Source organism: Micromys minutus (genome assembly GCF_963924665.1).
Source record: "Micromys minutus genome assembly, chromosome: 24".
NCBI classification, from domain to species: domain Eukaryota; kingdom Metazoa; phylum Chordata; class Mammalia; order Rodentia; family Muridae; genus Micromys; species Micromys minutus.
The window spans coordinates 1,905,392-2,049,570 of record NC_137959.1 but is presented as its reverse complement, the minus strand read 5'-3'; the positions used below and the strand labels follow the sequence as shown (position 1 = coordinate 2,049,570).

Below are 144,179 nucleotides of genomic sequence, written 5' to 3'. Positions count from 1 at the left end.
TTTTTCCTTTCATTGGTGCCCCACACAGGGACCCTAGATTTTCTTGCTGACCAGTCCTGGCTGGCCATTCTAACCCACCCCAGCCCACCTGGGCCCACCCCATTCTGCTCGGTATAGCGGTGGCTGCATGGCTGGTGGTGTGGTTGCCTGCTCCTCTTAACAGACTCCACTGTCTCGAGTTCCTGCACCGTCTCTCGTTCCACTGCCGCCACCACCATTTCCCTGCTGTCTCCCTCCGCCGCCGCTGCTGCTGCCATGTGCCATGGCTGCCTCCCCGGCTGCCGCCAAGGCTGAGTGCCATCTGCCTGCAGCTGCCCGACTCAAAGACTTCCAACACACCATACCAGGACCCCTTTAAGGTGATTCTCAAGACGCCTACAGCTCTTTTTCCACATACAAGATCCATGAGTTCCCAGGTGGGAGACAGAAGTTGTTGTTCCTGTTACAGGACTACCAGCCACTGTCCATAGAGGAGTCTGATGTGAATGTTTGCCAAGTGGATCCCAATGGTGAAAGCCAGCTGCACCCCCAATGATGCCCAAAGACAGCAGGAAGTAGCCAATGAGACTCTTGCCACCCCTATTTCCCCTTCACCATCAGTCTTCCCCTCCCATTTTTTTCCTTTCTATGATAAGAAAAGGGGAGGAATGGCAGCATTAGGACTGCTCCTGAAATTTTTTTCTTTCTTCCAAAGCAAATGTACTTAATCTCTACCTATAATGTATACATATGTGTGTTCCAGCATCTTGTCAAGTCCAGGTGCTTATTACATCTAGAACAGCTCCAGAGAAGCAACTTACAGATGCTTCAGCCTTCTCTCGAAGACACAGATGCTTCTACTGGACCTGTTACTTCTGACCTATCCTCAGATTGTTCCTCAGACCCTGGACAACAAGGAAACAACCAAATCTAAGACTGGACAAACATCCCTATCCTCACCTTTCTGGACTCTCTAGAAACATCACCCCAAACAAGCATGAAGCAGTCAAGAGATCACAACCCTATTCCTGGTCCACCATCATCTCTAATTTTTCTTTTTTGATTAAACCAAAATGGGAGAATGTTGGGATTCTGTATACCCCACCCCTCAGTTACCTGGCAGTAGCCAGGTATGCTCCACTCCAGTGACCTGACACTATAAAAGGGGCTGCTTGACCCCTCCTCTCTTTCTCCTGCTCTCTTGCTGCCTTGCTCTCCACCCTATCCTTCCTCTTCCCTTTCCCTTCTCCCTCTCCCTCCACATGCTCATGGCCAGCCTCTACTCTATTCCTCTCTCTCTCTCTCTCTCTCTCTCTCTCTCTCTCTCTCTCTCTCTCTCTCTTTCTCTCTCTCTTTCTCTCTCTCTTTCTCTCTGCCTCTACCACCCTCTTAACTCTCCCATGACCTGAATAAACTCTTTTCTGTACTATAAAAAAAGCCAGATACTGGACATAACAGAGTAGGTCTGAGGCCCTTGGACTACACAGAGCAGAGAGAAGAATTAGAAGGGGCTTGCTGACCCTTCTGCATTCGGCAGATTCAGTGAGAAGTCCTGCCTCAAAGCAGTAAGGCAAAGAGTGAAACTGCGGGGCATTCAATATCCTCCACAAACACATATGTTCACACAAGTATGTCTGTAACACACACACACACACACACACACACACACACACACACATACACTCACACACATACACCCATACACACACACACTCACTCACTCACACACATACACACACACACCCATACACATACACACACACACACACACACGCACACACATGCACTCAAGCACATACTCACACAAGCATGCATGCACTATATACATGGTTGGGGAAACACTGAGTTGGAACCATTGCTTTGGGAAAGTCTTAATTTCCAAACTAAATATGTATCTATGTTGTAACCCAGCCATCTCAGTCCCAGGTGCTCACCAGATAAAATAAAAACATAAAACAAACAAGTTCTACATAAGACAATGGCAGCAAAGCTCCTCTGAGAAGGGCAGTGGGAAGGGTGGGAGGAGCTTTCTGAGGTGACAGAAACACCAAAGTTTCCAAGAAGTAACTTGAGGTCAGAGCAGCTGAGCACCGGCACACACAGAGGAAAGTTACTTCTCCAGCTACCGGTGCCTTCACAGAAGCACCACAGGCTGCTCCTCTTACACTGCCAAGTTGTCTGAGTCACATCCTAAAAGGCTCAAAGCTTGTTAATCATATCGGCACCTTTAGAATAAATAATTCACATAATAAATTAGAACACTTAGAAACCTCAGCAGCCAAGTCCAGTTTTGGGAATGAAGCTCTTACTTTGCTTTTCTTTTTCCTTTCTTTTTTTATTTTTTTCCTGGCAAACATTTTAGATTTTAAAGTTGAGTTTTGAATGCTGTGTTTACTTCACAATTTATAAATAACTCATCTGGTTGTCAGACTCACGATGAGATCTATATGAAGGAGATCCTTTGCCCATTTGATATTATAAAACAGTTATTATATTTTCTTGGTTCCTGCTCTAGTTTGTTTTGCTTGATACCAAGAAAATCCAAAAGAGCTAAGTAGTAAAAGTTTCTAAATAGCCTTTCTATTCACCCTTTAGAAAACAAATGGTCTCACCTTCCTTGATGCTCAAAAGTTAAGCTAACTCTGAAAGGGAAGAGTCATGACTAAAAACACAAAATAAAGCAACTGCTATTGTATTTAACCACTTAGAGTTTTTCTCCATATTTTTAATATTAATAGAAAAAATAAATTCTAAAGTATCTCTAGGGTCATAATCACACAAAACCCTCATATGCTTTTAATTACGTATATCTCAAAAACAGCAGCAATTGGCAGAGTGGAAATACCAATATTAAGTGCGTGGTCTCCAGCTGAGTGGTCAGAAAACCATCATTCAGATGCCACAGGAGTGGAATGACTCAGATGCTTTTAAAGCGATGAAAACATGAAGGTTTTTTTTTTTTTTAATTATTATTATGTTCTATGTACTTTCTCTGTTTTGTAAATGGGAAAGCAATCATCTGGCATTTTAACCCACAATGGGAGCCTTTGTGTCAGCCACCTAGACCTAGAGAGACTTCTTACCTGAGAGCCCAGTAGCCACACCTAGCCTGGACTCAGGTAGGTGATTTCCACCTCCCCCTGGTCTCCACAGCACCAGACTCTGCAGGCTCCTTCCCAGCCTGTAGCAGACTGCTCACAAGAGTCACTCCTCCCTCCCATCCTCTCTCATTTAAATATTTCTTTCTTTATTCTCCTGCCAAAAGTTTTCTGCAGAGAAATTTAAGACACAAACAAAAAAACAGAAAAGGACAGTTTACCGCCCTCTTGTTGCCTTCATTTCCAGGCTTTGATTTTTTACTTTTTAATTCCGATAAACTTGAGAAATTTTATGTGGCATATTTAGAATTTACAGTGGTAACGAATTATTAATTCCAATTTTTAAAACATATGTCAAAGAAACTACCTTGGAAAAGAAAAAATTGTAAGTCACATCTAGACACATCCTTTAAAGAGAAATAGTAAATTAAGGACCAAGGCTTTGCTTGTTAACTTTTAAAACCAGGTTAAGTTTTACAACACATCTGTTAACTAAACCTATTGATATTTTGTCTATCTGGTGATGGATTTAAATCCTCTACATATATTCAAGAATTAGTATTCCAGAAAGAGAGCAGAGACACAGAAACTCTAGGAAGTAACCACAAAGAGAGACCCATCTTATAGACCTTGAAGAACTGCCAGTCCCCCTGACCCTTTGTATCAGACTACTTTGGCCCGCTTCATTTTTTGAACAAAAGAGCTGCAGTGTATCTGCCAGCACAGACTCAGGAACTGATGCTTAGAGATTCCTGTATGGGAAGCACTCCGAAAGAATGGCACATAGGCACACGCTATAGTTCCCAATGGGCACCATACAAACTGATAGAAATGAGAAATGTCAAATAGGGAACCTATTTTTTACCCGCTAGCATGTACCTGAACATATTATTTGAATAGTTGCAGTAAATTGATTCTAACTTAAAAGCAATACAGTATTTTTATATCTTGAAAAGCAGTCACAAACAGCAGACATATTTTTCCTTTCAGCAAAAAAGGGTCAATCTGTAATGTCAACAGTTACTGTCCTAATCTCTCTAAACTACCCCCTCATCTCACAGGCTGTGCAGAAAGATTTGACAGTCCTTCAAAGATTAACCATCTGAAGACTGTACAGATTCTCCTTGGTTTAAGACACAGTTGGAGCACTAGAATATTGTTCCAGGATATTAAATTTAAACAATGGCAGACTTTAGCTTTCTTGGGAGCCAGGACACAATAATAAGTAATTCTCTTCAGATATAAAGACAGAGTAAAGAACATTCACTGGCCCATGATATTTTCATCATTGTCTGACATACACACTAGACAGAGAAAAGGGTTTGTATTTTTTATTAGAAATATTAACCATAGTTATTTACTTGGCAGAAATCACACGTATTACTGTCCTAACAGAGCTTATGCATGTTCTAAGACCGATTATCATCTGTTTCCAGAACGATTCTTTACATTTTTGTTCCAAATACTTTAAATCAAAACACTATTGACTGAAACTACATTCAGTCATATACTTAATATTTTCAGACATAAGAATGAAAACAAGGTGTGGTTGGTTTTCTTCAAGGCAAACTAATTGTACCACCCACCAAAGACACAGATTTACTGTGTAAAACTTCTGTTTATTTCATATTTGTGAAATGTACCTGAATACTGAAGGCTTACTAGGTGCCAGCCTTGAGACAAGTGCTTATAATATTAACCAAACAAGACAAAGCCCAGGCTATGAAAAGTACGTAGTCCAATCGTGGGGAATATTGAGAGACACTCACAGCCATTTGTGGTGCCACGTTGAGGAGGAAAACCAGAACAGAGTGAGCTGAATAATGGGAGCTTCTGGGGGAATTTCTAGCCCTAACACTGAGTGTGAAGAGCCAGGGCACAGAGTTCCGTGTTCCCAGACGTCTGTACCTCTCTTGGGATCTCTATGATGGAAGCAGACTGTGTGTAGTCTAGCTGCGGAGGCGAAGAAAATCTAGTTACTATAGTTTGGACAAGCAAAGGCCCATGTTCTAATCTTGGTTCTTAGGGAGCTTTTGTTAGCTTTCTGGGAGGTGGTGAAACATTTTAGGGACAAGGTTTCCCTGTGAAGTATGGGAATTTTCCCTACCACATTCCTATGCTGATGTATCTCCTTCTACTTGCAAACCCAAAGTAATGGGAATATCCAACCAATCCAAAACTCTGTGCCAATTTTTTTCTCATAATTATTGTGCCAGGAATTCCATAAACGTATTGGGAAGTTTCTTGGCACACAACCGACAGTCCAGAAGTTCTTTATGGCATCCAGATGGCTAGCCAGGCAAGAAATGACTGGGACATGAGGGGCTTCTCAAGAAACCTGAAGAATTGTGTAATGCTGTATTGTTTCCCTAAAGGCCATAAATACAGACTCTGAATTAATTTCTAGTGAACTGTACTGGTTCTTTAAATGCTGGCCTCAAGACACACTTTTTAGTGTTCATATATTTCTTTATCTTTGATAAAGGGCTAATATCCAATATATACAAGAAACTCAAAAAGTTAGACTTCAGAAAATTAAATAATTCTATTAAAAAATGGGTACAGAGCTACCCAGATATTTCTCAAATGGCCAAGAAGCACCTAAAGAAATGTTCAATATCCCTAGTCATCAGAGAAATGCAAAATCAAAACAATCCTTAGATTGTGCCTTACACCAGTAAGACTGGATAAGATCAAAAACCCAGGTGACAGCAGATGCTGGTGAGGATGTGGAGAAAGAGGAACCCTCCTCCATTGTTGGTGGAATTACAAGCTGGTACAACCACTCTGGAAATCAGTCTGGCAGTTCCTCAGGAAATTGAACATAGTACTACCTAATGGTCCAGCTATTTCACTCCTGGGCATATACTCAAAATTATCTCCAATATCTAACAAGGACACATGCACCACTATGCTCATATCATCCTTATTTATAATAGCTAGAAGCTGGAAAGAACCCAGGAGTCCCTCAACAGAGGAATAGATACAGAAATTGTGGTACATTTACACAATAGAGTACTACTCAGCTATTAAAAACAATGAGTTCATGAAATTCCTAGGCAAATGGATGGAACTAGGAGCTATCATTCTGAGTGAGTTAACCCAGTCATAAAAGCACTTACATGGTATGTACTCACCAATAAGCAGATACTAGGTCCAAAAATTTCTGAATACCAAACAAACAATGAATTATGAAGCTCAAAATGAAGGAAGGCCAGAATATGAATGCCTCAGTCCTTCTTAAAAGGGAGGACAAAACATCTTAGAAGGGAGAACAAAACACTCACAGGAGGATATGCAAGGTCAAATAGAGAAGCAGGGATTGAAGAAAAGTTCATTCAGAGATCCACCTCATATGTAGCCACCAAACCCAAGCACTGTTGCTGTTGCCATGAAGTGCTTACTGACAGGAGCCAGATGTGTGCCTCCTCAAAGGCTCTACCAGAGTCATACAGATACAGTTGAGGATGGCTGCAGGTAACCATCAGACTGGACATGGGGACCTCAATAAAAGAGCTAGAGCTGGAACTGAAAGAGCTGAAAGGGTTTGTAACCCATGGGAAAAACAACATTCTCAACCAGCCAGACCCTCCAAAACTCCCATAAACTAAATCACCAACCAATGAGCACACATGGAGAGACCCACGGCTCCAGTTGCATATGTAGCAGAGGATAGCACTGTCACATGAATGGGAGAAGAGGCCTTTGTTCCAGTGAAGGCATGTTTTCGCAGTGTAGGAGAACTCCAAGGTACTAAAGTGGAGAGGGTTGTTGGGAGAGGGAGCATCTTCATGGAAGCAAGTGAATGGGGGGGAAGGAGTAGGGGGAAAGGGAATAACATTTGAAAGGTAAATACAGAGAATATCAAATAAAAAATTACAAATAATTGAACTTAAAACAACTATCTAATTCATTCTCCACCAAGCAAGAGTAGACCTATAGTTTAGGAGTTGAATTGAAATTTAATCCACAATATCTGAGTGTATTTGGAAATAGTATCCTTAAAGATCTTATTGGTGCAGATCTAATTGGTTAAATTTTGATGAAACCATACAAAAGTTGTGAGTGTCCCTAACCTACTTTGCCTGTGTCTTTACAGACAGAGACGATGTGCAGATACATAGAAAGATGTTGTTACTCGTGTTAGAAATACATATTGGAGTAATAGCTATGGAGGGAGCATAGCTCTGCCATCACCTTCTTTCCAGGTTGCTATCCTCTAGAACAGCGGTTCTTAGCTGTCCTAATGCTGTAACCCCTTAATTTAGTTACTCATGTTGTGGAGACTCATAGCCATAAAATTAATTTTGTTGCTACTTAATAATGTAATTTCCCTACTGTTCTAAATTGTAAATACCTTATATTGGATCCCTGTAAAAGGGTCTTTCAGACCCCTGAAGAAGTTATGACCCACAAGTTGAGAACCACAACTCTAGGACTATACGATAATTAATTTCTGTTGTTTGTAAGCCACACTAGGGATAGTGTATTTCAGCAGCCTGAAGAATGGACTCTTAAAGAATGCTGAAGTCCTATTCCCCAACTGGTTCTTGATTTGTCAGTAAAGAAAGCCAGGTGCCAATTGCTGGTCAGGATGTACAGGCGGGACTTCTGGGACCCAGGAGGAAAAGGTAGACACAAGAAATGAGAGGAGGCTTTCTGCCATGCTTTGGAGGGAGAAGAACATAGCAAACATATGAAGTCTGAAGGAGGTAAAGCTGGGACCAGTGGCCACTACCACAGGTTGGTGGCCAATAATGTTTGACTGAAGCTTAGGGCAGGTGGAGAGACAGAGATAATAAACTGGTAAGGGCACTCATTTTTCAGGTGGGATATATCAGCACCCAGCAATTGTTCCAAGAAGGTAAGTTAAAAAGAAACAAACTGTGTGTGTGTGTGTGTGTGTGTGTGTGTGTGTGTGTGTGTGTGTGTATGTGTGTGTGTGTCTTCTATCTGTGCATTTAGGGAAGCTGAAAGACCAGTAAGTGGGTAGTTGTAGGTGGGTAGAACAAATGAGAAGCTAGGAGGGAGGTGGTAGCAAAGGCTAATCCTGGAGTAAAAGGCAGTAGCATCAAACTGCATGCTACAGGCTCTACTAAAATGTTAGTTTGTATCTTGTATCTTATAAGCGACTGTTTGTGCAGTTCTAAGAATATCACTTAACAGAGTGATAATAATGTTTTATGACAAGGATTCATATATTTGAATTCTAAATCTCTCAGGGGGATTAACTTCCTATCATTTGTTTAAATATCTCAAAACAGTATAGTGTAGTCTGATACATAAAATATGAGAAGCTGAAGACTATCAAATCACAAAATCTCTCTTCAGTATACTACTCAGAAAAAGGTGGCTTTCCATACACTCAGCACAATGCAGGTGATGTTCATAACCACTCAGATGTCCAGGGGACAGAATGGACACCTCATGCTGGTTCTAAAAACAACACCCTGTGCCAGTGACAAGTGACAACACATCAACTACAGCAGTGTGTAGAGACAAGGGTAGGGTCTGCAAGCAAAACTGAGCAGCACAAAACAGGCACATACAACAAAATGCTGTGCCTCTGTGCCCTCTAGTGATAAAGGCACAAAGAGAGCCAGGCAGGCTACCATCACAATGCCAATGCTATTGGACAGAATTGAGGGATGGTGTGGAACATTTTATTTGGGATGTGAGGTGGGAATAGAGAGGCTGCTGGGTAGTATGAAAAATACAGCCTGTGCAGTGTTGACATGGGGTTGATATTACAATTATTTTAATCACATTTTCCTGGATCAGAAAATGGTAAATGATCTGAGCAAAGAATAAATGGAGAAAAGTTTTTTATGAAAGGGTGTTGTGATTTGCCTTGGTGCTGTTTGTATTTTGATGCTAATCCTGTCCCCAAAGATGAGTGCATCACATAGGCACATGATTCCCTGTGAACCTGCCCCCATTTTACCTGGTCAAACAAAGCCTAGAGCCTCTGATTGGGCAATGGAAGATAAAGGCAGGGCTGGAAGTTTTAGAAAGCATGGAGGAAAGAGAAAGAAGGGAGATGAGGAGACAGAGACAGAGAGTGGAAAATGGAGCAGAACCATATGTCTTGGAGGAGCCCCAAGTAGCAAAGGATCTCATAACTGGTGGATAGAGTAGTAGAGTGGTAGGTCTGCTCAATCTAGGTGTGCAGTTTATGAACTTTTTAAATTTTTGTTGAATATTCTCTGTATTTACATTGTGAATGTCATATCCTCCTCCCCCCAAAATCTACTTCCTCCTCCCCCACAACTTGCTTCCATGAAGGGGATCCCTTTCCCAATCACTCTCTGCACCTCAGTGTCCTGACTGTTGATGGTGTTCTTCCCATGCGGGTACAAACCCTTCAGCTCTTTCAGTCTTTTCTCTAGCTCTTTCATTAAGGTCCCCATGTTCAGTCTGATGCTTAGCTGCAAGCATCCTCATCTGTACAAATATATGACTCTGAGAGAGCCCCTGAGGAGACATCCATATCTGGTTCCTCCCAGTAAATACTTTTTGGCATCAGCAACAGTGCTTTGGTTTGATGCCTGTATATGGGATGGATCTCCAGGTGAGGCAGTCTCTGTAGAGCTTTTCTTCAATCCCTGCTTCTCTATTAGACCTTGTATTTCCTCCCCTGTTTTGTTCTCCCTTCTAAAAAGTACTGAGGCATCTACATTCAGTCTTCCTTTTTTTTTTTTTGAGCTTCAGAAGGTCTGTGGATAGTTTCTTGGGTATTCCGAGATTACCCCCCCCCTTGAGGGGGTACTAGTATCCGATTATAGGTGAGCACATACCATGAGTGTTCTTTTGTGACTGGGTTACCTCAGTCAGTTCCATCCATATAAATAAGGATTATTTGATTTTCTAGAATCTAACTTCTTGAGTTCTATATATTGGATACTAGCCCTCTATTACATGTAGGATTAGTAAAGATCTTTTCCCATTCTGTTGGTTTGGGTTTTGTTTTTTGACAGTGTCCTTGTCCTTACAGAAGCTTTGCAATTTCATGAGGTCCCATTTGTAAATTCTTGATCTTAAAGCATAAGTCATCGGTGTTCTGTTCAAGAATATTTCCTCTATGCCTATGTGTTCTAAGCTCTTCCCCACTTTCTGATCTGTTAGTTTCGGTGTACATGGTTTTATGTGGAGGTCTTTGATCCACTTGGACTTGAACTTTGTACGATATAAGAATGGGACAATTTGTAATCTTCTGCATGCTGACTGCCAGTTGAACGAGCATCATTTTCTGAAGAGCATGTCTTCTTTTTATTGAATGTTTTTAGCACCTTTGTCAAAGATCAAGTGACCAGAGGTTTGTGAGCTTATTTCTAGGTCTCGATTCTATTCCACTGGTCTACTTGCCTGTCTCTGTACCAATACAAGGCAGTTTTTATCACAATTGATCTATGATACAGCTTGAGGTTTGGGATACTGATTCTTCCAGAAGGTATTTCTTCTTCTTCTTCTTCTTCTTATTATTATTATTATTATTACTATTATTATTATTTAGTGAGAATAGTTTTTGCCCTTCTAGGTTTTTTATTATTCCAAATAAATTTGTAAATTGCTCTTTCTAACTCAATGATGACTTGAGTTAGAATTTTGATGGGGATTGCATTGAATTTGTAGATTGTCTTAAGAAAGATAGCCATTTTTACAATGCTGATCCTTCCAGTTCATGACCATGGGAGATCTTTTATCTTCTGAGGTCTTCTTCAATTTCCTTCTTCGGAGACATAAAGTTCTTCTTGTACAGATCCCTAACTTAGTTGGTTAGTGTTACACCAAGGTATTTCATATTCTTTGTGGCTATTGTGAAGGGTGTTGATTCTCTCATTTCTTTTTCAACCTGTTTGTCCTTTGAGTAGAGAAAAGCTACTGATTTGCTAAAGTTAATTTTATACCCAGCCACTTTGCTGAAGGTAAAACTTTATCTGCTGTAAAACTTCCCTGGTAGAATGTTTGGGATCACTTAAGTATACTATCATATCATCTGCAAATAGTGATATTTTGACTTCTTCCTTTCCAAATTGTATACCTTTGACTTTTGTGTGTGTGTGTGTGTGTTTGTGTGTGTGTGTGTGTGTGTGTGTGTGTGTGTGTGTGTGTGTAATTGCTTTGGCTATTATTTCAAGTACTATATTGGACTGGTAAGGAGAGAGTAGACAGCCTTGTTTAGTCCCTGACTGTAATGGGATTGCTTCAAGCTTCTCACCATTTACTTTGATGGTTGGTACTGGTTTGCCGTATATTGGTTTTACTATGTTTAAGTATGAGCCTTGAATTTCTGACCTTTTCAAGACTTTCAATATAAAGGTGTATTTAATTTTGTCAAATGCTTCCTCAACATATAGAGAGATAATCATATGATTTTTTCCCTCTGAGTATGTTTATATAGTGGCTGATATTGATGGACTTCCATATATTGAACCATCCTTGCATTTCTGGGATGAAGCCTACTTGGTAATGGTGAATGATCGTTTTGATGTGTTCTTGGATTCATTTTGCAAGGATTTTATTGAGTATTTGTGCATCAGTGTTCGTGAGGGAAATTGGTCTAAAGTTCTCTTTTTTGTAGGTTTTATGTGTGGTTTAGAAATGAACATAACTGTAGCTTCTAAGAATAAGTTGGGTAGTATTCCCTCTTTTTCCACTTTTGTGGAATAATTTAAAGATTATTGTTATTAGGTTGTCTATGAAAGTTTGATGGAATTCTGTGCTAAACCCATCAGGTCCTGGACTTTTTTTTCGTAGGAAGTTTTTTTGATGACTGCTTCTATTTATTTAAGGGTTATGAGGCTGTTTTGATGGCTTATCTGAACCAGATTTAGCTTTGGTACCTGATATCTGTCTAGAAAATTGTCTATTTTATCTAGATTTTTTAGTTTTGTTGAGTATAGACTTTTCTAGTAGGCTCTGATGATTTCTTACATTCCCTCAGTGTTTGTTATTACGTCTCCCCTTTCATTTCTGATTTTGTCAAGTTGGATATTCTCTCTGTGTCCTATGGTTAGTCTGGCTAAAGGTTTATTAATCTTGTTGATTTTCTCAAAGAACCAGCTCTTGGTTTTGTTGATTCTTTGTATAGTTATTTTTGTCTCTATTTGGTTGATTTCAGCTCTGAGTTTGATTATTTCCCGCTGTTTACTCCTCTTGGGTATATCTGCTTCTTTTTGTTCTACAGCTTTCAGTTGTGCTGTCAAAGTATTCGTGTATGCTCTCTCTGGTTTCCTTTAGGAGGCGCTCAGCGCGATGAGTTTTCCTCTTAGCCCTGCTTTCATTGAATGCCATAAGTTTGGGTATGTTTTCCCTTCATTTTCATTAAATTCTAAAAAGTCTTTGATTTCTTTCTTTATTTCTTCTTTGACCAAGCTATCATTGAGTAGAGCATTGTTCAGCTTGCATGTGTATGTGGGCTTTTGTTGTTGTTGTTATTGTTATTGAAGACCAGCCTTAGTCCATGGTGATCAGATAGAATGCATGGGATTATTTCAATATTCTTGTATCTATTGAGGCCTGTTTTGTGATGTAATATATGGTAAATTTTGGAGAAGGTGCCATGAGGTGTTGAGGACAAGGTATATTCTTTTGTTTTAGGATGAAATATTCTAAAGATAACTGTAAAATCCATTTGGTTCATATCTTCTTTAAGTTTCACTGTGTCTCTGTTCAGTTTCTGCATCCATGATTTGTCTATTGATGAGACTGAATGTTGAAGTCTCTGACTATAATTGTGTGTGGTGTAATATAAGCTCTGAGCTTTAGTAGAGTTTCTTTTATGAATTTGGGTGCTCTTGTATTTGGAACACAGATGTTCAGGATTGAGAGTTTATCTTCATAGATTTTTTCTTTAATGAGTAAAACGTGGCCATCCTTGTCTTTTTTGATGACTTTTTATTGAAAATTTATTTTATTTGATATTAGGATGGCTATTCCAGCTTGTTTCTTAGGACCATTTTCTTGGAAAATTTTTTCTCAACATTTTACTTTGAGGTAGTGCCTGTCTTTATTGCTGAGATGAGTTTCTTGTGTGCAGCAAAATGCTGGAACCTGTTTACCTGTTCAGTCTGATAATCTATGTCTTTTTATTGGAGAATTGAATCTATTGATGTTAAGGGATATTAAGAAAGTGTGATTGTTGTTACTTGCTATTTTTGTTGCTACAGGTAGAGTTATGTTTGTGTGTTTTTCTTCTTTGGTGTTTGTTGTAAGAGGAGTAGTTTCTTAATTTTTTTAGTGTGAAGTTTGTCTCTTTGTGATGGAATTTTCCATCTATTATCCTTTGTAGAACTGGATTTGTGGAAAGATATTGTGTAAAAAATTTTTTTGATCCTGGAATATCTTGGTTTCTTCATCTATGGTGATTGAGAGTTTTCTGGGTATAGTAACCTGGGCTGGCACTTGGATTCTCTTAGGTTCTGTATGATGTCAGTCCAGGATCTTCTAGCTTTCATATTTTCTGTTGAGAAGTCAGGTGTAATTCTGATCGGTCTGTCTTTGTATGTTACTTATGCTTTTTCTCTTGCTGTTTTTAGTAATCTTTATTTTGAGCATTTGTTGTTTTGATTATTATGTGTCAGAAAGAATTTATTTTCTGGTCCAATCTATTTGGGGTTCTGTAGGCTTCTTGTATGTTATGGTCAACTCCTTTTTCAGGTTAAGAAAGTTTCCTTCTATAATTTTTGAAGATATTTACTGTGCCTTTCAGTTGATATTCTTCACCTTCTTCTATACCTATTATTCTTAGGTTTGGTCTTCTCATTTTTTTCTGGATTTCCTGGATGTTTTGGGTTAGAATCTTTTTCAGTTTTGCATTTGCTCTGACTGTTATGTTAATGATATCTATGGCATCTTCTGCCCCTGAGATTCTCTCCTCCATCTCTTGTATTTTTTGGTGATGTTAGCATCTATGACTCCCAATGTCTTTCTTTGATTTTTCAACTTTAGAGATGTCTCCTTTTGTGATTTCCTTATTGTTTCTATTTCTGTTTACAGTTCCTTCAGTTTGTGCTTTCCTGTAGCTCTTTAAGTGATCTTTGTGCTTTTTGTGTTTCCCCTTTAAGGGCTTCAACTTGTTTGTGTATATTCTCCCACTTTTCCAGACTGCACACCTCCATAAAAGGTCTCAGCATCCTAGCCGACTCAAGCACACAACACCAATTTGAAAATGAAGTTATTAAGAGTGTTGAGCTCTCAAGACATTAAATTCTTCCTAAGAGCAAAGTCATGTGCCCATGAAACCAGCCTCCATTCTCACTTGTGCATGTGCTCATGTGCTGTGTACATGGTGTATGCATGTATACACTTGAGTATGTGTTTCTCCTGCCTATTTTACAGTTCTGCAACTTTGTGTGCATGTACACACACACATACACATGTATCTTGCACATCTTTCATTTATACATTCTCGTTATATTCTGTGTGTGTGTGTGTATGTAACTGTAGGACAAGGAAGAACACACTATATAACCCTGCATTGACAGTTCCCTGGGCAGTGACCTGAGCAGAAGAGGTGCTGAGAAGATTTGAAGTGATAGGATATTAAGTTTTCAGAGTGGATGTATGACTGCCTCTTACTCACCAAATTGTTCATGTATCTAACTGTGGACCTGCACAGTTAGAGGCTGTTTTATCAATTAAGTATTTATATTTATGATCATGGGCAATTAATTCCACAGTATGCAAAGCAATTTAACATAATTGCCCTTGCCTATAATCTCAATGCCAAAACCTCCTACAATTTGAGTCTAGTTTCTCTCTGCTAACTTGTGCCTGGAATAAAATTCAATGTTTGGTAGGAAAATTTATAAAATCTAATAAAAATAAATGCAAACATGTTAAAACATCTAATAAGCATCTTGAATATGAGAGAGAGAGATGAAGTATGAACGTTACAACTGTCACTGGGTGGGTAGACACTTCATCCCAAAGTTCTTCAGCCCTTGTTTGTCTTCTCTTTTGTTGTTGTTCTTCTATTTAAATACATATTGTACATTTGCTATATGCCATGTGTTATGAAGGTGATATAAATACAAAAGTAAGTGGTCAAGTTCTTTTGGAGCACACAGTGCTCAATAACCTCAAGCCATGGATTTTCATAAGCACATAAAATGTATCCAAAATTGAGATGTGTGGCAAGCTCCCCTGTCTACCAGATTTCAAAAGCTTAATGAAAAATAAAAGGCATACAAAATATATTACTAATGAGTTTATATATTGATTACATATAGAAATGGTACATTTATCTATATCAAATAAAGTATGTTTAAATTTTGCTTTAATTACTCAATACTTTTTAAATGTGTACACTAGACAATACTAACCTGCATTTTTCCTGAACCTCTTTTGTACATCATGGGTCTAACGGTATCTTAACTTTGCAACAGAATGTTGGAATGTATAAATGAGTTTTCTACTTATAATTTTTAAGTATCGTATTATTAAGAAACTATTTCAGATAATACACATCTGAAACCCACTCTTGATATAATTAACATTAATTGGCTCCATACTCATTCTCCCTTGTCTTTCCAGAAATTAGACTACAGGCAGTAGCCGAACTGTCATGGTTCTTCTTCAGTGACAGGCACAAAATGAGCAGGAGCGTTGTGATCAAGGAGCACATACCTTCCTGGTCTGCAGTGGCACCTTCACACCCCACAGGTCCCGGGACTGCTTACTGAGCTCATTAGCTCGCAGCCGCCTCTCTCCCAGAAGAAACGTGTTGCACTGTTTAGAATTCGGCACATTAGGAGAATTATCTCACATTCTCTTAGGGAGGAGAAGGCAAAATCCCTTTTCAGAAAATAAAACTCTAACTTTTCTAGAGTACTTTTCAGGGAAAGTAGTGGAGAATCTCACCAGAAAAGCATTGTTATATTAAATTATTAAATGTTGGGAGAACAACACAAACTAATTTCTAAATCTGCATAAGAGTTCACATTTCAAAGCTCCTTAACACACAATAACAATATTGGTATTTGTGAGGCTGACTGAAAAGTTCACTGTAAAAATTATGCAAAGAAATGAGAAATACCATATTTAATAGTACAAAGACCAAAACTGTCAAAAGTAAAGGAATATGTATACAACCTATTACTTCATAATGTTGTATGTTTTATAAAACACTCAACTTATAAGCTCTCCATTCTGAATCACATTGTTAGCTTTTCTATATACTAATATTATAATAATCAAATAGCAAAACTGTCATTAATATATATCAAACACTATGAATGTTTGTAAATTGGTATAGTAGGCTGAAATAAATCTGAAAATAAAATCAGAAGTATGCTAGATGTGGGGTGAACTCAGCAGTAAAGCAGTTGTACAGCATGGTCAGGCCTTTGGGTTTTATCTTTACCATCTTGTGTACACACCCACATTTGTACATGCTAAACAGACTGACCTTATATACATTCACACATTCATACATGCTAAACACAGACTGACCTTGTATGCATACGTACATCTACACATTAAACATCTAGCACCTTGTATGCATATATGCATTCATACATGCTAAACATAGACTGACCCTTGTTATGAGGCTTAGGCTGGTCACAACATTAATGATTCTAAGCTCACATGAAAGGTTGAAAAAGTTGGGATTGACCATGCAGACAATCTGAAAGTTAAAAGGTTATGTGGATGTATGTATCTCATGTGGCAAAAACTATACCTTATAATAAAAACACATATATTATGCTATAAAAATCTACTCTTTTGTTGATATTTTGAGAAGTAGTTATAGCAAAAAATAATAAAGCATTTAAAATATATTCCCATTTGTCAGCCATCTTAATGTATTATAATAAATAAAATTATACCAATGAGAGAATAAGAAGGTATTTGATGGTTACAGTGAAATTCTGGAAGTGATAGTCAAAAAGTTGGCAAAGCTACAGCAATGACTGAATATATTCAGGAAAGTGTCATATACCTCTCAGCCATGGGTGACTTTACTGTCCATCCCTGTATAAAACTAAATGTAGAACTGTTGTTTTCTGTATTTAAACTTCTAAACTGTGTAGAGAATAACTGATTCCTGCCCTTAGTTTTGTTGCCTTTTACCCCACAGAAAGGTTGGGGCAAGGAATATGACTTGTCCTCTCTGTTACTGACCATTCTAGAAGGGCATGCAAAAGGGGTGGGTGGGAGATACTTTGGGGTACATGGAAGGGGGTAATATTGTAAGCATTGGGAGAAAATGATCTGAGTATTTTCTGCAATTAATCAAAGAATATTAGAATTAACTTTAGGAGACATTTAAATTTATGTTGCTACATGTTTTTAGATGATGAAAAAGCAAAATCTTAAAGAAGTAAAACAAGCTAGTTATCATGGCTCGGAGAGAGCAGAGCATTAATGGGAAAAATGGTTTTCTCAGAACATTATTTAGTAAGGCTGTATGCTGTATTATCACAGTGAAAGAGGTGTATTTGATATTTATCTGAATGTAATATAAACATATAATAAGAGCACTGACTATTTGAAATTATTTTTGCTGCTAACACAATTCATTCATATGGTATTCTTTGAGATTTCTTCACCTAATACTTTATTGACTATCCTAAGAAAAAATGTCATTCATTTGATTGGGAAGGATTCCACAATATTGTAAGAAAATAGTGACATATACATTCATATCTGGACTGCAACTACACATCTGCACATTGCAAACAAACGTTGGTGGACTTAGAGAGAACTAATAAAAGAGAGAAAACTAAAAAGCATGATTAGGCTTTCTGTTAAAATAGTTTTAAATAAAAATTTTAGGGCAAAGTAGAAAGTAAGAGCCTTGAAAGAAAAACATGAGGCCACTATGGAATCTGGATTTCTTGTGGTTGTGAACTCACTTTTGTGCTTTCCTAATAAACCAGTCAAATATTTTAAGTTATCTTTTAATATTTAACTAGGATTTTTCATCCTTAGGTTGTGTTTACCTTATCAAAAAAGAATAGAAAAAGGACACCTGATCCAGGGACCAGGAACCCAGCATTGGGACCTCTGTTCCCAGCCAGCGGCTTTGGTGCACAGAACATAGCTTGGACCATCTGCCACCTGAACCAGCAGTTCCCAGAGTTAAAGGCTGGTGAGAAGGATATCCCAATAGCTAGGGGGCAGAGATATCTCTGCTGAGTGCACACAGAAAGCACGCCCCTGCCCTGCCTAATCCAGGGACCAGGAACCCAGCATTGGGACCTCTGTACCCACCCCGGTGGCTTTGGGAACAGAACAGGACTCTGCCCATCCACCACCTGGACCAGCAGAGATCCAGGGACACAGAACAGGTACAAGAGAACGGAAAGAACATATCACTGACAACAAGATGGCAAGAGGAAAGCGAAAGAACATACCCCAGGGAAACCAAGACAACCTGGCAACACCAGTACCCAGCTCTCCCATCAGAGCAAACAGCACAATGCCAAACACTCCAGAAAAAGAAGACGCAGACCTAAAATCATATCTCAAGACGATAATAGAGATCCTTAAACAAGAATGAGAGGAAAAGCAAAAAGAATCAGAAGCTTTTAAAAAGAAAACAAGAAAAACACTCAAAGAACTCAAAGAACTAGAGGAAAACAGAACCAAAGAGATGAAGGAATGGAAGAAGGAATTTAAAACGGAAATTGATACAATAAAGAAAACACTTAAAGACATAACCCTAGAGGTAGAATACCTAAAAAAGAAATCAGGAGTCACAGAAGCAAGCATTTCAATAGACTACAAGTGATGGAAGAGAGAATCTCAGGGGCCGAAGACAACATCGTAAACCTAGACAAAACAGGCAGAGACAATGCAAAAGCCAAAAAGCTCCTAACCCAAAATGTCCAGGAGATCCAGGACACAATGAGAAGACCAAACCTAAGGATAATAGGAATAGAAGAGGGAGAAGAATATCAACTAAGAGGCACAGTAAATATCTTCAACAAAATTGTAGAAGAAAACTTCTCTACCATTAAGAATGGAATGACCACAAGCATAAAAGAAGCCTTCAGAACTCCAAATAGGTTGGACCAGAAAAGAAATTCCTCCCGACACATAATGGTCAAAATACCAAGTGCCCAAAGCAAAGAAAGAATACTAAAAGGAGTAAGGGGAAAAGGTCAGGTAACAGATAAAGGCAGAACACTCAGAATTACACCCAATTTCTCAACAGAGATAATGAAAGCAAGAAGAGCCTGGACAAAAATCGTGCAGACTCTAAGAGAACACAAGTGTCAGCACAAGCTGCTATACCCAGCAAAACTATCCATCACCATAGATGGAGAGATGAAGAAACTTCAAGACAAATCTAAATTTACACAATATCTGACCACAAACCCTGCACTACAATGAATTATAGGAGGAAAACCCAAAACAATGATAGAAATACATCCTAGTAAAAACAAGAAAACTCCTACGCAAGAAAACCAAAAGAAGAAAGAGACACAGACACAACTCAACCTACAAAAGCAATAATAGCAGGAAACAGCAACCACTATTGAGTCTATTAAAATAAATGTACTCAACTCCCCAATAAAGAGACATAGGCTATCAGACTGGACACATAAACAAAATCCAGCATTTTGCTGCATACAGGAAACTCATCTCAGAGACAAAGACATACACTATCTCAGAGTAAAAGGTTGGGAAAAAAACTTCCAAGCAAATGGCCCCAAGAAGCCAGCTGGAGTAGCTATTCTAATATCAAATAAAGTAAATTTCCAACCAAAAGTTATTTTAAAAGATAATGAAGGACACTTTTTACTCATTACAGGAAAATCTGTCAGGAGGAACTCTCAATCCTTAACATATATACTCCAAATACAAAAGCACCCACATTCATTAAAGAAACCCTACTAAAGATCAAAAAATACATTTCACCCCACACAATAATAGTGGGAGACTTTAATACCCCATTCTCACCAATGGACAGATCATGGAAACAGAAATTGAACAAGGACTCTGTAAAACTTGCAGAGACTATGAACCAACTGGAATCAATAGATATCTTCAGAACATATCATTCTAAAGTAAAAGAATACAACTTCTTCTCAGCACCCCGTGGCACCTTCTCAAAAATTCACCACATAATTGGACACAGAACGAACCTCAATCGATATAAGAATATTGAAATACTCCCATGCATCCTCTCAGATCACCATGGTCTAAGGCTGGTCTTTAACAACAACAAAGACAACAAAAAGCCCACATACAAATGGAACCTAAACAATGCTCTGTTAAACGATAGCAGAGTCAAAGAAGAAATAAAGAAAGAAATTAAAGATTTTCTAGAAGTGGATGAAAACAAAAACACAACATATCCAAACCTATGGGATGCAATGAAAGCAGTACTGAGAGGAAAACTCATAGCCCTGAGAACTTCCAAAAAAATCTGGAGAGAGCATACATCAGCAACTTGACAGCACAGCTAAACTCTCTAGAACAAAAGGAAGCAGATACACCCTGGAGTAGATGACAAGAAATAATCAAAATTAGGGCGGAAATAGACCAAATAGAAACAAAAAGAACCTTTGAAAGAATCAACAAAACCAAGAGCTGGTTCTTTGAGAAAACCAACAAGATTGATAAACCCCTAGCCAGACTAACTAGAGGGAAAAGAGAGAGTATACAAATTAACAAAATCAGAAAGGACAGTGGAGACATAACAACTGAAACTAAGAAAATTCAAGAAATCATCATACCCTACTACAAAATACTATACTCCACAAAGTTGGAAAATCTAAAGGAAATGGATGAATTCCTAGACAAATACAAGATCGCAAAGTTAAACCAGGACTAGGTAAACTATCTAAATAATCCAATAACACCTAAAGAAATAGAAGAAATCATCAAAAGCCTCCCAACCAAAAAAGCCCAGGTCCAGAAGGGTTCAGTGCAGAATTTTATCAGACATTTATTGCGAACATAACACCAATACTCTCCAAATTATTTCACAAGATAGAATCAGATGGAATACTACCTAACTCATTTTTGAGGCTACAATAACCATAGTTCCTAAACCACACAAAGACCCTACAAAGAAAGAGAACTTCAGACCAATCTCACTTATGAACATTGATGCAAAAATACTCACCAAAATCCTTGCAAACCGCATTCAAGAACACATCAAAATGATCATTCACCATGACCAAGTGGGCTTCATCCCTGGGATGAAAGGATGGTTTAATATAAGGAAATCCATCAATATAAGTAATCCACCATATAAACAAACTCAAAGAACAAAACCATATGATCATCTCACTCGGTGCTGAGGAAGCATTTGACAAAATTCAACACTCATTCATGTTAAATGTCTTTCGAAGAAGAGGAATCTAATGTCCATACCTAAACATAATAAAAGCAATATACAGCAAACCAACAGCCAACATCAAACTTAACGGTGAGAAACTTGAAGCAATCCCACTAAAATCAGGGACTTGACAAGGCTGCCCACTCTCCCCCTACCTACTCAACATAGTACTGGAAGTCCTGGCTGAATTAATTTGACAGCAAAAGGAAATCAAAAGAATACAAATCGAAAAGGAAGAATCAAAAACATCACTCTTTGCAGATTACATGATAGTGTACTTAAGTGACACCACAAATTCCACCAGAGAACTCCTACAGCTGATAAACAAGTTCAGCAAAGTGGCTGGATATAAAATTAACTCAAACAAAACATTAGTCTTCCTATATTCGAAGGACAAATATGTGGAGAAAGAAATTAGGGAAAAGATACCCTTCACAATAGTCACAAAAACTATGAAATACCTTGGTGTGACTCTAAGCAAATGAAGGACCTGTATGACAATAACTTCAAACCTCTAAAGAAGGAAATCGAGGAAGATCTCAGAAAATGGAAAGACCTCCCATGCTCACGGATTGAAAGGATCCACATTTTAAAAATGGCCATCTTACCAAAAGCAATCTACAGATTCAATGCAATTCCCATAAAAATAACAATCCAATTCTTCATAGAGTTGGAAAGAGCAATGTACAATTTCATCTGGAATAACCAAAGACCTAGAATAGCAAAATCCATCCTCAACAACAAGAAAACATCTGCGGGAATCACTATCCCTGACCTCAAGCTATATTACAAGGCAATTGTGCTGAAAACTGCATGGTACTGGTACAGAAATAGGCAAGTGGATCAATGGAATAGAATAGAAGATCCAGAAATAAGCCCTCAAGTATATGGTCACCTGATTTTTGACAAAGGAGCTGTAAACATCCAATGGAAAAAGAACAGCCTATTCAACAAATGGTGTTGTTCCATCTGGCACTCAGCATGCAGAAGAATGAAAATAAACCCTTTCTTATCACCTTGTACAAAGCTCAAGTGTAAATGGGTCAAAGATCTCCACATTAAACCGGATACACTGAAACTATTAAATGAGAAAATAGGGAAAACCTTAGAACACATAGGCACAGGAGAAAATTTTCTGAACAAAACACCAATAGCTCAAGCTCTAAGGTCAAAGATTAATAAATGGGACTTAATGAGATTTTAAAGTTTCTGTAAGGCTAAGGACATAGTCAAGAAAACAAAACGGCAGCTAACAGAATGGGAAAAGATCTTTACCAACTCCACATCTGATAGAGGCCTAATATCCAAGGTATACAAAGAACTCAAAAAGCTAGACAGCAGAGAATCAAATAACCCTATTAAAAATGGGGTAAAGAGCTAAACAAAAACATTCTCAATTGAGGAATTTGGAATGGCTGAGAAACATCTAAGGAAGTGCTCGACATTCTTAGCCATCAGGGAACTGCAAATCAAAACAACCCTGAGATTCCACCTCACACCAGTCAGATTGGCCAAGATCCAAAACTCAGGTGACAGCAGATGCTGGCAAGGTTGTGGAGAAATAGGAACACTTCTCCACTGTTGGTGGGTTGTAAACTGATGCAACCACTCTGAAAATCTGTCTGGAAATTCCTCAGAAAATTGGACATAGTACTACCTGAAGATCCAGCTATTCTACTTCTGGGCATATACCCCAGTGACACTCCAATATACAACAAAGACACATGCACCACAATGTTCATAGCAGCTCTATTTATAATAGCCAGAAACTGGAAAGAACCCAGATGTCCTTCAGTAGATGAATGGATAAAAAAATTGTGGTACATTTACACAATGGAGTACTACTCATCTATCAGAAACAATGACTTAACCAAATTCTTAAGAAAATGGTTGCATCTAGAGAATGTCATCCTGAGTGAGATAACCCAGTCACAAAAGAAGAGACATAATACGCAGTCACTGATAGTGGGATGCTAACCCCAGAGGCTTGGACTGCCCCAAAAACAACTCACAGACTGTGTGAAGTTCAGGAAAAAAAAGAAGAGAAAACAAAACAAACAAAAAAAGACATTATGCTCAAACCTTACACACCAAGAAAACGTTGACTAATTCCTGGTTACATCCTGTTTTACATGTACTTTTAGCTCATTGTAACTAGTAAGACCTTAATGCAGAGTATCAAACCTTAAAAAAAAAAAAAAGCCAAGCCCTGACAAAAATTTATTTGTATACATTTATGAAAAATGTTCCCTTTATTTTTGTTTTGTAAAATAAAATTTAAAAAAGAGAAAAGAAAAAAGGACACAAAACTTCTCAAAGCTATTTTTTTGGAATATTTTCAATTCAGAATAAAAGGAAATATTTGACCTCTTTAGGTGTAAATATTATTCTAATAAATTATATTGTGTCCTAATAGAGTTACAAAATATAATAAATGGGACAACTCACTTACTAAACATGTACGCTGGAGTCAACTTGCCACATAAATGTGCTGGTGCATGAAACTGTGAGCTGTATTAAATAATGTGGTCAAGTAAGTAAAGCAGAAAAATAATTAAAAACCTGATCTTCTAATCCAAAGATTCTTCATGCAATTTATTGTTAAGAGTTGTTAGACTTTGTAAAGAGCCATGGATTGATTATCGATAGCATTCTTCAAAATAAAGTATTGAAGATACAATCTAGCTCTCAATACCACAGCAGTAAAGAGAATATATGGGATAATGGATGGAAGGCACAATCACTAAAGAAAAGAAGAGCTAAAAGAACCGAGAAGTTAATGAATTTTAGATTTATTTACTCAGATAGCAAAATTGCCTAGGATGATCCTAGCTTTAGAGAGACTGACAAGGGTCCTGGGGTAAATGTAAGATATGAGGAGAGAGGCTCTAATGAATAATTAATTACTCCAAGAAGCAATAACAGAGAAGCCTTCAGATGACCTGAGCGCCACAACGGGAAATAGTAAAGGAGGGGACAATGGTCCGTGCTAGCATTAGGACCAAGCCTGCAAACATTTTCATTCTTCCAAAAGTATTCGGTCTTTACCTATAGTGTGTGTGTATGTGTGTGTGTGTGTGTGTGTGTGTGTGTGTGTGTGTGTGTGTGTGTGTCTGTGTGTGTGTGTGTGTTCCAGCATCTTGTCAAGTCCCGGTGTTCCTTACATCTAGAACAGCTCCAGAGAAACAACCTACAGATGCTTCAGCCTCCTCTCGAAGACACTTCTACTGGACATGTTCTTTCTGACCTTTCCTCAGATGGTTCCACAGACCCTGGACAACAAGATTACAGCCAACTTTAAGACTGAACAAACATCCCCATTCCCTCTCTTCTAGGCCCACGCTAGAAACGTTGAAGCAGTCAGAGATTACAACAACCCTATTCCTGCTCCACAATCATCTTTAATTTTTCTTTTTAACTAAACCAAAATGGGGGAATGTTGGGATTCTATAAACCACACCCACAATTACCTGGCAACAACCAGGTATGCTCCACCCCACAGTTAGCTGGGCACCATAAAGAGGGCTACTTGCCCCCTTCTCACTCTCTCACTCTCTTGCTCTCTTGCTCTCTTGCCCCTTTGCCCTTCCTCTCCCCATTCCCTATCCCCCTCTCTCCATATGCTCATGGGCGGCCTCTACTTCTGTACTTCTCTCTCTCTTTGTCCCTACTACCATCTTAACTCTGCTCTCCATGCCCTGAATAAACTCTATTCTGTACTATATCAACATATAATTGGTCCCTCAGGAACAAGGGATGCCCAACATGGCTTCACCAGAGGCATTTGCCTTTCCCCTGCACCTCACCACACCTCCATAGGCCATACACCCCCCACTCCCTTTAGCTTCTTTCTAACACTGGTGCCAAAACCTGGGACATATCTTTTCTTTTTTATAAACACATCAGTCTAGAAGTGGCCATGACGAGGATCAAGGGAGACATTCTCCCATCTCCACCCTCAGATGTGTATAAGGAAGGGAGAAAGAATGAATACAACTTTAAAGTTCTGTGGAAGAAATATTCTCCAGACAGACTTCAGATAGGCCTAAAGTATGGAGGAGACTTTAGGTAGGTAAAGGTTATATTTTTAACATTCAGTATGAGTCCAGGCAACAGTGTGAACAGGCTCTGGGGTAGGAGAAGTGCTGGTGAGGTCATTAGAGAGACATGGAGTTACTGACAGTAGACTGTACTGCTCCCAAGTCTGCATCTGTGGAGGCTGGATCAGATGGAGTTGTGGATATGTTATGATATGTTCCCTGATGGATTCAAGCTTGTGGAAAGAGTTTTGAAATGACTGGAGGAAAGGGTGCTTGTTGGAATATCAAATTCGAAGTGCTTTATCAAAGGCAAACGGGCAGACTGACAGTGTGGAGTGGGACAACTACAGTGACAGTGACAGAAAGAGGTGTCTCTATGGAGGAGCACAAGGTTCACACTATGATGATGAACTCCTCTTGTAGAATGTGTGTTGAGACAGGCAGTTGCTTCTATTGTACCTTTGACTTGGAAACCATTACTGGTAACTGCAGCTCAGCTTTATTAAGCATCAGGTGTAGAGGGATCAGAATTCTAGTCTCATTAGCGTAACTGCAGTATCATCAAAGCAAGCACTCTGCTTCACCATCTTAAAAGGTGAGCTTCAAAGAATGATACTCTAATCATACATTTAAAACTTCAGAAAATGCATAGAAATCAGAATTGATCTTGATTCCTTTCCTTTTTCTTTCAATGAAAATTTTGATTTATTCCTAAAATGTTTTAGAGATGTTTAATATTTTAGAAAATACCCCTGCTCTTTGGAAGAAGCCAATCTAGGTCCTTCCTTCACTGTTTACATCACTGTTATTTAATCGAATTCAGTGACTATTACCTATGATTACCAGAGACACATTTTAGCCAATAGGCTTAGTAATAATGAAAGCCTGTATCATACAGATTTTTAGCAAACACCATTAGAATGAACATTAAAAGCATTTTTGATAATATTTGTAAACAAAGATGCAATGTAGTGCAATGTAGTGTGTATATATATATATATATATATATATATATATATATATATATATGAACAAAAAATCATCATTGGTTCCAAGCCTTTAGACATTTCTATTTTAGTTATCTGTTGTTGTTTAGAAATGTGTAGTTTAATTAAAATATAATGGTTTAGCTGTAAACGTAACAAAATTCAACAAAACTTTGGTTACAAAACTACATATGTTGGAAAGATTTTGTTTTAAAGCAAAAAAGAACAGCAGCCAGCAACATTAAGAAATTATCAATATACTGAAGTTTTTATACTTTCAGAATATTAAGCTGAGTGGTGTTAGGTGAATGTTGAGAGACCTAGGATATGAAACTGACAATCTGCTGGAGAGTCTGGCTTTCGGGTATAGAAGTGCAGATCACACAGTGCTTCAGTCTGCTTATAGTCTTTACCTTTTAGAAAAGCATTAAAACTGTGTCACGTAAGTGTGTGCCTCGGTTTTCTTATTAAGAGATTTCAATATAATTATTTTTATTAAAAACAATTACATTCATTAAACACTATGTTTTATGTTTATGTCATGATTTCCCAGTATTTACTTCTCTATATACATGCCAAATCCTAAAGAATGTTTTATTTGTTTGGTAAAGTATGCATAACAGAGCAAGTGTGTGGAATGCAGAGGACAGCTTGCATGAGAGTTTTTCTGTCTGTTGTGTGGTTTCCAGGGTTGGGCCTTGGGTCTTCATACTTGCCGGCGGCAGTTCTTTCAACAGCTAAGACATCTTGCTAGCCTAGTCTAAAAGATTCCACTCCAGATCCCCTACTGAAACTCTCATATTATTTTCTTATTCTAGGACCTCAAATTACCTGATTAATGTCTCAAAAATGTTATCTATTGGCAATATAAAAGTCAAAATATTAGACATTTAATAGTTTGAGTAATTGCTGTTGGGTATATAGATGTGTGCTTCATAGAAATGACATTTAAAAATGGACTCCTACATGATTCTTGAAGCTTTGTACAATAATCCAAAGGATGACAGGATTAAAGTGAGATAATATTTTATTCAGTGCCTTAACACGCCAAAGATGAGTTGTGAATAATGGGTGTGGGGGCAGTTCAAAGATGGTGCCTGGGACTCCAGCCTAGTCTTGTGACTAGCACCTGACTTCCTCCTGCCCCCAAGATTAGCCACTCCCACGGTGCGAGCTGCGCAGGCGCACCCATGACTCGAGATCAGGCCAGATGACACAGACCTATGAACTGCATTCACGCAACATGGACTGAGGAGGTGAAGTTGAGAGAGGGTAAAGGGACTGCGCTTGGGGGAAAGGGAAAGAGAAACAGAAAGAGAAACAGAAAGAGAGACAGAAAGAGACAGAGAGACTTTCACTGGCATGCTGTAAGGTTCCTGGATAAACCGCTTTCAGAAGAACACTATGTTGTCGCTCCTTTTCTGCTGGTCAGAGACGGTAGCGGCATGAGTGAGCTTTCCAAACATAAAAATTCCTTCTAAAATCAAACTTCTATAAGGGTTGTTTTCTTTAATAATATCCTGAAGTTTAAGAGCATGAGTTAGAAGGTACAAAGAAGAAAAACTACACATAGTTTAAGTCAGTACTGCTACTAAGTCTTCGAAACAGTCTTGAGGCTCCAAATCTTCTGATTGTGATTTAGGGTCTTTAAAGTGTCATGTATAGCTTCTTTTAAGGAAATTTTATATACTTAAAAAATAATAACTTTAAAGAATTATTACTGAAACTCCTTTTCAATCCTATAAATTTATCTTCATAATTTCTTACAATATTCTATATTCACATTTTAAAGACCCAACTTCTCACGTTTAAAGTAACAAAAATTAATTCTCACTAGTTGTCCCCAAATCTCTTTCATCTTTTGACACAGTTATTCAGATGAAATAATAAACAAGCAGCTTTGCTCAATATCCTCTCTTTGGTTTATACAATGAAAATCAATATTCCCAGCATTTGTCTAGTGAAACTCACCAAGTTGCTTCAGAAGTACGGAAGAAGAGGTCAGGTTATGCAAAGACAAGCCAGTGTGGGACCGGAAGGGTTCCAGCATTCTGTTTTCAAAACATAAGGGTTAGGACATGAGTCATTAAGTGGCCCCTGTTGGTAGCACAACCCCCACCCCTCATGTACAGGACTAAATGGTGGCTACAGGTGCTTCTTACATCAGGCCTAGAGCTGTGGCATCCTCAGTGCTCTGTATAGGAAACATCATTAACAGAATAATCTTCAACTTCGCTGGTTCTGAGTGTGAGAAAGAATCAGAAATATCTTCTTTTTGAGCAAGCCCCATCTAACAGACATCTAGAAAATATTCACCATGTCTATTTTTTATTGTTTCAAAAGCAATTTTTAAGTTGTGCTTTTCTAACATCCCTTGTAAAGATTTAAACAGTTCTGTTTGTGGGCTCTAAAGCCAAGGGCCATGTGAACAATTCAGAAAATGTAAATAACCAAAAATAAAAGAGGCATCTTGTAGGGAGCCATTTGTGCTGCACCCAAACATGGCGCCGGCTTCCCGCCGAGAACTCAGCAAACAGAGCTGTTGCCCAGCCAAGAGACTTAATGCGCATGTGCCCCATACATCATAGCCCGCTCTCAGGGCATACTATTGAGTTACTGGAGGGCGCACCAATCAGGTAGTGACATGAGTCTCCTGGGCATATATAAGCAATGCTTTTCTCTCCCACGAGAAGTCCCCTTCTCAAAGGAGAAGTCCCCTGCTCAAAGGAGTAGTCCCCTGCTCAGGGAGATCCCCTGCTCAGAGTATTGTACAATAAAGGTTGTTCGCAGAAGAATCCTGTGGTCGTACGCCTTTTCCTGCCGGTGGGAAGTGGGGCGCGCGACAGCATCTCTAATCCCATCTATCCCACATTTTGCTAATTATTGCAGACTTATAGACTAGGTATTATTTAAGTCTTCTGTATGTCCTATCTGATTTAATTTGCCACATAGCCAATTGCTACTATTAATTTACATATTTTATATATGAAAAAACTAAAATGCATAGGAATTATTAGTTCAGATTATCCCAACTAAAAATAGGTGGAGCTATGATTTGAAGTCAGACTTAAATAATTATAATACATTATTTTATTCTAACTTCATTTGACATGATTAGCTAGATAATATATTCCATACCTTTTCATGTTTATGTGTATATAATGTAAGTGGGTTTTGCACTTAATATTATATTATGGACATCTTCATTAACATACATAGATGCTTGTTCATATATTGGACTATTATTCAATGTACTATATGGTTTATCAATCTTCTAATAAATATTTAGGGTGCTCACACCTTTTTGCCCTTTTTTAAACGGCTCAGAAACCTTTGGGCATTCTCAATTTTATACCTGTTCAATTTCCTATTTTGTATAAATGCCTAGAGATGGAATGGTCGACTAGCTGTTATGTAAGTATTACGGAGGTGTTACTATTTAAAATTTTTTGCTAAGATTGAGCACCAACATGTATAGGGAAAGAGACTATGACAATCCTGGTCAGAGCTTGCTGTCTGATATGGTCTGGGCAATGAATAAATAAAAAATAAGTTACAAAATAAACTCATCTCATAACTCACTCCATCTTTGTTACACAAATAATGTTCCCAAGGACTTACTCAAGGAATGGGGTAATTCCACTGAAATTTTAGAAGGCATTTATATCCTACCAAATCTGAGCTTAATGCATGTATTAGACAGTTTACTTTTTAATATGTAGTCCATGGTATTGTTTAATCTTCAAATTAGGAAAATAATTTTGTAACAATATTCTACTATTGAAAAACTGTAACCAAAATTATCTATTTTAGAAAAAAAAATGGATAAGAATTAAGAAATAATCCAAAGCTGTTTCAGCCCAGTGAAATGCATACCAATAATCCTAGCACTTTGGGGAAGATGAGGAACAAAAGCAGGGGAATGACAATAGGCACTTCATCGTGGCTCTGTGAGTGAAGTGGTCAGAAGACCTAAGCTTACACTGTCAAACACAACACAAGAAGCTCAGCGATGGCAAAGCAGGGGTTAAAGTGTGGGCTCACTCGCCTGGATCCCAAGAGTGTGTGGACAGAAACACTGATGCCGTGCTTTCCAATGCTCTGGCTGTTCCTGACAGCAGCAAAGGTCACCACTAAGCAGGTCTGTGAAGCTTTGTCGTGGTTGGAAAGTGACATCTAATGTGTCCACATCCACCATTACCATTCTAAGAGCAGGATGTTTTATGCAGCCAACAGATTGGGAAAAGATCTTTACCAACCCCATATCTGATAGAGGCCTAATATCCAAGGTATATAAAGAACTAAAGAAGTTAGACACCAGAGAATCAAACAACCCTATTAAAAAAATGCAGTATAGAGCTAAACAAAAAGTTCCCAATGAAGAAATATCAAATGGCGGAAAGCTTCTAAGGAAGTGCTTGACATCCTTAGTCATCAGGGAAATGCAAATCAAAACAACCCTGAGATTCCATCTCACACCAGTCAGAATAGCTAAGTTCAAAAATTCTGATAACAGCAGATGCTGGCGAGAATGCGGAGAAAGAGGAACACTCCTCCACTGTTGGTGGGGTTGTAAACTGGTACAACCACTCTGGAAATCAGTCTGGTGATTCTTCAGAAAATTGGACATAGTACTACCTGTAGACCCATTTATTCCACTTCTGGGCATATACCCCAGAGACACTCCAATATATAGCAATGACACATGCACCACAATGTTTATAGCACCCCTATTTATAATATCCAGAAACTGGAAAGAACCCAGATGTCCTTCAGTAGATGAATGGATACAAAAATTGTGGTATATTTACACAATGGAGTACTACTCAACTATCAGAAACAATGACCTTATGAAATTCTTAAGAAAATGGATGCATCTAGAGAATATCATCCTGAGTGAGATAACCCAGTCAAAAAAGAACAGACATAATATGCAGTCACTGATAATTGGATACTAACCCCAGAAAGCTCTGGACACCCCAGAAACAACTCACAGACTATATGAAGTTCAAGAAAAACGAAGGTCAAAAAGAAAGAAAGAAAGAAAGAAAGAAAGAAAGAAAGAAAGAAAGATCATTATGTTTAATCTTACACACCAAAAAAACTTTGACTAATTCCGGGTTACATCCTGTTTTACATGTACTTTATGCTCATTGTAACTAGTAAGATTTTAAGGCATACTATCAAACCTTTTAAAAAATCAAGTACTGACAAAAATGTATTCATATCCTATTATGCAAAATGCTTTTAAAATCTGTACATTTATCTTTGTTTTTTAAAATAAGTTAAATAAATAATAAAATAAATTCAAGAAATCGAAAATAAAAAGTGTCACATTCTTAAGCTGAAATGTGAAAATGAGGAATCAGCTCACTCTGCTCTGTGAATGACAAAAATAGAAAACTGTAGTTGAATTAAAACATCATATATTAACAAAGATTCTTTGATATTTCTTATTTTTTAGCCATTTTTCTTTTCTTCAGGAAATATTTTTATAATCTACCTATAAATGCTGTATGTCACCTTAACCATAAGTGCTTTCTTTCTTGAAAGTAAATATAGGAGAGAGAAGAAAAATCTCCTCCATAAGCCTCTGACCTGGACAGAACCGCCCTCAAAATCTAGTGTGAAAACCTGTTAGAAGTCCTCTACCTGTCCACCTAGCTGATTCCATTCTTTCTTTCTGCTACCTACAGCATCTCTGTTAAACTTTCTCCCCATCAGACAATGAGCCAGATTTCAATAAAAACTCAACCTAATGTCTTCTTAAAAAAAAGAAAAAAAAAAAAAAAAAACCTACCTAAATCAGGTTTTCAGAATCCTGAATCGCCATATCCCACAGCACTTACTTGTCTGTCGATCTGCACTCCCATCACACAGAAGCATTAACAAAATGAAGCCAACTGCTGAGGTAGGGACAACTTGCCAGCATAAACTAGCTATGAATAAAGGCAAGGCAGCCCGCGTGGACTGGAGTTCGGGCTTTATGTGCCCCAGGCTGTCATTGGAGTGCATGTACCTGCTCTTAATTTCAAAGAATGTTGATCTTCCTCATTAAACAGGACATGTTTTCATTTAAAAATGGGAACTAAGGGATATTAGGAGACCTTTATCTTTTACCAGTTGTAGAAGAAACTATTCCCCAAGACACAGTTAACCCTACCTAGAAAGATTCCATAATGAAAGACATTATTCTTGCTCAGATTTATCGCTAAAGAGTGCGCATTTGTCCCCAAATCACTGTTAATGCTCCTTGGATTACAGGCTTCATAAAACAAACTAAGAATGATGTTTAAATGAATTCAGTTAACTTATCTAGTTATTAAAAGCTTGCTGTATAGACTAGACTGTACAACTAACTGCTTTATTATGTAGTCTTTCAAAGACTTTAGTTAATCTAACCTGAATCTTGATTTAAATGGGGTAAAGATAGGAAGTTTTAAAATTAATCTTTCAATGTGATAACTTATTTTTCTTATAATTTGTATCTTCCCCAATCATAAATAAAACCAAACTTCTTGCCCTGAAGCCGTGCATGTTTCTCATTTGTTCAAATCTGAGACTTGTAACAGATTTAATCAAAGAAAATGGTTACACAAGTCAAGGGTCTTCATGGTGTTAGCACAATTTGTGACACAGATTTTGGAAGACAAGATATTTTTTAAAAGCCAGATAAAATTTCCATCAATTTGCATTATTTATACATTGTGTCAATTACTGGATTTTACTTAACATGCTATGTTAATGAATTGCTGTAAAATAAACCACCAAGAGAATGTTTTAATAGAGAAACATCTACTTTGTAAAAGTTGTCAAATATATGTGCTTAAGTACAGTCGCAAACTTTATCAGAAGCCTGTGGTAACACACACACACACACACACACACACACACACACACACACCCTTGTAAAGGTGTCTGGAAGATGATATGACCCTGTTGATTGATCTAGAATATTAGCTGACCCATCTCCAGGCACTTTGGAGAGCAGAAGCAAGATAGCAAGTTCTTGCATTTCAGCCACATTCTGTGGAATCACCCTTACCGTCTGTTACAGAAAAACTAACCTTTAATTATTAGATTTTAAGGGGAAAATTGTAAGTTATTCTGCTACATAATTGCTGCAAAAGAGTTATTAAAATTCCAAACTTATGTAATATTATCATAAAATATGGCATTTTTCTCAAGAAAGACACAAATTGGATTTGAGCTTCTGCACTGTAAAACCCAGATGGTTTGCTTAACTACTCAGACATCCTCCAGTTCAAAAGTTAATTGAACTGAAAACTAAAATGTTGATAATTGATATGCTTTGGGACTGGAGCAGAAAAATACACTAGCCTCATGCATGGGGTGTTAATGGGTTTGAGAAACTACTGCTGTTGGTCAGAGAATATGGTCAAAGTAGATGAAACCCCCCCATGTTTCTTTTTCCATCCGTCCCTTGTCCCTCCCTTTCTCTTCCCTCCCTCCTTTCCTTCACTTATCTCCCTCCCTCTGTTTCTCTTCCTCCTTCCCTCTTCCTTCCTTCCTTCCTCTCTCTCCCTCTCTCTGCATTCTCTAAGTTAGATAATCACACAGTACCTGGACTTGGTGAGATGCGTCTCCTTCTCCTTCTCCATTCTCTTACTCACGGAATCGATTCCATCCATTATTTCGCCCAGTTTAACTTTTTCTAGAATTAACGAAAAAAAGTTTTGATTGTACACTACTATAGTTTCCAAAACTGTACTTTTTGATTGAATTACAAATTACAGACATTTTAAAAATAGGAGATGATGTATTATTCAAAAAATTACTAGCACAAAGCTACCCATAAAATACATTTGAATGGTTTTTCCTTACCCTATGTTATGCTGACTTTTTGTAATTACTAAAATTTAGGACTAGAAAGTAAACTATAATTGAACAGCATATACCAAAAGCAGATATCAGAAAAATGCCTATATCAGCATAGCACGTGCCCATGCATACAAAGGACTTCTGAGCATATCACCATTATTATCTTTATTATCATAAGCTTAGTTTATATAGGACGCTCTGATGTTTTATAATAAATTAGCAAGTCATTAATTAACAAAAACAAAAATCTCATTTAATAGGGTTAGGCTTAAGACAAAAGTATTAAGTTAGTTATCTACGAAGCACTTTTCACTTCTCAGCTTAAATATATTAAAAGGTACAGAGGCATGTTGTTCATACACCATAAAGTCTATTATTTAGGGGAGCTATATATGCATGTATGTATGTATGTATGTATGCATGTATGTATGTATATGAAACTGGCTTTGGAGTCTTAATATCAATATAGAATGGAATGCACTAGAATGAATTCTGTAGTTTAGTATGACAGAGAACATTAAGTTAGAGGAGAAACTGATAACAAAATGTTAATATCATTCTGCCTAATGTTCTGTGGCCACTAGGTCACTAGAGTTAGCCCATAAATTACCACATGTGACCCTCAGCATTTTGGCTTTTTGCAGAATACTGTGTTTATACAGGAAAGGAAGCCACTGTCTCCAGAACTGCTGTTTGTAACCCACACAAGTTCAACAGTGAAGGTTCTCTGTAGTCTTTTAACCTAATCATGTAAGACTGCTTCCAAAAGTTCAGAATATGAGACATTTTATCTCCAAAATTCAGTAAAGAGTTAAAGGAGGACAAGAACTTCAAACCTCTAAAGAAAGAAATTGAGGAGGATCTCAGAAAATGGAAAGATCTCCCATGCTCATGGATTGGAAAGATCAACATCTTAAAAATGGCCATCCTACCAAAAGCAATCTACAGATTCAATGCAATCCCCATCAAAATTCCAACCCAGTTCTTCATGGAATTGGAAAGATCAATGTGCAATTTCATATGGAATAACAAAAGACCTAGAATAGCGAAATCCATCCTCAACAACAAAAAAACATCTGCGGGAATCACTATCCCTGACCTCAAGCTATATTACAAGGCAATTGTGCTGAAAACTGCATGGTACTGGTACAGAAATAGGCAAGTGGATCAATGGAATAGAATAGAAGATCCAGAAATGAGCCCTCATGTATATGGTCACCTGATTTTTGACAAAGGAGCAGTAAACATTCAATGGAAAAAGGACAGCCTATTCAACAAATGGTGCTGGTCCAACTGGCACTCAACATGCAAAAGAATGAAAATAGACCCGTTCTTATCTCCTTGTACAAAGCTCAAGTGTAAGTGAATTAAAGATCTCCACATTAAACCAGATACACTGAAACTATTAGATGAGAAAGTAGGGAAAACCTTAGAACACATAGGCACAGGAGAAAATTTCCTGAACAAAACACCAATGGCTCAAGCTCTAAGGTCAAAGATTAACAAATGGGACTTAATGAGATTGCAAAGTTTCTGTAAGGCTAAGGACATCGTCAAGAAAACAAAACGGCAACCAACAGAATGGGAAAAGATCTTTACCAACACCACATCAGATAGAGGCCTAATATCCAAGGTGTACAAGGAACTCAAAAAGCTAGACACCAGAGAATCAAATAACCCTATTAAAAAATGGGGTACAGAGCTAAACAAATCATTTTCAGTTGAGGAACACCGAATGGCCAAGAAACATCTGAGGAAGTGCTCGACATCCTTAGCCATCAGGGAAATGCAAATCAAAACAACCCTAAGATTCCACCTCACACCAGTCAGATTGGCCAAGATCCAAAACTCAGATGACAGCAGATGCTGGCGAGGCTGCGGAGAAAGAGGAACACTTCTCCACTGTTGGTGGGGTTGCAAGCTAATACAACCACTCTGGAAATCTGTCTGGCGATACCTCAGAAAATTGGATATAGTACTACCTGAAGACCCAGCTATTCCACTTCTGGGCATATACCCCAGAGACACTTTAATACACAACAAAGATATATGCACCACAATGTTCATAGCGGCTCTATTTATAATAGCCAGAAGCTGGAAGGAACCCAGATGTCCTTCAGAAGATGAATGGATACAAAAATTGTGGTACATATACACAATGGAATACTACTCAGCCACCAGAAACAATGACTTAACCAAATTCTTAAGAAAATGGCTGCATCTAGAGAAGATCATCCTGAGTGAGATAACCCAGTCACAAAAAAACAGACATAATATGCAGTCACTGATAGTGGGATGCTAACCCCAGAGGCTTGTACTCCCCCAGAAACAACTCACAGACTGTATGAAGTCCAAGAAATAAAGAAAACAAAAAATATACATATATTCACAAAACAAGAAGACTTTGACTATTCCCATGTTGCGTTTTGTTTTGCATGTACTTTACGCTTATTGCAACTAGTACGTTTTCAATGCATACTGTCAAGCCCTTGAAAAAAATCAAGTACTGACTAAAAAACATATTCACATGGTTTTATGTAAAATTTATTTTAATGTCTGAAAAAACAGTACTGACAAAAATGTATAATTTTAAGCAAAAAATGTTTAAAATCTTTACATTCATCTTTGTTTTGCAAAATAAATTCGTTTAAAAAAAAAGAGTTAAAGGAGGGGCGAGAAGGAAATTAAGCATGATGAAGTGCTGGTGTTTTTGATTAGCTTCCCTAAGCTGGGCTTCCTGCCTGTTCCCACAGAAGAGTACATTTGAGCTTGTAACCATCTCTACATGTAAAATATGGCCTTTAAACCAGTGTTATACCACGTTAGGATTTCAGTTTTATAACGTGAATTATAAATCATGTTTGATCAAAATGATTAGAATAAAGGAGATGGGGATGCTAGAAATGAAAGTGAAGGAGTCCTGAAAACTCTTGGGGAATTTACAATTCAATCATGGAGAAGGTACATGGGGCATAAGAAGGGCCAATGAGATGCCTTACCCCTCCCCCATGGTCAGCTGGAAGTGCATGTGAAGTCACAGGAAATCAGCCCCTACCCTGCGTTGTCCTTCATTCTGATGTCTTCTCACCAGCCTCCCAAGATTACCTTCAGCTGTTGGTGATATTTCTCCACATACTCATTCTCTCCTTGACTACTTCCTAACTCTCTACTTAGTGATTTGATCTGACTACTGTGGTTATATTTGGGGCATAGATGTGCTTGGATTGTGTAACTTTCATACACAATACTTGAGTTCCAAGTTTGAGTAATGAGCTATCTCCTTTCCGATCAGAGCGGCTGTCTCAGAATTAGCAACAGCACTTCCCATATGGGAAAGCATCAGAATTTTCAATCCCTTCCTTATACAATGATTCATTAAATTCCCCCCCCCCCCAGTCCACTTGACATTGCCTCCTGCAGGCCCTGGTCATGCAGTGCCTGAACCTTGGCAGCTTCCTCAGCTGGATTCCCACCTCCAACCATGACTTCCTCTAATCCATCCTCCAAACCATCCTTAAGTATTTCACCTCTAAATTCTGGAGCTCTAAATTATTATTGTGCTGTTTCCTAATATAATTTCACAACTGGCAAACAGGTTTTATATAATTCTAGATCACTGAAACATATTGGTTTCTACTTTATAAATCAATGTGCAGTCAATTTTTCACAATATTCTAGATTTTTCTAAAAATAATATATAATTAAAATCAATAAAGATATTCTTTTGTAGTCATATAATAAAGTGTCCTTGTTTAATTTTCAAGGAAATACAATGACCATTTTTATTTGTTTGGACTTATTTATATAAATGCATATCTAATTCATTTTAAAAATCAGTAAAAAGTAGTTTTATAATTTGGTATTTTACCCATGGCTACTTTATTGAGTAGTTCATAAAAATAAAAACATATAATACATACTCAAAATATTTTTATTTTTGTATTTTTAAATCAGCAATTCTTTATTAACCATGGTTGAGTTGGAACACATTGTATAGAACATACTGGTTTTAAACTCACACATATATGACTGCCCCCACTTTTCAAGGGCTGGGATTAAAGGCATACTCAGCCACACACTGTGACAAGTACTCCTTTAGTGGGCATTTTATGCAGAGCTATCTAATGTACTACCTATATGAAAATCTACTAATTATCCCAAAAACTATATTTTGCATGTTTTTTCTCTTGTCCACATCTAATTGAGTGTCACCTCTGCTTCTTAGATCAACTCTAATCTGTAGCTTTCCCGTCCTAATGACATAGAAGAGCACATAACTACAACCTACCACTTTATCTTAAGATATGTATGGGCGTTAAATGGGTTTCTAAGATGCATGACAAAGACATTGTAATTGCTAGTTTTAAATTAGCTACATGTTTAAATAATGTTCTCATGTGATATTAAATTATAACATTGAAGTTAATTTTAAAGATTTTTTGAACATGGCCACTGAAACTTTAAATTACATGTGCAACTTATACAGTCATTCAGTTATGTAGCACGGACCCAGAATGTTCACGCCAACTAGTTTAATCACTTTGGTAGAATATAATCTATTCTTAATTTGTGCACACAGATATGTATAGGTATATAGCCACGTGAGCATGTGAGAGCCACAAATAAATAATCATATTTCTAGATTCTCCACTTGACCTACCTACCTACCTGAGATGAAATCTCTTATTTAACCTAAAATTTGTCATTGCAGCTAGACTAACTGGCCAGTGAGTGTCCAAAACCCATTTGTCTGTAAAAGTTTAGAGGGTCACAAACTACCCAGCCTTTAAGTGGATGCTGTGAGCCCTAACTCAGGCCTTCCACTTTACTCACTGAAAACTCCCCCAGTCCTTGAGAGAACACCCCTAAAACCAATCTGCATTCTACTAGTTTTCGTGTGGTTACACTAAAATTAAATTTGGATAGTAGCATTGCACCATCCCACCAAATCACTTCAAAGGCTCTTGCTAAATATGACCATTTGATTAAAGTATAACTGGCAAGTCTCCCTTCTAAGAAGGAAGTGTTTTGTTTACTATCAATCTCTGGCGGATAGTCTAACATATAAATAAATTAACCCAAAAATGTCTTTTTGAAAGATAATTAAGTATCCCCTAATAACTTGTGCCCAAAACCCTCACTAATAATCATGTGCTGTAATTCTATTGTGTAATGGTTTATAAGCTAACTTCCTCTGTAAAGAAAAATGTCATCCTTTGCTCTCATTTTGAATATTACTATGGACATATTAATTCCTTTTTGTATTTGTATCCCTATTCTCTTCTATTTTTACAATGCGAAAGCTTGCAGATCAGGCTGTTTTATATGAGTTAAATCAGATCTTTTTCATGTTAAAAATGAACCATTATATACAAATTATAAAATACTTCATATTATTCTTTTTTCAAGACCTGCTATTTAAATTGTATTCCATGTCATATGTAGTGATTATAATAAAATGTAGAACCTAAAAATGTTACAAATTTTATAGACAGATTCATTAGTCAAGAATGACAGATTGTGATTTGCTGACATTTCACATTCCAGTGTGTGGGCTGGGTGGATGTCATATGATTTTCTACTGTTGGAATTTCCAGCACATGTGTGTTATACAGAATGCCAATTCCCCACTAGGTGGTGAACTCTTTGGTGGTTTCTTGAGGTCAGCTATTGTTTTTGTCAATCTCCAGTTATTCAATCAGTTGCTGAATAAGGAGAGTATGACAAGCAGCCAGGTAGGAACTAGGGACAAAGGAACTAACCTGGAGTTTAGAACTCCTTCATTGTAGTCAATAGCATTACTTACATAGAACTTGATGATTCCAATGGAAGTACCAGGAAGCTATTTCCATTGTCTCAAGAACACAAGATATCGAATGATGTGTATCCTTTAGCTTTGTAATTGAGATCACAACTATCCCCCAGTGAGAGAGCTGGATTTTTACTAAGTGTGTGTCACAGTCAAAAACTAACATGCCTTCTCAGAGGAAATAAGCATAAGTTGATCTTTTCAGAACCACGTTCTCCAACAACAAATAGAGCTACAGTTCAGTTACTGAAATCTGAGCTTCTGCTCATGCACTGAGGTCACCTAATGAAAGAGCAAGTGTGCACCCCTAGTGAACAACCTCTGATGACTGTCTTCAATTAAATCATGATATGAATTGAGCTGAGTGTTTCCTTTGAGAATTACACTTTCATATATCATTATTGTTGTTTCCAGTGAAAGGAATTGTTGCATGTAGATTAAAAGTCACTGAATGGTTGATAACCATGGAAGTAAAAAACAGAGACGCAAGGGAGATTTGGAGGTATCTCCCCAGAAGACATCATCTACCTTCCACAAATAACACACAGAGGCTCTTTACTACACCTCCTTTCATAAACCGGATTTGCTTATGTATACAACACACTTGCTCATCCTGTACCCCAGTATATTCAGTTGAAGAGAAGCAAATGTGCCAAACACCCTAAGTTCCAGGTTTCACAGTATTAGCATTCTCCTATGGTATTGACTCCACTCTATGTATGAGTAATACCTGTCTTGATTTGTCACCCCAAGGAGGACTGAACAATAAGGAAATTGATACAAGATGCCCTAAATAACTTAAAAGTCTGCCTCTAATCCCAAAAACATTATGTTTCTTTTAGAAATAGGTAAAACAAACACATATCCACATATAAACAAACATACATACAGCTTCTTATGAGCAAATCATAACTTTATTACAGGTGATATACATGGAGGTGAATTCCTTAATTCTGTACTTAAGCTGTTATTTCTGATCATGCTTTGAATTTAAACATTTTTTAAATTTTTTTTTCTGTTTTCTCTTGCCACTCCTGAACTCATATATACTTTGTAGCTCAAGTTAAGGTCTGTGAGGACTCCATCCTTGCCTGTCTCCCTGCTTCCTGCCCACTAAAGGAAAACATCTGCAAGTGTGGTGGTCTGAATAGGATTCCCCCCACTGGCTCTTGCATTCCAATGCTTAGTCACCAGGGAGTGGAACCATTTAAAAGAATTGGAAGAACTAAAGGGTGTGGCCCTGTTTGAGGTTGTGTGACAGTTTGTGTGACCATTCAAAGCCATAATAGGTATGGGCTTTGAAGTTTCAGTTTCTTTGCCTAAAATTTAAAAGTTGCTAAGAGTTCAAGATGTAACTCTTTGCAACTTTCCCAGCACCAGGACTGCCTGGTGCCATGCTTCCTACCTGATGATAATGGACTGAGCCTCTCAAACTGTAATAAAACTCCCAGGTAAATGCTTTATTTTATAAGAGTTGTCTTGGTCACAGTGTCTCCTCACAGCAATAGAATAGTGACTGAGACAGTACCTCTCACATTCAGTGCAACCCTACAGTCCAAGTCTCTTAACTCACTGTTACGTACACACCAGTCCCTGTGGTAACAATTCCTTTGCTGGACTTCTCTCAGATGTACAGTATTTTAAAACTCATTGTATGTACAAAGCAAAAACATGTGATGGACTCAGATACGGAGCCTTGGCACTGAAGTTAAGAGCTACAGTCTGCTGCTTGACCACCAATGTTGGAAGCCACTTAACCTTTCTGAGTACAAGTTTTCTTGACTTTAAATCAACTACTGATAAAGCTGAACATTGCAAACTAGATAGTGGTATGTTATATGATTTATAAACTAAGTACTCAACAATCAGAGTACCATGTGGTTTTGTTGCTTTTGCTTTCTGCTGATTCAGAAAATGAATTTGTCAGACCCTGTTCTACCTAAAAGCACTCCTGTCTATTTGCTAAGAACATCACTGTGGTGTCCCTGCAAGAATTCATATTTCCTTCCCATAGTGTTTGAACTTGAGAAAATAACATACTTTTTCATAACCCAAAATCCATCTTGACATACCTACCAAAATGAGACATATAGTTGAAACTCAGAATCAAAAAAAAATAGATAAATACTAAATTTAAGCCCATCATGACATTTTAAAAAGTCAAGAGAAGGAAATCACACTGGAACCCCTAAACAACCCAAGCTGTGTCCAAGACTATAGGTTGTTCTCTGCAAACTTACAACAAGGCCTATTGCTGAAGACAATACCTACTAGCTGGTGCCTATATATAGCCTTTACCTCTATGTGATAGTTACATAGTACAAGAAGGTACTCTTCATACTACCAAAAGATAAACATAAACCCAGCAACAAAATCTTCGATCGACAATGGTTTCCTACTGCAGTGTTGACACAGAGCTACAAAACATGTGGGGGTAACCAATCAATATCTGATACGATTCCATGCCCACTTCATGAAATGAAACCAATACCCAACACTGCTTATGTGACCAATAACTAGACATTAGATAGCCCACGGACTAGAGTAAAACCAAATACTACTGTCCTAAATTTTTTTAAAGGAAAGAAAGCTCATAACAAAACATGTAGCAATGAAATGACTCTGAGCAATTTCTACCATACTCATAGATCCATGCCTTGTTTAACAACCGTAAAAGCCTCTTCCTGTAGCATATAAGAAATGGAAACAAATGCAAAGACTCATAGTCATATATTATGGAGTGAGAAACCTTGGAACATATAGCCCTATGTGGGATGGCTTTTATCAAACTCTTCCTCTCAGGGATCAGGGAAACCCTGTGAAAGAAGAACAGAAAAGAATATAAGAACCAGAGGGAATGGAGGACACCAAGAAAATAATGCCCTGTAAGTCAGCATGATCAAAGCTCATATGAACTCACAGAGACTGAGGCAGTACACACAAGGCCAGCACAGATCTCTATCAGTTTCATGAGTTTATGGGATTCCTGAGTGTGTAACTCAAAGGTCACTGTTCTTGCACCTTCTCTTGGGCTCTTTTCCTTCTGTTTGTTTTGTCCTACTTCAATGTACTAGTCTTTGTTTTATCTTATTATATTTTTTTATTATTATCCCTTAGAAGTCTTTTTGTTTTCTATTGTGAGATAGAATAGGAACGGATCTGGAGGAGACAGGGGAAAAGAAGAAACTGAGAGTAGAGGGAGAGCAGCCATAACAGAATATATATTATGTGAGAAAAAATCTATTTTAAGAAGAGAAAAAAAAATTTTAAAAGAGAGAGAGAGAAAAAAAAGTCAAGGAACTAGAGGGCAGAAGATGTATCTCCCTAGAATGGCAAAGAAAATGGATATTTATGGATGAACAATAGAAGGTAGCTGGACTAAAATTAGAGATGAAACAGGCCCACATAGACTCATGTGTTAGAACAGCATTATTAGGAGGTATGGGCTTGTAAGAGTTGATGTGCCCTTATTGGAGGAAATGCATCATTAGGGGGTGAGTTTTGGGATCTCAGTTGAACTAACTTCTTTTTATGCTAATTACAGATCAACATGTAGAAACATTCAACAACTCTTCCAGCACCAAGTCACCATGCTTGCCACAATGACAATTACAGACTGAACTTCTGAACTGTAAGCCAGCCCCAGCTAAATGTTTTACTTTATAAGAATTGCTGTGGTCATGGTGCCTTTTCATAGCAATAAAACCCCAAGATAAAAATCTAATACAGTAGAAGCTTTGTAAAACATATACAATTATAAAGGTGATCAACATGATATCCTAAATAACAGGGAAGATAGATCCATAAATGGACAGCTTTGGTCACCAGGTGAAAGTTCCAGTCCTAGCAATGAGTTAAATCAAGTGAAGTTCTTACCCAACTGGGTCCTATGGGAACCCCCAAACAAACCAGGTTATTGCTAAGGCTCTTCACAAACTGACAGTAAGATCCTGTTGTTGAACACAACATCCACCCAACTCAGTGAACACAGAGAAGCTGAGCTGGTTCCTACCCAGAGTTTTCACATCTATGAACTAGTATTTGTGGTACTGAAAGACCCTTCAGGCCACAAAAGTTATCTGCCCACAAAGTTACTTGGTGTAATTATGGCAAGGACGCTGTGGGAATAACCAACCAAGATCTGATTTGACTCCATGAGATGGAATCTATATCCAACACTTGTTTATATGGCCAAAAACCTGAGACTAGACAGGCCATGAACTTGGAACAAAACCAAATACTTCTGTTTTTCTAAAATAACATAGACATTAAAAGACGCCCATTAACATTCTGCTATATTCATAGATCCATGTCTTGCTCAGTCATCACCAGAGAAGCTTCATCCAACAGCAGATGGAATTAAATACAGAGACCCACAGCTAGATAATGTGCAGAGACTGGAACATTCAACCTTAAAGGGGATGTCTCTATCAAATTCCTGCCTCTGGGACAGGAGGCAGGCAGAGTCTAAGAGCCTGAGGAGATGTGGGAAATGAATGAATTAATAAATGAATGGTCTTTTAGATACAACAAGGCTAGGGCATATATGACGTCACAGAGACTGAGGCAGGAAGCACAAGTTCTACATGGGTCTGCACCAAACAGAGTGCTGAAGCTGAAAGGAAAAGTAGACACATACCTCCATCACTAACCCAGAAGCTATCCCCAAATGACAGCAACCAGCAAATGAATAATTAGTTTTCTATGAGAGAACCCTGCTGGGGAAAGAAGCCACCCTGAAGGTTAGGCCCAATGACTAGTAGTAAAGAGCCAACATAAAATGAATCCAACAGTACCTTTGGAGGTTCTTCATCTCACCACATTAAGTCTGGGTTTTTGTTTGTTTCTTAGTTTTTGGTTTTAGTTTTGAATCTTAGATTCTTCATGTCTATCGTACAGCCTCCAGCTTTGGGTTTGTATAGAATTTCTGTATGTGCAGACATGTGTTTGCGTTTTATGTGGTTTTTTCCTTGGCTCTTTTTCTTGTTTGATTATTTTTGTCATATTCTGATTTGTTTAGTTGTGATTTGTCTTCTTACTGATTGGAAAAAGATGAAGAGAAGGGGGATGTGCTCCATAGAGGTGCGGCAAGGTCTGGGAACAAGGGAGATGCCTCTGCGGAACCCATGTTGGGAATACCTTTACCCTGAGACTAGCCACATAATAATACAGTGAAGCATCATGTTTATTCAGGGCATGGGGAGGGGAGTTAAGAGGGTAGAGAGAGAGAGAGAGAGAGAGAGAGAGAGAGAGAGAGAGAGAGAGAGAGAGAAGAGAAGAGGAGTAGAGAAGTAGAAGCCAGCCATGAGCAAGTGGAGAAAGAGGGGGGAAGGGAATGGGGAGAGGAGGGACAAAGGGGGTAAGGAGAGGTGGAAGATAGTGAAAGACCAAGAGACCAAGAGAAAGAAGAGGGGTACGCAGCCCCTTTTATAGTGTCATGTAACTGGGGCAAAGCATACCTGGGTATTGCCAGGTAACTGTGGGGTGAGGTTTCCAGAATCGCAGGTCTTACTACCCCTCAATGGCAGTTTGTTTTCTAAGGAGAGACGGCATGGTATGGATCTGGATAGGAGGAGAGGTGGGAAGGCACTAGGAGAAGAAATAGGAAGAATAACTGTAATAAGAATACATTTTATGAAAAAGTATTTTCAGTAAAAGAAAAAAATGATTAAAAGGTCAAATAATTTATTCCACCTGTTGGAGGAATGTCTGAAAAAAAACGGAGAGAGGATCAAACTTCAATAATGGATGACAGGTTGTTTTATAGTGATGACCAAATTTAGTTATATTTATGTACGTGTGGAGGAAATAGAAGCATTTGTGGAGAATCTAAAATACCACCACCCTTTATAACAAATGCATACTAACCTGACATAGAAGAAGTATATTTATTAATACTTTATTCCTCACAGCAAACATTCAGAGGGAAGAATGGCAGGGTTATTAAACATAGGTGCTAGGTTTCGAGAGTTGGGGGAGTTTCTAATGTTGGCTATTTTATTTAGCCTCTGTAGCATTCATCATGATGAACCCTGCAGCAGTGTGGGCGTGCCCCTCACACACACACAGCAGATCATCGTGCTCTGCCATGTCCACTACAGACTTCACAGTGTCAGTGTCACTTTGAGATTTAAAATGTTTCAGTTATTTGCTATATGTGGGTGCCAAAATTTCAAAACAGAAGAAGGCAGCCTATATCACAAAAAAGATACTACAAGAATAGAAATTATATGGGAATTTCTGTCCCATTAACATTCAGAACATTGTCAAGAATCAACTCAACTTTATCAAAATATAATTTATATTTTACAGATGAACTGATGCCTATAATTATGTTTCTTAGCACATATAGTTCTTATAAAGTTAAATAGACATCATTATCCATGTAGATAAGATCCTATCACTAAAAGAAATTAAAATTCTATGACTCTTTTCTAGCCTTACATCTTACACATATGCCATTACACAACAAAGTCCAAAGCCCAGTTATGATATGATCCAGTATAAACATTAAGTTTCTATGTCCAGCTCTCCGTGAATGTTACAGCTTACTCTGCTAAGGGAAATTTACTTAAATAAGGAATAACATACAACTAACAAGCCAATATTTATTAAAACTGATATTTTCGCCAACTCTTGCAAATAAAAACAGACATTTCTCATGAGTTTTAGTAAGACAATCACATACCTGAAGACACTGAGTGTTCTCCCTCTGTGCCCTGTCAACGAATATTACACATCAATGTGGCATCTATGCCTACAGCGATGTGGCATCTAACCACCTAAATATTACATGTCCTTACCACTCAATATACCCCTTTTTCCAGTTGCTGAACATCAGGAAAGAAATAAATGATAAACAGGAAAAGAAGGGTTTTCACACAAGACACCCATCTAGAATAAACACCTGGCACAAAACAAGCTCTTCCTTGGATTTCATTGCTTTCCTTCCCTTACTTTCCATCTTCACAGTTTGTTCTGTGATGAATGCGAAATGAAAAGTTTCAGAAAGTGTGAGGAGACAGGGCTGAGCAAACACAAATCAAATCGTGTGTTTCCCCGCATGCTCAGTGTAAGATTTCAATGTCTGAACGTGTTTCCCTCTGACAGAAAAACTCCTTCATAGTAGAAGGAGCATGTGCTTACATTACTGGATATGTGGATGGTGACAGTTTATTACTGCACAGGAAAGGAGCACGTTTTCCACTAGAGAAACCTACCAGCACTTAGAGAAAAACAAATACTGTCAGTTAACCCTTTGACAGCATTAGTAAAGGTTCTCAGAGCACCTGCTACTTTCTCACAGCCCAACAGGAGTTCAAAGTAATTCCAAAAGGCTCCTGTGGAGTCAGGACTATCCTGCCACAAAAGTAACCTTTAAAAGAAGCCAGTCAAGATAGAATGCTAGGAAAGCATGCTGCCTCCTCTGTCTAATCTAATTCTAACTTGCTAAGGTCACCCCAAAAGTGAAAACCATCTCTATCACATTTTCCATTTGCAATTTTGTCTTTAAATGCACACATAATTAAATGCTTAGCAGCAACAAAAAAATCATTCAATTTATTGTAAGGATAGATGTATATTATTCTGAAGCACTAATGTAACACTATCAAGAATGTGCTGATTTAAACTGCTTACTTCTATGAAACAGTCTGACTCAAGATTTATAGCAGTCCCCAAGAGGTGAAATTTTATCAAGAAACCTCGTAAAATTAACAGAATTTCTCAAAATAAATTCACAATTAAATCAACACTTTCTTTATACACCAAGAAAACTTTGACTATTTCCATGTTATGTTTTGTTTTACATGTACTTTATGCTCATTGTAACAAATAAATTTTCAATGCATACTGTCAAACCTTTAAAAAAATCAAGTACTGACAAAAATATATTTATATAGTTTTATGTAAAAATGTTTTTAAAACCTGTATATTTATCTCTGTTTCTTAAAATAAAGTTGTTTAAAAGAATCAACACTTTCATGGGGGCAGATTTAGGAATCACCTGATTGAAAGGGCTGGTAGAAGAACAGATGAAAATACGCACCAGTCTGTGAGTGCTATACCGTCTAAAAACAGAAGGGAGGCAGCCAGTAGTCAGATTGAGCTATCAGCAAATGTATCATATAAAATATTTACTTCATAAAGTTTAAAAATGGTATTTCTGAACATATTTGTCAATGCCAAATGGAAAGTGGTTTCTATTAAAGAGGAAACTGGACTAAGGTGTTCAGTGGCTCCCCAAAGTCTTAGAATATGAAGACAATGTGTGAGGCTTTAGCAAGCTCTGGAGCCTTTTTGTATGATATAGTTCTGCTTCCTATACCTTTCCTGACATCATAGTACCCTTCTCTTATAGTAGCCCAGGGGAGAGGGGAAAACATTAAAAAAAAACTAGGGTAGAAGTTTCTGGATGTTAACGAAGCTATTTTATACACTGCCATAATTACATAAAACTTGATCAGGCCACACACACACATTAGTTAGCTAGAAATTATATTAATATTTTTACCTTACTAATGAATCTCATCCATTGTGAAGCAAGCATAAAATGCTTACCATAATCAGAAGCTACAGCAAAAGTATAGCCGAGGACTTCATAGCCAATCAGGTACCATCTCACTCAGCCTTCACAATGAGCAATTCCGTTATGACCAGTGAATTAGAACCTGGGTTACCAAAAGGCTATCGATTGGGAGTATCTCACAAAAGTCCATATGTTAAAGGGCTTGACCTGGATCTATGGTGCTATTGGGACATTATTTCTGGGTGGCTGTGAGGTAATTTCCAGATGAGATTATCATATGAATGAGTAGAATGAGAAATGTTACCATTTACAAGTAAGTCTACATTTCTTCTGCATTTTTTTCTAAAATCACATGTAGAAGTCTACCCCTAAAGTCCTGTACATTGAAAGGTTCAGCACAATTCTATGGTACTATTCATAAATGGCAGATGCTTGGAGGAGGAGGGAGACCATAGAAAGGAGTTAGGTTATTGGAAACACAGCCTGAAAGGGGGTTTGTGATGGTGGTCTCTTTCTCCCTTTGATTCCCAGACATCAAGAAGTAAGCAGCTCTCCTTTCTGCATGCCCCACTACCATAACTTACTGTAAGCAACAGGACCAAATTCTCAGGCCTTCCTTCTCATATTTATAGCACGCTTCCCAAAATTTCCATCTTACAGACAGAACACAGGAGGATTTTCTCCACATCCATAGCTAGTGATAGAAGCCAGTTCCATAATAAATGCATTGATTCTGTGGCTCTGTCTAAGCCTAGTCACTCAGGTAAAGAGAAGAATTATGGAATTTCCAGAACATAAAGATAAGATAAATATTACAGCACCCTACAATATGAAAATGGCCCTTTAAACCCAAAGAAAATGAAAGGAACCTAAGGTATGAAGGCTATGTCATAGAACTGACATTTTTCACCCTAAAGATTTCATCAGAGGAATATATCACCTCATCCACTCTCCAGGTATGTCCTTTTCTCCTTTCTTCATTCCTTTCTTTCAAATTCTTCAAGCCAAAGAAGAAAGAAGAGAAGACTAGGAACATGCAAACCTGGTTCTAATCAGCTGATGTTCAAAACAAGCTGTATGACCTTGAGGAAATCACTGGATCACCTTTGTTTCTCTCCCTGGCAGGATGGGGACTTAACACGAGTAACACCTGATATTCCACATAGCTCTGAAAACTCATGTGACAAAAGTCTTACTGGAGGATGCAAGAAATATTGCAAACCAGATTAAGTATGACAAATGGCATCAAAGGGGCTAAATACAGAGCCAGCCATAGATCTGGGCTCCTACACTGTTGACTAAATAGAACCAGAATGTGTCTAGATAACTTTAGAGCTTTCTTTCATTTCCCATATACACTACTTTTTCTATTGAGCATGGCAGTTGGTCATTCATATTTGTTGCCTGCTAATTTGTTACCTGATTTAAAAGAATAAAAATACTGTTATCACTGTGATATCTGAATCACTGCCCTATCCATGAGAAGCAGAGGCATCACTACCAAAGTGACCTTCAAAGTAAATAAAGTAAAGGCACTTTCTACTAAAATCCTCGGGAGAGTATATATATGTATGTATCTTGTTTACTGTTAGTAAGACCATGACCTTGTTTGGCAATTCTCTGAATGTCCCCAGTCCTCTGCTTTCTTAGTAAGAGCAGGTGGGTTGATTAGACAAAATTGTATCCAATATAGACCTTTTCTCTGTAACTCTACAAACCTAAGACAATAAACAATTTCAATGTTGTAACTTTATTTCCCAGAATTTTGTGCAAGCTATGGACTATTAGAAAAAAATAGATTTTTTTAAATCAAAAAACTGGAAAGATATAAGAGTACCAAAGGCTGATAGAACAAAAGGGCAGCAGCAGATGTCCAAGGACAATGGAAAAGTTTCTTCTAAAATGTAGACAAACAAAAGTAAAGTACTGGGAAACCAGCAACATCACAATCTCCTTTACCAGTTACACAAGATCATCTAATAGAAATAGTATTGAACTCTTAAATACAGGCCGTACTATGGTACCTTCATATTAGTAATTTTGGATATTTACCTAACCTTACTAAGTCTCACTTCTCAAGCCTATGAAAAGAAGAAATACATTTGTGTATAGAGTTTAAGCATACAGTTTTCTTATGACTAGAAGAGCCTGACTGTCATGGATGCTGTTGGTCCTTGTCATACTGGGTATGCCAACTATAAAGGTTCTGGTATCCTTTATTCTGTACCCAGGCATTTGCTTAGGGATGTGTAAGTAACAAGCAACCTTGATAAAAGAAGCATCATATAACACAGCTAGCAGATTCTAAAGAGACCCTGTCTCTCTGTCTGACCTTTAGACTATTAAAATAATGAATGCCCTACCCCCAGTCGATATTTCCCCCGAAATCTGTTTCTAGAAAATAAAAAAAAAACTGTCATCTAGAGGAAGCATGACTCCTGGGAAGCGATTTCACAGTTGTAACAATTTGTTAGACAACTTTAGAACACGAGACAGAAAAAAGCCTAGGCCATGATGGGTTAATGGTAGGTTGGGTGGGTCTACACATTGATTTGGACTTCTTAGATGAGCATATCTTCAGCCCTCTATTTCAATTTTAAATTGAAATTCGAGCCTTAAGGATGAATTTGAGGGGCTGATGATCCATCACAATCCCTTTATGACTCTTCCCATTGGTTAATCTTATTTTCTGCTTTTTACTAACCATTTTTTGGCTTTTTGAATTCGCTTCTTAAGATTGGTTGTCCAAGCCTGGATTCTTGAGATACAGTATCTGGGACCTCAAATGTGGTATCTCTCCTTGGATGAAAGCGAACATGCCTTATAAGCAATAAGTTATCCAGGCTTATACCTCTCACCTGTAACACAATCCCCCGCTGTTACACACCTCTTCCAAAGGAAGTTGAGGGGCTTCATAAGTGACTCTAAGTCTGGATGATCACCAGCTAATACAGTTTTTTTCTATGACAAGTTTATATTGTCTTCTGCCTACATCCACACAACAATAGTAGTGCATCTGTCACGCGTCCACGTTTCCCGCTGCTAGGAACAGGCGTGCAACAAAACAAACAGCTTCTTCTGCGGATAACCTTTATTGAACAGCACTTTGAGCAGGGGCTTCATGAGCAGGAAACTTGTCTCTGAGTCGGGGACTCCCTACCGGGTTCTACTGTCTAGACGGCCTCTCACGCGCAGTCCCCCACGAACGATCTCTCTGTCCAGTCTCTGTCCATGCGGGACCTCCCGCAATCTCTTTTACCGAGTCTCTCTCCACGTGGTGCCTCTCCGCCATCCCTCCACGTGGGGTCTCCCGCAATCTCCCACTGTCTTCCTCTTCTCCTCCCGTGGGGGAGAAAATGCATTGCTATATATTCCTCAGAGACTTGTGTTGCTACCTGATTGGTGCATCCTTCTGTAGCTCAATCACGTGCCCCAAGAGTGGGCTGTGACTTATGTGGTACATGCGCATTAAGTCTCTTGGCTGGGCAACAGCTCTGTTTGCTGAGTTCTCGGCGGGAAGCCGGCACCATGTTTGGTTGCAGCACAAACGGCTCCCTACATGCATCTTAGTTCGTAGGTAAGTTTGAAATCCCCATCCATAGCAAATAAACTGCTATCAGAGGAATGGAATCTGGAAAAGCTCACACACTATCACTGGGTTTTTCTGGTAAAAGATATCACAGATACACATTTTCATCTAGAGCCAGGACAATCAACCATGCCAGGTACTGTTATCTTTCTTACTTCTGGTTCTCACAGATGGTCACGTGGGAGGTAATGCATGGCACTAGTCAGGACCTACTCTGCAATCCACTCACCATTCCTGCTGACAAATGCCTGCTCGTCACCACGCTTTCTCTATTACTTCTCATGAAAACAGAACTTTCCTCATTCACACTAACATGGTGTTAGTCTTAGTACTTGGGGTCTCCTGATGCTGGGAAAGTTGTTATAAGGCTGCCTGGCTTGAAAATCAAATGACATTTTCCTCTTTGAAATGTCACGTTATACTTTCTTACCTTAACTGCATTTGAAATAGTTAGTGACAAGAAGTAGGGGAAAAGCTGTAAAACTGCTTCTTAACATAGACAAGATCTTGGAGATTTAAGTGTCACTTCAACTAGATTTTGTTACAATGTAAATATAATGGCAGGTGATTGGGGGAGCTAAGAATTACAATAAAAATCTTGCATAGTTTATGCCAGGAAAGCAGTAACACTTGTATCATAAACCATTTTATGTGATAATTGCCTTTTAAGAAATAGAGAAAAGGATATTATCACTAACAACAAGGATTTAAGGAAATGGAAAATTTTGGTTAGTATCATTTCAGGTTATAAACAGCTATTTGTAGGGATTATTTTGTTGTCTTCCTCACATTCATTCCACAATTTGTTTCAGGTGAAACACCTCAAACGTTTTGACACCCTTTCTTGTTTCACATTGGAAGTAATGTTTTCCACACTTAAAATGAATCGTCATGAGAGGGCTAAGGATGTTCACCAAATCATAATACGCAGCACATTCTCAAATGTATTTGGCACTCCTGTTTTTCTCTCCACATAGACTTGCTAGTAGTATTAACAACCAGGCAGAACCAGAATCAGACTCATTTGGAGCCAGTGACAAAACTCCAGGCTGAAAGCTGACCAGTTCCCTGAGGCCTGGCAGTATTGCAACCACAGTTTTCAAAACAGAGGTCAGAACTTGGTCCTGTTCTCAATGAACATGTTCCTACAGAAAATCTATTTTCCCAGAAACTGAAAGGCAAACCATTGGCTGTAGTTCTTCCCTAAGAAGTTTACTAAGTAGTTAAGTTTTTATTAGTACTTTAAAGCTACAAGATCCAGTAAGATCTGAAGCTATATGGCATTACTTAGGTCTAATGTATTCTAAACATGGGTTACACAAATACTAGTACACTAGTTTTCAGATAGATTCTGAGTAAACATTCTATACTAACCTTTAGGGCCTCTGCCCAGTGGGTAGAAGTAGTAAAGATAAGAGCTCGCAAGGCCTGTGCATATTTCTTTAAAGATTTTTTTTTTACAACAGCATTCCAAGGAGAGAGACCATGGGCTTTTCTGCACGGCACATATGTGCTCAGGAGTCCTCAGTAATATGGCCAGTATTTTATTTTTACATTATTTTTTCACACAGATCTCACCTAGTACTTGTAGGAATACAAGCAGCAGATATTGTTATCACTGTGAGCACCCAATACATCGAATAATTTGGCCAGAATCATACTAGAAGAAAAATAGACCTTCATGTTTGATATTTAGCCCCTAAGTTCCAGGTTCTTTCTAAGCAGGCGTAAAGATTTTATGAAGTGTTGCACTATTAATTAATTAAACTTGGATTACCATTTGTCATCCTGGTCTGAACACACACATTCAAGGGCTTATTGCTACTTCTCTATCGCAATGGTGGGAAACTTTTTTCCCTAAAATGAATGCTTCTTTCATGGCTATAAATGCAAAGTAAGTATGATATGAAATCCAATCCAGATTTAAGAAAATAAATCAGTGGCCAGTCACAAAAACATAAAATCTTTTATGACTGATACAGATAAAATAATAATAATAATAATAATAATAATTAATAATAATAATAATAAGCTAATACAACCACTCTGGAAATCTGTCTGGCGATACCTCAGAAAATTGGATATAGTACTACCTGAAGACCCAGCTATTCCACTTCTGGGCATATACCCCAGAGACATTTTAATATACAACAAAGATATATGCACCACAATGTTCATAGCGGCTCTATTTATAATAGCCAGAAGCTGGAAGGAACCCAGATGTCCCTCAGAAGATGAATGGATACAAAAATTGTGGTACATATACACAATGGAATACTACTCAGCCACCAGAAACAATGACTTAACCAAATTCTTAAGAAAATGGCTGCATCTAGAGAATATCATCCTGAGTGAGATAACCCAGTCACAAAAGAACAGACATAATATGCAGTCACTGATATTGGGATGCTAACCCCAGAGGCTTGCACTCCCCCAGAAACAACTCACAGACTGTATGAAGTCCAAGAAATAAAGAAAACATAACAAAACAAAAAAAATATTTACAAAACAAGAAAACTTTAACTATTTCCATGTTACATTTTGTTTTACATGTACTTTAGCTCATTGTAACTATTAAGTTTTCAAGGCATACAATCAAACCTTGAAAAAAATCAAGTACTGACTAAAAAATATATTCATATAGTTTTATGTAAAAATTATGTTAAAATCTGAAAAAAAGTACTGACAAAAATGTATAATTTTAAGCAAAAATGTTTAAAATCTGTACATTTATCCTTGTTTTGTAAAATAAAGTTGTTTTATAAAAAATGTTAAAATATAACATTTTATATTAAAATGTAAAAAAAAAAGAATGCTAAATGAATTTGTATACATGTTAAAAAGAGAAAATGCCAACACAGTGGAAGAAACCCTAGCAATCTTGCATGTAAAGGTACAATAAAAAATATGTTCAGTAATTACAGGATTTCAAGGAGCTTTTTCAGTAGTCAGGCCCATCTTTCAGGGAAAGACCCAGGAAGAACAGAGGATACTCAGGAAATGAAACCTTAGTCTGTGTTACATACAGTACAAGAGATACCACTGAGAAGTGCTTACAAAGGCGCTCTAAAAACTTTTTTAAGGAAACAGAATTTCCAGTGTTAAAGAATTAAGAGCTGGGTCTATCAGAAGAACAGCATTACTTAAGCCATGAAAGCAAAGCCCTATCTTTCTGCCATGAGAAGACTGGGAAAAAAACAAACCATCTCTGAAGATTAGAATGATGCATCTAGCTCATTCTCAGTTTGTCCATATTTGATCTTAGAATAGCCTCAAAAACTCTGAAAATAAATTTTTGCTATTTATAAATTAAAATAATAATAATAATAATAAGCTATAATTTTAGAGTATATTCCAGAAAGAATGACCAAATTCTAATGTCATGAACTATTACATTTCTACAGAACATAAATGGACAGAAAAGTTACTCCTTTGATTTTATTTTGAATACCATAAAACTATCTGAATGTAGTTATTCTTACAAATACATAAGCCAGCAGTAGTAAATCTGAATAAGCCTGGGTTCTTACCACTGCCCTCCCTTTTTTGTCTTTATACAAGGCAAAAGATCCATTTGAAAGCAAAAAAAAAAAAAAAAAAATCAATCAATATAAACCCAGGGCCTAGCCGCAAGAGCTAGAACTTCAAATGTAGAGTATCTTTCCTAAGTTCTGAAAACTCAGAGCAGTTTTTAGACCCTGACCAGGAACACCAAAACACACTTTATGGCCATTCAGGGCAGGTCATTACTGTTTGCCTAGTGAGGGAATTGCACCCACACCGCCTTCTCAGAAAGTCTGTACCACATTCTTGCTGCTCCTTCCATTCAAGGAAACAGCGTGTGCTCCCATGAACCAACGTGGTATTGATAGATGACTCTCAGGAAACAAATAGAAGTCATCATTTTCACAATAAAGGAGAGAAACAAATTGTCAGAGTTCATCCCAAAGTTAATATTCTACCCTTTAAAACAGTTGTCAACATCAGCTTTTTTTTCTCTTTACTAGCAAAACTAGATGAGTTTCCTGAGACTTCTTGAGCTCTCCTATCCATAGAGCCATAACCCACAACCTCCCACACAGACAGGCATCTTTATGTCTTTACCGATAAAATTTCAAAGCTTTATCCATTTTTGTAGCTTGAAGTGGAAGTAGCAGTAGACTTCAACACTCTTTACCAGCTTTGCATCTCCCAGATGTGCACCTTCCCAGGCTTCCCCACTCCCTGTTATGTTCTCTTCTTACCCACAAAGCACCTCTGCGAGGACACACTAGAGAACATCTTTGGAAGAACCAGGAAAGTCCAAGTGCTATAGCACAGCAGCTTTTCTGTGTGTGTAGCGTTCATGGTACCCAAGAACAACACTGGGCACCTTCAATGCCAACTCCCTTCTGAAAACTTAAGTTCTTCATGAAAATTAAAATAGACTCTAAGCATTAGATTAGTTTTCAGGGGCAAACACGGGTAGGATTAAAATAAGTTCTCAATATCACCTAAAAATTTAGGAAATGAACTACTTTGTCATTTCCTAACTCCCAAAGTTCTTGTTAGATCTTCAACCCAAACACCCTGAATTACTCAGTCCAGTTGACAAAGGTGGAGTACAGAAAGCTTCAGAAAGAGGAACACCTCAAATCTTCGTTTTGTGTTTACCATGGCTAAGAGCTTGAGCTGGACTCTGAGCCAGAGTTTCCTTATCTACAAACCACAACTAGCAATACACATATTTTGCAAGGATTGGATAGCACATGGTGTCCTGATTTCATTTTTGTGGAAGAAATAAATACCATAACCAAATAACTTAGGGACAAAGGTTTATATCAGCTCACAGTTGGAACTCATTCTTAGGAGAAACCAAGGCAGAGACGAAAGAAGGCTCTTGCTCTGTTCACTGCCGCACTACTTTCTTATATAGCACAGGCTCACCTGCCCAGGGATTGGGCTGGGTCCACCCATGTCAATTAGCAATCAAGAAAAAAATGCCCCAGCAGACATGCCCAAACGTCATTAGATCTCCATCCATAGATCTTTCTATGGATCTAGTTGACAACGAAAGATAACCATGATGTACGGCTTCATACACATAATACCAATTTTAAAACGACTATGCCTCAGTGTCTATTAATTGGCTCCTAATTAAAAAGGGAAAGCATTTTTCCAGATTTATAAAACATAAAAAGTCATTTTGCCATGTGATCCATGTACTTTTGGAGGTTTATGGAGAAACACAAAAATAAAAGATCATCCACACACAGGGCTATTAACCAAATATTTCAATCTCCCTTTGGACAGTGCCTAAATACATAGTAGTGAAGTGTGGCTGGAAAGCACACACACACACACACACACACACACACACACACACCTCAGGTTAATCTTGCATTAACTCAGTCACATTAGGAGCACTCACAAGCATCTACCAAATGTGTGGTAATAACACTACGTTACATCTTCAGGATAAGTGACTACATAAAATGTTTTTTTTCTGACCCATAATCACTAAATAAAGTCAAAACATTAATTAGCTTTATGTAACAGTTTTATTTTAAATAGAGTGTACAATATAATGTTCTGATTCATTAAGTGCACTGGGACCAAAACCAGGCATGTTTCCCTGGTCCTCTAAGGCTGCTTCACAGCAGTGCCAGCTCAGATGAGAGAGGATGAACTTTTTGGATTCAGGATTTCCAGTTTCAAAAGAAACGCCAGAAAACACATGCTGAGGTAGAATCATTGTGGAAGCATCCATGAAGGACAGAGAAATGAGTAACTGCCTTAGGTGCAGGATAGAGCAGACAACAGCTCTATTCAGAATAGTGATCAGTTGTCATCTCTGTAGTCTATGTAGTAACTGTCATACACCATCTGAATGTAACACAGGGATCTCCTTTCTCTCTCCGTTTTGATAATTAATAATTGTTCTCAACTTGATTGGATTATGACTTGCCTAAAAGATTAGTAAAATATGTTTGTGTGTATGAATGTGTTTGGAACATAATTAGAGTATGTTGGGTCTAATCTAATCAATGCTTTTAATCCATTGATAGTGTCAAACTTTGAATTGAATGGAATACTGGGAAGGAATGGGGCTTTGGAAAGAAGGTTTTAGTTAGAAGGTGCAAGTACACTGAGGTCTTTGTCAGATGTATTTTTTTGTCTAGCTACTTCCTATTACCTTGTGTCCTGACAACTTTGCAGAAAGCATCTTTGTCCAATAATCCTTCCACAATGTCTCTGCCTAACCACAAGGCCCACAAAACAACCACCATGGATTAATCTCTCAAACACTATGTCTTTTCTTCTTTAAGGCATTCTGTTATACCCCTGAACATATTACTAACACAATACACTTACTTCTATTCCATAATAATCTCTAGACTATCAGCTTCTCAGTGAGAGCATCATTTTGCTAAATAACCACTGAAATATAAATGCAAATAAGGTAGGTAATGTCCTCGTCCCCAAAAGAATGATTTATTAGAAGAAAGTACAGGATCAGTGAAGGCAAACTAATTCTTGTGGAAGAGTTCACAGAGCTACAAATAATGAAAGATATTTAATTCAGCTGCCAGATGGCACTAGGAACCTCCCCAATACATTCGCTTAGAAGACAGTTAATGGACAACACATAAAGCTACCCCTAAGCAGAGCTTTCTGGTGCTTGTCCCATCAACCCTCCACTACACAGAATTACCAGGCAAATGGAATGGGAAATGTATATTCACACTGGTGAGCCAATGCTTACTGATGATAACAATGGCTAGAAAACAAATTAACTGTTTAACAACAGGACTATTTTCTACCAAATGCCCACTGAAAGGTAAAATCATATATTGTTATAAACTGAAGAACATTTCTGCCTAACACAATAGTTGCTGAATTATTTGACCTCTATCTCATAAAATAATTGACTTGCCTTAGGTTGTGAGTCTTATAAAACACACTCTGCCAAAGTCATTCCTGTCCGCAGGCTCTGTTAAAAAATGTCTCAATGTTTAGATCTTTATCTTACTATCAGCACCCAAGGTCTAACTATACTGTTGGAATTACATAGAAAAAAATAAAGTTTAATTACTCTGCACCACAGAGAGAAAAAATCCACAAAATGTATTTTGATTTTTCAACTAGGTCTTAGAATTCCATATCAAAGTTAATAGAAACAGAACACTTTATGATGTCAGTGCATGAGAATGTCATAATGAGCAGTGAGGGCAAGGTCTCTGTCACCAGGACTCTGGATCTGCCTTAGAAAGGCTGTGCTTGCAGATCCACTGCAAAGGCACTTTTACACCTGGACAAAATGTGCAGGAGATCCAGGACACAATGAGAAGATCAAACCTAAGAATAGTAGGAATAGAAGAAGGCTAAGAATATCAACTAAGAGGCACAGTAAATATCTTCAACAAAATCATAGAAGAAAACTTTCCACCCCTTAAGAACGAGATGACCATGAACTTAAAAGAAGCCTAAAAATCCAAACATATTGGACCAGAAAAGAATTATTTCTGACATATAATAGTCAAAACATCAAATATTCAAAACAGAGAAAGAATACTAAATGCAGTAATAGAAAAAGAACAAATAACGTTTAAAGACAGAGCAATTAGAATTACACTGGACTTTGCATAAGAGACTATAAAAGCCAGAAGATCCTGGACAGAAATCACACAGACTCTAAAACAACATAAATGCTACCCAAGTTTACTATATGCAGCAAAACTCTCAATTATCATAAATAGAGAAATCAAGATATTCCATGACTAAACCAAATTTACATAATATCTGAACACAAATCTAGCCCTACAAAGAATAATAGATGAAAAACCCAATACAAGGAGAAAAACTACACCCTAGGAAAAGCAAGAAAATAACTAAGTAAGAAAACCAAAAAAAGAAAGACACACAGACATAATTCTACCTCTAACAACAAAGATAGCAGAAAACAACAATCACTATTCCTTAATATCTGTTAACATAAATGGATTCAGTTCTCAAAGAGACATAGACTATCAGACTAATTATGTAAACAGGATCCACCATTTTGCTGCATACAGAAAACTCATCTCAGAGACAAAGACAGACACTATCTCAGAGTAAAAGGTTGGGAAAACAACTTCCAAGCAAATGGCCCCAAGATAAAAACCATTCTAATATCAAATAAAATAAATTTTAAACTAAAATTATCAAAAAAATAAGGAAGGACACTTTCTACCCATTAATGGAAAAATCTATCAAGATGAATTCTAAATCCTGATCATCTATGCTCCAATTACAAGAGCACCCACACTCAAAAAAAAAAAAAAAAAAAAAAAAAAAAAAAAAAAAAAAACTACTAAAGCTCAAAACATATATTGCACCACACACAATAATAGTAAGAGACTTAAACACCACACTTTCATTATGGACAGATCATAGAAAGTAAAACTAAATAGAGACAAACAAAAACTAGAAAAGGTTATGAACCAACTGAAATTAACAAGCATTCACAGAACATTTAATTTTAAAACAGAAGAATACACCTTCTTTTCAGCACCTCATAGCATCATCTCCAAAATTGACCATATAGTTGGTCACAAAACAAGCCTCAATAGATATAAGAAGATTAAAATACTCCCATGCATCCTATCAAATGACTATGGACTAAGGCTTGTCTTTAATAACATGAAAGATAACAAAAAGCCCACATACAAAGGGAAGCTGAACAATGCTCTACTCAACGATAACATGGTCAAGGAAGAAATAAAGAAAGAAATTAAAGATATTTTTAGGATTTAATGAAAATGAAAGCACAACATACCCAAACATATGGGATGTAATAAAAGCAGAACTAAGAGGAAAATTCATAGCTGTTTGGAAAAGGATGAAGAGAGAGGGGGACATATGGCCCACAGAGGTGTGGCGAGGCCTGGGGGCAAGGGAGATGCCTCTGGGGGGTGGCCCATGTTGGGAATCCCATCCCCATGAGGAACCAGTCACAGGACAGTATACTACAAAATAGAGTTTATTCAAGTTATGGGACAGTTAAGAGGGTAGTAAAGGCAAAGAGTCGAGAGAGAGAGAGAGAGAGAGAGAGAAAGAGAGAGAGAGAGACAGAGACAGAGACAGAGACAGAGACAGAGACAGACAGAGACAGATACATACATATATATATATATATATACATACATATATATATATATATATATGAGAGAGAAAGAGAGAGAGAGAGAGAGAGAGAGAGAGAGAAGAGGCCAGCCATGAGCACATGGAGGGAGAGGGGGGAAGGGAAGGGAAAGAGGAGGAATAGGGGTGGGAGAGCAAGAGAGGCAAGAAAAGAAGGAGGCAAGAGAGAGGAGGGTTCAAGCAGCCCCTTTTATAGTGTCAGGTCACTGGGGTGGAGTATACTTGGATACTGCCAGGTAAGTGAGGGGTGGGGTATACCTGGTTGTTGCTTGGTAAATGAAAGGTGAGGTTTACAGAATCCCAACAATAGCTCTGAGTGATTCGAAAAAGAAACTGGAGAGAGCATATACTATCAGCTTGACATCACAGCTGCAAGGTTTAGAAAAAAAAAGAAGAAGATACAAACAACAGGAGCAAAATCAACAAAACCAGGAGCTGGTTCTTTGAGAAAACCAACAAGATCAATAAACCCTAAGCCAGACCAGCTGGAGCACATGGATAGAGTATCCAAATTAACAACATCAGAAATGAAAAGAGAGACATAACAACAAAAACTTAGGAAATCCAAAAAATTATCACATCCTAGGACAAAAGCCTAAACTCAACAAAACTGGAAAATATAAAGGAAATTGAAAATTTTCTAGACAAATATCAGATACCAAAGTAAAATCAGGATCGGATAAACCATCTAAACAATCTCATAACTTCTAAAAATATAGAAGCAGTCATCAAAAGCCCCCCAACCCAAAAAAAATCTCAGGATCAGATGGGTTCAGTGCAGAATTCTATCAGACATTCATAGACAACCTAATACCAATATTCCCCAAGCTACTGCACAAAATAAGAACAGAGGGATCACTACCCAACTCATTCTTGAAGCCAAATTGCTCTCATCCCTAAACCACATAAAGACCTTAAAAAAGAAATAGAACTTCAGACCAATCTCCCTCATGAACAATGTTGTAAACACAATAGAATTTTTGCAAACCAAATCCAAGAACATATCAAAATGATCATCCACCATGATCAAGTAGGCTTTATCCCAGGAATGGTTCAATATAGGGAAATCCATCAACATAATCCACCATATAAACAAACTCAAAGGAAAAAAAAAAACTACATAATTATCTCTGTAGATGCTGAGAAAGCATTTGACAAAATTCAACACCCCTTCATGTTAAAAGTCTTGAAAATAGCAGGAATCCTTGTCTCATACCTAAACATAGTAAATGCAATATACAGCAAACCAGTAGCCAACATCAAATTAAATGGAGACAAACATGAAGCAATTCTACGAAAATCAGAAACTAGACAAGGAAGAAGTAAAAATATCACTATTTGCAGAGGACATGATTGTATAATTAAATGATCACAAATATTGCATCAGAGAACTTTTACAGCTGATAAACAACTTCAGCAAAGTGACTGGTTATAAAATTAACTCAAACAAATCAGTAACCTTCCTATATTCAAAGGACAAACAGGTAGAGAAAGAAATTAGAGAAAAGATACCCTTCACAATAGTCACAAAAACTATGAAATACCTTGGTATGAACCTAACTAAGCAAGTGAAAGATCTGTATGACAAGAATCAAAATCTCTGAAGAAGGAAATTAAAGATCTCGGAAAATGGAAAGATCTCCCATGCTCTTGTATTTGAAGGATCAACATTATAAAAATGGCCATCTTAACCAAAGCAATCTACAGGTTCAATGCAATCCTCAACAAAATTCTAACTCAATTCTTCATAGAGTTGGAAAGAAAAATTTATAAATTCATCTGGAATAATAAAAAAAACCTAGAATATCAACAAGAAAACTTCTTCGGGAATCACCATCCCTGACCTTAAGCTATACTACAAAGCAATTGTGTTTAAAACCACATGGTACTGATACAGAGACAGGCAGGTAGATCAATGGAACAGAATAGAAGATCCAGAAATGAACTCTCACACATATTGTCACTTGATTTTTGACAAAGGAGCTGAAAACATTCAATGGAAAAAGGACACCATCTTCAACAAATGGTGTTGGCTCACCTGACAGTCAGCATGTAGAAGAATGAATATAGATCCTTTCTTATCTCTTGTACAAAGCTCAAGTGCAGGTGGATCAAAGATTGCCACATAAAACCAGGTACAATGAAACTATAAGAAGAGCAAGTGGGAGGAAACTTAGAACACATAAGCACAGGGTAATTTTTCTGAACAGAACACCAGTGGGTTATGCTCTAAGATCAAGAATTGATAAATGGAACTTCATGAGACTGCAAAGTTTCTGTAAGGCTAAGGACACTGTCAAGAAAACAAAACAGCAACCAACAGACTGGGAAAGGATCTTACCAATCGACATTTGATAGAAGTCTAATATCTAATATATACAAAGAATTCAAGAAGATAAACTACAGAGAATCAAACAATCCTATTAAAAAATCGGTACAGAGCTAAACAAAGAATTATCAACTGAGGAATATTGAATGGTTGAGAAGCACCTAAAGAAATGCTCAACATCCCTAGTCATCAGGTAAATGCAGATCAAAACAACCCTGAGATTCCACCTCACACAAGTCAGAATGGCTGAGATCAAAAACTCAGATGACAGCAGATACTGGCATGGATTTAGAGGGAGAGAAACACTTCTCCATTGTTGGTGGGGTTGTAAGTTGGTACAATCACTCTGGAAATCAGTCTGGCAGTTCCTTAGGAAATTAGACATTGTCCTACCTTAAGACCCAGTTATTCTACTTCTGGGCATATAACCCAAAGACGCTCCAACAAATTATAAGGACACATGCTCCACCATGTTCATAGTAGCCCTATTTATCATAGCCAGAAGCTGGGAAGAACCCAGATGTCCTTCAGTAGATGAATGAAAACTGAAATTGTGGTACATTTACACAACGGAGTACTATTCAGCTATTAGAAAAAATGAATTTATGAAATTAATAGTCAAATGGATGTATCTACAGAATATCATCATGAGTGAGATAACCCAGTTACAGAAGAACAAACACAATATGCAGTCACTGATAATTGGATACTAACCCCAGAAAGCTCTAAATATCCAAGAAACAGCTCACGGACCATATGAAGCTCAAAGAAAAAGTAATGCCAAAATGTGGAAGCCTCAGTCTTTCTTAGAAAAAAGAGTAAGTGCATAGCACCCTCTCACAGTGTGATACAAGTAGACCTTAAATCACTAATAATTCAAGAGTTAAGAAGTCAGTCTTTTGCACTTTTTAGTATTTAAAAATCATTATGTTTAGTTTTTACACATCAAGAAAACTATTACTTTTTCCATGTATGTTTTATTTTATATTTAGTTTATGCTCATTGTAACTAGTAAGATTTCAATGCATACTATCAAGTTTTTTAAAAAAAAATCAAGTACTGACAAAAACATATTTATATGGTTTTATGTAAAAATGCTTTTAAAAATCTGTATAATTATCTTTGTTTTTTAAAATAAATTTGTTGAATTAAAAATTGTCATAATGAAATCTATAATTTTGGTACTAGACTAACTTACTATGTTAAGTTTACAAAATTAATTTAAAAGAAAAGTCAATTAATTTAGCTCTCCTTATTTTTATTTAAACATACAAAAGTCTCCCTAGAGTATAATTCCATATAGATAACTAAAGCTTTAAGAATTTGACCCTCAAATAGAAAAAGTTAACATTGCTCTATTTACTAATTAGCATTTAATAATGAAATTTGTGTATGAGAGAACAAAGAGATATAAATGTTAATGCAGAAAAAATGCCACACAGTAGTACAGGATGTTTATGTGTTTCTTGGCTATATATGAATAACTGAGAGAAGTTTTCTATGACATCTTTTTTCCAGAGTTCCAACGTATTTCCTCTTGGAGGAAATTTTTCTGTAATTTAGTAAAAAAAAAATTAATTACCTTAACAACCAGTTAACAAAAAATACTTTCCCCAACTCCCCAAAAGACATGTAACCTGGTAAAATAGGGAAATCTCTAGTGCCTACAAGTAGCTAGTTCTAGCATGATGGCCTTTAAGTAGGAATTTATAGAAACAGGAGCCAAATACATGTTCATATACCCTCTCCTTCTACAGACGAAGAAGATAAAGACGTGTGATCCTGCAGACCTGCACAGGGACTGGTCGCAGAGACTACAAGCCCAGTTTCCCTACAGCCAGAAGACAGTGGACAAGACATCGTGTCACTTGTCTAAGCCACAGTGTCCTGGCCTTTTCTATAAGAAAGAAATATTCAAACTCTTTATGTTCTCAATTAAGCTGATCCCAAATTCAGAAAAAAAGGTGTGGAATTCTTATAATTTTGATAGCTACCCTTTCCAAATCTCTGCTCTCTACACTTATAAGGAAAAGAAAGGCTGTTTCTCTTCACCTGAAAGTCCATGGTACTCACAATCTTGTTAGCAAGAGTTTAGTAGAGCTATGAGATAAAACATACTTAAGGAAGTAGAAGTTAAAACCTCTGGCATATAGATCAAAGTTGTACAATAAATATGACATGGAGAACATTTTAGAAAAATCATATCTAGAATTATAGCCTACTTTAAAGAAATATACTATACTAGTACCATATGCCTATTATAATAAATTTGCTAGTAACTCAGTAACATAAAAGGTAGAAACTCAGTCTCCCCCAGTTCTTCTGGCCACGATGCAAAAACCAAGAAGTTGCTGAGGCTACTATTTTTCAAATCTATTTTGAAAACAAAAAACAAACAACTCTAAAGCAAAAGCAGAACTATCCTTCTCTCTTTCAAGTTCCAAAAGCTGCCAGTGACCTTTTGCCCATACCAGACTTGTCACTAGAGTCCAATGGTTCCTCATCACATCTGCAATCTCCTATTCTCCCTGGGACAGTGTTTTGGAGTTCAATGGTTCCTCTTCACATCTGCAATCTCCTATTCTCCCTGGGACAGTGTTCTAGAGTGCAATGGCTCCTCTTCACATCTGCAATCTCCTATTCTCCCTGGGACAGTGTTTCTAGCTCAGCTTTTGCTGCTTTCCCCAACCCATGGTTCTCAAGTTAACTTTAACTAGAGAGATCTTTCATTGTTATTATTGTTGTTGCTTTTGTTTTTCTTAATAACTTTACAAGTATTAGTTTGTATCTTTCAGTTACTATTACTCACCTACAGAAAACAATTTAGAGTGTTATTTTTTCCTGGGTGAAAAACTTTGTTTCCAGAATTATAGTGACATTCAACACAAAACTAAATTAGTGTAAACACAAAGAAAATGCTTCTAAGTTGTAGGTGGAATGTGGGCATAGGGAACGAAAACCTCCACACTGCGAACATATTTGCTGCTTTCTCAAAAAGAACAATTTATATGATTTCTATAAGCTGCACCGTCTGGGGAAGGTTTACTTGCAACAATACTAGGTCCAGAGGCTGATCTAACGTTGTTAGGACTCAGCTTTTCTCCATTGCTCTGTGTTGACTCTATTCTAGAATCCCAGGTTGTATTCTCTGCTACCTCCAGGCTTATTTTACCCTCTTGTCTGTTGGAGATTTATCGTTCAATCCATCACTCTGAACAGAATAGCGAGTTACTGGGTGCACCTGAATATCACCTGTGGATCTCATGTGCATGAATGCAAAGTGGAGGAATGTTTGCTATGTGGTTAAAATGACTAAAGGATCCTTGGAAATCTAAACAATATATATGTTCACTAAAGATGGCTGTCACTACAAATAAGAAACCATATTTAAGAAGCTACAATTTTACTTCCTCAGAAGAGCAGATATAACCCCCTGTAAAACACTTGGCATGCTCTTAATTCTTCCCACATGTAAAAAACTTGAAGCAAGAGTAATCAGACAACTTCAAAGTCACTCCATTCTGGAATTTTCTCAGCTAGTAATGTTATAATTACTAGAAAAAAAGATGTTTTTTTTTTTATTATTATAAATCTTTTATATTTTATTATTTTAAATCTTTTTTAAAAAATTATTTAAATATTTTATTATTATAAATCTTTTTGATTATTTCTAAATTCTTAAAATAATATTCATGTTTAAGATCATGTATCAAAGGTTTTTCACATGAAAACCCTATTACAGCAAAAACAAAGACCCCCCCCCATTTATTCAGAGTACTTGCCCCACATTCATCTGTTTCAAAGATACAGTGTGAAAGGAGGAAGAGAACAGATATGCAGGCCGATGACCCAGCCATGTGCCAGGGAGGTTTGTAATCTTGTCTTCTCAGGAACACAAAGTTGGGGGGAAAGTAAGATCTGTAACAAGAAGTGAGAAGAAACAACAAACCAAACTGAGATAAAAAAGAAAAGACACATTCTCTGTGTGACCATTCCTGAGGGTAGCCCCTGTTCACCTCTTCATTAGAAAGTCAGCCTCTGTGCACAAAGAAATAGTTTCAAATCTGAAAGTTTTAAATATCAAATTACTTCATGATGCTAAAGTCAATATATTTCCCACTTCACTGAAACAATTTTTTAAAATATATTTTAGTTTCTTCTTTTCTTAGAAATTGTCAAGGATCCCAGAGTTAAATTCTTCCAAATAATTTTGTAAAAGTTTTAAAAGACAGTTTAAACACATTTGCTACCATTACATGTGCTCTAAAAATCATTAAAACATATACTAGAATAGTTTATAAACATCATTGATCAAAACACTGTTTGATAAGTTGCATCTGTGGCCAAAGAAATAAGCACAAAACAGACATTTTTCCTTAGAGATTTCTCTATTGCTTCCTTCATTTCCAACACTTAATGATACCTTAGGGACTCATTACCAAAATGCATATTCCTTCACTGTGTATGTAAAGGAAATGATCTGTGATGTGATAACCAAAGAAGCAAACATGCTTACACATCTCTACCTGTTTACAACTGCCCACACAGACAAACCCCAAAACTAAATTCTCTGCTTCCCCATCTCTCTTCTCTCTCTTTACACACATACACACACACACACACACACACACACACACACTTCCTTTTAGACTAGTTAAAAACCTGTTATCTATTTTAAATATATATATATATACATATATATATATATATTATTGTAATATTATTGTATGTAAATATTAAATCTCACCAAGTTCAATTAAAATTGTAGCTAACCCAAAAGTAAAACTCTATGCCTTTATTCCCAAAGAAAAACATTAAGACCTTTACATTATATGCTTTATGATGACTATAGAGAGTCATTTAATATGTACTACAAAACTAACTTCTCTTTGTGATTTCTCATATAATCTCTAATTTCTGAAATTCATTAATTTGATAAATTCTAATTTATAATAATTCAGAGTCATAGGTTGTTGGAAGAATGACAATTGGAATTAGTTAATCAGTACCATAATATCTATAAACTTGGAGAGAAATGGAGTTCATATTTTTCCTTATTTTACTCTATTAAGAAAAATGTCAAGTATAAAGGAACATATTTGCTAAAGCTATTTGATATGATAATTGTCATAGAATTTTAAAAAGTTGATATCTTTGGATCAAATTCGAGGAAATGTTTAGCATGTTCTCACATAGATAGATCAATACTCCATTTTCAGGAGAAAATGTAACCAAATTAGTCAGGCTGAGTCAAGTACTAGTAGGATAACAGATTCTCTTTCTAATCTCACAAACTCTAACCGAGTCTGAAATTAGTATCACTGATACTTTAGATTACATTTCCAGATACCCCAAAGTGAATATCAGAAATATGTTTAAGAAATGGATCCAAAGTACAACCTAATGTATGATTTTTGAGATAAGAACCTTGACAAATGACTCCTAATTTTAATTCACACATCAGTTCACCGATCAGTGCTTGCTGGCAGGGCAAATACAAAGGCTGTTAGTCAAATAGCTCTGACTTCCACAGAGTCTATAGAGATATTTCCCTGGAGGAACTCTGTGGTTCTACTCTCACAGATGCTTCACTTCTTCATCATATATCATACTCCTAACCTTGTGTGTACAAATTAACCAAAGGAAAATACATCCCCAAAGAGACTATGGCTGTAATGAGTTAGTGACTTGTCTTCTCTACCAGACCCTCACAACTCATTTTGTCACTCTTAATGTTTCATCCCCATCTCCACAGATCCATATCTTTCATCCTTCCTCAAACCAGGCCAAACTATTATACATCAAATACCTCAAGACTTTTTCTGAAGTAAGTTGCTATGTCACTATATTCTCCATAATGTCCCTTGTCTTTCTTTCTAACATTTTGTATCTTAAGGTCACAGCTTTCCTGCAGCTCTTGTTCATTTTTTCCGTCCTCCACTCACACTCTATTGCTGTGTAAAGTCATTCTCCTCATAGTAACTAACCAATCTTTTTCCTTTCCTCTGAAAATAAAAATTAACACAGGCAATTCATTTCTGCACTCTACCAAGAAGGGTGCCAGACTGACTTCGCTCCCAGTTTCTCTAAATTATTACTTCTGACCCAATCCCATCTTCAAGTGAAGAGCTCATATTGACATTCAGTTTAAAAACTAGATGCAACACTATATGTCAGTCTGCATACATCAATGCCAAACCCTGGTCTCTCTCCTAGAAAACTGGTCACCTATTTCTGACCCTGTCTACGGCATTGTTTCTCCCTGGTAGAGGATGAACATGAGTGAGTACACTGTCTTGACAATTCTCTCAGTTCCTCATGTTTTTACTCTGGTTTGTTGTTTGTTTTTTTTTTCACGATGCTACAAATTCCTGAGATCAAATCTTAAATTTTCATATATATATATATGAAATCTTCTCAGGGTCTATAACTGTAAGAACCTCTATATTTTTGCTGTTTAAGAAATAAACACAAAAGTTAGATACTTATTTCACAAAATCAAATTTGAATGTAGCTGTAAACAAAATATATTTTGAATATTGTCACACTATTTTTTGTGGTACTATAACGAAATGAATGCACCAAAGGAAAAGACCATCTGACATCATGACACTGATGTTTAAAAGCCTCCTTGTACCTACCATATTCAAATCCTGACTCTTGCGTTTTCCCCATTACAGCAGGCCTGCACAGGACCCTGGGGGCCTAACCTAATCCAGACTTGACCTGAAAGCTCCTTCATGGTAATAAAAGATACCATGTAAACATCTAAAGTAGGAGGCAACTCATAGTCCTGTTTGTCACGATGCCTATGAACTACAACAATGACCAGCATGGCACACTAACTCTAAGTGTGTAATGGTGACACACAGACCTTGGCAGTAACCAGCATCACTCTAATTGACAACCAGCCAACAGGCTACGCTCCAGCACACAGTAAGGGCCGGGCCTCTATCAGAGGGACTCGGGATCTGCTCGGAAAGGCTGAGCTTGCAGAGTAGAACCAAAGGTTCTTTTCTACCTGGACCAGCAGAGAACCTGGGACACAGACATGGTGAGGTTGTGCTGTGAGAAGCCAGAGCACAGAGAGTGCTTGGAGATGCTTGTAGAAAATGTTTCTTTCCAGCCCCCAGTAAGGCCCAGGTGTTTGTCAGAAGGAACCAGGGTCTGCCCAGGAAAGGCAGTAGCTAAAGATCAGCTCCACAGGTCCTCTTACACCTGAACCATAAGTGAGCCTGGCACATAGGCCCAGGGAGAGCACACTGCGAGTTCTCAGAGAACAGAGAGTACTGTGCTGTCTGGAAAAAGGTCTGTTTTGGCCTAAAGAAAAAGGCAGGTCCCTGCCAGTAGGAATGAGGACCTGTGGGCAGAGGGCTGAGCTCCCAGAACAGCCTCACAAGAGCTCCCACACCTGATCCCACAAAGTCAGAGCTGAGTCAGTGCCACCAGAACTCACTGCTTGCCTATAAAAAGCCGAACACTCAGAGTAATTTTCTTCCTGAGCCCATGGGCCCTTAGATCCACCAGAGATACAAGCACCAGTCACTGACAAGAACAAATATAATCACAGATAACAAGATGTCAAGAGGAAAATGAAATAACTTAAGCAATGAAAACCAAGACAAGCTGGCAAAATCAGAACCCAGCTCTCCCACCACAGCAAGTATTAAATTGTCAAACATTCCAGAAAAAGAATATTCAGACATGAAGTCATACTTCATGATGATGATGGAGGTCTGGGAGAAGCACATGAGTAACTCCCATAAACAATCACAGGAAGACACAATAAACAAATAGAAGCTCTTATAGAGGAAACACAAAAATCACTCAAAAAACTAAAGGAAAACAGAAACAAACAGGTGAAGGAATTAAAAATGAAAATCGACACAATGAAGGAAACATGAAAGGAGACAAACCTGGAAAGAGAAAACCTAAAAGAGAAATCAGGAATCACAGATGCAAGTATCAACAACAGACTACAAGAGATGGAAGAGAGAATTTCTGGGGCCAAAGACAATATAAAAAAACATAGACAAAACAATCAGAGAAGATGCAAAAACAAAAACCTCCTAACCCAAAATTTCGAGGAGATCCAGGACACAATGAGAAGACCAAACCTAAGGATAATAGGAATAGAAGAAGACGAGGAATATCAACTAAAAGGCACAGTAAATATTTTCACCAAAATTGTAGAAGAAAACTTCCCTACCCTTAAGAATGAGATGACCATGAGCACAAAAGAAGCCTACAAATGCCAAATAAATTGGATCTGAAAAAAAAATACAGTTTCAAACATATAATAATCAAAACACCAAAGTTCAGAACAATGAAAGAATACTAAAAGCAGTAAGAGAAAAAAACATGTAACATATAACAGCAGACCAATCAGAATTACACCCGTCTTCTCAATAGAGACTATGAAAGCTACAAGATCCTGGACAGACATCATACAGACACTAAGAGAACACAAAGGTCAGCCCAGGTTACCATATCCAGTAAAATTCTCAATCACCATAGATGGAGAGACAAAGATATTTCAGGACAAAACCAAAATTACACAATATCTGAACACAAATCCAAACCTACAAAGAATAATAGTTGGAAAACCTAATACAAGGAGGTAAACTAAAACCTAGAAAAAGTAATAAAATAACTAAGCAAGAAAAACAAAAGACGAAAGACACACAACATAATTGTACCTCTAACAGCAAAAAATAGCAGGAAACAACAATCACTTTTCCTTAATATCTATTAACATAAATAGACTCAATTCCCCAATAAAGAGACATAGACCATCAGACTAGATATATAAACAGAATCTGCTGCATACAGGAAACTCATTTCAGAGACAAAAACAGACACTACCTCAGAGTGAAAGGCTGGGAAAAAAACATTCCAAGCAAACAGCTCCAAGAAAAAAGCGGGAGTAGACAATCTAATATCGAATAAAGTTGATTTTCAAACAAAAATTATCAAAAAAGATAAGGAAAGACACTTTTTATTCATTACAGGAAAAATTTATCAGGATGAAGTCTCAATCTTTAACATACATGCTCCAAATAAGAAAGCACCCATATTCATAAAAGAAACCCCACTAAAGCTCAAACATACATTGTACCACACATAATAATAGTGGGAGACTTCAACACCCCACTCTCGTCAATGGACAGATCATGGAAGCAGAAACTGAACAGAGACATAGTGAAGCTAGCAGAGGTTATGAACCAATTGGAATTAACAGACATCTACAATAAATTTCATCCTAAAACAAAAGAATGCACCTTCCTCTCAGTACCTTATGGCACCTTTTCCAAAACTGACAATAGAGTTGGTCACAAAACAAACTTCAATATATTTAAGAAGATTGATATACTCCCATACATCCTATCAGATCACCATTGCCTAAGGCTGGTCTTTAATAACAACATATACAACAAAAATCCCACATACACATGGAAGCTAAACAATGCTCTACTCAATGATAGCATGATCAAAGAAGAAATAAAAAAAATGAAATTAAGGATTTTCTAGAATTTAATGAAAATGAAAGCACAAACTACCCAAATCTATGGGGTGTAATGAAAACAGTACTAAGAAAAAAACTTATACCTCTGAGTGCCTACAAAAAGAAACTATAGAGAGCATAAACTAACAACCTGACAGCATAGTTGAAAGCTCTAGAAGAAAAAGAAGCAGATGCACCCAACAGAAGTAGATGGCAGAAAATGATCAAACACAGAGCAGAAAATAACCAAGTAGGAGTAAAAGAAAAATACAAAGAATCAACAAAACCAGGAACTGGTTGTTTGAGAAAATTAACAAGTTCGTAAAACCTTAGATAGACTAACTAGAGGGCAGAGAGAGAGAGAGAGTTTTCAAATTAACAAAATCAGAAATGAAAGGGGAGACATAACAACTGAAACTGAGTAGATTGAAGAAATCATTAGATCCTATAACAAAAGCCTATACTCAATGAAACTGGAAAATCTGGAGGAACTGGATAAATTTTTAGACAGATACCAGATACCAAAGTTAAATCAGGACCAGAAAAACCAGCTATTCAATCCCATAACACCTAAATAAATAGAAGCAGTCATCAAAAGACTCCCAACCAAAAAAAAGCCCAGGACCAGATGGGTTCAGTACAGAATTCTATCAGACATTTATTAACAACCCAATACTCTCCAACAAATACCACAAAATAGAGTCCAATGGAACACTGCCCAACTCATTCTTCAAAGCCACAATAACTCTCATTCTTAATCCACACAAAGACCCTCCAAGGACAGAGAACTTCAGACCAATCTCTCTTATGAACATTGATAGAAAAATACTCAAAAAAAAATTCTTGTAAAACGAATGCAAAAACACATCGAAACGATCATTCACCACGATCAAGTAGGCTTCATCTCAGGGATGCAGGAATAGTTTAGTACATGGAAATCCACCATATAAACAAACTCAAAAAAAAAAAAAAAAAAACTATATGGTCTTCTCACTAGATGCTGAGGAAGCATTTGACAAAATTCAACACCCCTTCATGTTAAATGTATTGGAAAGAGCAGAAATCTAAGGCCAATACCTAAATATAATAAAAGCAATAAACATCAATCCAATAGGCAGCATCAAACTAAATGGTGAGAAACTTGAAGCAATCCTACTAAAATCAGGCACAAGACAAGGCTTCTCACTCTCCCCATACCTATTCAACATAGTACTAGAAGTTCTTGCCAGTGCAATTAGACAGAAAAAGGAAATCAAAGGGATACAAATCAGAAAGGAAGAAGTAAAAATAACACTATTTGCAGATGACATCATAGTATACTTAAGTGACCCCAAAAATTCCACCAGAGAACTTTATAGCTTATAACCAACTTCAGCAAAGTGGCTGGATATAAAATGAACTCAAACTCAAACTCCTCTACTCAAAGGAGAAACATGCTGAGAAAAAAATTAGGGAAAAGATACCCTTCACAACAGTCACAAACTGTATGAAATACCTTGGTGTGACCCTAACTAAGCAAGTGAAGGGCCTGTATGACAAGAACTTCATATCTCTGAAGAAGGAAATTGAAGATCTCAGAAGTTGGAAAGGTCTTCCATGCTGATGGGTTGGAAGGATCAACATTGTAAAAATGACCATCTTACCAAAGCAATCTACAGATTCAGTGCAATCCCCACCAAAATTCCAACTCAAATCTTCATAGAGTTGGAAAGAGCAATTTTCAAATTCATCTGAAATAACAAAAAAAAAAACCTAGAATATCAAAATCTATTATCAACAACAAGAAAACTTCCCTGACCTCAAGCTATACTACAAAGCAATTGTGTTTAAAACCGCATGGTACTGGTACAGAGATAGGCAGGTAGATCAATGAAACAAAATAGAAGATCCAGAAATGAACTCTCACACATGTTGTCACTTGATTTTTGACAAAGGGGCTGAAAACCTTTAATGGAAAAAGAACAGCCTCTTCAACAAATGGTGTTGGTTCAGCTGGCAGTCAGCATGCAGAAGAATGAAAATAGACCCTTTCTTATCTCCTTGTAAAATGCTCGAGTGCAAGTGGATCAAAGTTCTTTACATAAAATTAGGTACACTGAAACTATTAGGAGAGATAGTGGGGAAAACCTTAGAACACATAGGCACAGGGGAAATTTTTCTGAACAGAACACCAATGGCTTGTTCTCTTATATAAAACGTTGATAAATGGGACTTAATGAGATTAGAACTTTTCTGTAAGGCTAAGGGAACTGTCAAGAAAACAAAAAGGCAGCCAACAGATTGGGAAAAGATCTTTACCAATCCCATATCTGATAAAGACCTAATATCCAAGGTATACAAAGAACTCAAGAAGCTAGACACCAGAGAATCAAACAATCCTGTTAAAAAATGAAGTACAGAGCTAAACAAAAAGTTCTCAATTGAGGAATATCAAATTGCTGAAAAGCATCTAAGGAAGTACTGGACATCTTTAGTCATCAGAGAAATGCAAATCAAAACAACCCTGAGATTCTACCTCACACCAGTCAGAATGGCTACAATCAAAAACTCAGATGACAGCAGATGCTGATGAGGATGTGGAGAAAAAGGAACACTTCTCCACTGTTGATGGGGTTGTAAACTGGTACAACCACTCTGGAAATCAGTCTGGTGAGTCCTCAGAAAATTGGAAGTACTACTACCTGAAGACCCAGTTATTCCACTTCTGGGCATTTACCCCAGAGAAGCTTCAACATACAACAAAGACATATGCACCACAATGTTCATAGCAGCCCTATTTATAATAGCCAGAAGCTGGAAAGAACCCAGATGTCCTTTAGTAGATGAATGGATACAGAAATTGTGGTATATTTACAAAATGCAGTACTACTCAGCTATCAGAAACAATGACTTTATGAAATTTCTAGGCAAATGAATGCATCTAGAGAATATCATCCTGAGTGAGGTAATCCCGTCATAAAAGAACAGACATAATATACAGTCACTGATAATTGTATACTAACCCCAGAAAGCCCTGAATACCCATGAAACAACTCACAGATCATAAGAAGCTCAAAATAAAGGCCAAAAAGTGGAAGCCTCGGTCCTTCTTAGAAAAAAAAAAAAAAAAAAAAAAAAACCATAACAACTAGTGAATAGCACACACTCAGCGTGACATACACCTAGACCTTAAAACATTAATAACTCAAGAGCTACGAAGATAGCCTTTTGGCAATTTTTGGTATTTAAAAACCATTATGTTTAATCTATACACACCAATAAAACTTTGACTATTTCCATGTTACATTTTGTTTTATATGTAATTTTTGCTTATGGTAACTAGTAAGATTTCTTTGCTTACTATCAAACTTTTTAAAAACTCAAGCAACAACAAAAATATGTTCATATAGTCATATGCCAAAATATTTTTAAAAATAAAAAAAATAATAAAATTTCAATTTTTTAATTAAAAAAAAAATACCAGCCAACAACAGAGAGGTTGTGTCTGGTATTTGAAATGCTATTCAATTACTCATGGTTAGTGAAGTCTTAGATCTTAGAGAACCTACCACAACCACTTGACTAATAATCATAATCAGCACAATCCTATGTACCTTCTCCATACTTGTCCTTACACCCACAGGTAAGTGTAGTTCTCATACGTCATCAAAAAAACTTTTCTCTACAACAGAAGGAGACCATTACAGAAAACTACAACTAGCAATATGTGAGTTGTAGAGCTCAGTCTCAACCTATCTACAAACAACTCCTGTACCTCTTGGTTAGTGCTCACTGCAGAAGGTACAGAAAGATGGTAAGAGCTAGAGAAACAGAGTATTTGCTGTGAGCCTGTATTTCCATGTAATCTCAGAAGCTACACCTAAAAAGTCTCACCAACATGGCTGCCTGAGCATGAAGGATGATACCAGGAAACATGCTAAAATATGATGAGGAAAGCTCATGAAGTATCAACCCTAGACAAAGAATGACAGGCAACCAAGGAGTGCTGAGAGTGGCAGAAATAGTTTCCCCAGGGAAGAGCACACCAATTGGCCATCCATTATCAAATGGTCAGCCCTGAAAATATGCATTACATAGATGAAGCAGGTTGTATTTATATAATTTACAACATACATGCAGACACTGACATAGACATACACACATGTATGTGCATACACACATATGCATACACACACTTAAACAATAATTTCAAAAGGGGATCATGAATATAAAAGATAATAAGAAAGGGTTCAGATGAGAGTGCTTGGAGTGCGGAAAGGGAAGGAAGAAATTATGTAATTTTATTTAAAATCTCATAATTTTAATTTTAAAAAATGTATGCCCATCTCACTGCATCTGAAGTAAGAGGGAATTTTTACCTTCAACTTCACCATGACAAGAGCTAAAATTTCATTCATGAATGTCTGTTTCCCTCATACCCCTACACCTCATCTCTCAGAAAACATTGACAATTCCAGTGTTAAGAACATTTTAATGCAGTGGTCTTTAGAAATAGGAAATAAGAGAAGGAAATAAAACAAGTATTGTGGGAGGCTAATATAAGAATCTTTCATGAGTCAACCATTATGTAAGGATTATAGTTGCTTAACCATTTGATTGTCACCTCTCTGCTCCAGAGAAGAGAGAAAACATTCCCTGCTAACCTCCTCCATGGCTACCAAATGTCAGAACTAAACCAAGCTCATGTGTATCCTATACCAGGTAGGATTATGGATGGTTGGAAGAGAATCCAGTCACCACAACAGTGTCTGAAATGACAAGAATTGAGAAAATCAAACTTACATCCAAAGTGTTTGACACAACCACATACATACAGTTCTATGCTGAAACCACCTCCTACCTGCTCTGGAGAACTGACTATATATCACATCTCCTGCCCTAAGTGATAACACACTACAGCATTTCCTCCATGGACATCAAGAAATGTTCCAAACCACAGGGCTTTCTTCTCTCCCCACCTCAGAAAATGTTGCTAGCCATTTCCTAATCATTTGCCTATAAAGCCCAGATCAATTCTCTAGCACAATACTGAAGCTATCTATATTAGGTTTGGTTGGTTACTTTAGTTGGCTTAGGTTTTCAATTGTTTTCCACATTGAAAGCCCTTGTGTGTGCGCCCCATTGCCTAGAGCACCCCACTGATAATCCAAACTATCCACGCTCATTTCTTACATCTCACTCTGTCCAGTTTAACTCAGTTTCACTCTCATTCTGCACCTGTGCCTGTGTAGCTGATATTTTTCCACCCGGTGTAATCATGCTATGAGGATATAATTCAGAGACAGTTCTCATCCATATAGTCTCTGAACTGGCCTTTGTCTCTATGCTGAATCTCTGAATAAAATGTTGATAACCAACAGATATTTAAATTCAGATTACCATGTTCACACAAATAAAACAAGTGTTAAGAAAATTTAAAACATATTCTCATGCCTCACAGGAAAACCACAGAATTCTATTGCTATAGTCACCCCGAGCGCTCTCTATTGAGTTCCAGTAGTCACAGAGCACCATCTACACAGAATTGGAGGAATGTATTTCAGATGGGTATGAAAAAAAAAAGATAGTGTCTGGTAAATATCTTCTAGTCTCTTATAGTCTAGCCTTTTGGACACCAAATATCAATGAATTCCTAATTTCTGAAAGAAAAGTACTTTCACTCCACAAAGGAGACAACCTAGAGTTCTCTGAGGCATTATTATACAGGTCTAAATCCAGTCTGCCTGATACCTTAGCATTTCCATCAGATTGAAATGCTGTTCCTGATAGTCTAGTGATGTAAAACCAAGTACATACGGTATCTCCAGCTTGCCCATAAAGCAGGCAGCATGCAATAGAACCGCGGGAGGCCTCCATCAGCAAAAGCAGTAAAAGAAGACACTGCAGTCACTGGTTCACGGAGATACAGAACCTGCTGTGGATTGCTGCAAAGGCTTCTCTAGCCTGGAGGTAGGAAGTTCTTTCTAAGGGTCACTCCCTTCACTGTCCCCTGGATCCAATCTCTGCCTCTCCAGTCAACTCCTGCTGTTATCCTTGCTGGAGGCTATACAGGTGTTCAGTTTACTTCCTGCAGGTTATTTTACTTTTGAACTCCCAACTAAATCTAGAGTCATAGTTTCTTAAGTGAAGGAATTTTCTTTAAAACTTGCTATTTCAAATCTATTTGCTTCTTATTAATTCTACAAAGCAATTACCACATTTGAAGTTTCCTTTTATTCATAGTTCTAAAATATACTTCGTATCTTTAGTCCCTTACTTTACTCTCTCAGTTGTGACTGCTCTGAGATTATCTAATTAATACAATGGGATAGGTTGTGAAAGAGCTGTCTCCCTCCCTCCCTCTCTCCCTCCCTCCCTCTCTCCCTCCCTCCCTCCCTCCCTCCCTCCCTCTCTCTCTCTCCCTCTCTCTCTCTCTCTCTCTCTCTCTCTCTCTCTCTCTCTCTCTCTCTCTCTCTCTCTCTCTCTGTGTGTGTGTGTGTGTGTGTTTTGCTGTAATGCTAATTCTTTTTAGAGATATTGATCAAAGCCAATGACTCAAGCCTTTGATTTCTCATGGAAAACCAAACAGTATTTTTATAAGTTTAACTCTTATTTTTTTATATTAACTTTTAAAGGCAGCCAGAAACACTAACATATTTTGATAATACTATCCCTTAGCATTTTCACCTGGAACTACAACATTCAATAGTACATGACCTACTTATCACTGGTAATGGCTCTACCATTATGCAAGATATGCTTCTGGCTTTTTAAATACTACAAACTTCACTTAATACAAATAGCTTTGTACTGCCTCAAAGTGGAGATCACTGCAGACTCAGAAATTTTCCTCTCTCTTACTCAGTGCTTTGTTGTTGACCAATAGATCACTCTAATACTTGCAGAATCTTTCCTCTTATCTAATTCTTGGGTGCTACTCACTTAATTTGAGCCATCCTGTCACATGCGAAGAATTTTGTTACTAGTCTCAAGCCTACAAAATGTTGCCTGTCACTATCTCTGTGCCTACAAACATTCCAATTTCAACTTTGCTTAATTGCATCTGGATTATTTCTCTACTTTTGGGTTAAAGTTTAATGTTCATCAATATCTAGTGTCATCTGTAAGACTCTCTAATCCTCAGATCACTTGGATGCTCCACACTCATTTTCATTTTACATAGCATCAACTACACATGTCAAGACAGGGTGTTCCTTTTTATTCTGGTATTAACAAGTTGCTATCTTTAAATTTTTACCAAACACTTTAGAGTTCCTGGGAATACATCTCTTACTGACCAATCTGATGCAATACTCTTTTACTGATTTCATAGCAGCAAACTAGCTTCTGTTTTAAAGTAACATTCATACTATATTCTTATGTTTTATAGGCCCTACTTCAGTGAAGGACATACAAATTACATATGTCATGTATGAACTTCTATATGTGAACTAGTATAGTTTTTGGTTCCTTATACCTTGCATGATATGTGGATATTTTTGGACAAAGATATGAATCCCACATTGTAGTAAGTTAATGACCCACACACAAAGAGAATTTTATATCCAGTCTTCAACTACTGCTCTCTTAAGTACCAGATTTTCTTTCCCAACTTTCTAAAAGCTATCTCAATATGCATGCCTACTTAACAGGTCTAAAAATGTACTATTGTTAGCTTTCTCTATTTTTCCCCATCTGGCTAATAGCTCAATTTCCCATGATATGGCTTAAATGTTTGTGTCTCTCCAAAATGTACCTTGGAATCTGGGACCTAATGTGTTACTATGAAGGTATGAGGCTTTTGAAGAGTGAAATCATAAGGGCTTTGTCCTTTTTAATGTGATAAAATAGCATTAATACTCTACAAATCACAGTGCAACATACAGGTTACATGTATGTATGGGATGTGTGTAACAACAGAAATAGACTACAGAATACTCTGAATTATTTTCTAAACTCTGATATTTGATCAGTTTTCTAGTTTACAAACCTTAGCCTCATCATGTCTCCATATTCCTCTTTTAATTTTTTAAAGACTGTTCATTCAGCATACAGGCCTCCAATTCTGAATTCACTGACATATATTTAAAAAAAACAATAGCTTCAGAGTAGTAGTGGCTTCACTGAAAGTGATGCTCTGCCCCCAGGCTCATATAGTTGGTTCCCTGTTGCTGGATCTGTTTGGGAAGGATTAGGCAGTGTGGCCTTGGAGGAATAGGCATTTCACTGGGAATGGGCTTTGAGATCTCAAATCTCAGCACCTTTCTAGTGTCGTTATCTCTGTGTTGCTTATTATAGTTCAGGCTATATGCTCTCAGCTGCTGCTCCAGTGACGTGCCTTTCTAACTTCTGCCATGCTTCTTCATATGATGGTCACAAACCCAGACTTCTGTAACTATATACCCCAAGTTAAAGTTTCCTTGGTTATAGAGCTTTGCCACAGCAATTGAAAAGTAACTAGGACAGGGGTCTTCCTTGGTCAGCTGAATTGAGAATAAAACAATTGATTACTGCAATGCTTTTCTGAAATCTTAATATATTAATGATCAATGAATATCCAACAGGGGAGTATAATATACAGGATGCTTTGGGGAACTTTCTTGTTGTTCTTGTGGTAACTTGAGAGAAAATGGTCCCCATAGGCACAGAGGAAGTGACACTATTAGGAGCTGTGGCTTTGTTTAATGGGGTGTGGCTTTGTTGGAGCAGGTTTGTCAGTTGGGTATCGGCTTTGGAGTCTCACAAGCCTAAGCCAGGTCTCTCCTTATTGCCTGTAGATCCTGTGTAGAACTCACAGCCACCTCTTATTACCATGTCTGCTTCTAGGCCACCATGATGATAACAGACTAAACCTCTGAATTGTAAGCCTGTCCCAATGAAATGGTTTTTCTTTAAAAGAACTATAGTCATGGTGTCTCTTCTCAGCAATATAACACTGACTAAAGAATTGCTATTTGCTTTTTTCTCCTCTTATCTGCTGAAAGCATAGATTCCAAACCTAGGCTGCTTAGGTGCCTCAAAATCTAGTCCCATCTCTCCCCTCAGCTTTGTTTTCTAATAAATATCATGATCTTTCACCCTTCTGGTGATTGAGACATTTTTCTCCCACTATTCAATGTGGCTTCTCTCCGCTCCTAACTCTAAAGAAATGTCTTAAAACCCTATTTCTAGTGAGATCTTTGCTGATAAATGTTTAGTCTGGCCTTTCGTTTGTTACTTGTTAGTGTTCCCATATACTTTGTTTTCCTGCTTGTTCAGCAATTGTCATGCAGTAAGATAAGAAAATACTCCCTGCTTACCTAACATTGATCTATGAGGTTTTTTTAAACTTTTGTTTCCCCAGTTCTGAACACTGTCTGACACAAAAAGAATGATCTTTGCTGAAAGAAAGAACTGTAAGCAGATGAATGACTTAGGAAATATTTTAGAACCACCTAAGCCTTTGACTACTACAATAACTACAAATGTGTTATGTGGTCATTGGTTTAAGCTGTTCCTACGAAAAAAGCAGTATTGACATTGCTTAAATCGAACTGAGGCTTCCCCCTTACTACACTTCTAATAACAAGTACATTTTCATTAATGTTTGCCTGTGGCAAACTCTACAGACTGGAAATTCTGTTTATGGGACTGAGGAAACATCCTTAGAAAGAGGTTGCCTGCCCTAACTGTCACCATCAGTAGAACTTAAGCTATTTGGTAAATGAATATTCTCAAATAATCTGTAATAGAAAGATAAAAACACCACTTATGCAAACACATGATCCAGTTCTGGTTCCTAAGTTCCCCTTCCCTGTTAGGATGCTATTGTCACAGTTTCTGACAGACCAAATGTAGGAAGATACAGGAACCATCCTCCTCAGCCTTCACTGCTGAAGCAAAGTTCTAGGTACCATCTGAACCAGAAAATTTTGCTTCAAGTTCTCAAAAAGCAAATTGTTCCATGCGTTGCTTTTCCAATCTTCTTGCAGCCATTCAAAGCTTACCTTTTGTAAAAAGATCTACAGGGTGGTACTTCTCTTTTATATTCGAAACATATGGCTCCTTGAAGGAAGTTTGCTCTGAGGTCTCAATTAAAGTTGCACATTTGGTAGAATCCCTGGGATGGCTAATGCTTCTGAGTACCAACCGATGCTCTTGAACTACATTAAGGATTTCACTTTTCTTAATCTCAAAAGGTATGAATTTGACAGTTTTCGGTCTTTGGTGTTTATTTTTAAAGACATCTATAGACGTTCCTTGAGCCTTATTCTATAAATAAAACAGAAAATAAAATTTTAGTATTAATTTTTAATATAATTGCATGGTCAAATTTCTAAATTTTATTGAGAGAAAATCATATCATAGCTGACTACATTTCCAAGTGTCTCACTAAGAAGATATTTACTGCAATATGCATGATTCTTAACAATTGAGACCACACTCTAAAGCTTTCCCATGCATGAATGTTATAATCCACTTCAAAAGAAAAATAAATTGTCCAATAGCAGCTTCTATCTTAAAAGAGATATTTTAAAATATAATCACACAAACAACCATCCCTAAAAGCTTACATAGAGGCAACATTATTTTGACTGAACATTTAGGAATATAAGAATATATATGAAAGTATATAGTTTAAAAAACAATGTATGAATTTGAAGGAGAGCAGGGAGAACATGGAAGGATTTCAAGGGAAGGAAGGACAGAAAGAAATTAATTACAATTAAGTTATAATCCCAAAAAATACAGTCTCAGAGTCTATTTTAAAATAATTTTTAAATTTAGTATTTTTAACCATCTCTGAGAACCCTTAACTGCCTATAAAATTTCCAAATGTTTTTCTACTAAGCTGGAAATCACTCAGAAGATATGCACGTATGCTGTCATGAAAACCATACTGATAACAGGATACAATTTTTCAGATGTTTTAAATCACATTAACATTGAGCAGCATATTCAGGGGAAGACTAACACAGCTCTAGTTCTCTGAACTGCAATTGTTCAATGTAATATCCATCCTACAGATGCACAAAGCTTGTTGCAAAAAGCCAAGTTGTCACTTCTAATTGTTGCCAACTCAAGATGTCATTAAGCTTTTGGTGGTATCATTTTTAGTACTTGTCACAATGGCTGCCTAGTCTTCAGGTTTCCCACCTGCTCTGCAAAGCCTTTGTCACAAACTAGGACCCTCGTCGTTGTCACCTTTTACCCTCCCACCCTTCCTAAGACTGCACAACTGCCTGACACACAGCAAATGTCTGTTGAGCAGGCACAATGCTTGTTGCTAGAGATGCTAGAAGACAGCCTGAACAGTCTCCAGGAACTACAGACTGCAACAGAGAGTTTGAATGCAAAGTGACATGGGAAAAGACACACACACACATATTAGGCTGAGGAGACAGGGGAGTTGCATCTCATGGGGAAGTTTCCATTTCTGTTTTGTCTAAACAGAGTTAAGGGGATACTTACTTAAAATGACAAATCCAAGAAAGTGTTAAAACCATTAAATATATCAAATGTTCAAGCCATATATATATATATATAAAATATATATATATAAAATATATATATAAAAAATATAAAATATATATATATATTTATATATATATAAAATCATCAAATTATCTGAATAATATTTTGTGTGTCATCTGAAGCAGTTTTTATATAAGCCACTTGAAGGTGACACTAGTGTCCCTGAGAGCCCTTGTGATTATCATTCAAAGCCCTTTCTCATTTTTTAAAAAACAAATTACATGCTGGAAAGCACTACCTCATTTACTCTCTTGAAATGTTGGGCAATAAGAGATTTTGCTTCTTGCAAAAAATCTTGCTGGGTGGTTTCTAATACAGGGCCTAGAACAGAAACAAAAACACTGTTTTAAATAAAAGTATTTGTTGTTTTGTTGCTGAGACAAGGTCTCAAGCTGGCTAGCAATATGCAATCATCATGCCTTAGGCTCCCAGACACTGCTTCCAATAATTACTTATACTTCCGTATATCAAGGTGGTGAAGCTAGATTAAACTTTGAAGACACTTGTGAATTCTGTGGGGCTCTATTACAAAGGCTTTCTAAATAACATTTACAATTAGATTCAAAAGAAATGAATATAACATCTACTTTTATATAATATTTATTATTTAAAAAGAAAACCCAACATATAGTGGCCAGGATAATGAACTAATAATCTAAAATATTAACTCCCTGAAAAACTTAAGTAAAAACAAACTTGAAATATCTATCAGTTTTGAAAGTTCTTTGATTATCATCTTATAAAAATATTAAAATATATTTTGACATAAAATATTAATTCTTACCCTGTTGACTAAAGCATATGACTATACATTTGAGTGCAATTAACTTATAAATTATTGATAAAGTAGCAATTATAAAATAAAATGCCCCAATAAATCAGTAGGATATACCTGAAAATGAGAAGTTTGTGCATAATGCTCTATTGTGCAATATTAATAGAGCTTACTTTATTTCTATTTTCCTTAATTTCTTAATCTCTTTAACCAAAGCTATATATGAACTCTCCGGTATGTAGAGTGCATATCATTTCATGTATTCTAGTCCAAGAGTGCCTTCTTAAAGATGATTTTTAGAATTAGTTGCTTTGGGTATTAATAAGAATTTCCAGGCTTCTTCCTCTTTACCTGGACTCAATAAGATTTAAAAGTATTACCTATTAAATTTAGCTTCCCAACTGTCCAGGGAGATCCTGTACAACTCTATCTTCTTTTTAAAATTATTTTATTGGATATTCTCTGTATTTACATTTCAAATATTCTCTTCCCCAACTCTCCTCCTCTCTGGCCCTCCACTTGTTTCCATGAAGGCGCTCCCTCTGCCAATCACCCTCTCCACTGTAGCGCCTTGGCATCCCCTACACTGGGAAAATGAGCCTACAGTGGAACAAAGGCCTCTCCTCCCATTGATGCCAAACAATGCCATCCTCTGCTGCATATGCAGCTGGAGCTATGGGTCTCTCCTTGTGTGTTCAGTGGTTGGTGTTTTACTCCATGGGAGTTGTGGAGGGTTCGGTTGGTTGATAATATTATTCTTCCTATGAGGTTGCAAACCCTTAGGTTCTTCAATCCTTTCTCTAGCTTTTTTGTTGGGGTCCCCTTGTTCAGTCCAATAGTTAGCTGCAAACAAGCTCAACTGTATCTATATGACTCTGGCAGAGCTTCTGAGTAGGCATCTATACCTGGCTCCTGCCAGTAAGCACTTCTTGGCATCAGCAGTAGTGCTTGGAATTGGTGGCTGCATATGTGGTAGATCCCCAGATGAGGCGGTCTCTGAATGATCTTTTTTTCAATCCCTGCTCCTCTATTTGTCCCTGTATTTCCTCCCATGAGTATTTTGTTCTTCCTTATAAGGACTGAGGCATTCACATACGTCCTTATTTTTTAAATCTCTTTTTATTAGATACTCTGTATTTACATTTGAGATGTTATCCTTTTACCTCACCCCAGTGCCATCCCCACTCCTCCTCCAGTTGCCTTCACAAAGGTGCACTCCCTTCTGACCCTCCTCTTCACCCCATTGCCTTGTCATTCCCCTACATTGGGAAAACATGCCTTCTCTGGAACAAAAGCCTCTTCTCACATTGATGCCAGACATTGCTATCTTTAGGTACATACACAACTGGATCAAAGGTCTCTCAAAGTGCACACAAAGGTTGGTGTTTTACTCCATGGGAGTTTTGGAGCGTTTGGTGGGTTGATAATGTTATCTTCCCATTAGGTTGCAACCCCTTTCAGCTCCTTAGGTTCTTTCTTTAGCAACCTCATTGGGATCCCCGAGTTCAGACCAACAGTTAGCTGCAAGCATGCTCAGCTGTATCTATATGACTCCAGTCTAGTCCTGAGGGGGCATCTCTGTCTGATTCCTGCCAGTAAATACTTTTTGGGACCAGCTATAGTGCTTGGATTTGGTGACTGCATATGTGGTGCATTCCCAGGTGAGGTGGTTTCTGAATGATCTTTTCTTTAATCCCTGCTCCTCTATTTGACCTTGCATTTCCTCCCATGACAGTTTTCTTCTGTTTTCTAAGAAAGAGGGAGGCATCCCCATTTTGGCTTTTTTTCTTTTTGAGCTTCATAATGTCTGTGAATTGTTTCCTGGGTATTGGGTATTCAGAGCTAGTACCCGCTTATCAGTGAGTGCATACCATGTGTGTTCTTTTGTGAATAGGTTACCTCACTCTTCTCTAGTTCCATCCATTTGCCTACGAATTTCATGAATTCATTGTTTATAATAGGTGGGTAGTACTCCATTGTGTAAATATACCACAATTTCTGTATTTATTCATCTACTGAAGGACATCTGGGTTCTTTCCAGCTTCTGGCTATTACAAATAAGGCTGCTATAAACATGGTGGAACATGTGTCCTTTTTATATGTTGCCGCTTCTTTTGGGTATATGTCCAGGAGTAGAATAGCTGGGTCCAAATTTCTGAGGAATCACAAGACTGATTTCCAGAGTAGTTGTACCAGCTTACAACCCCACCAACAGTGGAGGAGTGTTCCTATTTCTCCACATCCTCTCCAGCATCTGCTGTCATCTGAGTTGTTGATTTTAGCCACTCTGACTGGTGTGAGGTGGAATCTCAGGGGTGTCTTAATTTGCATTTCTCTGATGACTAGGGATGTTGAACATTTCTTTAGGTGCTTCTCCGCCATTCCTCAGTTGAAAATTTTTTGTTTAGCTCTGTACCCCATGTTTAAATAGAATTATTTGATTCTCTGGAGCCTTTTTTTTTTTTTGAGTTCTTTGTATATATTGTATATTAGCCCTCTATCAGATGTAGGATTGGTAAAGATCTTTGTCCAATCTATTTGTTGCTGTTTTGTTTTTTTACAGTCTCCTTAACCTTACAAAAGCTTTTCAATTTCATGAGGTCCCATTTGTTGATTCTTGATCTTGGTATATGCATAAGCCATTGGTGTTCTATTCAGGAAACTTTGTGCTTTGCAAATATATTCAAAGTTTTAAAATCAAGGTTTCCTCTCTCTTCTTTACATCGACTCAAATTTTAAAGAATTTACTCTTCTCAAAATTAAAACATATGAGACACCTTCTCATCACTTGAGTAAATAAAACTAAAAAGTGAGAATGTAGAATGCTGAGGCTCTGAGATACCAGCACAGCCCTACTTAACTGGGAAAATACAGAAACAAAAAATTACAAAAGAAAATTAGCTGCTTGGAAAAGGTATAAAAATTAAAAGTTAAAAATATATTTATTCTAACACTTGGAATTTTACTTCCTACTGTTTACTACAGAAAATGAAAACGTGCACATAAGATTTGCATAAGATTGCTTAAAGTAACTTGCTCATAGTCAAACTGGAAAAGGCTCAGGTGTGTATCAATATGAGAATTGAGAAACAAGCTGCCTTATACTAAGGCAAAGAAACTGCTAGGATCAGAAAAAGAGCCAAACCACTAACATGTACAGCACAGTGACAGGTCTCAAAAGCAGAATCTCAAGTTAAAGTAACCTACACAATAGTACTGCATGGCTCCCTATAAATAAAGTCAGATAGATAGGAACGAGCTGTGGGTTGAAACAAAGCAACACTGAATCTTTTGTTGAGTGATAAGTACCAAAGGAGGGCATGAACCAACACCAAGCAGATAGTATTCTATACGCTAATAGGAACATGGGTTGAACAGGTATTACATCATGAGTGTACCTAAGATTTCTGCATTTCATGGCATGTATATTTTACATTGACCATAATGTGTTTTTCAGTTAAAGCAAAAACTTCCCCTGCATGCCTGCCCCAAACACCACACTGCCATTTACTATCATGGTCATGGGCCACAAGGAGCTATTATAATCAAGTGCAAGGGAAAGGAGCCCAGGAAGACCTTTGAAATCCAGGAAAGACACAAATAGACACAATTCAAAGAACTAGGTTAGGAAAGGGAGCAAGGAAAGTGACTGTCGGAATAAACAACACAGAGTTTGTTCCTAGTAAGTTCACTTGTTCCATCTTGATCCTGAACGTCTCCTTCCCTCCCTGTGATATATGGAAGTGCTATTAAGATGTGACCAGTTTCAGATCCCCAGTCCTCCTGTATCCAAGGGTGTCTGTGTATACATAAAGGACATCACTGGTGGCATTTTTCTCTTTTCAATAGAAAACATTTGTTGAGATTCATGCACATATTCTTGGAGAAATATGTGCCTCTGTTGAAGACAGAGCAGCTACCAGTGTACCAGTCCTGACCCCTAAGAAGGCAGTCCTTACAGAGACTTCAGAATGTAGAATTGTTTTAAGAAATTGCACCTACATAAGACTCTACATTGAGAGGGCCTCTAGCTGAAGGAATGGCACTAGGGGTGGGTTTTCCAGCATGCCTCCAAGGATTGTCCTTCTTATTCTCATAAATCCTTTCCTGCTTCAACTTTCTTCTGGTTACTGGAATTCCCCTAGTTTCCATAGCTAAGGATGAATGGGATAAGCAACTAGCAAGAGGTATGGAAATTCTTATAAAATTAAAAAATATTTACCCTGTGACCTAATGATTTTACTTCCAGACATTTACAGAAATGAAAACATATCCATAAGAAATTTGAATAAGAATGACCCCAACAACTTACTTATAATTCAGACCCTTAAGGGTTTACATCTGTATCAGTAAAAGGATGAAGAAACTGACCCATGAGAAATTGAGTTAGACCTTACTGCAGATCATTTAGCCAGAACACCTGATACATAAGTTTCTCTGTTGAACTATTAATATTGTATTGCTGTCATTGTACTAAAATCCTTCCTAGACATTTGCATAATTAATCTCATTAATCAATTCTTGTTTTTAATGGCAAAAGGCAACCTTCCAAATTACTTTAGATTGGCTACCTAATTATATATATATATATATATATTTCATCTAAAATTCATGAGTTAATATGTTCAGAGACAATAATATATAATCTTTGAGGTTCTCTGTGTTGCTAAAAACAGAAAAATAAGTAACAAATTGTTAAAAGCAATAACAATATTTTACAAAAAGTCAACTTTAGAGAGTGAAATGGTCGTAATGAACTGACCTGAAAAAAAGAGTGCAAATAATATTCCCAATAGACAGAGTTTGTGTGCACAAAAGGACAGAGTTTGTGTGCACCAAAGACAGAGCGTGTGCACCAAAGGACAGAGTGTGTGCATCAAAGGACAGAGTGTGTGCACCAAAGGACAGAGTGTGTGCACCAAAGGACAGAGTGTGTGCACCAAAGAACAGAGTGTGTGCACCAAAGAACAGAGTGTGTGCACCAAAGGACAGAGTGTGTGCACCAAAGGACAGAGTGTATGCACCAAAGGACAGAGTGTGTGCACCAAATGACAGAGTGTATGCGCATGCCTCTGATTCCAAAAGAGATGCAGCCATGGAAAACAATGGCATACATTAATCTTTTAAAACTCTCATTCTTCATACAGACTACAGTGAATGCTACTAAGGTGATGCTTCTCTTACTGCATCTGTGGTTCTGCATCTGAGCTCAGATGCAAAAAGAAAATCTAGTTGTGACAGGGAATGAGCCATCTCTCTATTATAATCTCTGAACAAGTCTTTTATGCAGCCAAAAGTCCCAGAGCCTTGTGAACCTATATTGTCTAACACAGAAGGTTTCACACCTTCCCAATTAGACTTCATTTTCCAGAAAGCCTTTAGAAAAATTGTATAAGAATATGATCAAAGACTTATGATCACATGGGTGAGAACACCTTGCACATAGTCCAAGTGAACACCCTAGCGATCTGCCTGTGACTGACTTCACAGGGTGTGGAAAAGGCACCTTTAAGCTGAGCCTGCTGGCACGTGACTAGAATCCCAGCATTTGGGAAGCTGAGGCAGAAAGATTTTTGAGTCCAGCCTGGGCTACATAACAAGACACTGTCTCAAAAATTAAAAATAAAACTGTATCAAACCCTTGGAACAATGGTACTTAAATCTGCATAAACTTGTTGTGTACCTACTAAGTGTTATGCTGCTTTCAGTGGTAAATGTATATTAATTCGGGATACAATTATACCTGTTTTCTATACACTATCGAGGTTGACTTTTTTCTATGAAGAATTTATGAGCAAACTCCACGGTATTTAATATAGTGAAATATAAAATAGCATAATTTACCACTAGCTGGCTCAGCAATAACTAAACTTTACCTTACAGAGTTTAATCTTTATGTTGCATTATGTAAGAAAAGGTTTAAAACAGAAGCATTTCCAAAGAAATAAAGCAGTGAGTCAAATCCAAATTCAAGCAGCAGATGTAAATCTGTACTTCATTAATATCTTTTTTTCCTCTTTTTTATTGGACATTTTTTGTATTTACGTTTAGGTGTTATCTCCTTTCCACCAATTCCATCGCCCTCCCCCTCCCATTGCCTCCATGAAGGTGCTCCCTCTCCCAACCTCCTCATAGGCATTCCCCTACAATAAAAAAAATAAGCATTCACTGGTTCAAAGTCTTCTTCCCTCAATGATACCAGAGAATATCATCCTCTGCTGCATATACAACTGGAGCCATGGGTCTCTCCATAAAACACATTGGGTGGTGAGTTAGTCCCTGGCATCTGTGGCAGGTTTGGTTAGTTAATAATGTTGTTCTAACAATAGGGTTGCAACTCTTTCAGCTCCTTCAGTCCTTTCTCTAGCTCTTTCGTTGGGGTCCCCATAGTCAGTCAAATGGTGAGCTGCAAGCATCCTCCTCTATCAGTATGGTTTTGGCAGAGCCTCTGATTCCTGCCAGTAAGCACTACTTGGCACTAGCAATAGTGTGTGGGTTTATGGCTGCAGATGAGATGGACCCCAAGTAAGGCAGTCTTTGGATGATCTTTTACCCAATCTCTGTTCCACTATTTGTCCATTATTTCCTTCCACGAGTGTTTTGTTTTCCTTTTTAAGAAGGACTGAGGCATCCACCTTCTGGCCTTCCTTCACTTTCAACCTCATAATGTCTGTGAATTGTTTCTTGGGTATCCAGAGCTTTTTGGGCTAGTATCACTTATCAGTGAATGCATACCATGTGTGTTCTTTTGTGACTGGGCTACCTCACTCAGGATGATAGCTTCTAGTTCCATCCATTTGCCTAGGAACGTCATGACGTCATTGTTTTTTATTAGCTGAAAAATACTCCATTGTGTAGATGTACCACAATTTCTGTATCCATTCATCTACTAAAGGACATCTGGGTTCTTTCCAGCTTATGGCTATTATAAATAAGGCTGCTAAGAATATGGTGGAGCATGTGTCTTTGGTAGATATTGGAGCAACTTTGGGGTATATGCTCAGGAGTGGTATAGCTGGGTCCTCAGGTACTACTATGTACAATTTTCTGAGGAGCCTCCAGATTGATTTACATAGTGTTTGTACCAGTTTGCAATCCCACCAACAGTGGAGAAGTGTTCCTCTTTCTCCACATCCTCATTAGCATCTACTGCCATCTGAGTTTTTGATCTTAGCCACTCTGACTGGTGTGAGGTGGAATCTCAGGGTTGTTTTGATTTGCATTTCCCTAATAACTAAGGATATTGAACATTTATTTCATTGTTTCTCAGCAATTCAATATACCTCTGTTGTGAACTTTTTGTTTATCTCTGTACCCCTTTTTGTGCTGTTTCTTGAAAATATTTTTATTTGGTCTTTTTTTTAAAGAATAATACATGTACAGATTTTAACAGCATTTTGGAGTAAAACTATATGAATATATTTTTGTCAGTATTTGATTTTTTTAAAGGTTTGATAGTATGCATTGAAATCTTACAAGTTACAATAAGCATAAAATACATGTAAGACTAAACGTGACATGAAAATAGTCCATGTTTTCTTGGTGTATATATATTGAACATAATGATTTTTAAATACCAAAAATTGACACAATGCTATCTTCTTAGCTCTTGAGATATTAATGAATTAAGGTCTAGGTGTATCCAAATCTCAGTGGGTGCTTTATACTTGTTGCTTTTTTTTTCCTAAGAAGGACTGTGGCTTCTACTTTTTGGTCTTTTTTTTTTTTTTTTTTTTTTTTGAGCTTCATGTAATCTGTGAGGTATTTCTTGGGTATTCGGAACTTTCTGGGGCTAGTGTCCAATTATCACTGACCGCATATTATGTCTGTTCTTTTGTGACTGGGTTACCTCACTCAGCAAGACATTCTCTAGATACATCAACTTGCCTAGGAATTTCATAAATTTATTGTTCCTAATAGCTGAGTAGTACTCCACTGTGTAAATATAACACAATTTTTGTATCCATTCATATACTAATGTTCATAACAGCACTATTTATAAGTAGCACTCAAGATCTGTGGGCAGATGGATGAGCTTCCAGATCAGCCTCACAAGAGCTCCCATACCTGAGGCCACAAAGACAGAGCTGAGTCACTGCCACCAGAACTCACTGCTTGCCCACAAAAAGTTAGACACTCAGAATCAATTTTCTTTCTGAGCCCATAGGCGCTAAGATCCACAAGAGAGATAGGCAGCAGTCACTGACAAGACCACATATAATCACAGATAACAAGATGGTGAGAGGAAAGTGAAAGAACTTAAGCAATGGAATCCAAGAACTTAAGCAAGAAGTAGATTGCCAAACACTCCATAATAACAAGACTCAGATTTGAAATTAAACTTCAAGATGATGATGGAGATCTTGAAGAAGCAAGTGAATAACTCCCTTAACCAATTACAGGAGAACACACATAAACAAATAGAAGCTTTTAAAGTGGAAACATGAAAAACACTCAAAGAACTACAGGAAAACACAACCAAACAGGTGAAGGAATTGAAAATAGAAATAGAAACAATAAAGAAAACTTCCAATACTATATTGAACAGGTAGGGAGATAGTTGGCATCCTTTTCCAGTCTCTGATTTTCGTGGAATTGCTTCAAGTTTCTAACCATTTAGTTTGATGTTATGTACTGGTTTGCTGTAAATTCTTTTTACTGTGTTTAAATATGGACCTTAAATTTGTGATCTTTCCAAGACTTTTAACATGACGGGGTGTTGAATTTTGTCAAATATTTTCTCAGTATCTAAAGAGAAGATGATGTGTTTTCGTTTCTGTGGGGGGGGGGAGTTGTTAATATTGTTGATTACATTGATAGATTTCAGTATATTGAACCATCCTTGCATCCCTGGAATAAAGCCAACTTGATCATGTTGAATGATCATTTTGATTTGTTCTTGGATTCGGTTTAAAAGAATTTTATTGAGCATTTTTGCACCAATGTCCATGAGAAAAATTGTTCTAAAGTTCAATTTCTTTGCAGGGTCTTTGTGTGGTTTAGGAATGAACATAATTGTGGCTTTGAAGAATGAATCAGGTAGTGTTTCCTCTGTTTCTATTTTGTGGAATAATTTGGAGAGTATTGGTATTATGTCTGATTAGGTCTATGAAGGTCTGATAGATTTCAGCACTAAATCTAGTTATTTGGTTTTTTTTTAGCGGGGGGGGGGGTTGATGACTACTTCTAGTTATGGGACTCTTTAGATGGTTTATAAGATCCTGATTTAACTTTGGTGCCTATTATCTGTCTAGAAAAATTGTCCATTTCCTCTACATTTTCCAGTTTTGTTGTGTATAGGCTTTTGTAGTAGGATATGATGATTTCTTGAATTTGTTTCTGTTGTTATGTCTCCTCTTTCACTTCTGATTTTGCTAATTTGAATACTCTGCCTTCTCTTTAGTCTGGCTAAAGGTTTATCAGTGATGTTGGTTTACTCAATGAATAATGTCCTGATTTTGTTAATTCTTTGTATAGTCATTTTTATTTATATTTGGTTGATTTCAGCTTTGAGTTTTAGTGTTTTCTGCCATCTATTACTCTTTGGTATATCTGTTTTTTTTTTCCTAGAGCTATCAGATTTTCTGTCAAGCTGTTAGTGAATGTTCTTTCCAGTTTCTTTTTATAGGACCTCAGAGCTATGTGTTTTCCTGTTAGCACTGCTTTCATTGTAACCCATTAGTTTGGGTTTGTTGTCCCTTTATTTTCATTAAATTCTAAATGTCTTTGATTTTTTTTTATTCCTTCCTTGACCAAGCTATCGTTGAGTAGAGCATTGTTCAATTTTATGTTTATGTGGGCTTTTTATTGTTTTTGTTGTTATTGAAGACCAGCCTTAGTCCATGGTGATTTGATAGGATGCATGGGATTATTTCAATGTTCTTGTACCTTTTGAGGCCTATTTTGTGACCGACTATATATGGTCAATTTTGGAGAAGATACCATGAGGTGCTGAGAAGAAGGTGTATTCTTTTGTGTTAGGATGAAATAGTCTATAGATGTCTGTTAAATCCATTTGGTTCATAACTTGTTAGTTTCACTGTGTCTCAGTTCTTTTTCTACTTTCATTAACTGTCCATTGATGCACTATTATTGTGTGTGGTGCAATATATGTTTTGAGCTTTAGTAAAGTTTCTTTTATGGATGTGGGTGCCCTTGTATTTGGAGCATAGATGTTCAGTATTGAGAGTACATCTTGATAAATTTATCCTGTAATGAGTAAAAAGTGTCCTTCCTTGTCTTTTTGATGGCTTTTGATTGAAAATCTATTTTATTCGATATTAGAATAGTTACTCCAGTTTGTTTCTTAGGACCGTTTTATTGCAACGTTTTTTTCCCAACCTTTTACTCTGAAGTAGTACCTGTCTTTGCTTCTTAGATGAGTTTTCTATATGCAGCAAAATGCTAGATCCTGTTTATGTATCCAGTCTGGCAGTCTATGTCTCTATGGGAACTGAGTCCACTGGTGTCATTGAGGGGTTGGGACATTAAGACAGCATCACTGTTGTTTCCTGTCATTGTTGTTGTTAGAAGTAGAATTATGTTTGTTTGCCTTTCTTCTTTTGTTTTTCTGCAAGAGTGTAATTTTCTTGCTTTTCCTAGGATGAAGTTTCTCTGCTTGTGTTGGAGTTTTCCATCTATTATCCTTGGTAGGGATGGATTTGTGCACAGATATTATGTAAATTTGGTCTTCTCCTGGATTATCTTGGTTTCTCCATCAATAGTAACTGAGAGTTTTGATGGATATAGTGGCATGGGCTGGCATTTGTGTTCTTTTAGTGTCTGTACAATGTCTGTCTAGGATCTTCTTTTTTTATCGTTTCTGTTGAGAAGTCTGATTTAATTCTGATCTGTCTGCCCTTATATGTTACTTGTCCTTTTTCCCTTTTTGCTTTTAGTATACTTTCTTTGCTTTTAACATTTAGTGTTTTGAACATATGTGTCAGGAGGAATTTATTTTCTGGTCCAATCTAGTTGGAGTTATGTAGGCTTCTTGTATGTTCATGGTTATCTTTTTCTTATGTTAGGCATGTTTTCTGCTATAATTCTGTTGAAGATATTAATAGGCCTTGCAGTTGGGAGTCCTCATGTGGTCTTATTGTGTCCTGGATTTCCTGGATGTTTTCGGTTAGGAGCATTTTAATTTTTACATTTTCTCTGACTGTCGTATGCTTTTTATGTTACCTTCTGCACCTTGGATTCTCTCTTTCATCTCTTGAATTCTGTTGGTGATGCTTGCATCTATGACTACTTATCTCTTTCCTAGGTTTTCTATCTCCAGTATTATCTATCTTTGTATTTTCTTTATTGTTTCTATTTCTGTTTTTAGATCCTGGATGATTTTGTTCAATTTCTTCATCTGTTGGCTTGTGCTTTTTTGTGTTTCTCTCAAGGCTGGTACTTGTTTTGTGTGTGTGTGTGTGTGTGTGTGTGTGTGTGTGTGTTCTATTGTATTTCTTTAAGGAGTTATTCATGCACTTCTCAAAGCACTCTATCATCAGCATGAGGCACTATTTTAAATCCAAATCTTGTTTTTCTGCTGTGTTGGGATATCCACTGCTTACTGTGGTGGGAGAACTGGGTTCTGCTCTTACCCAGGTTGTCTTGGTTTCTGTTGCTTAGATTATTGCACTTGTCTCTTGCCATCTTATCTTTGATGTTAGTTCTTCTTGTTGTCCTGAATGGAGCTTGTCTTTCCTCTGTGTCTGTGGGCCGTAGGCTCCAGAGGTAGTTCTGTCTTGGCTGTTCAGCTCTCTTAGAGTAGTCAGTGAGTTTCTATGGTGATGGGTCAGCTCTAGCTTGGGTGCAGATGAAGGTCTGAAGGGCACAGGCCCAAATATTAGTGTAGTACCTGCACCCTAAGAGTTCTCAGAGGTCTCTCCCCAGATAAGCATTAGAGAGACATTGTGGGCTCACCCATGGGCTCAGTAGGGAGAGTGCTCTTGCATCTCCTCTGGGTGTTCAATTTTCTGTGAGCGGGTCGCAAGTTTTGATGGCAATGTACCTGATCTGCCTGTGGCTCTGGGCTCAGGTTGAGGCAGGACCAGTCTGATCCCAGACTGCACTGTGATCCCTGTGCCCTGAGAGTTCCCGGAGGTCTCTCCCCAGATAATCAGTGGAGAGAAAGTGTGGGCTCACCATGGGCTCAGTAGAAAATGTGCTCCTGCCTCCTGCGTCTCCTCTGGGGGCTCAGTTCTTTGTGGGCAGGTTGTCCTGATGGCAGTTTGCTTGCTCTGCCTGTGGCTCCGGGCACAGTTGGAGGCCAGACCAGTCTCCATTAATTTCTTTAAATCTGTATTTCATTACTTTTTGAGCTGTGCCCCCGCCTCAGTCAGAGTAACTCAAACTCTGTTTTGCATATTTAAGTTCCTACTAAGTTTTATTTTCAAAGAAATAATCTTCGGCTAAAATAACATATATCTAACAGATTAAACCAAAATATTTTAATAAAAATGCATGAATAGAAAGATTTCATTCAAAAAAGATAAAGATAAACATCTGCTAGTCATGGGCTTTTAGTCATACCAGCCATGTTTCAAGCAGCACCTGACTAGTAAATAACATGTCTGGCCTTCTCTGTTTGGAGAGTGACCACATTAACAAAAGTCATACCTGACACATGGATAGTTCTGAGAGTTATTAGATTAGAATAAAAGATTCTTCAAAACAGTTACAGCATTTTGCATTGCACATTGATTAGGCGACATGGGTACTCACCTACTGCTTCAGGTATAGCTTCTGCAGTTGCCATGACGGGCAGGTGGGGTTTTTCTTTTTGAATGTTGAACACCACTCACTATTTATGAGTAATAAAATGCTATGATTAGTTACTTTAGCTATTTCATGTATTTACAAACAAATAAAATGATTGACTACACTTATATTGCATACTTCCATTCTAAAACTTTCTGGGGATAAATACACATATACACATATATATCTATGTCTATATCTATATCTAAATCTATAGAGATATAGATATAGATATTATATATATATATATATATATATATATATATATATATATATATAATCTTATGATCATTAGTGTTTTGCTTGCATGCATGTCTGCATGAGGTGAGGGTATCAGAAGCCCTGGAACTGAAATTACAGATGGGTGTGAGAGGATATGTAGGTGCTAAGAATTTAACCCTATTCTTCTAGAAGAGCAGCCAGTGCTCTTAACCAGAGCCACCTCTCCAGCCCCCTGATCTAAAGTGTTCAAAGTCTCCTCTTTGATGGGTGGGACTCTAAAATATGGGGTATTTGCATACATTCTACCATACTGGACACAAACAGCTTTAAACAGGTTGAGACATCATTAAATTTATTCCTAATGGTTTCCATGTTAGAAGCATGGCCTTAGTATGCCAAAGATAGTGTGAAAAACTTAAGAACTAGTGTAAATCTGTGAGCACCTGCAATATGCAACCGGAATAGGCTGGGGTGCTCTAGCCCCTGACGTATGATTGCTCACTTTCTTACGCACTCCCACTATGAGCAGTTTAGCCACGAGCTTCCCCACTGAAGCTTGGACAAGTCTAGCACCATGCACTTGCACCTCTGAAACTGAGTTAAATGAACCTCTTTATAAACTGGACTTGCCTCAGACATTTCATTTATAGTAAAAAAAAAAAAAAAAAAAAAAAAAAAAGAAAAAAGAAAAGAAAAGAAATTTTGAGAAGTCTGCTAGAGCCTGCCTCACATTTGGTAGGCCTGAAAATAAAAATGAGGAGAAGTGAAATCAATTGTCCATATAAACAATTATTTTGTAGCATAAAATAACTCAACTTCAAATATTTTAGCTTGAAACCCTGTGAGAACTCACTTAACTTCATTACTTTCTTATTAATATCTAATTCATACGTGACACATGCTTTATACATCCCAGCTCTGAGCTTAGATTTGTGTTCATCTTCAACTTAAAAAATGCCTGGGGTTTGTTCCTATCTCCTTCATGATTGGTCTCATTCCCTTATCTCTGCTTTAATGTCATAGTCATGCTGTCTGTTTTATCTGTATAAGGACCTAACAATAGGAGGGGTATGTCTACAACTTTCATAGCTCCATATTGACTGCATGCACCTTGAAAGAAAAATCACACTAAAGTCACTGGAAAATATACACTGTTTTCCTGGACTCTGAACAACTATCAAAATCACCTGGGAAGTTTTAAAGAACATATCAATTTAGAAAGAATCTAAGAACTTTGTTTTAGAAGTTTACCCCTGCCTTGAACCTTGACACAGTGGTTTCTAGTCCAGTCTTCCAGATTCTGGAGATGCTCATAAATAAACTGATACTTGGACTGAGCTGAGCCTTCCCTCCTACACTAACACTGCATTCCTTCCAAAGCATTATGCACAATGCATCTCATGTCCTCTACAGCTACAGAATAACTTCCACTGGTAGAGACTGTGTACTCAGTGGCTGCACGGCTATAAGCAAGAATACAGAGACCCACATAGCATCTTTCTAGACGTTACATATAACTGTCCAGTTGGCCGACTCATCTATCAAGCTCTGAAGAAAAGTTCAACACTTTGGAGATTATTGAAATAAACATAAGCTCCACCCCATAAAAATCACAACCACATTTACATGTACTTAGATAAAGAGGTATAAAATTTTTTCTTGACTTCTACCCAAAGAAAGAAGTCACTACAACCATATATTTAAAATATACAACTCTAAATAATTTATTTCTCCAGTTCTCAGAATTTTCCTGTAGGCAGTAGAGAATATGCACCATGTCTAAGTCCTATAAGTAGACCTTAGTAAACCTGAACTCAGTACCTCCCTTAGCAATAACAGTCATCCTTGGGTTCTGGTTTGATTAATTATTGTCGTCTCGGATTTCAATATAAGAGAAATATTTTGTGCTCTGTCATCTTCTTATTTTTATCTCTATAGACATTGACAGCTTTGGGGCTGCTTACTGCTTCACCTTAATTCAGTGTGCCAGGGGTGTCATCCTATATTAAACTGTCTGGAAATAAAGATATGCCAGTGTCCTTTTAATGCAGAAGTGTACTAAACATCCTACGGGGTGCTTTCATGACAATACCCACATAGAACCAAGAAATTTGGGGGAAACAGAGCTGGGAGATAGGTGAAAGGCAGCTGCAGACAACAAGACTGCTGAGAGAGGCACACAATGACAAGAAACTGACCCTGTCCAGTTTAAGTACATTACAGACCGTTACAAAAACCTGTGTGTCCAAGTGTGTGTGCAGTGCTTTCCTGTACAAGAGGCTTGCCATCATCAATTTTGGGACAAAAAGGCAAAAGAAATTAAAATTCATAGACATATTTGCCAGATGTCAGAGGAAAGTCTATAGCTCTGTGGAAGCAGTGTTATAAATCTGTGAGTGTAATTAGTTTGAAATAAAAATGGCAACATCAAGGACTGAGAAGACAGAGGTTCAAGATGCATCTGGGCAGGTCAAACAGTTATCAGAGTGAATCATGACAGGTACCAGCCAATCAAAACAAGATGCAAGTTAGCACAATACTGCTCTGAGTATCTGTCCTGACAGAGCAGAGGATGTACCCTAAAAGAACCACAGAATACGGCTGAGTGAAAGACAGAACACAGAAAATACAAGTCAAGAATGCACATGAGGTGCCTGATTGGAGTGAAGGACTTGATTTTCTGCTCCTGAAAGAGGTCTTGATTTATTTGCTGTTTCTTCCCTGCAATGTTCCCAGTACTCAGGACGTGGCCTAGAACACAGAAGTAGTAAGAAATGGTTGTGAATTGAGAACTTATATAACAGCATACCTGACAAGATGTCCTTTCCTCTCATGCCTACTTCAGTGCATCCTTTAAACACGTCTCCTTGCCCCTTTTCTTCAACTAGATGCAACTTAATGCTCTCTAAACTGGTAAGAGAAAGTTTAGAGTTTGTAATATTCTTGTAGGATAAGAAGCACCCAGAATCAGAACATAGCTCCTACCTTATCTTCATAAAGTAGGTGAGTAAACAGAGTTGGTCATAGAATATACTACATAAGATCTTAAATTGATCCCAAGGGCCTATATATTAAAGGCTTGGACTATGGGCTGTAAAAGTACCAGAATGGGGTGGAATTTCCTAGTTGAAAGATCTCTGGACACTGAGGCATACCTTTGAAGAGAATACCAAGACAATAGACACTCTCCTTCCACTTCCATGAGTGGAAACAAACTTCCTCTATCATATGTTTCATAGTTTAAGTTACTGTGCCACCATAGACCAAAATGGCAGTATCAAATAACTACAGAAAGAAAATTCTGAAACCAGGAGCTAAAATACAAATCTGTCTTTAAAAATTGACTATCAATATCCTGGAAATCTTGACAAACCAATAGAAAGATGGATCCTTGATAAGAAAGTATTTTGGGGCCAAGAACTGATGGGCATACACTAGGCTGCAGGGAAGTGGACCATACTTTAGGAACATGGAGAAGGTAGCTCAGTGGTTGGTAAAAACAAATGACAGAAATTTTCATTTAGCCCTAACTTTCTCTTCACTGTCCTCCACCCAAAGTCTCTAAACTTCCAGCCCCACTTTCACCTCTGCACTTTGCTCTTAGAAAGTTTACCCATATCTACCTGTTTCTGGGGCCCTGGACCTTAAAGCAACTTGTGCTTTTATTGGCTACAATCAATCCATCAAGCTGTGCATATCATTAACCCCAAAATACAACTTCATCCCACAGTCTTCCCTCTGTCTCAGATGGGCTCACTTCACCCCTGGACAAATGCAACAACTTCTAAATTCAGTTATTCCTGCCTTGTTCCAAATCATCCTTCACAGAACAGCATTCATCATCCAAACTGTGGAACAGACCATTTCCTTCCCACAGCTTCTGATTGCACTTAAACACATGGCCTTGGCCTTGGGCTTGTTTATCTCATCAGCCTACATAAATATGAATTAGAAGCTTGGGGCTACAATATTAAAATTCAACAACTCTGAAACTGAATCAATAGGTGGCTTTGACTTGTTTTAGATTAGTTTTCCTCATTTAAATCATAAAATTATTGGGATAAGATAGTTTTAAGGACCTGGGACACCAGATACAGTAGAAAGGAAAAGAGGATACAGTTTGACCAGCCACCTGTTGCTTCTGCTACCACAACTGGAATCCTTATCACCAATTTGCCCTTCTATACTATCTACTTAGACTTACAGCAAATTGCTTCTTTCCCAAATTGCTTTTGACAAGTATTTTCTCATTCATACAGAAAAATAACTATAAGCAGAAAGAATCAGAGATTGCTCATTTTCCATGCTTCTTGTCCAGACTTCCCTGCCATCTTCTGATTCCTCTAAACTGAATATTCTGTCTGATAGCAGCAAGCTACAGGACTGAGAAAAAACTGAAATAAAGGGAACAGTTTCCAGCAGGGACCAATATTACTCACAAATATTAGGCTCATAAAGTAGACAAAAGTATGCTAGATGACAGGAGGGTAAAATATTATGTACCTAATTAGTCAGAGACCCATAAATGACTCAGACAGAAAATATTATATAGACTTATGACCCTAAATGTCAGATAAGATGGGAGCCCACGAGAACTAATAAACTGCATGGCAAACACACAGAATAGCAGTTATTTCCTGATTAACTAACTCGGGGTGATAGGTTATCCAAAACTGAGAGGTAGGAAGGAAAAATATGTAAGGCATTAGGCTCCCCATCACCCAGCTCAAATCCCTGGAATCCTGGAACTCTATGATCTCTCCAAATTCAAACCTAGTTCCAACCTGTCCAATGACAACGTGTATAATATTTGCCACACCACTTAGCATCCATAAGTCCTACCTTCTCAGAGAATAAAAACAGATGACTGTAAATAGACCAATATTGGACAAACGGGAATTTTACCTATCATTAAATTACTTATCAGAAGGCCATGGAGACACCAAATGATCGCCTGGCTCTTTTAAAGAGAGAGAAGCTCACAGCGTCCCTAGGATGTGCCTCCTTCCATCTATTCTTAACCAGAACTTTCCAGATCCAGAGATGTCCAGGGTAACTGTTCATAAGATGGTTGCTATAGTGAATTCAGTGATGGTCAAACAAGAACACATTACAGAAATATTTCAAATATTTCTTCATAAAATCTTAAGTCTTTAAATCGCAAAAAAATCATTTTTACATTCTAAAATCATTTCAAAAGGTGTTAAACTGAGAACTAATTAACCACTCACATTATAATTATTTGAAACATTCTGATTAATTAAATTATATATTTTAGGCACGGCCTTATTATAATGGTTGGAAGGAAAGTGGATTCCATCCAAGAAAGATGGACATCTAACTGAAGATCTTCACACCCTCTTCTAAATCAAACTTCACCCACAACTCTGTACCAAACCACTTGCTTCAGCCTTTGGCTACTCCTACCCCAGCCGCAATGCATCATACACATCTTCTCGTCCAAACGTCCACTCCTCCTCCGGGCTTGTTCTATCATCCTAGCCCACAATTCCAGCAGGCATTCACAGGGAAAACATAGGTCACACCATTCAGGAAAGCAGTTATCCTGCTGCAAATCTTCACGTCTTCTTCATGTATAAATCCAACTCCCAGTTCTTACCATGAAATCTGTAACAGACCACCTAAAGCTAACTTTGCCTCTGCTTTTCCCCATCTCAAACTAATCATAAAGATGTCTTCCTCCAGCCTTCCTCCCAATTCATCCTGTTATCCAAGCTGTATAATGTTAAGGAAAAGGAATCACCAAACTTGTTGACTTAATTGAAAAATGCTGGCAGTTACTCCAAAAATTGGACATAGTGCTTCCTGAAGATCCAGCTAGTCCACTTCTGAACATATACCCAAAAGATGCTCCAATAGATAGCAAGGATACATGTTCAACAATGTTTATAGCAGCCTTATTTATAATAGCCAGAAGCTGGAAAGAACCCAGATGTTATTCAACAGAGGAATGGATAAAGAAAATGTGTACTACTCAACTATTAAAAACTTCATAAAATTGTTAGGCAAATAGATGGAACTAAAAAATATCATTCTGAGTGAGGTAACATAGTCACAAGAGAACACATATGATATGCACTCACTGATAAGTGGCTATTAGCCCAAAATCTCTGAATACCCAAGATAACATTCATAGACCACATGAAGCTCAAGAAGAAAGAAGACCAAACTTTGGATTCTTCAGTACTTCTTAGAATGGGGAAAAATACTCACAGAAGGTAGAGGGTAGGAGAGACTTGGGAAAAAGAGAGGAGGGAGAGGGGAAAGGGGGGGCAGGATAACATATGAGAGGAGACAGGGATGATATAGCAGCCTTATTTATAATAGCCAGAAGCTGGAAAGAACCCAGATGTCATTCAACAGAGGAATGGATAAAAAAAAAAAAAGTGGTACATTTACACAATAGAGTACTACTCAGCTATTAAAAACAATGACTTCATGAACTTCCTAGACAAATGGATGGAACTAGAAACTATCATCTTGAGTGAGATAACCCAGTCACAAAAGAACACATATGTTGTACAATCACTTGATAAGCCCATACTAGCCCCCAAAAGCTCTAAATACCCAAGAAACAATTCACAGACCTTATAAAGCTCAAAAAGAAGAAAGGCCAGAATATGAATTCCTTAGTCCTTCTTAGAAGAGAGAACAAAACACTCATGCAAGGAAATGCACGGTCAAATTGAGGAGTGGGGATTGAAGAAAAGATCAGTCAGAGACTGCCTCACCTGGTGATCCAGCCCACATAGAGCCACCAAACCCAAGCACTATTGCTGATGGCAAGAAGTGTGTACTGGCAGGATCCAGATATAGATGCCTCCGCAAGGCTCTGCCTAGTCATACAGAGGTACATCTGATCATGCTTGCATCTAACCATGGGACTGAATACAGGGACTCCAATGAAAGAGCTAGAGCAGGAACTCAAAGAGCTGAAAGGGTTTGCAACCTCATGGGAAGAACAACATTATCAACCAACCAAACCCTCCAGAGCTCCCAGGGACTAAAACACCAACCACTGAGCACACATAGAGAGACCCATGGCTCCAGTTGCATATGTAGCAGAGGATAGCATTGTCTGACATCAATGGGAGAAGAGGCTTTTGGTCCATTAAGGTGCATTTTCCCAGTGAAGGGAAATGCCAAGGCACTGAGGCAGAGAAGGTTATTGGAAGAGGGAGCACCTTCATGGAAGCAAGTGGAGGGGGAAGGGGAAGTGGAATGTGGAGAGAAGGGGATAACATTTGAGATGTAAATACCGAGAATATCTAATAAAAGTAGTTTTTTTAAAAAACGCTTACAAATATTTTAAGAAGAGTTAGTTCATGTGTGCAAATCTGTTCCAGAATATAAGAGACATATGAGTTCATTTTACCAACCCGAAACACAGTAAACTGTAATAACACCCAACAGCATCAAAAAAGCAACATATTCTGAGAGAGTAAACCCAGAAACTCTTAACATAATCATAAATAAAATTTAGCGAGTGTTTTCAGACTGTATGACAAGACTGATCAGACTTTCTCTAGAGATTCAATGATGAATTAATATTCAAAAATCAAGCAACTACATTCACTATATTTATAAACTAAAGTGGGAAAATAAATGAGCTGGTACATAAAACATGACAAAATTCAATATACATTCATAATTTTAAAAAGCTAAACAGTGAATAGAGAATGTCTTTATTTGATAGAAAGTATATATGAAATAAATGTAGTTAACATGACTAATGGTGAATACATTGGTTTTTTTTCCTATAGTAGAGAAAGTTGTCAATAATTTCTGTTCTTTTTTCTTTCTCAGAGGGTAAATGAAAATATTAGCCAGAACAATCAGACAGTATAGGAAACAAAAGGAGATCATTGGCCTGGCCATTACCTATCCAAATGCTTCAGCTTGCGTGCTTCAAAGTAAGACCCCAGTAACCAAGGACATGGAATTCCACTTTCCTTCTGGTCCACTTCCCCATTTGAGCCAGATCAGTGGCCTGATACCTGCCCAAACTCTACAGCCTGTGAATCTCCCGGGGGGTCTGAAGTAACCACAGACACAGAAAGTCTGCATTAACCAGAAGCACAGGAGGCCTGCTCTAAGCAGAGGCCTAGGAGGCCCAACCTAACCAGAGACAACACTGCCTGCCTCCAAAGAGATCAGCCTAACTCAGATCAGAGAGTTCTACCTGCTTCCAAGGAGACCAGTTCCAGTTAGAAATTACCAGGCAAGTTAACACCAAAGAGAACCAGATATCCAGAGGCAAGAGCAAGACCCTAAGTCACAGAACCCAATGCAAACAGGTACCATCAGAACCCAATTCTCCTACCACAGCAAGCACTGGCTACCCTAACATGCAGGAAAAGCAATATAATGACCTAAAAATCCTATTTCATGAGATGACAGAGTCCTGCAAGGATAATAGTAATGAACTCTCTTGAAGAAGTACAGAAAAACACAAGCAAACAGGTAGAAAAAGAAGAAGCAAAAATTTCCTTAAAGAAATACAGGAAAATACAATTAAGCAGGTAAAGGAATCGAAAAAAACAGTCCAAGAACTTAAAATGGAAATAAAAAAAGAAAAAGAAAACACAAAGGGAGCAACCAGGAAGGCAGACAATTTAGGAAGGAGACCAAGAGCTACAGATGTAAGATCCACCAACAGAATGAATGCAAAAGATAGAAGAGAGAATTCCAGGAATAGGAGATAATGTAGGAAATATTGACACATTGGTCAAAGAAAATACAAAGTGTAAAAACCTTTTAACCCAAAATATCCAGAAATTCAAGACAGAATGAAGAGATCAAATTTAAGAATAATAGAAATAGAATGGGAAAAAGAATTATCCTTTCTTCTATAAGTTGTAGCTCAAATGGCCACAACTTATAGAAGAAAACTCTCATAACCTAAAGAAAGAGATAGTCATAAATATACAAGGATCCTATAGAACACCAAATAGATTGGACCAGAAAAGAAAATCCACTCTTCACATAATAATCAAAACACTAAATGCACAGAACAAAGAAAGAATATTAAAAGTTGTCAGAGGAAAAAGCCAAGTAACATATAAAGGCAGATCTATCAGAATTATACTAGACTTCTCAACAAAGACTCTAAAAGCCAGAAGATCCTGAACAGATGTTATCCAGAGCCTAAGAGAACAAAACTGCCAGACAATGATACTGCACCCAGAAAAATTCTCAGTTATCATAGATAGAGAAACAAAGATATTCTATGACAAAACCAAAGTTCAACAATAACTTTCTACTAATCCAATATTATAGAGGATTCTGGAACAAAATATCTAATACAAGGAGGATAACTACACCTAAGAAAATACAAGAAACTAAACAATTTACAACCAAACCAAATGAAAAGAATCATATACACATAAAATAGCCTCTAGCAACTAAAATAAAAGGAACTAACAATTATCTGTTTTTAGTATCTCTCAGCATCAATGGACTCGATTTCCCAATAAAAAGGCACAGGCTAAGAGACTGAATATAAAGGATCCAGCATTTTTCTGTATACAATAAACCCACCTCAGTGACAAAGACAGACATTACCCCAGAGTAAAAGGCTGGCAAAAAGTTTTCCAAGCAAATGTTCCCAAGAAACAAGCTGGAGTTGCCATTCTAATATTCAATAAGGTAGACCTTCAACCAAAAGTTGCCAAACAAGATGGGAAATGACACTTCATATTCATCAAAGGAAAAATTAACCAAGAGGAAGTCTCAGTCTTAAAACTCCTAAATATCTATGCCCCAAATGCAAAACACACACATTCATAAAAGAAACTTTACTAAATCTCAAAACACATGTTAAACTTCACATAAAAGTGGTGAGAGACTTCACCACTCTACTCTCACCAATGAGCAGGTCATTGAAACAGAAACTCAACAAAAACACAATGAAACTAATAGAATGTATGAACCAAATGGATTTAACAGATATCTACAGATATCACCCCAAAGCGAAATAAACCTTCTTCTCAGCACCTCATGGAACCTTCTCAAAAATTGACCATATAATCGAACATAAAACAAGACTCAGCAGATACAAGAAGATTGAAATAATCCCTTTCATTCTATTAGATCATCAGGAACTAAGGCAAGACTTCATTAACAACAAAACAACAGAAAGCTTACATATGCATGGAAGCTCAACAATGATCTTACTCAATGAAAAGTTGTTCAGGCAGAAATAAAAAAACTTTATAGAATTCAATGAAAATGAGGGCACAGCCTACCCAAACTTATGAGACACAAAGAAAGCAGTGCTAAGAGGAAAGTTCATAGAACTAAATGCCCTCATAAAGAAATTGGAGAGTTCCCATACTAAAAAATTAAAAGTATACCTGAAAGCTTTAGAACAAATAGAACCAAACACACCCAAGAGGAGCACAAAGCAGGAAATAATCAAACTCAGAGCTAAAATCAATTAGAAAGAAAGAGAATAGTATTTTCTTAGAAAAGAGCTGCAGTACAGAGCTAAACAAAGAATCTACAACAGAAGAATCTGGAATGGCTGACAAGCACTAGAGAAATGTTCAAAGTCCTTAGACAACAGAGAAATGCAAATCAAAATGACCCTGAGATTCCACCTCAAACCAATCAGAATGACTAAGATCAAAAACTCATGTGACAGCAGATATTGGTGAGGATGTGGACAAAGAAAGAGCAACACTTCTCCATTGATAGTGGTATTGCAAACTGTTACAACCACTCTGGAAATCAATTTGGAGGCTCCTCAGAAAATTGGAAATGACTCTATCTGAAGAACCAGCTATACCACTGGTGAGACATATACCAAAAGACGCCCCACCATATCACAAAGACATTCTTTACCATGTTCATAGCAGCCTTATTTATAACAGCCAGAAGTTGAAAGAACACAAATGTCCCTCAACTAAAGAATGGATACAGAAAATGTGGTTCATTTATACAATGAAATACTATTCAGCTATTAAAAATAAGGACATGATGAATTTTGCAGGTATATGGATAGAATTAGAAACTATCATCCTGTGTGAGGTAACTCAGACCCAAATAACATGCATGGTATGTAATCACTAATAAGTGGACATTAGCCAAAAAAGTACAGAATACCTAAAATACAACCTACAGACTGTAATAGGTGTAACAAGCAGAAATGCCCAAGTGAGGAAGCTTCACGCCCACTTAGAAAAGGGAAGAAAATAATCACAGTAGGCAGAGGGATGGATGGATGGGAGGTTGGAGGGAGAAAAGGAAAACAGGATCACAAATGGTGGAAGGGAAAATGAGAAAAGCCCAGAGGGCCAAGGGAATGAATGGCAATAGCAACCTTGAGAGTGGGAAGTGGGGGGGACCCTGTAGAAAGTACCAGAAATCCTGGAGGTGAAACACTTTCAGGACTCATTGGGGTGACCATAGCTAAAATGCACATTGGGGAAAGAGAACTCACTGAGTCCACCTCCAGCAGGTTGTCCCAGAGTTGGTCCTGTCTAAAAGAACTGTAGGGGGAAAAAATGAAGAAGAGCCTGAAGGAAAGAAAGTCTAATGACCAGCTCAACTTGGAATCCATCTCATGGGTTGTTCGAGGGCAAGGTCCAATAAGCTATGATGTGCTTACCGACAGGAGCCTGGCATGACTGTACTTTGAGAGGTCCTACAAGCAGCTGACCAAGAAAGAACCAACCATGGGACTAAAGTTTGGACCCCTATGGTTAAATTAGTGGAAGGATTAAAAAATCTGAAAGGGAGAGTGACCCCATAGGAAGACAATAGTCTCAACTAACCTAGCCCCTAGGGAGCTTCCAAAGACTGAGCCACCAAACAGAAACATACACAGGCTGGCCCCTGGCACATATGTAGCAGAAGTCTACCTGATAAGGCCTTAGTGGAAGAAGTTGTGCTTAATCCTCCAGAGTCTTGAGGCACCAGGAAAGAAGGAGAGCTGGTGTGGTGGGGGAAGTACTGTGGGAGGGAACTGAGGGGGGACAATGACTGAAATGTAAAAAAAAAAAAAGAGAATTTAAAAAAGAATAATAAGTAAAAGAAACAAAAGAAATACAGGGGGAACAATATAAAACGAACTATTTGTAGTTAGAGTAACTATGTCTTTAGAACTAACCTACAAATCTACAAGCTAAATATAGAAAATCAAATTTTAAAAGGTGTAGAAATAAATATTTACCTATAATGTAGTAATGAAACTGCAAACAAAATTAAAATAAAATACAGTTTACAACACTCAAGACTCAAGATAAATAAATATGTATAAATAAAACAAAGCATAAGCAAGACTGAGCACAAGGAGGATCTAAATAAATGGAGACATAAAACATCATTATGAAAAGGACTACAGTAAAACTGCCAATTCTGCCCTAAAATTAGAACAATTGTTAAAAAAATTACTTGCAAAAATTTACTACATGATAGATAAATTCTTCTAAAATTTATATAAAAATAGAAGAATCTAGAAACACTGAAGGAAACTTTATGGAAAAGTTAGAGAAGCTCTTCCATTCCTCCAAATCCTGTCTCTCATCCCCATAGCTTAATCCCCACCCCATCTCACCCCCAGGTCTGTAGCAGACCACCTGCTGTGGCCACCCTCCTCTAGACTCCATCTTCAGTGGGTCAGACACATCTTCCACCTTCCTACTTCCAACTCACCCTTGATCGCTGCCCAAAACTCCAGAAGACATGCTCAGGGAACCAGTTTAAATCCTTGGAACACCTATGATTGCCAGACCAGTAAAGCAGAGAAGGAATTTCAGGTCTTCACACTCTTTCTTCTTCTCCAAATCCAATGCCCAAGTTTCTTGTCTAGCTCTGTAGCAGAATACTTGATGTGGCTTCTCCAAACTCTGTCTACATTCCCAGAAAACTGATATAACAAACGCTTTCCTTCCTCCTCTGGGTCCCCTGTGTAGTTCCCCTTTCTAGCTCATCTCCATCTCTAAGTTTCAGCTTCCAATATCTAGTGTAGTGGTTTCTTTATGCTCAGCCCAGGGAGTAACATTATTAGGCAGTATAGCCCTATTGGAGTAGGTGTGACCCTGTTGGAATAGATGTGTCACTGTGGTCCTGGGCTTTAAACACCTCACCTTAGCTGCCTAGAAGTCAGTCTTCCACTAGCAACCTTCAGACAAGATGTAAAACTTTCAGCTACTCCTGCACCATGCCTGCCTGGATGCTGCCATATTCCTGCTTGATAATAATGGACTGAACCTCTGAACCTGTAAGCCAGACCCAATTAAATGTTATCTTTTGTAAGACTTGCCTTGGTCATGGTATCTATTAACAGCAGTAAAACCTTAACTAAAACACCTAGAAATACATTTTAGACAGAATCTCCATTGTCCATACCTTGCATGACCCCAGAAGCATCCCCACTGAGTAACACAAAACCACCACACCTTTTTAGAACCAGAAAGAGAAATAAAAAGCAAAGAACAAAACACCTCCCCAACAAAGACAAGACACAATATCAGCACCTAAAATCCCAGGATTCTAAAGCCAATTGTGTAGACTCCAGTGTAAAAACACAAGAATGACAAGGACAATATGTCTCCACTAGAGCCAGCAACCATACCACAGTGGGCACTGAGTATTACAACATAGCTTAACTACAAGTAAAAGACCTTGAAATGCCCTTCATGAATATGAGAGGGGTACTTAAAGAGGAAATAAGTAAATATACAGTATGGCTTTCAGTTTTGTGTTTTTATGGGATTCCTGAGTGTGAAAATGAATGGATCACAACATTGGTATCTATTAGTTTTGCCTGTCCCTAGGCTTCATTCTTCTGTTTATTTTGTTCTATTCCAATGTGTTAGGTTTTGGTTTATCATTTTTATTTCATTGCATTATTAATATTTAGAAGCCAGTTCCATTTCTAATGACAGAAAGGGTGTGTTCTGGATTAAAGGGAAGGGAAGAAAGAACTGGGATGAGTAGGTTAAGGATGAAGTGTTACTAGGATATATTATAGGAAGGAAGAATGTATTTTTAATAAAAGCAGGAATGGAAACTGACACTACTGAGTTATATTCAAGAAGCCATGCTAGTTTTCAGTCATCTCACATGACTAGTGTTTTATTACAGTGATATATGAAATATAATCCATTAAGCTGGGAGATGGCTCAGTGTGTGCTGCCCAAACAAAAGGACTTTCATTCAAATGTTCAGATATCATTTAAGGATGGATGAGGCAGCATATGCCTCTAGCTCATGTCTGCATGATGCTAAGGAAGAGAAGACAGGATGGTCCCTGGAGCTTTCTGTTCAGCCAATCTACTTCAATAGACTGGCTTTTGGTTCAATGAGATGTGTCTCAAAAAATAATAAGGTAGAGAGAGATATGAGAAAAGTTACTCAAAATGTAACTCTAGTCATCCCCATGGATGTACACATGTAGGTACATACATATACACAAGTGATTTAGCAAAATCAAACATGTACACTGAAGTTCTTGGGAACTGAACATCACTGGTGGCAGATTATTCCTATGTTAGTGAGATTACAGCATTGTGAGGTGGAACCATAGTTGAGTAAAACAGCCATACTTACACATTCCAAGGAGCTGAAATGTGTAATTTTACTCTCTACATAATCTAAAATTGAAAATATAAACATCTAAAATTCTTTTAAAAATTAGTAAACTTATAACAAAAAAATACTGGAAAAAAATGCAAGGCAGATTTCCAAATGTAAATCAGAAGCTTAAATAATACTCAAAATGTATTTGTTATTAGAAAAAATACGACTAAAATCCACAATCAGTTACCCAAATAAATGACTCTTTAAAATTTCCAAATTATATATATATATATCAACTCAAATATTCACTCCCTGTCTATTGGAGTATGTTACAGTAACCCCTTCCATCTGAATAAACTTGTTCAAGGAAAACACAACTCAGTAAATATGAATACAAGCTGCGTGACTAGATTGGGCAGATCTACCACTACACTACTCCAGCTATGAGATCCCTTATAACTTTCTACAGGCCACGTGTTCCAGCTTTATCTTCTTCTTCTTCTTGTCTCCCTCCTCCTCCTTATTCTTTGCCCTCTCTCCACCTTCCCTTCCCCTGCCCAATCACTAATCTTTTGCCTTTATTTTATAATTAAATGGGAAGGTTCTGATGAAGTTCTGAGGAAGTGAAGTTCTTGGGGAAGTGAAATTAGTATCAAAATACAAACGGTTATAGGACAATCCACAGGAGTATTAATTAGTTATCTTTGTTAAACTAGTTAGAAAAATATTCAAAAGCTAAATTTCTACCCATGAATCAGAACTTCTGACTCCTTGTGGAAAAGGTAACACCATTTACCAAAAGATACACATAAAAATGATCACAGTAGCACTCAGTAAATCAATTAAATAGAATCAACTCCAAAGAAGAATAAATAATATAAGCATTATGTACATGGTGGGAAATTTGCAGCCTTGACACTGGACTTAATAAAAGATAATTGGTTCTCATAGATAATCTTAAAAAATATAAGCAAACATAAAGAGGATATGATTTATGCTTTAGACGATATATAAAGTTCAAAACTAAGTATTACAGTCTCTAAGGAGAGAGTTTAGTATCTCAGGTGAGGTTATAGAATAGCTTTCAAGACCTAGTAATTTCTGACATTTATGGAACATGGTTTATAGTATGTTCCCTTTGTAAATATTTATTATTCATTAAGATATGCCCTTGGGAATAGTATGCACTTTTTCTAATATTTCATTTATCAAATAAAACACATTTACTGACACTATATCACTTTTTCAAAGTGACACATAAAACACTGAAACTCTACTTTAGTCTTCACAGACATTTTTATTTATCATCAGCTGATTCTCTGTCAAAAGAAATATGAAGCACAGAACCCTATTTAAAGTCAGATGTATCAGAACTTTCTTGGAAGACCCACCTGGCCAAGTACTAGTTTTTGATTTTTTTGTCTTCCATTGATTGTGCGTAAGGCTAAGCGTGTACTAATATACCGTAGAAAGCTGTGACTTATCAAGTAAAACACCTGCTAAGCAAATGCAAAGACCATAGGTTAAGTCTGTAGGGATTTTATGTAAGAACATGCAGGGCAAGTGTTTGCTATCTCGAGGCTCCAATAAGGAGTTGAGAAGTGGAGACAGGAGGATCCCAGAGATGCTTTCAGGCTCAATGCCCAACACAACACAATGGACAAGCATTAGAGGTCCTGTCTCAAACACGACGAGATGGTAAGACCCAACACCTAGAGTTGTCTTCTGATCTCTACACGCATACCATACCATGTGTACATCTCCACACACACACTAACACGTGCACAAACACACTCACATACACTGTTGCTCTGAAGTCTTAGTTTTGTATTCTTCTAAATTGCCTAAGACCTCCTACACTTTAGAAACCTTATTATTACTAAAACCTCCATGTAACCTGCCATACATTTTGTAATGTGACTAATACAGTGATATACAGAGAAGAACCAACCCATGTTCTGTGATCCAAAATTAGCAGGGAACACACAAATAGCTGGCTTCAGAAAGATCCACATTTTACTATATTTTTATCACCTCAAACTCCCATAACATGACGACGTAAGGTTTTCTTAAATAAAATGTTCAAATAATATGTCTTATCATGTTCAAAGTTTGGTAAGGTAAGTGGTCAGCTCTGGAAACATATACATATACTACTATACATAACGTGCAGGCCTTATTTCTGTATTTAGGAATGTCTGTGTGCATGTGTGTGTGTGTGTGTGTGTGTGTGTGTGCACTTGTGTGTTTGTATCTGTGCATCAATAACAATTTGAGAGAAAGAAATAAAGAGTGAAAGAGAGTCAAGGAAGGGAAAGTTGTATAATTATATTTCCATTTTTAATAATTTTTAATAAAAAGATTTTTGGTAAGAAAACTCTAAGTAGAATTTCATATACCCTGGGATATAAATAGAAGGCTAATACTCCCTAGTCCATAGATTATTTTGACATATCAGGTATGGTTTCAAATATCTCATGAAGATTCCCAAGTTCATACATGTTAAGTGTGTATCTTTGTATTATTTCTATAGATTAAAGCAGTGCTATTATAAAAGTGTATTTGGCCTTAATCTTACATGTCTAAAATAGAAAGCATTAACATTTTATAAATAATAATACAGAGTAAAAACTCATTTTTGAAAATAGTTCCCTTTTGAAATATTTGGGACATTTTGTAAATAGGTAAAAACACAATGAAAACTCTATAAAATTAATCACAATAAATTAAATAAACTAAAGTTCAAAGATATTAAATTGTTTAAAGAGAATTGTACTGTACTGAGAAATAGTAAATTTAAAGACACAATCTAAGCAGTTGAGATAAATCATAATTTATTCTTTCCTTTTACTCTCATTTATTTATTCTCAAGACTTTGCAAAAGTACTGCTGTTGGAGAGTTTCTATTTATGTAACAGTTTCAAGTAATATAATTTTAATATGGCAAAGAATCTTAAGGGTTTCTTTGAGCAGGTAAGAAAAATGTATTATGAATATATATATTATATTTACATATAATATATAATGGATATATATTATGAATATATATACAAAGGGTTTATATACTCTTTTAGCACTGGGGTTGTGAATTAACAGGAAACAGGACCCAGACCTCCTGAAAATGAACTTCTTGTAGGGAGCCATACTCCTCCTACAGGATTCCCAGTTCCCAGTCATTGGTTTGAGCTTTGCACAACCAATTAGTGTTAAATGTCCCAGGACATCACTGTTTTGAAAACTCAGAGTCCTGAATCTTGGGGGCCACTCCTGTCAAAAAAAAAAAAAAACAAAAAAACAAAAACTCAAGATAGTGATTTATTCTCTTAAACAAAACTCTTTATTCTGTAAAATATAACATGGATGATGATGGTGGTAATGATGATGATGATGATGGAGATGATGATGATGATGATGTGATGATAGGAATGATGATGGTGATGATGATGATGATTGTAATGGTGGTGGTGGTGGTGATGATGGTGGTGATGAAGGTGATGATGGTGGGGATGATGATAATGATGGTGATGATGGTGATGATGGAGATGATGATGGTGGTGGTGATGATGATGATGGTGATGATGATGGTGATAGTGATGATGGTGATGGTGGTGGTGATGATGATGATGATGATGTGATGATAGGGATGATGATGGTGATGATGATGATGATGATAATGATGGTGATGAAGGTGATGATGGTGGGGATGATGATAATGATGGTGATGATGGTGATGATGGAGATGATGATGGTGGTGGTGATGATGATGATGGTGGTGATGATGGTGGTGGTGATGATGGTGATGATGGTGATGATGGTGGTGGTGATGATGATGATGGTGGTGATGATGGTGGTGGTGATGATGATGGTGATGATGGGGATGATGATGGTGGGGATGATGGTGATGATGGTGATGATGGAGATGATGATGGTGGTGGTGATGATGATGGTGGTGATGATGATGATGGTGATGATGGTGATGGTGATGATGGTGATGATGGTGGTGGTGATGGTGATGGTGATGATGGTGATGATGGTGGTGGTGATGATGATGATGGTGATGATGGTGATGATGATGATGGTGGTGATGATGATGATGGTGATGATGATGGTGATGGTGGTGATGATGATGATGGTGGTGATGATGATGATGGTGATGATGGTGATGATGGTGGTGATGGTGATGGTGATGATGGTGATGATGGTGGTGGTGATGGTGATGGTGATGATGGTGATGATGGTGGTGGTGATGATGATGATGGTGATGATGGTGATGATGATGATGGTGGTGATGATGATGATGGTGATGATGATGGTGATGGTGGTGATGATGATGATGGTGGTGATGATGATGATGGTAATGATGATGGTGATGGTGATGATGGTGATGATGGTGGTGATGGTGATAGTGATGATGGTGATGATGGGGATGATGGGGATGATGATGATGGGGATGATGATAATGATGGTGATGATGGTGATGATGGTGGGGATGATGATGGTGGTGATGCTAATGAGCCTTATAACACAAAGTGATGCTGGGGGCGAATAAGAGACTGCTGTCAAGGCCCAGCCCCAGGAAGCACTCACTTTCCTATCTGATACACATTCCTGCCTCGCTTTCCATGTCAGAGTTGAATATTTTAGGTTTTATTTTTAACATAGAGATAAGACATATTTTCAGAGAATTAAGACAAGCAACAGACTTGGGAAGGTGTGGATAGTGTAGGAAGAGTAGAAATTATGAAGAAGGAAGAAGGAAGGCCGGAGCTCATAACGGCCAACATAATCAGACAGGAAAGGAAGTCCGAGATTATGCATGCCCAATATATGATAATAAATTATATCTTAATCCCACAGTTAAGTGAGATTTTATAGAAGATTAGAACTAAAGAAAGAGGAAGGTAGAGACATGGTTTCTTTGTGGAATGAAATGTGGTAGAGATGTCCTTTCAGTCCACAAAACGACCCGAAAGCAGCAGACAGTGTAGCGGCAGGGCTGAGGCTGTGTGCGCAGTGTCCTAACTCCCACAGCAGGTGTAGCTCTCCGGGGCGCAGCACTGCTGAGACAGCCAGAAGTCAGCATGAACGCCCCACAGGGCAGGGAGTGGCACCTGCTGCTGCTAAAACAATGGCCACGTGGGGGTAGAAAACGCAAGTCCTATCTGCTGCTAGAGAGGCATCGCTAATTCTAAGTTCCATATTTGAAAAAGAACATGAATGTGGTCAGACCCCTTGGCTCAGGAACAGAATGTGCGATATTCCCAACAGTGCAGGGGCAGGAGCCAGGGAGAGCCAAGGCTGGGTCTGAACTGAAATTCCTCCTGGCCGTCACAATGTGACTCAAAAATGAGCATAGAAATAAATAAAATGTAAAAACAATTCAATTGCTTGTTTCTATTTTATTGATTTCAGCCCTGACGTTGAGAATGTCTTGCTGTCTACGTCTTTTGGATATGATTTGTTACTTTGGTGTGGAGCGTTCGGGTGTGGTATAAGTTACTAGTATAAGGTCTCTCCAGTGTTTTTATGTAGGGACTTGATGCCGGGAGCCTGCCTCTTAGAATCACCTTAATTGCTTTCCTCAATTTCAGGTGTGTTGTAAATTTGTTTTCAATCAACTCCAGAAAGTCTTTAAATTCTTTTCTATTTTCTGTCTTCACCCACTTTTTATTCAGCAGTGAGTAGTCGAGGTTTTGTGAGTTTATAAGCTCTGTGTTGTTTCTACTGTCCTCGAAATCCAGCTTAAACCCATGGTGCCTAAAGCAGTGTAAATTCGAATTGCATCTAAATACCTACCGGTATACCCACAGTGAAATGTAGCTCGTCTCCCTCATCAAAGGAGCTTCTTTCTGTAGTGAACAGAAACCTTTAGAAATCCACAGCTGGACAAAATGCAGTGGAGTATCTAACCCAATGATACATCTACAACACAACCCCTACAACTAGGGCTCAGGGAACATTCTGGAAAAGGAGACAAAAGATTATAGAGGCAGAGAATCAGACACCTGCTGTGTGGTTGTGTCTCTTATGTATAACAGGAAAGCTGCACTCACAATATCACAACAAATGGTTTAAACAACACCAGAGGCAACACAAGTTTCCCTGACAATATGGAGGGGAAATACCATAAGACCTTACCACTAAATGAAGAAAATGAGCAATTAAAAGATACTCAGAGAGGGAGAATCAGTTTTCTCGAGGGATGAAGCCCCTGAAAGTTTATCCAACCCACAAGGTTAGCCCTAAACACAAACACACACACACACACACACACACACACAAATTATATATATACAAGTGAATATGAGTGTGTGTGTTTGTGTGTATATACATATATATACATACTTATGCGTGTATAAAATAATTAAAGAATATGTAATGGATTTAAAAGGGACTCAGGGAGACAGAAGAAGTTAGAGGAGAACAAAGGAACAAAGATAATGTAAGTACTCGTGTACCAAATTCCAGAAAAATTAAATTTTAAATTTTATATAGATTATAATAGGAAAATTTAAGTATTAAGACATGGGATAAGGAAAATGGGCACAAGGACACCATGCCTGTAGAATACACATGAAGTATTGCCAAGCAACAAATTGACTGCCTTGAGTATATTTACAAAAACAAAACTCTAATAACTCAGATAAGTGCAAAGCAAAAAAAAAGGTTAATTTTGAAAAAAAGAAAAGAAATTAATAAAAGAAACTGTTCGGGGTTAAAAAAACAACTCCATTAAATGGCACAGAAGAGGCAGGCAACAGAGGCAAAATATGGCTCTTGACAAAGAGTTAACAAGGTGCACAATCTCCTAAAGTCTAAGGAAAGAAAAGAAGCAAGAAGGAAGGGGGAGGGACAAGTAAGCAAGGGGCAGCTAAATACAGACATGCTCAGATAAAGCTCGGCAGCCATAGGGCCTGACACCTAGGGGAAGCAGGGCAGCGTTGTGAGCCCCACGTGGAAGAATAACAGACAGCGAGGTGAACAAACGTCATGAAATGCACTGAGGGAAAGACATGAGGACGGTAGCCCGAGGCCACGAGATATGCCAGCTCTCCAAGGATTTCCTTTCTAAGTAAAAAGCCAAGATTGCATAAAATGAAATCAACTTAGAATAGAATGCTTTTTATTAAGAACTATTTATGTAAGCTTAAAATAGTATAGCAGGAGGCTGAGAGTGAATTAATTGTCCTTTTATACCTTCACATAGCTCATTAACAGAAATCAGGATACTCATTTAAAAAGCAGAGTCAATCATCCTCCAGAGAAGAACCCTGCATCCTGCTGCCCACTAGGGTCTCTCCTGCTTTCAATCATTAAGAGATCATTTTTAGGCATGAAACACTGATTGGTTTATTTAATTTTTAATAAATTGATGTATATAAAGCTACCAATACATTCAATATATTAAATTTATATTTTACGTATATGCACTTTCTTAATAAAATTTGACACACTTCTGAGACATACTGTTTGACAGATATCAAACAGTAATAAACATGGTGAAACCACATAGGAATGTACCTGGGGAGAAGAGTATAGCATATGCAGGCTTTGGGTTCGATTTTCATCACAAAAATATTAAATAAAAACCATTTCAAACACCAGAGCGCACACAGCATTTCTGCGGACCTGAGCACTAACTAACAACTGGGGCTTAAACTTTGCTCATCACTTTTCATTGGAGATGTCTTCCCTAACAGTACTAATAGATTACCTTCAGAATGACCATCATCATCATCATCATCATCATCATTACTTTAATAGGGCAAAATGTATTAAGGCATTGATCATGGTTTATTGGAATGAATAAACACACACACACACACACACACACACACACACACAACCTTTCAGTCTCTATAATACTACTTAGATGTATCTTTTCAGGACTGACCAAATGGTACTAGATAACCAACTGGTGTGCTTTTGGCTGGAAAAACGATTGCTCCTGCTGTCAGCATTCCTTTGTTGCCTGTGGTTCCAGACAAAGGCTTCTGTAAATTAAACTAACCAGAAAGGGTATTTAATGTTGCCTCATTGGATTAAGAAACCCAAGAGGCAAAGCTTAAGCTTGGGTGCAAGCTTTTTCAGAGTGAATAAACTCAAAGACAAGAGCACCCTGCAATCTGGATGCACTGTCTCATGACTTGGAGGCCAGAACTTACAAAAGGGAGAAATAGAATGCCAGCTAAGTGCCCGCATTGTTTCTCTTCTCTGCATCCTAATCTGCCCAGATGGAACCAAGTAGCTTGCTGCCATGCCATCTCCACCATGGCTCAATCCATGGGTCAGTGCAACATCCTTCCATTTAATTATTGCTTATCAGGTTAATCACAGCATCAGGAAAGCAATATGCTATCCTTGAAACTCCCGAAGTGCATGAGAATCACTATGAGTCCATACTCTTTAGGCCAAGGACTGCTGTGCTCTAGGCCATCATATGAAACAAATGACAAAATATATAGAGCCAAGTAATAATAGGATGCAACTAACACTGTTTACACACATAACTTTATGACTAACAATTAAACAATCATAAGAATCTCCCTTGAAAGAGTCCCCACTTATAAAAATAATCTCACAATAAGTAATTTAAAACCACAAGGCCAGTTCCAAGCCACATCTCTCCTGATGTCCCTTTGAGTTTGGGCAAGAGTAAAAAAAATTCTTTTTCTTCCTCTTCATCTTCTTCCTCCTCTACCTCAGAAGACTTCTGTAGTGGGCTGGTCTAATGATACTTGTATTTTAATTCTAAATCTTAGCCTCTCATGATACTAGTGCCCTACCAAGCTGTTTCTCAGGAGCATATAGCTGGGCAGCAGAGAGGTAGGTGGAGATTCAATTGACTGGCCTTGGGGGTCTAAGGCAGAGACCACAAAGAGAGAGAGAGAGAGAGAGGGAGAGAGAGAGAGAGAGAGAGAGAGAGAGAGAGAGAGAGAGAGAGAGAGAGAGAGAGAGAGAGAGGAAGAAATCGACATGAGATTGATGTCTCATGAGCACATGCCGATGAGAGATGGCTGATAGGAGTAGGGGCAGCCCAGGTGGAACATAGAGAGTTAGGTCTCAGAGTCACTGACAGGGAAGTAGACCAAATAGCATAGAGCATTGATAGCTTCCCACTCTAGTGTTTTTAAAGCTTTTTCTGAATACAGAGGTTTTGTGTCTTTTATTTTAGAACTAAATGATCTACAGTGGTCTTGAAAGCCCCAATTAATATTTACGACAACAGATTTACATTCACCTAAGAATCCTACAGCATCTATGACACCACTCCTTTATAAATTTTATTAACTAATTAATTTATTTGTGGAGGACTGTATATATGTGATATTTAGATGAATGTGTCATAGTTTCCATGGCCTCAGAGAACAATTCGGGAATCAGTTCTCTCCTTCCACTGTGTTGGTCCTAGGGACTGAACTCAGGTCAACAGGTTTACCATCTAGTGCCTTTAGCTGCTGATCCATCTCACCAGTAATTTTTTATCATTTTTCTGACATACTTTAAAGTCTTCTAATTCACACATTTGCTCCTTTAAATCTTGTCATATGGGTGAATGGAAATATAACTTTCACGGAATTACCCCAGAGCTCCAAAAAACACTCTCAAAATGCAAAATATACAAATTTCATCAGTATTATAATTGAAGTAATTAATCCAAGTGATTTTGTTGGTAGAGTAAAAAGCCAGAGATTAGAAATGTGTTGTATTCTATAGTTTCAATTTTCTCTTGGGAAGAAAATAGTATTAAATAACAAATAAAGAAAAAAAAATTTTTAATATAAAACTTATAGAAAATGAACAAAGTGAAACTAACAGAAATTGTGAAAAAAAGAATTTAAAAGACATATATAGAATATTTAATCATAAAAAAATTAACTCAACAAAACAGTATCCTTCCTCTACTCAAAGAATAAACAGGCTGAGAATGAAATTGGAAAATTGACACCTTCACAATAGTCACAAAGAACATAAAATATTTTGGAGTGACCTTAACCAAGCAAGTAAAAGATCTGTATGAAAAGAACTTCAAGCATTTGACAAAATTCAATACCCCTTCATGTTAAAAATCTTGGAAAGAACAGGAATCGAAGGCCCATACCTAAACTTAATAAAAGCAATACACAACAAACCAATAGCCAACATCAAGCTTAACAGTGAGAAACCTAAAGCAATCCCACTATAATCAGTGACTAGACAAGGCTGCCCAATCTCCCCCTACCTATTCAACATAGTACTGGGAGTCCTGGCTAGAGCAATTAGACAGCAAAAGGAAAGGAAAGAGATACAAATTGGAAAGGATGAAGTAAAAACACCACTATTTGCAGATGACATGATAGTGTACTTAAGTGACTCCACAAATTCCACCAGAGAACTCTTACAGCTGATAAACAAGTTCAGCAAAGTGGCTGGATATAAAATTAACTCAAACAAATCAGTAGCCTTCCTCTAGCAAAGTACAAACATGTGGAGGAAGAAATTAGGGAAAAGATACTCTTCACAATAGTCACAAACAACACGAAATACCTTGGTGTGACTCTAACTAAGCAAGTGAAGGACCTGTATAACAAGAACTTCAAATCTCTAAAGAAGAAAATCGAGGACGATCTCAGAAAATGGAAAGATTTCCCATGCTCATGGATTGGAAGGATGACCATTTTTAAAATGGCCATCTTACCAAAAGCAATCTACAGATTCAATGCAATCCCAATCAAAATTCCAACCCAATTCTTCATAGAGTTGGAAAGAGCAATGTGCAATTTCATCTGGAATAGAAAAGACCTAGAATAGAGAAATCCATCGTCAACATGAAATATTTGTGGGAATCACTATCCCTGACCTCAATTGTGGTAAAAATTGCATGGTACTGGTACAGAGATAGGCACATGAATCAATGGAATAAAATAGAAGATCCAGAAATGAGCCCTCATATATATGTTCACTTGATTTTTTACATAAAAGCTGAAAACATTCAATGGAAAAACGACAGCCTCTTCAACAAATAGTGTTGGGTCAACTGGCACTCAGCATGCAGAAGAATGAAAATAGACCCTTTCTTATCTCCTTGTACAAAGCTCAAGTGTAAGTGTATCAAAGATCTCCACATTAAACCAGGGACATTGAAACTATTAGAAGAGAAAGTAGGGAAAATCTTAGAACACATAGGCACAGGAGAAAATTTTTTTAAACAGGACACCAATGGCTCAAGCTCTAAGGTCAAAGATTGACAAATGGAACTAATGAGATTGCAAAGTTTCTGTAAGGCTAAGGACACTGTCAAGAAAACAAAATCACAGCCAACAGACTGGGAAAAGATCTTTACCAACCTCACATCTGATGGAGGCCTAATTAATATCCAAGGTATACAAAGACCTCAAGTAGTTAGACACCAGAGAATCAAACAACTCTATTAAAAATGGGGTACAGAGTTAAACAAAAAGTCCTCAATTGAGGAATATCAAATGGCTGAGAAGCATCTAAGGAATTGCTCAACATCTTTAGCCATCAGGGAAATGCAAATCAAAACAACGCTGAGATTCCACCTCACACCAACCAGAATGGCTAAGATCAAAAATTCAGATGATAGCAGATGCTGGTGAGGATGCGAAGAAAGAGGAACACTTCTCTACTGTTGGTGGCGTTGTAAACTGGTACAACCACTCTGGAAATCAGTCTGGCGATTTCTCAGAAAATTGGACATAGTACTACCTGAAGACCCAGTTATTCCACTTCTGGGCATATACCCCAGAGAAGTTCCAACACACAACAAAGACACATGCACCACAATGTTCATAGCAGCCCTATTTATAATAGCCAGATGCTGGATAGAACCCAGATGTCCTTCAGTAGATGAATGGATACAAAAATTGTGGTATATTTATACAATGGAGTATTACTCAGCTATCAGAAACAATGAGTTTATGAAATTCCTAAGAAAATGGATGCATCTAGGGAATATCATCCTGAGTGAGGTAACCCAGTCACAAAAGAACAGACATAATATGCAGTCACTGATAATCGAATACTAACCCCAAAAAGCTCTGAATACCCCAGAAACAACTCATATGACGTTCAAGAAAAAGAAAGGCCAAAAAAAAAGAGAAGATAAAAACCCATTATGCTTAATTTTTACACACCAAGAAAACTTTGACTACTTCCAGGTTACATCTTGTTTTACATGTACTTTATGCACATTGTAACTAGTAAGATTTTAATGCATACTATCAAGCCTTTAAAAAAAATCAAGTACTGACAAAAATGTATTCACATACTTTTATGCAAAAATGCTTAAAATCTGTACACTTTTCTTTGATTTTTAAAATAAAGTTGTTTAATTTTTAAAAAAGGAAAAAACTTTAAGTCTCTGAAGAAAGAAATTGATGAAGACCTCAGAAGATGGAAAGCTCTCCCATGCTCATGGATTGGAAGGATCAACATAATAAAAATGGCCATCTTGCCAAAAGCAATCTACAGATTCAATGCAATTCCCATCAAAATTCCAACTCAATTTTCATAGAGTTTGAAAGAGCAATTTGCAAATTCATTTAGAATGATAAAAATCTCAGAATATCAAAAGCTATTCTCAACAAAAAAAAAAAAATCCTCCAGTGAATTACCATCCCTGACTTCAAGATGTACTACAGAACAATCAGGATAAAAGTCCGTATGTTATTGGTATAGAAACAGGGACTATAAAGGAAATCAATGAGTTCGCATGGAGAGACCCATGGCCCAAGTGCATATGCAGCAGAGAATGGAATTTTCTGGCATTAATGGGAGAACAGGCCTGCGGTTCAGGGAAGGCTCATTTTTCCAGTGTAGGGGAATGCCAATGTGCTGAGGTGTGAGAGGGTCATTGGAAAAGGGAGCATCTTCATGGAGGCAATGGGAGAAGGGGAAATGGGTTTGGGAGAAGAGGATAACGTTTTTAATATAAAGATGGAGAATATCCAATAAAAAAACTTATAAAGAGAATAATAGCATAGATGGTGAAAATTAAGACTTGTAGAAATAAATTAAATGTCATAAATATACACTAAAGAAACAATTTAGCAGGTTACAGAAGAGAACTGAGGACCTGACCTCAGCTTACACGGAGTTCTGTTAATTGAACAATATGTACAGGTAGAAAAGATAATACAGCAGGAAACCTAAGAACTCATATTTTTAATACACTTATTAAAGCATACCAAAATAGCCTACAATTAAAGGCAATACATTTGAAAATGTCCCGTTATGAAAAACAACAACAAGGAAGCAAGATAATTGCTGTCAAATTTAGGGAAGCAAAACTTCAAAAAATTTCAAATCAGCACAGCAAATAAGTAATAAAATTCATATTTGATGAGATAATGTAGGTAATATGTTAAGAAAGCTCTGCGGCAAACCTTTTAACCATATCTAAAGAGTGTAAAAACGGAAATAGGGAAGTTTTTGATTGGTAGGAAAATCTGAGGCTTGTAATAAAAAGAATAAAATCAGTTTAACAGAAGGATCCTTTAAGTTAGCTACAGCTTCTCTTATTTTGGGGGGTGTTATTGCTGATTACAGACTTCAACTATGAAATATGCATTGCAAGTCAACAAGAGTTTTCTTTTACTTTTTCATATTTTCAATAAAACCTTAAAGAAATGGACAAAAAAACATAAATGACAAGAGAAATACAAGCGTCAAAACAATAGAAATAAGTTTCCACAGTCAAGGTCTGCCAAAAATTTGAAACAACCCAAACCATGCAAATGCTCAACAGAGACCATGACCATTCATGGGATGTAAGTACTTGTCCCATTCAGGACAAACCAGACAAGTTATCAGTTATATTGATGATCAAGACAAAAGACTTCATTGGCTCACAGCAATATATACTGTCCTCTGTAAGAGTTTGTGATAACTTCAAGAGGTAAGAAACCTGTGCTGCTTCTAGCTACAGCTTCTCAATGATGATGTGAATGGTGCTCGCTTAGAGGGGTGGCTTCAATGACAGCAGCAGAGGCTAGCCTTCGGGAAATGGCTTCCTTCTTTCAGAACTCAATCTTAGCTCACTATGCAGTTATCTCACAGAGCACCCGAAGATCTCTGTCAAAAATGAAAGGCAATCAAGCATTTCACTTAATCTTCTATGGAGCAGAACTTGAGAGCAACCCTTAAGTCCTTTTCGTCATGCACCCCTTTCCCGGGACAGGACCACTAATGACAGGGGCCACGGCTGCTCCACATTGTTTTAAGAGTGTCTTGATCCTGCAGGCCCTGTTCATCTGGCCTTTTCTATGAGTCAGCTGATGCCAGGATAGGAGTTTCATTTAATTATTTAGTTAAGTAGTAAGTTACAAGTAGAGTTTCAAATGGTGGACTTGGAATGAAGTCTTATGTCTTCTTCAGGTTAATTTATGAAAAGCCTATTCAGTTGTAATTCAGGGATAAGGTTCTCCACAGATTTTTACTACCTTAAATAAACAAATCCCAAATATTTAAATCACTTTTTCAATATTGCTCTCAATAGAGGTTCCTAGAGGTTCCTAGGTGCTTATGTGCCTTGACATAAAGCATTTTGTAGTTATAGAATTTGCAAAAAAAAAAAAACCCCAACATATTCAAATACATATTTACATGAGGTATAGAGACAACCAAGGCCATCTTTCGTAACTCCCATGAAGATAAAGGCTAAGAGTAAATGCAGTTAATGTAATTAAAATCAAACTACATTCTGTTTGATATTGGCCTTCATCCTAAAAAAATTATGGCTTCACATTTTACATAAAATCATCATCATCACTGTCAAAACCAAACAGCATTAGCATAGACAGGACATTAGCTGACTCTCACAGTGTTACAGTACAATCACAGACAGGACATCAGCTGACTGTCACAGTGCTGCAGTACAATCACAGACAGGACATCAGCTGACTGTCACAGTGCTGCAGTACAATCACAGACAGAACATCATCTGACTGTCACAGTGCTGCAGTACAATCACAGACAGGACATCATCTGACTGTCACAGTGCTGCAGTACAATCACAGATAGGACATTATGTGACTGTCACAGTGCTGCAGTACAATCACAGACAGGACATCATCTGACTGTCACAGTGCTGCAGTACAATCACAGACAGGACATCATCTGACTGTCACAGTGTTACAGTACAATCACAGACAGGACATTAGCTGACTGTCACAGTGCTGCAGTACAATCATTACCCCAGGTTCCCTTTTGATTATCTTTCTAATCAACATTTTATTGATTCTTAAAGACAGCAGTACATTTTTTAACGAAGTAAATGAACTGAGAGATCTGCCTATTTTTATAAACATAAACAATATGTTTATCTAGGTGGGATCCCATCCTACAATTACCATTTCCACTATATTTAGACCGAAACTTGCTCTGCCCCAGGCAACCCCGAACTCAGGTTCTGCCTGCCTTTATAAGCACATACAATAAGCTAGTGGGTGGGATCTAGCTCTGGGATCACCTTTTCTACCATGCCTGGACCTAAATTTCCTCTGTCCCAGACCTGGAACTCAGAAATTTGCCTAACTTTGTACCTTTTTGACAACCTGGCTCATTACAGCAGCTGCCTTTGTTTTTTTTAAGTCTGTGAAGCCCCTCATACAGTACATATTACATCCTCTTATTTTACATAGTTGAGAAAGTATACATTCTTAAACTCATGTTTTCAAGTTCTTTTTCCACAGCCTAAGAGCAGATCCTGAAAATCCCAGAATTTACCATTTTGTTAAGAAACACATTCTCATCTTCCAGACTCATGCTGTTTCTAATTATCATGGAGTCATTAACGTTGGTAGGGAGACTATTTCCCAAAAAAGAAACACAATATAAATCATTACATTATTATGCAAATGATCATCACACCTAGCAACTGTCAACACTCATGGAGGTCCATGCTCTGCTAGCTCTGCTCCAAGGACAGGAACTGTGTCATGCTGTCTCTTCTATATGATAGTATGTGGAACTGGGTCACAAGATAAGGTTGTGGATGACTGTTACATCCTTGAAAATGGGAACCTCAACTAAAGATATCACACTGCTTAGCTTGACCATCTATTACCAGTCATTTTGTAACCAAAAGTAACAAACTCCAAAACCTATTTATACATATCTATAAATATATAACCATAGAAATATCTATAGATATATAGAAGGAGCTGTGATTTGGATTATTTACATTAAGATTACACTTAAGGTTTTATTACTGTAACTACTAATGAGCTCAGAAGCAACATTCCCTCAACATTTGTTTCAAATCTAAAGTTGCAGAAATCAGGATTCAGGAAAGACCATAGGAGGGTCCAGGGGCAGTTTCTTGGTCAGACGCCAGTACAGAAGCCAAGAAAAGGCTCTCATTATACCTGCAGCACACACACTGTCTTCAAAGTCACATTAAATGTCTAAACCATACCAAAATGTATAAAACGTTTCTTCCGGAAATATTTTTACAAAATCTATAATGCAACTAATCCACTAGCATCTTCTGGGCAAGGTACTCCTGTATCAGGAAAGCCAGTCCAGCAGCCAGAGATTCTGGAACAATCTACAGATCTAGAATGAAGGACTCTGCAGAAGAAATAGTGGTGGCCTTAAGAGACAGGACACAAACACTGACAAGATTAAATGTAATACAGCTAAAGAGGTAAATTAAAAATGAAGTAATTTTGAAGATGGGATAAAAAAATCAAGGAGCTCTACTTTGTCAGTATCCCAAATGCTTAGGACAAAATGAATTTTAGATTCTTTTGTAGATTCTAGAATATTTGCATATACATAAAAAGACATATTGGAGATGAGACCCAAAGTTAACTGATAAATTACCATGAGCTATACAATTCCTATCCACAAAGATTAGAAGTATTTTATACCGTGTGTGTGTGTGTGTGTGTGTGTGTGTGTGTATTTCTCTGTGTGTGTGTGTGAGTGTGTGTATTTCTGTGTATGTGTATGTTTAATTCTGTAAATAAAATAAAATTTCAATCCATAGGCTTTCCCCCTTGTTCCTGTCATATCATCACTCATTTAGATTCTGGAGCATTTGGACAGCAATTTAGACTAAAAATTCTCAACCCATACTGTTTTACCATGGCCTACTAAAGGGCAGAACATTTATGTTGCAACCATAATCCCACAACTGAGAAAACTGTTATGACAGAATCTTAGCATTATACAAACATTTGATCAACACTAGGACATTTTTGGGTCCCCATAGGTACAGGAATTGGTTCTCAGGTTGAGTTAAGAAGTCCAATAACCATAACTTCCTGGTTGCAGAAACTCAGTGCCCCTGGCTGCTTGCTGTTCCGTCTATGCTCACAGGAAAAACGGAAGAAGAAGGCAGGGGTTGGTCTAGGATCAAGCAGTAGTACTTAGACATTTTCTTTACTTTGAGCTAACCACACTACATTTACATAATGATTTTACTAATATGGCATTTGTACTGCAAAAAGCACACATAAATTGTGATGACAGCTCTGATATTTTTTCTTTGTGTTTACTTTGTATATTTTTCTAAATCTAGCATACATTTTACACAACCTTTCAAAGAGAAAATGGGGAGAAGTCAAATCTAATAAAAATTTTAATCAGTCAAAATCACCCATTGATACAATAGTAACGTATACATTTTAAGCAAACATTCATACAACTCTTCAAGAAATAGCATATAGGTCAGACACTATCAGAAAATACTATTCAATATAATAGCATCTTTCTTAAGAAACTTGACAGATACATTCTGTGGTTTTATTGAAATTTTTCTCTAGAATGTAATTTTCAAACTACCATGAAAGGTCATGTCCTGATTTCATATCCACATAATCATAATATACATTTTCAAATTATTTTAATTATATGTAAATGTGTTTTAATTAGAATATAGCTGCATCACTTTCTTCAATTTCCTCTCTCCAACCTCTTCTATGTCTTTCTCCACTCATATCCTTTCAAATTGATGGCTTCTTTTTCTTGGATAACTATTGTTGCATATATTAAGGGAGATGCACAAATAAATAAATGTAACCTGCTGAGTTCATTTTTCTTGTGTATACATGCTTTCAGGACTTAACACTGCACGTTGGATCACCAGGTAGGGGGTACATGCTGAAGAAGACTGATTACCTGTCCCTCTCTCAGCAGTCAATAGTTGGTCATAGTCCTTTATCCAGTGGTGAGATGAAGTGAGATTTTCTGCTCTATGTTAGCATGCCCACTTATATTGTCATTGTTGGCGTCTTGTCTAGGCAGCCATTTCTAGCAGACATAATCTCACAGGAGACTTCTGGCTTCTCTGGGTCCTACCATTTTTCCAGCCATCTGTGATGTTCCCTAAGTCTCAAGTGCAGAAATATGTTATTATATTTTAGTCATCAGATCATTACCATATACAGCCTCTCTTCTTACAAAATGACTTCTAAAAGACATTTCAAATAGTGAATCCCACCTGTGGATGATGCTGATCTTCAGCCCCAGTTTATATTACCTTATCTTGACCTTTCTCATCTTATTTTAAAACTTGCTTCTCCCCACTAATTATGCTGGTGAATTTTCATTACTGTAATTATGTGCTTTAGTTCAAAATACCAAGAGGTGAACCAAACTGTGTTATTGTCATGGCTTATCTTTAATTTTTATCATTAAGTTACCCAACTCAAGCTGGTTTGAGAAAAGTGGTGACCTATGTGCAAATATTCTTTTGAAAAAAATAAATAGGAACTTTAAATGCACAAAACACATTCTTAAAAATATATACGTGCTATAGCAACTTCTTTAGCTTAAAGCACTACTACTTTTAACATATACATCTGGCTTAACTTAAGTTATATGGGGCCTAGGAAACTCTGAAATAAATGAATTTCATGTCTCAAAGAAAATCACTTCCAGCCTGTACAGAACTTTTTCAACCTAGACAATTTAAAGGAGATAAGGTTCTAGTTATACACTGTGAGGGATTGTATATAGTTAGTTGCTGAGTCCAGAGAATGTGTTACCTGTTGATTCTAAACTAAGATTTTGTGGTGTTTTCCTTCACGAGGTGACTCAACTGAGTTCCAAGGAAAGGTACATTAGCAGGGCACCCCAGACAGCCACAGGAATTTGGAAGTGTGGTGTAGCAGTGACCCACCATGAGTTCTTGGAGGTCATGGAGGTGGCAAAACTTCTGGGCCAGAGAGTAGTCAGTCCTAGTGTGGGTGGTGCATTTTTATTATTTCACCCTACACAGACCAATTAAATGTCCTTATAAGAGTTGCCCTGATCATGATGTCTCTTTACATCAGTAAAACTCCAAGACATACATGTTATATTTTACTTTCAATTAAACTTTTATTTTCATTTTAAAATGCCAAATATAGGTTTTAGTATAGGCACGATTTCACAATCACCTTGAAATCCCCTACAACTTAGAGACCAGGCTAACTGTAAAGCCAACAGAATGGCTTTCCTCACACCATGATCTCTACCAATAAAAACTGTGGTTAATAATTCAAATCTTTAATTTAATATATAAATTACATTTTACAATAATCAGATGATTTGGTTGGTTAGTTGGTTGGTTCTTTGTGTATTCCTGGCTGTCCTAGAACTAACTCTGTAAAGCAGGCTGGCCTTAAACTCACAGAGATCCAGCTGTCTCTGCCTTCCTAATCCTGGGATTAAACATGTGTGCCACCCTATAACTTTTAATCGTGTGTTTGAATGACTTTAAATATATTTTAAAAACTAAGTCAGCAAGAAAAAACTAAAGAGAATCTCTTTAAAACTTTTTGGACAGTATGTTATACAGTTAAACTAAAATTCAATTTAGAATCAATATTCTGAGCAGCCTACGCGTACCTCAGGAACTTGACTGTTTGCTGCCAAGAGTCTCAGCATGCAGAATCTGAATGTAGCATGTGACATTTCTGTCTATACTAGGATTATCCCAACACTTCTCACCCCTAGTCAGCATAAGGTTACTCAGCAACAGGAGCAGTCAGAGGCTAGGGCTCATGTGGGAAATAGGAGACTCAGGCACTGAGTCACACTCCTACTTTGGCTGAAGATATGTAAATCTTCTGTGGAATTCCTTGGCACTTAAGAATTACAACCACAACATCTGACAAACTGGAGCCTTTTAGATACTTTATGTAAAGGTTGCTCAGTAGGAAAATGAAATTCTTGTCTTCATCTGAGGTTAGATTTAAGTGGATAACCTGAGCTATTGCATTTCATCAAGTACTTTCAGAGGAAACACACATACACACAAACATACACAAATATTTTTTTATTGTAAACTTATCACCTTAATATAAGCCCCAGCCAAACACAATAATGTTTACCTCGGACTACAAATAAAATTAAGACAAAAGAATAAAACAAATACCATCTTAAAATAGTTATTTCACCCCCCAAATTGCCATATAATCTCTGAAAATTTTCTCTTATTACAATAGGCGTATTGTGTTATGTTGCTCACTGCAAGGAGTCTCATGTTCAGAGATAAACAGACTTCAGTAGACAACACAAGCTTGCATTCCTGTTCTCAATGATGATTGCTGAGGCAATATATTTTATTATTCTCATTAAAAATAAAAATGATACTAAGAGATTATTTTGTTCTAATTGAGGTAGTATTGATTTTGTTTTTTTGATTTAAAGGAACGGATGGCATTTCTTTAGTATGATAACCCTATGTTTTCCATTTCAATGGCTTAAATTTTTGTGCCTAAAAAACACATTCCATCTGTCTGTCTTTTCTGGTTAAGTATATGATTAAGTGTATAGTCATCTGACCTTTCAAAAGGATATTCTGAGCCTTAGCAAATAATATCTTCAGATTCATTAACCTTTCAAGAAATCTATACAAGGAAATAATCACAGATTCAAATACATATATTTATATGCTAATATGTACATTATGAAATTATTTATAATCCTATGACTATAATCAACTTAAATGTAGTATTCTGAAGGGACTGCATGCTTTTTAAAAATGTTCAATGTCTAGAAAATGTTGAAGAACTAATACTAATAGAAGAAAAAGCATGCTTGCTATCATGGTCTTGGAGAGTTCATATGTGCACCTGCCCAGTTGTGTCTGGAGGAAAATGCTGTTCCTTTAAAACATCCCACCACCTCTAGGTTTTGCAACGTTTCCTGGCCCCTCTTCTGCAAAGGTCCCTGAGCCTTGAGAATATTAAGAATACATCCCACTCAGGGCAGATCACTCCAAAGTTTCTTGCTCTCTGAATATTGTCCAGTTATAGGTCTGTGTGTTAATTGCCATCTACTGAAAGAAGCTGTTGACAGTTGAGTGACATACCTCTCAAGGTAAACCAAATTCCCAAATGAAAGAGAAGTGGGCACAAAGTCCTACCCCTAACAAATAATAGCTACAGGGAGAAAGAAAATAATTTTTTTTTAAGTTGAGCAATACTGTGTATATCAACCAAATTCCAGGGCAGGCCCCATACTCAGGAGTAGTTTGTCAACACAAAATGAACTCATTGTTTTTTAGTGTCTTTTTTCTTTTGATTTGTTTGTTTTTTCCTTAAGAGAAAAAAAAAAAAAAAAAAAAAAAAAAAAAAACATGAAGTTGTGCCAAGTCTGGTTTGGCCATTTAAGGGACAATATGGCATGACTTCCTGCCCCTGGAATAATGCCAGCAGTATGTGGGTCTCTGTGAGTGTTGACGGTTGCTTTGGGTGTAAGGCTTATTTGTATAATAGTGTGCCTATTTTCATGCTCCTCCTTTGAGGAACGTCCTCTCTGACCAGGTTAATGACAATATGATAGGGACAGAGTGAGTCTGAGACATAAGGGTGTTTCTGTGTCTCAGCAAAATGGTAGAATGACGTGATCTTCAGGACAGCCCTTAAGGCCGTGGGAAAAAACACTGAAAATGTGAGTTTGAAAATATATTGTTTCTCAACTATGCAAAATATAAGGATGCAATATGAATTGTATAAGGAGCTTCACAGATCTAAAGGAACAGAGCCATCTGCACTATGAGCCAGCTTGTCAGATAAACACTAAAGAAGGAAATAAAGAGATTTAGATTGCAGGGGGTGATGGCACCCAGCTAAGTTTTGTGTGTTTGCTTGTTTATGCTTACAAAAGCAGGTAGATTCCTTAGTTCAAGGTCAGCCTGGGACTTAGGAAATTCATGTTTCGAACTGGGAGTAGTAGGAATAGTAATTTCAGGGTGGCGTTTTACCCAGATATCTTATCTGTGCTTTGCTTGCTGTCCTTTTCTAAGAATCAAGGGACAGGCGTCACGGAATTCATGGGATAATCAAAAGGGAACCTGAGGCAATGACTGACTTGATATGTAAATTAAAAACTGGGCTTTTGATCTGTTAGAGATGAGCTACTGGAATGTTTATCCTAGGAAAGAAAACTTTACATGGGCATAGGGTTTACACTACATAGTGAAAAGTTACCTAATGCCATTGCTAAGTAAGAGTGACATGAGATCTGCTGTAGGCAACAAGTTTCCTATTCAAACTGACTTCTCTAATGATCCCCCACAGCTGACACAATGGGATGCTGATACCACTGAGACCTAATCCACACCTCTTTCTATATCTAGCCATAAGATAAAACTGCCACGCCATCATGTAATGGCCACTTAACAATTCTTCTCAACTGTTTCACTGATCATTAGCATTCCTACCAGAGGTGGAGGCTACAAAGAAGGGCTCATTCAAATGGCGGGGGTTGAACATATTAGAATTTAGAATGATGATTTAGACATGAGCTTCATATCATTGACCAAAACAGTCCATTGGTATCATGTGCACCCTCCCTCAACACTATCTCTAATCTCTATTTGTGTGTGTGTGGGGGGGGGGGGGTTTGACAAGTTATCTACCCCTGTATTTAAGGATTTAGAATGCAATTAAACCAACTTTCAAAAGTGTCAATTAGTACCAATATAAATATGGCAATGTGAGATCATATAGATTTTGGATTTTTATGTGGACTCAACACACATTGAACAAATACAGAATTTGCCATATAGTAAATGCTGTTTACTGTAATACGCCTGACTGTTAAGATCTCTGGGCTTTGTTATTCTAAATTTCTGGTTGGTTCCTTATTCAAAGACTATATCGTGTAGAACAGAAGTTTTATACAAACTAAATAACTTTTTATCTTCCTTTGGCCTATAGCAAATACCTAGTAAATAATATTCTTTGTTTTAATTTTTTAAGAATTTTTGCACGCATTTTTTTTTAATCTTCTTATATTCTTAGTATGTGTTAAAAACAGAAATAAACAAACGAATATCGCAGCTCATAGTCTTTTAAAAAAATATCTACTCAGTATTGAAAAATATATAGTTCCGTTAGATGCCATAGTGCATATTGTTTTAATATCACAACTATGTGGGCAATGTAAACACAAATTACCATTTTGCTTTTTCAATGTTGGCTTTGTTCTTTTAAACTTTTTAAAAATTTATTTATTTTTATATTATGTATATAAGTGGTTTTACCTACATACAGATTTGTCCCTGGTACCTATGGAAGTCAAAAGAGGGCACTACAAACCCTGGAAGTGGAGCTAATGAGCAGATGTGAGCCACCATGTGAGTCCCAATAACAAGGCCCAGGCAGGTCTTCTGCAAGAACAGCATACGGTCCTAACTGCTGAGCCATTTCTCTAGTCCTCTTTTCGTTTCCTTTCTAAGTTAGCAGACAAAAGCAATGAATATCATTATGGAATATTCAAACATACTTTGTATTTATTGATCCTCATCATCCTATTGCCTGTTTCATGCTCTTCTCTCCAATAAGCCTCTTGCTTTCATGTCACATGGCTTTGATTACTCTCTCTCTCTTCCCTAAAGATCTCTTTTGCCTCTCCAATGATTTCTTCTTCAAAGATGTCCCCTGGGCTTCTGGGGACGATGCAGATGACCCACCCATGGCTGAGCACTCAGTTACTGATCCCCAGCACTTTGAAATTATGATTCTCTCGGTTAACCACAGCCCCCTTCAGAAAGCATCTTCTCTAACCACAGTTCAGAGCATCACAGACCTATGACTCTAGACTCTATGGGGTAGTTCAAGTGTCCTTCGCAAGTATCTGGTAGGTCTTCATGGAAAACACACACACACACACACACACACACACACACACATACATACATACATACATACATGTGTCTATGTGTGTATGTATATGTGCTGTTAGATCACAAAGACTGTCCCAGATTTCTTATTATACCTAAAAAGTGATTAAGGAAAAAAAATCTATGAGACATTTAAATAGTTTTCTCACTTTTTTCAAATAGAGTATGAATGTAATTAGCTGAACAAATTGGCTAACTTTATAATATATGTCACTTCCTCAACTTTCAAACCTGAAACACTGACAAGCTTTGGAATAATATAAACACTTTTACTTCCTTAAAAAAAAAAACATATTCAGAAAGATGAAGAAAAATATTTGCAATTTTCTGTCTTTCCAAGGAGTAAAGCATACATTTGAAAAGTTTCAGACATTTGGGTAAATGAGTATTTCTTATGTTAAGCTGCTATGGTAGAAAAAATTTGGTTTTCTCACCACCAAGTACTCAGTCTCTGCCCCTGCGCAGTTTCATGTCTGACAGCTCTATTGCCATTTAATTATTGTGGGAATAAACTAGCAATTTTGGCTCATGGTTTGATGGTGCAGTCATTCATGCAGAAACTGTAGCAGATGCTTGTCACAGTTCATCTCCTGACAGGCACAGCCAGTAGGCAGAAAGAGATAAAGACTGAGGAGCAACTCACTTTCTATTCATTCCAAAACTTTATTAATTGAAATGGTACTTCCCACACTTAGGGTAAGTCTTTCTACCCCAATTAACACAATCTAGAAACTTCCTCAGGGATGCCCAGAGATTTGTCTCCATGGTATCCACCAAACTTACAATTGGTATTACAGCTTCCAAATAATCAGAACAATATTAAACAAATGGAAAAAAAAACACAAACAAAAATGGAAACACCACCAAACATTCTACAAAGCTGTAAGAATCAAAATAGCATAGTCTTGGCATTAAATAACGGGGAAAAAGACAAATAGAACAAAAGAGAGAATCCAGAAATAAACCTATACATCTGCAGTCAATACCAACTGAATTTTAGAGACTAGGCAAGAATATATATATATATATATATATATATATATATATATATATATATATATATATATAAAGAAAATGATACTTTTCTCAATAATGATGCTGAAAAACCTAGAAAGGCAGAATTGAACTACACCTCCTTAGCTAACTGTATATAAAACCAACCCAAAATAGATTAAGTACCTTAAACTTTTATACAAAGAAAAAACATATGATAAATATTTCAAGAAACTGGTATGGTTTGGGTATATTTTTACACAAAACACAAAAGACAAAAAAATAGACAAACAAGTATTCTAAATTAAGAAAGTTCTATACGGCTACAGAAATTACCAACAAAGCAAAGAGAAATCCTACAGAACTGGAAAAATGTTTTTAAATCATTCATTTAATAGGCATTAATATCTTGAAATAATGTAGAACATAAATAATAGCAAAAACAAAAAAATAATTTAGAAAAAGCAGGCAAATATTCTGAAGAGTCATTTCTTTCAAAAAGATATTAGAACTACAAACACGACATGAAAAAGTATTTAAAACATTACTAATAAAAAAAGAACTATAAGTCAAAATCATAAGAAAGCATTAACTTACCCAAGTTCACATAATTAACTAAAATTTAAGTTTATTATTAAAAATGTATATATTGTTGAAAGAAATCTAAATTAGTAAAGCCATTTATTTAAACCAAAATAAAGATTTTTCAAAATAAAAGAGAGAAATACAACCTAATAATTTATTACTAGGTATACATGCAAGGAAAGAAAAGCAATACAAGTAGTGAACTAAATCTCAATACTTACTGTAACAGTATTAATAATTAGCAAAATATAGAATGAATCAAAGATTAATCTTGTTATTACTTGTAGCATAGATGGAGCAGAATGACAGAATGTCAGTCAAATAATATAGGTACAAAAGAAAACTAGTAGTCTCACTTTTATGCAAAAAAGAAAACAAAAAAAATTAAAAGCTGACCTCATAGAGAGCAAAATAGGTGTAAAATGCTATAAAAGGAATGTATAATATAGTTTAATTTAGTATATTGACAGTGTAGCATATTATTCAAAACCACAACAGAGTAACTATGATTTTTAAAGATATATATGATGTATTTATACACTTATTTGGGGGGTGTAAAAATGGTTTGTTTTATGTAGCTATGGCTGTACTGAATGAAGCTCATTATTTAGTCCATGCTGCTTTCAAACTCAGATCTGCCTGCCTCTCTCTGCCTTTCAGGTGCTGGGATTAAAGGTGTGTGCCACTATCAGGCTAATAGTAACTAAGTAACCAATCTCATTGCATATTTCAATGATCTAGGAGAATTTAAAACAAGTATCTCACAGTCCTCCATACTCAAGTCCTGCTAGGAGAGAGCTGGTCTCTCAGTAGTGCTCTCACTCCAAGAACCACAGCTGAGATTCTATGTTCACTTGAATAACTGTCCAAGGAGGAACACACCAAAAGTACACAGGACACAGGAACCTTAGAATAGCCTGGGAAAGGGTCTTTCCTGTCTCCATCTGTGCCCTGGACTTGAGGCTAAACTACAACCTGATGTACCCAAGTGCTGCCCGGAAAGAACAGGTCTCCCGGAAGTGCTTTCACTCCTAAGATCACAGACTCACAGGCCCACAGAAGGATGAGCTCCAGAGACAGCAAGATCAACAATACCAGAGATAGCAAGATGACAAGAGACAACGACAAGAACCTAAGCAACAGAAACCAAGACAACATGGCAACATCAGGACCGAGTTGTCTCAACACAGCAAGTCCTGGATACAACAACACAGGGGAAAAGCAAGATCTGGATTAAAAATCACATCTCATCATGATGATAGAGAACTTTAAGAAGGACATAAATAACTCCCTTAAAGAAGGGACACAGGTAAACAAGTAGAAGCCCTTAAAGAACAAACACAAAAATTCCTTAAAGAATTATAGAAAAACACAACAAATAGAAGAAGGAATTAAAACCATCCATGATCTAAAAATGGAAATAAAAACAGTAAAGAAATCACAAAGAGAGACAAACCTGAACATGGAAAACCTAGGAAAGAGATCAGAAGTCATAGAAGCAAGCATCACTAACACAATACAAGAGATAAAAGAGAGAGTCTTTTTTTTCTTTTCTTTTATTGAAAAACTTTATTTTAAGAAACAAAGATGAATATACAAATTTTAAGCATTGTGCATAAAAGTATACGAATATATTTTTTAAGGCTGTAATTAAGTATTTGTGGATACATATACATACACATATGTATATATGTAAAGATAATATAGGAAAAGAGGCTATTAATTTTAGGGGATAGGAGAGAAACTGGGAGGGGCTGTAGAGAGGAAAGGAGGATGTGATACAGTTCCATTTTAATTAAAATATAATCTTATTTTTTCTTAAAATTCACACAGTCTGTGATTTGTTTCTGGGGTGTTCAGAGCTTTCTGGGGTTAGTATCCAATTATCAGTGACTGCATGTTATGTCTGTTCTTTTGTGACTGGATTATCTCACTCAGGATGATATTCTCTAGATGCATCCATTTTCTTAACAATTTGGTTAAGCCATTGTTTCTGATAGCTGAGTAGTACTCCATTGTGTAAATGTACCACAATTTTTGTATCCATTCATCTACTGAAGGAAATCTGGGTACTTTCCAGGTTCTGGCTATTATAAATAGAGCTGCTATGAACATTGTAGTGTATGTGTCTTTGTTGTATGTTGGAGCTTCTCTGGGCTATATGCCCAGAAGAGGAATAACTGGGTTTTCAGGTAGTACTATGTCCATTTTTCTGAGGAAGTGCCAGACTGATTTCCAGAGTGATAGTATCAGTTTACAACCAAACCAAGAGTGGAGAAGTGTTCCTCTTTCTCCACAACCTCACCAGCATCTGCTGTCACCTGAGTTTTGGATCTTGACCAATCTGACTGGTGTGAGGTGGAATCTCAGGGTTGTTTGATTTTGCATTTCTCTGATGGCTAAGGAAGTTGAGCATTTCTTAGATGTTTCTAAGTCATTCGATATTCCATGATTGAGAACTTTTTGTTTAAGTCTGTACCCATTTTTAATAGGATTGTTTGATTCTCAGGTGTCTAAATTTTGATCTTTGTATAACTTGGGTATTAGGACTATATCAGATGTGGGGTTGGTAAAGGTCTTTTCAGACTCTGTTGGCTACCATTTTGTTTTCTTGACAGTGACTTTAGCCTTACAGAAACTTTTCAATCTCATTAAGTCCCATTTGTCAGTATTTGACCTTAGGGCATGAGTCATTGGTGTTCTGTTAAGAAAATTTCCTCCTGTGCCTATGTGTTCTAAGGTTTTTCCCTACTTTCTCATCTAATAGTTTCAGTTTACCTGGTTTAATGTGGAAATCTTTGATCCACTTACACTTGAGCTTTGTACAAGGAGATAAGAAAGGGTCTCTTTTCATTCTTCTGCGTGCTGAGTGCCAGTTGGACCAACACCATTTGTTGAATAGGCTGACCCTTTCCATTGAATGTTTACAACTCCTTTGTCAAAAATCAGGTGACCACATATGTGAGATCTCATTTCTGGATCTTCTATTCTATTCCATTGATCCATGTGCCTATTTCTGTACCAGTATCATGCAGTTTTCAGCACAATTGCCTTGTAATATAGCTTGAGGTCAGGGATAGTGATTTCCGCAGATGTTTTCTTGTTGTTGAGGACGGGTTTCACTATTCTAGGTCTTTTGTTATTCCAGATGAAATTGTACATTGCTCTTTCCAACTCAATGAAGAACTGGGTTGGAATTTTGATGGGGATTACATTGAATCTGTGGATTGCTTTTGGTAGGATGGCCATTTTTTAAATGTTGATCCTTCCAATCCATGAGCATGGGAGATCTTTCCATTTTCTGAGATCTTCCTCCATTTCCTTCTTTAGAGGTTTGAAGTTCTTGTCATACAGGTCCTTCACTTGCTTGTTAGAATCACACCAAGGTATTTCATAGTTTTTGTGACTATTGTGAAGGGTATCTTTTCCCTAATTTCTTTCTCCACATGTTTGTCCTTTGAATATAGGAAGGCTAATGGTTTGTTTGAGTTAATTTTATATCCAGCGAGTTTGCTGAACTTGTTTATCAGCTGTAGTACTTCTCTGATGGAATTTGTGGGGTTGCTTAAGTACACTATCATGTCATCTGCAAATAGTTATGTTTTTACTTCTTCCTTTCCAGTTTGATTCCCATTGATATCCTTTTGCTGTCTAATTGCTCCGGCCAGGACTTCCAGTACTATGTTGAATAGATAGGGGGAGAGTGGGCAAACTTGTCGACTCCCTGCTTTTAATGGCATTGCTTCAAATTTCCAACTGTGAAGTTTGACGTTGGCTGTTGGTTTGCTGTATATTGCCTGTATTGTGTTTAGGTATGGGCCTTGGATTCCTGTTCTTTCCAAGACTTTTAATATGAAGGGGTGTTGGATTTTGTCAAATGCTCAGCATCTAGTGAGATGACCATGTGAAAGGAGGTAGGAAGAGGCAGAGTGGATGGAGGACACCAAGAAAACAAGGTCCTCTAGATAAAAGGGCCCAGTGCATATATGAACTCACAGAGACATAGACAGCACACAGAGTCTTCACCAGTTTGTACCCAAGGGGATCATAGAGCTGAAAAAAGAAGTAAACACATGCCCCTGTTCCTAACCCAGAAGCTAGCTGCAACTGATAATTACTTGCAAATGAAAATTTAGTTTTCTCCAAGGGAGAAAACTACTTTGGAAACAAACTGCTCTTAAAGGTAGGCCCTATGACCAGCAGTAGATAGTCAAGAGATAATAAATCCAGTGGCTTTTCTCAGGCTCCTTGTTGCATATCATGTCAGGGCTTTTCCTTTTCTTTTCTTTTTCCTTTTTTTCCTTTTCTTCCTTCCTTCCTTCCTTCCTTGCTTGTTTGCTTGCTTTTTTCCTTCCTTCCTCTCTCCTTCCTTTCTTTTTTCCTTACTTTCCCTTTACCCTAAAGGTTCTTTTTGTAAATGCTGTAGCTTCTAGTCTTGTGTTCTTATGGGATTCCCAAATGTGCAAATGAGCGAATCTCTGCATCTCTAACTGTCCATTTCTCAGGTTCTTTTCCTTCTGCTTGTCTGTCTGTTTTATCTGTTCCAATGTGTTAGTTTTGTTTTATCTTATAATATCTTATATTATTCTATTGTTTTCCCTTAAATGCCTGTTTGCTTTCCTAATGAGAGACAGAAAGGAGGTAGACTACATGGTGAAGTGGAATTGGAAGAGTAGGGTAGAGAAAACCATAATCAGGATATACTGTATGAAAAAAATCTACTTTCAATAAAAGAAAAATAAATTTAAAAACCTGAAGAAAACAATCTGCCCACTTTCAAGACTCAATACATAATGACGATCATGACTATGTGGTATTGCTTTAGACATATATACAAATGGGAAGAGATGAAGATCGCAGAAATATAAAATTATTCCTAATTCAGTTTTGACAAGAATAAAAATAAGTTTGATAAATGTCAAACCTCTTCAAATGGTGCTAAAATAACTAACTACAAAGCAATTGACCATCAATAACTTTTCCTAATGTTACCTCAAATAAATGAATATATATGTGTGTGTGAAATTAGTATAGTTTGGAAAGTCAAAAGTAGGAAACAAACCACTTATAACTAATATAAATGAGCAAGCCACTCACATGGAGAAAGAAGTTATGCAGTTATTTACATGACTGACTCATAAATTGATGAGATATATGGAACCTATACTTCCTAGTGCATTTAAACGCTCTGGCACAGAATTTACAAACATGCATTTGATATTAAACATCCTGCAAATATGTACTGACTTGTATTAACTTTTAAGCACTGAGTTGTCATTACCTCTCAGACAGCTTAACAATTTTAGGGCCTCTAAGGTAGAATGTCTTTGCAGATATTTGAATTTGTATTGAATTTCATGTCATTAATGCACAGGAGTGAAAAAACTGAAGAATCTACTTACTGTTGCCACTAACAGAAAATGTAAGGCATACAAATCCAAATGAATCTGAAGTGGATGTGAAAAATATTATATCTTCAAAATAGATTTTTGAGCAAGATATTTGTTAGCTTTTAGA

The 144,179-nt window shown here is 37.3% G+C and overlaps 1 protein-coding gene across 1 annotated transcript; it reads right to left on the bottom strand.

Annotated features, from left to right (window-relative positions):
• Nucleotides 1–26,704: 26,704 nt before the first annotated feature.
• On the bottom strand, nucleotides 26,705–98,186 carry IQCM (IQ motif containing M; the record flags this gene model as incomplete). The annotated part of the gene is made up of 6 exons (XM_080936630.1): nucleotides 26,705–26,817; nucleotides 28,376–28,455; nucleotides 33,989–34,079; nucleotides 83,133–83,397; nucleotides 84,899–84,981; nucleotides 98,153–98,186. 6 exons carry the CDS (start codon nucleotides 98,184–98,186, stop codon nucleotides 26,705–26,707), a joined length of 666 nt encoding a protein of 221 aa, XP_080792756.1.
• Nucleotides 98,187–144,179: the final 45,993 nt, after the last annotated feature.